At 36.9% G+C, this 142,754-nt stretch overlaps 14 protein-coding genes and 1 long non-coding RNA gene across 18 annotated transcripts; 2 read left to right on the plus strand and 13 right to left on the minus strand.

Moving 5' to 3' along the window:
- Window positions 1-26,369: 26,369 nt before the first annotated feature.
- LOC110855744 lies at window positions 26,370-31,551 on the minus strand. Its single transcript, XM_022104149.2, has 8 exons — window positions 31,435-31,551; window positions 31,298-31,360; window positions 31,043-31,154; window positions 30,892-30,956; window positions 29,622-30,386; window positions 27,690-28,143; window positions 26,843-26,961; window positions 26,370-26,769 (listed from the first exon to the last, which is right to left on the minus strand). The coding sequence occupies exons 3-8, from the start codon at window positions 31,128-31,130 to the stop codon at window positions 26,662-26,664; spliced, it is 1,599 nt and encodes a 532-aa protein (XP_021959841.2). The 5' UTR covers window positions 31,131-31,154; window positions 31,298-31,360; window positions 31,435-31,551; the 3' UTR covers window positions 26,370-26,661.
- A 7,101-nt stretch (window positions 31,552-38,652) lies between these two features.
- Window positions 38,653-39,313, minus strand: LOC110855559 (RNA exonuclease 4). The gene is made up of 2 exons (XM_022103966.1): window positions 39,224-39,313; window positions 38,653-39,147 (listed from the first exon to the last, which is right to left on the minus strand). Exons 1-2 carry the CDS (start codon window positions 39,311-39,313, stop codon window positions 38,653-38,655), a joined length of 585 nt encoding a protein of 194 aa, XP_021959658.1.
- A 2,057-nt stretch (window positions 39,314-41,370) lies between these two features.
- Window positions 41,371-45,883, minus strand: LOC110855560. 2 transcript variants are annotated; one of them, XM_035856459.1, is made up of 8 exons: window positions 45,746-45,883; window positions 44,649-44,777; window positions 44,494-44,555; window positions 43,359-44,102; window positions 42,287-42,740; window positions 42,180-42,209; window positions 41,726-41,844; window positions 41,371-41,659 (listed from the first exon to the last, which is right to left on the minus strand). In XM_035856459.1, exons 2-8 carry the CDS (start codon window positions 44,740-44,742, stop codon window positions 41,549-41,551), a joined length of 1,614 nt encoding a protein of 537 aa, XP_035712352.1. In that variant the 5' UTR covers window positions 44,743-44,777; window positions 45,746-45,883; the 3' UTR covers window positions 41,371-41,548. The 2 variants fall into 2 exon arrangements, with proteins under 2 accessions (XP_035712352.1, XP_021959659.2); XM_022103967.2 differs by lacking the exon at window positions 42,180-42,209.
- A 714-nt stretch (window positions 45,884-46,597) lies between these two features.
- LOC118437361 lies at window positions 46,598-50,441 on the minus strand. Its single transcript, XM_035856316.1, has 7 exons — window positions 50,199-50,441; window positions 49,954-50,076; window positions 49,807-49,856; window positions 48,941-49,708; window positions 47,947-48,403; window positions 47,352-47,470; window positions 46,598-47,280 (listed from the first exon to the last, which is right to left on the minus strand). Exons 2-7 carry the CDS (start codon window positions 50,039-50,041, stop codon window positions 47,140-47,142), a joined length of 1,623 nt encoding a protein of 540 aa, XP_035712209.1. The 5' UTR covers window positions 50,042-50,076; window positions 50,199-50,441; the 3' UTR covers window positions 46,598-47,139.
- Window positions 50,442-52,180: 1,739 nt separating this feature from the next.
- On the minus strand, window positions 52,181-59,081 carry LOC118437289. The gene is made up of 9 exons (XM_035856222.1): window positions 58,940-59,081; window positions 58,532-58,594; window positions 58,282-58,402; window positions 58,126-58,187; window positions 56,829-57,587; window positions 54,867-55,308; window positions 53,921-54,113; window positions 53,755-53,850; window positions 52,181-52,307 (listed from the first exon to the last, which is right to left on the minus strand). The coding sequence occupies exons 3-7, from the start codon at window positions 58,373-58,375 to the stop codon at window positions 54,058-54,060; spliced, it is 1,413 nt and encodes a 470-aa protein (XP_035712115.1). The 5' UTR covers window positions 58,376-58,402; window positions 58,532-58,594; window positions 58,940-59,081; the 3' UTR covers window positions 52,181-52,307; window positions 53,755-53,850; window positions 53,921-54,057.
- Window positions 59,082-66,584: 7,503 nt separating this feature from the next.
- LOC118437358 (WASH complex subunit 3-like) lies at window positions 66,585-70,095 on the minus strand. 2 transcript variants are annotated; one of them, XM_035856313.1, is made up of 5 exons: window positions 68,621-70,095; window positions 68,108-68,323; window positions 67,616-67,948; window positions 67,290-67,419; window positions 66,585-66,696 (listed from the first exon to the last, which is right to left on the minus strand). In XM_035856313.1, exons 3-5 carry the CDS (start codon window positions 67,946-67,948, stop codon window positions 66,620-66,622), a joined length of 540 nt encoding a protein of 179 aa, XP_035712206.1. In that variant the 5' UTR covers window positions 68,108-68,323; window positions 68,621-70,095; the 3' UTR covers window positions 66,585-66,619. The 2 variants fall into 2 exon arrangements, with proteins under 2 accessions (XP_035712206.1, XP_035712205.1); XM_035856312.1 differs by having other exon boundaries at window positions 68,435-70,095.
- Window positions 70,096-92,171: 22,076 nt separating this feature from the next.
- LOC118437387 (zinc finger BED domain-containing protein 4-like) lies at window positions 92,172-93,338 on the minus strand. The gene is made up of 3 exons (XM_035856352.1): window positions 93,057-93,338; window positions 92,812-92,964; window positions 92,172-92,756 (listed from the first exon to the last, which is right to left on the minus strand). Exons 1-3 carry the CDS (start codon window positions 93,166-93,168, stop codon window positions 92,260-92,262), a joined length of 762 nt encoding a protein of 253 aa, XP_035712245.1. The 5' UTR covers window positions 93,169-93,338; the 3' UTR covers window positions 92,172-92,259.
- Window positions 93,339-95,515: 2,177 nt separating this feature from the next.
- LOC118432939 lies at window positions 95,516-100,093 on the minus strand. Its single transcript, XM_022103968.2, has 10 exons — window positions 99,900-100,093; window positions 99,766-99,831; window positions 99,514-99,624; window positions 99,353-99,414; window positions 98,324-99,217; window positions 97,534-98,225; window positions 97,337-97,463; window positions 97,053-97,153; window positions 96,755-96,937; window positions 95,516-96,572 (listed from the first exon to the last, which is right to left on the minus strand). The coding sequence occupies exons 7-10, from the start codon at window positions 97,389-97,391 to the stop codon at window positions 95,739-95,741; spliced, it is 1,173 nt and encodes a 390-aa protein (XP_021959660.2). The 5' UTR covers window positions 97,392-97,463; window positions 97,534-98,225; window positions 98,324-99,217; window positions 99,353-99,414; window positions 99,514-99,624; window positions 99,766-99,831; window positions 99,900-100,093; the 3' UTR covers window positions 95,516-95,738.
- A 1,051-nt stretch (window positions 100,094-101,144) lies between these two features.
- Window positions 101,145-106,641, minus strand: LOC110855561. Its single transcript, XM_035856587.1, has 6 exons — window positions 106,437-106,641; window positions 106,267-106,328; window positions 104,871-105,704; window positions 102,138-102,591; window positions 101,503-101,621; window positions 101,145-101,439 (listed from the first exon to the last, which is right to left on the minus strand). The coding sequence occupies exons 1-6, from the start codon at window positions 106,519-106,521 to the stop codon at window positions 101,365-101,367; spliced, it is 1,629 nt and encodes a 542-aa protein (XP_035712480.1). The 5' UTR covers window positions 106,522-106,641; the 3' UTR covers window positions 101,145-101,364.
- A 1,278-nt stretch (window positions 106,642-107,919) lies between these two features.
- On the minus strand, window positions 107,920-110,540 carry LOC118437496 (beta,beta-carotene 15,15'-dioxygenase-like). The gene is made up of 4 exons (XM_035856528.1): window positions 110,489-110,540; window positions 110,037-110,411; window positions 108,668-108,950; window positions 107,920-108,373 (listed from the first exon to the last, which is right to left on the minus strand). The coding sequence occupies exons 1-4, from the start codon at window positions 110,538-110,540 to the stop codon at window positions 107,920-107,922; spliced, it is 1,164 nt and encodes a 387-aa protein (XP_035712421.1).
- A 4,094-nt stretch (window positions 110,541-114,634) lies between these two features.
- On the minus strand, window positions 114,635-115,727 carry LOC110855734. The gene is made up of 2 exons (XM_022104142.2): window positions 115,564-115,727; window positions 114,635-114,948 (listed from the first exon to the last, which is right to left on the minus strand). The coding sequence occupies exons 1-2, from the start codon at window positions 115,673-115,675 to the stop codon at window positions 114,689-114,691; spliced, it is 372 nt and encodes a 123-aa protein (XP_021959834.1). The 5' UTR covers window positions 115,676-115,727; the 3' UTR covers window positions 114,635-114,688.
- Window positions 115,728-116,715: 988 nt separating this feature from the next.
- LOC110855716 (elastin) lies at window positions 116,716-117,549 on the minus strand. Its single transcript, XM_022104126.2, has 4 exons — window positions 117,382-117,549; window positions 117,102-117,321; window positions 116,978-117,037; window positions 116,716-116,875 (listed from the first exon to the last, which is right to left on the minus strand). Exons 1-4 carry the CDS (start codon window positions 117,451-117,453, stop codon window positions 116,835-116,837), a joined length of 393 nt encoding a protein of 130 aa, XP_021959818.1. The 5' UTR covers window positions 117,454-117,549; the 3' UTR covers window positions 116,716-116,834.
- Window positions 117,550-125,144: 7,595 nt separating this feature from the next.
- On the plus strand, window positions 125,145-133,142 carry LOC110855719. The gene is made up of 4 exons (XR_002548498.2): window positions 125,145-125,552; window positions 125,880-125,968; window positions 126,055-126,142; window positions 126,688-133,142. It is a non-coding gene; the product is annotated as an uncharacterized LOC110855719 (long non-coding RNA).
- Window positions 133,143-135,512: 2,370 nt separating this feature from the next.
- Window positions 135,513-136,664, plus strand: LOC110855732. Of its 2 annotated transcripts, none has more exons than XM_035856465.1 (3): window positions 135,513-136,138; window positions 136,209-136,271; window positions 136,527-136,664. In XM_035856465.1, the coding sequence occupies exons 1-3, from the start codon at window positions 135,859-135,861 to the stop codon at window positions 136,547-136,549; spliced, it is 366 nt and encodes a 121-aa protein (XP_035712358.1). In that variant the 5' UTR covers window positions 135,513-135,858; the 3' UTR covers window positions 136,550-136,664. The 2 variants fall into 2 exon arrangements, with proteins under 2 accessions (XP_035712358.1, XP_021959833.1); XM_022104141.2 differs by having other exon boundaries at window positions 135,528-136,138; window positions 136,524-136,662.
- Window positions 136,665-136,770: 106 nt separating this feature from the next.
- LOC118437456 (myb-like protein F) lies at window positions 136,771-138,168 on the minus strand. Its single transcript, XM_035856464.1, has 2 exons — window positions 138,002-138,168; window positions 136,771-137,658 (listed from the first exon to the last, which is right to left on the minus strand). Exons 1-2 carry the CDS (start codon window positions 138,026-138,028, stop codon window positions 136,801-136,803), a joined length of 885 nt encoding a protein of 294 aa, XP_035712357.1. The 5' UTR covers window positions 138,029-138,168; the 3' UTR covers window positions 136,771-136,800.
- Window positions 138,169-142,754: the final 4,586 nt, after the last annotated feature.

Consider the following 142,754-nt stretch of genomic DNA (forward strand, 5'->3'; position numbering starts at 1 on the left):
AAATATTGCAACCTTGTAAATTTGGCGTAATGATTGGCGGCCTTAAGCGACCATCTTAATTCGTAGGGAACCTCTTCTACAAATCTTTTTCGATCTATTATTCTACACTTTTTATCAAAATTCATTGTTAACACGGTTTCTTGTGTAATGACCTCAAATTTTGCCGAATACTCTGGAAGTAGCCCCCCTAATAAAATTTGAGCGTCTCTGCCCCCAAATCTTCTGATATTGCAATAGTTGAACTTTTCACGATGCCTAAGTTACATAAATTGCAAGTTATAGTATATGGATAGAGATCTAATCTTTTTGAGCTATGATGATGATGGGTGACCTTGTCAGAAGGTCCTTTAAATTGCGCCCAACAAATCTCACAACGTTCTGCTTTTGCCAACTTTTCAGCTAGTTCATTACTTTTCTCATAGGGAATAAAAGTATTTTGTACCTTTTCGTGTAGTTCATTTACTTTTGTGATGAACGTAGAAACAAAGTCTTCGAGCGCGTACTCCGAAGTATGAAATCTTTCAAACTTCAATTTATTGTCATAGTCAGCAATTGCCATATAATATGAATGAATCGATTGATTCCCAAATTCTGATGTGTACACAAGTTCTCGGGTATTTTGAGTTGGTTCTGAAATAGTTTTTCGTTCCAACAATCTAAAAAAAATTCTATACATATGAGGCAAGTATGCCTTTAAATTTTTGAAAACGTAAAATTTTTCCCTGGGAAACGTCATTACAGGATTTATGCTTTTCAAACATGTCTTTTTGTGCTTGTCAGAACCCATGGTCATTCTATAAAAACAGAATGGGCAAATTTCACAACGCTTATATCTACATTTTGCACTCAAGCATCCTATGTCAGAAATTAAACAATAATGGTGGTTATTTCCCTCCGAAAGTAACAAAAGTTGAATAATTTGGCTCCCCTCCTTATTATTGCTTATATATACGGGACAAATCTGCGTCTTTTTATATTCAAATAAATTTATAGAAATGCTTGGATTCATCAATTCAAACTTAGGAAAATCCTGAGCTGCCACCTCGTTCTCGAACGCCAGAAAATTAATTTGATTTGATTTCATTACGTGGTTGAGAAATTTCAAATAAGTTTTCGGATTTTCGTACATGCGAAGAAGTCTTTTGCGATGATTAAATGTTAAATCCTCCCATTTAAAATCATATTGTGGGAATTCTGGGAGTTTAATTTTATCTTTGAAGACCGCTAATAAAATACAAAACATGAAACACCGTGTCTCAGCCTTAATTGAAATTATTCCCTTGCGCTTTAGTTCTTTCGGAAGCGGAACGTACGAGCCCCCAAATCGTTGCAAGTCTGGTTTATAAGGTAGCATTCTAAGCTCCATAGAATGTATCGTTTTAAGTCTAAAACCACTTCCGTTGGCTTCATATAAGCTAAGGCTTAATTCTAAATAATGCCTTGCTTCTCGTAGCTTATCCTGAATGAACGACTTGTGCAGGTATAAAATATATGGCCCTATAAATTTACGCTCGAGAAGAGTTTTGTCGCTAACTTTTTCTAACGTAGTGTAAAACGAAATTGAAACATTCAGACCAACGTGTTTATCTATTTGATTCTCTAACAGTGCATGCAAATCTGTGTCTGCACTTTTAAAAGCGTCAGTGAATGTTTCAATCGTGTCAGCTATTTCTGCCAAATATGTTACAGCTGTTTGGTCATGCGCCATCTTTGTAATCTTGAATGCACCAACGTCGACAGTCTGAATCTCACCGTTTGTCAAATTTGATGGGCCTGCTCCTACCTGAATTGGACACTTGTGCTTACCGATTTCAAATCTAGTCCCACAGCGACTACAATTATGCAGACATAAGTGTCGCTGCACTTCAGAATAAAGGTAAAATCTTTTACCCTTGCATCCCTTGTAGCCACAGATATATCTTCTAAGCACAGGCCTCTTTCTATTTTTTGGATCGCTGGATAACCAAATCTCAGTTCTTATCTCCCTAGGCATATTAATTCGTGAAGATGGTCCCACAATTCAATTGGTACAATTCCAGTTAACTTTGAAACTATTTTTAACCACGTAGTATAAACTATATTTCCACAGGACTTGCAAAGCGTGTTTAAAAATTCACACCTTTCGTTGTGAGCGCGGAAAGGAAATTTGGGGGTAAATTTTCGATCACACATTGGGCAAGTAGACTTCATTTTTAAAACATTATTCCGACAGTTCCACGAATTTTATCCACACAGTCGGAACATAATGGGTAGTTGATAAAATAAAAAATATTGCTATGAGATTTAAAATATCTGCCACAGCGATCACAAAAAGTTGATATCCTACAAGTTGTTGGGCGCCAGTGTAAATTCATCTAGTGTTAAATGCTCGTGTCTAGGTCTAACCTGACAGTGTCGATATTTCCCCAGTGAATTTTGCTAGTGCAGTGTTTGAAAATGTCACCACAAAATAACAAGTCGTTTTTTAAAATGTCATACAATTCGTCTCGTGTAACTTCTTTTGGCGTGTTTATCAGTTTCCAGTACAGATAACTGGAATGGCCAAATTTTTTGCTAAAAGGTTTCTCAATCATTGAAATTAATTGAGCTAAATATGGCGTGCTCATATTAACGAAACAGTGAATACAGCTATTGCAACGATAGGTAAATTTGTCATAAACTTTGCCTTTACGACAAACATGACAAATTGTCACGCCATAATTCAAACAGTGGTACTCTTGGTGATTTGACACGGACATATTACTGGGGCTAAGTTTTTTCTATACCAGAGACTCGTCGGTGAGTAGCTAATTATTTGAGAATTAGCAATTGCTGAAATCTCCTGACGGGTCAACGAGGAATAATCTTGGGTTAAATACTTTTTAATCATGGGACATACATACCAACGATTGGGAAATAAATAATCTAAACTAGCTTGCTTACTAGCTACTAACTGAATTCCTGGCTTTGATAGGGTCAACAAATTTTTGTAAAAACTATATAACCTACAGTCGTAACATATACCTAGAACTATGTCGTCGCAAAAACCACAATGAATTGCATCTCCACACTGATAACATACGCAAACGCTTATTGTCATATTAAATTTTACAAATTCATTTTTTGGGCATACAATTATCTCGATACCACGAGCCAAACCCAGAAAAACTGATTAAAAACGAATGGGCAATAGATAGAATTTCAGATTTTGCTAAAGTATAATAACTCTCAGTTAGATACTTTAAAACTACTGGACATTCGTACCATTTGAATGGATAGTTTTCTGATAAGCTAGCTCGTCTACCTGCTTCTAACTTTATATCTATCTTGGAGTGTCTTAACAGGGCTTTATAAAAAATGTCAGACGCGCAGTAGTAGCAATATTCCTGGTTTTTATTGCAACACAAATCTGCTGCACATGAACTACACGACATTTTCAACTAAACTCAAATCGGTTTCCTGAATCATTTTATCTCCTAAATCATCAAATTCTTCTTCCAAAGCTTTGAGCTTTGATTGAAATTCCTTAAAACCTCTATAAAACGATTGATTCGTAAATCTGTCGAAACTAATTGGTCCTATAAACATTAAATGTTTCAGAGATCTAACTCTAGTAATTGCAACGAGTGAATAAGGCAAAAAGTGTTCTTCTTCAGATAAAAATATTGTGGCCAGATCTAAAGTGGAACCTTGAGACAGGTGGCAAGTTAGCCCACTACAGTTTTGCAATGGAAAGCGGCGTACAGAAACGCGTCTATTGGCGTATTCAACGTAGACTGATTCAGAGATTGGAAATATTGGAACGGACTGCTCTTCTACGACGTCTCCAGTGTAATTGTCAAACCGACAAAAAATACAGATTGGGAAATCTATATTTGGAGTATGGTTAGCCTTGTACAAAACGTCAACCACTGTTCCAATACTTCCGGATACGAGGTTGTGTTTAATCAATAAATTTGCAGTCAGCCTAACTCTACAATTTTTTGCGATATATAATGGTTCCTCTACTAGCATTGGCGACTTGGGTCGCTGTGAGACAGGGATTCTAATTATTGGCTCTGGTTGGGCCTCGAGTTGTTTCAAATTAAATTCTGCAGCCTGCTTTCGAAGAGGAAATATGTGCACCGAGTGCTGCGCAAATTTTTCAATTTCCTCAGTTGATAAATTACTAATATGCCTAGTTGCTAAAATGTTGTAGCTTTCAAGTGTGAGCTTCTTTAACCTGATTTCCTCAATTATTGTTTGGAATTCTAAGTCATCTTGTTGCCTAATATTATCTTTTAATCTAAACTGATCAAAGGATTTGAAGATTCTACAACCTTCACTACTAAATGGATCTGTGGGGTTGTCGATCAAACTAATTCCCAAAGAATGGAATTGCCAAGCGTCACCACATGCAAATACGGACAAGCCCCCAAATAGTTTATCATTACCTAACAATATTTGCAAACGTTGATTTATAAAATTAAATGTAACTGCATCTACACATAATATCTCATCTATTAAAAGAAATCGTAAACCAGCAACTCGTTCCTTTAGTTGCTTTGAAACGGGAGAATGTAGCAAGCGTTCTAGATTATATGCTTTAAAAGGAAGTGAGAAAAAAGAAGCTATGGTTTGACCTTGACAGTTCGCAGCAACAATCCCGGTGGATGCCACAACTTGGTATTTAACACTTTTTCTTTCTAAATAGTCACACACACTACGGAGAACCAGGCTCTTTCCCGTTCCAGGGTTTCCTTGGACTGTTAACAGCAGTTGCTTATCGTCCTTTATCGATTGTTTCACTTTCCCTACAATCTCTTCTTGCCCCGGCGTCAGGGTAACCCTAGACTGGAAAAGCTGGGGTGTCTTGATAACTTGTTGTTTCCTAATTTGAGAAATAAACTCACTATATTCTTTGTCACTTTTTGTAAAACGCTGTCGAACATTTAGGTTATACATTTGAGGCTTGAAAGGCACTGCCTGTGCTGTGCTTCGTGCTTTTATTCGAAAACCAGGAATTTTCTAAAATTCCATGACTGCTCTGCTACTCTGATGAATGTGCAATGTAGTAGGTATCTATGGCTGGGATGGAAGCAGTGGAAATGCCTGAGACATTCTCTCTCATTCCTCTACCAAATTCCGCAATGTGTGCATCACCACGACCAAATTCCGGAATGCATAGAGGAATTTCCAACCTGTGTATATAATGGACAACGGGCGTCAGTCGTCCAGCAAATCAGCTACAGCAGCTCAGTACAGCCTTAATACACACACTTAAAAATACTTGAAAGAAACATGTCTAAGCGACCAGCGTCTGCAAAAGATAGTCTACTGGCCAAGAAGGCGCAGTGTTTGATTGACGACGACGTTTTAGATCTATCTCCAGATATTAATAGCGATTTGAGCGAATTTTTACACAGCCTGCTAACTACGGACGACCCTGAACCAGTAACAACTCTTAATCCAGGTTTCTTCGAAAACCCTAAAGCGGTCCATGTGAGAGATATTAGCATACGTACACAGTTCGACGAGGATTTGTGCGTACATTTTGTACATTTGGAGAAAAGGATACTCGCAAAACGAACGGGTATCGTATTTGCCAAAACGCAAATGAAAGTAAGCATTTTTGAACATTTTGATTTGTTAAAGTTTTAGCTCTATACTTTTCATTTTTTGAACCAGATGACCGCACCTGAGATGAGCGAAATTTGCAAGGCACTCACTACCCTGATTGATGAGATTAAACATACCCCTTCAGGAAAACCACTCAAGCGATTTGAAGGGAATCCACTGGCAGACTTAAAGAACCGATTTGACGCCAAGTTTTTTGACCCCAGTCTATGCATTTCACTCAGTGAAGGGTAAGCGAAGCAACTTTATATAGAAAGTATTTATAAATTACAAAACGGCTTTTTTACTTTTTTCTAGAAAACTGTTGGTTCGTCCATTTCTTTCACCTAGGAGTGTCTGGAACCTAAAGGTATTTCAACCCATTGGTAACTTTCCACGGGGAAAGTTGTTAACTTTAGGTATAGGCGAGGCGCTTGACCTGGTGAGCCATTTTTAGATTTCAAAATGTTCAGTTTGAAATTATCATTTTTAAGTGTGCACTATTTTTTAGGTTTCTGTAATGGAGAATCTCATACTCCAAATTGATTTGTTTGAATGCGAAAGGATCCTCGACTTGGATGATGTTGAAGTTTTAAATTGAGTTTTGCAATTTTTTGCATTTTTATTTTTTGCACATTTGTTGGTTTTAACAAGTCTCTGTTGTTTACCGATCTCTTTTAACTCAATTTTAATTTGTTTCACAATAAACTTTTTTATAAGTTGAAATCCCAGCTCTGCTGGTTAGTGGCACATTTTGGCACTATACATACTACTCACATACAAATACTGGCGTAAACTCACATACTACATCAGCGTGCATACTTATATATGTAGAGTCTCGTTTGTTACCTCATTCTCTCTCCCTCACAACCACGCTTTCCATCTGGTTAAATTTTCTGCAAATTCTCTACTAAACGAAGAATTTGAATCTTGCATATGTGCATACTTGTTTTTTATAAGAATTCGACTCTTCACACCTGGCTTCATTCTTTAAAACAAGAATGCCACGCTTTTCATCTGGTTACATTTTCTGCAAATTCTCCACTAAACTAAGAATTTGAATCTTGCATATGTGCATACTTGGTTTTTGTGAAGAATTCAATTCTTCACCTCTGGCTGCATTCTCCACCCTCCATTTTTCAAAACAAGAATTTAAGCATCATATCACGGTATATGCAAACATAAGTGCTTTTTTACTTACACTCCACTATTCGCACGAAACTTGATGTAATGTCGGTAATTAATTAATATAACGACTAAAAATTTGACAATTTGTCGTTTTTTCAATTTTCTGATTTGTTTGTGTTGTTTGTTATAGGCAATGATCGGCTGACTGTGCTGTCTGCGCGTTCTCACCACCAGCGGCGGAACTCACTCAACATGTTGGAGCCTCCGTCTGTGGCGAGATGGCGGGGGGAGCGCTAAAGAGAGATTACGCTGCACACATCCCAGTATTTTACGTACGTACGTAAAATCAACGTTTGGGTTGGGGCATGCAAATTATTGCAAATTTTATTTTAATGCCAAAAAATTATTATATTTCTTGGTGCACTATAAGCAGTATGCAATTATTAGTAAAAATGCGAAATAGTAAAAATGGCTGGACGACCCCCGGGAAAGTGAGATGGAAGCTTTCTGATGGGTGAGATGGAAGCGTTTTTGTCTGTTGGTTCTCCTGTTACCAGTGGAGAGCTAAAAAGTACCAAATTTCGTGCTTACGATTATGATAAGCACTTCCAAAGTGCAAAATATGTAGTGAAACTATGATATGCAATGTTCCAATATGAAATTGAGATATGCAAAATATTCATGCAGGGCATCTAATATACAGCATGAATGGCCCCTGAAATGATGAAAATAATTTTTTTGGTTTCATATTTAGAGGATTTTTATTTCAAAAGTGAAAATTTAAAAAATTTTGTCATGGAATGAAATGGGGGCAAAATGAGATATATTTAGCCTGTTCGTGCGATTTTGTTTGGAGGGGAGCCGGCGCACAGGAAGCGCTGAATTGCCGCACGCAAACGCTCGATGACCCCATCTTTCTCGGTGAGTTCATCCTAAAATTTTAAAAAATGTTTTGAAATTCTGGTTGTCATAAATTTTCATAACTACAAATTTCTTCAAACTACAAACTTACCTCTAGTTGGGTGATCTTCACTTTGAGGGATGAAATCTCGTCCACATTCTTGGACAAAGTGACCACCATGTCAATCAAGGCCTTCTGTGCATTACACAGAGGCAGAGTGACAGACCTGGGGTCACCAGTTAGGTCAATGGCTGAAGAAAACAGTGGTGTCGCCAAAGAATCCTGGGTGGGGCCTTTGCTCGGCCAAGTCTAGCAAGTCATAAATTGACATAAGGTCTAAAGCTTGCGAGTTCTCCATGGTGATGATCAAATGATGGAGGTCAAATGAAGACTGACGAAACAACAGTGAGGAGACGAGGAGAAGGGGTTTCGAAATTCCAGTAGCCCGTTTAGAATTTTTGCAACATTCCACCCGGCGAAAAGAATTTTGCCACTAAAGGCACCTGGTATTAAAAACCAATCCCCCCTAGTCGCAGACCAGATCGCAGTCGCAGATCCAAAATGGGTGTAGAATTCTTCTCTGGTACTCGACCCCACGTATTCCCTCTTGAAACTCAAGTCATAATTCCCTACAGCAATTATACGTGGATTATTGTGGGGTTTATCCCTCAGACAAAATCATTCATTGGTTATTCTCCGCTCTATATAGTAAAATTGGGAATTCCAAATTTCGAAAAAATTATAAGTGTTGTTCGAGAAAGTGACTTAATTCTCGAAATTGAAATTCCTTTTAATTGATAATATTGTGAATCAATATTTGTACGAAGGGAGATATATAACTCCACTCGGGGAATACATTTATTACGACCAGATTACTGTTCGTCTTAACCAGATTCGAAAAGACCTGAGCGAGAGTGGTGAAGAAATAAATTATTTCAACGTTGGTGAAAATGAATTTGAAGATATAAGCGAATATTCAAGTGCAGAAAGCGACATCGAACCTGAAGAAAGATACAGTGATGACACAGGGTACGACAGTCTGTCCGATCTTGTGACAGAAAGTGATGACGAATATGTGGACTTTGGGATAGACGTGAATGATTCAGAGAGTGATACTGACTCCAATTTTAGCACGGAGACTCTTCCAGCACCAGCGAGGCGACACAGAGTCTAGGGTAATTAATTTTAATTTATTGTTTACTTTAAATTTATTCCTACTTCAATTCTTAATCATACTTCCATCTCACAGCATCTCATTTGCCAAAATGCAAATTTTAATTTTTGCATTGATTTTGGGGACGGCTTGTGGGTGTAACTTAGAGTGGGGGTGCCAGCATTGCATTACTTCCGGCTGCATTTATGCAACCCAATTCGACAGTGATAACATTTGCCTGTCAAAGTCAAAATTAAAACAATTTCAAATTCAGCGAGTAGTCAGATCAACCTCACAATGCCAGAGTGAGTTGCTCATGACATACATACATACAATAATAATAATATTTATTTTTTAGATGTTGCCCAACCCACCACGACCGCGAGCCCCACCTTCCCCACCACGACCACAGGTCCGCCGGCCAAGACCACCGAGGCGACAACGACGAATACCACTCCGCGACATCATACAAATTTCGTCTACTATCCGACCACTGCGGCCCCCACGGTCCCAACAGTTCAGGAGAAACTTCCCCCAACCGGGCTGCCCCCACCAGATTATCACCACCACCAGCATTCGTCGACTGAGGTCGTTCGTGGGGGCGCCACCAATGTCCCTCCCACCCTACCCTTTGAGCATGGAATGGAGCGACCCAGTCCAGCTACGGCCCCGCCGTCCTTGCCCTCGGAAGCCCCGGCGCCCTACAACCAGAAGGCTGTCGTCCATGAAAAGGTCAAAGAAGCGTCCCCTGATAAAACGACGACCAAGAACAGTGCAAATCATGACAACGATCTGGTAAGCTGCGCTGAATCAACAGCAAACAAAATTAGACGTTCATTTTGTCGGATCGCAATTTTGTCACGAAAGCTACCTGCATTTAGTAGGTTCAAAAATATGACCAACATTATGGCTACAAAGCAGCAACATTGTGAATACATTATTGCTAAATACAAAATGTGCAAAATCAAAAAAAATTAATATGATTTCTGTATGTATCATGCATTTGGTAAATATTTTTATGCTGAAATAAATTTTGTGAACATTGTAAATATATTTCAAGCATGCATTTATTATATTTGAATCAAAGAAACGACTCGAACTCCACTTCATCATCCAAACGTATCTCTTCATACGAACTGGTTGTCTCAATCTGCCTCCTTCTCTTCCTCAAAAATATTCCTGCTACGAGTAGCAGCAGGAGAAGCATAACTCCAACACCTGGAACAAAGTACAAAAATGATTCCCTTATGCCACACATGAAATTTGTTGAGGTCATTGTCACTCATTTAAAAACAAAAACTCATTTATATGCACACTTACATAGGAACAAAGGCCAGAGATGCTCCCCTCCTTCCTGATTAGCAGGTATTTCGGGACACATGGCCACCGTGTCTACAATCTGTTCAATCCACACACTCGTTGGCAATATGTCAACGCAGGAATTTGTATGATTTTCAAAAATAATCCAGTATTTTTTATGCACTCTGGCACGACATGGCGAACAAATGACTCACATCACGTCCGTAAGATCCGTTATGTTAAGTTAACATAAACAAAAGTCTCACATTACAGATGCTTGTAAATCTTATTCCAGAAATGCTCAAAGAGCGACCAACATGACATATGCTAACCCATCACAGAACACACGATGTACGTACCCACCATCCTCACACAACTCAGCGTCAGCAGCTGACCCGGGTTTTCATTCTCACTCGCTCGCTCTCACTCTCTCGCTTCCCTTCCACCGCCACCACCAACAACCGGTTTCCACACTCTCTCGCTCCTTCTCTCCTTTCCACCACCACCACCACCAACAACAACTCACGCATCCTCTCATCCCTCCGCTCCGCCACAACTTATCAAACCACTTATCAAACCACCCCCACAGTCGCTGTAACCTTTGACATGTCAAAGGAAAAGCGGCAAATAATTGCAGATAGATACCTACTTAGAAGTAAGGTACCAGCCGTTCACAATGAAATCGAATTGCTTAACGGCAGGAAATAAGGTGACAATTTTTCCCCCAAATTCTCCCACCCATCTGATGGAATCCCCGTTCAACGAGAGGGACTGAACTCCTATGTGTCTCCTCCACAAATTGAGATGGGACAACAATGACGTCCTCCACCAGTATTTGTGGTGGAAAGAGAGGGTTTTTAATTTTGGGAAGTGGGCCTCATCATAAAAATCTAAGATTTGGTACACATCCATTGTGTGGATGGAGGGCCTGGTAAGCTGAGACATGACGGGACCACCAGTTTGGATCTGTGATGCGATAAAAATTAATATGTACAGGGTGGTTTAAATGCCACGTTACAATGGAAATTTTTTCAAGGGGAAAAGCCCCTAACTCTCCATTCGTTACGGGATTGAAATTTTTATTAATTGCTATCAAAACTGATGGCTTAAAATGTCGAATTTCACGGACAAAATTTCAGTAACCAATGGAGCTTTATGAATTTTGCCCATTGAAAAAATTTCCATTAACAAATAATAAATCACTCCGTGGACACATGGTGCAAAAAATTATCTGACAGTCCAAATTACACTTTCAAACTATTGTCGTTTTGATACGATTTTGCAATTTTAACTGACAAAATCTCTTATAGCATTTAGTATTTAGTGTGCCCTCAGACGATTTTGAAGTCTGAAACTTTCTGGCAGAATTCTGACAGTCAGATAATTTTTGTACACTATGTACATACATGCAAGAAATACATTGTTCGTCACTGATTGAAAATGAGGATGTTCAGAATTATGTTAGTCCCATAAAATACGCCCATTTTAAAATGCTACATATATTAAATGCTTACCTCCTTCAATTGACAACCGGAATTCCCCTTCAGTTTCAGCTCGATTATGGAATCCTTCACTTGTCTCAGCATCTTGGTCACAAAGCAGAAATTGAAATCACTACCCCCCACCTCGCGCAGTGTCAATCCAACTTTCAACACTTTGAGGTTCTTGCACCCCTCCAAATTAGGATAAATAGGCGCCGCGGCGTCCAAAGTAGTCAAATTGGGGGCAGCATCGATCCAGATTTGGGTAAAGGACAGAAGTTCGGGAATGACACCGGCCTTTGTGTAAAGCTGCAGGGTTGAATCAAGCATGCACGTGAGTGAGGTCAAGTCCGGTTGAAGCGGGAGTTTTGGAAAGGCTTCGGCCGAAATTGGGTAGTTCATTCCGTAGCAAGTGGAGATGATGATCTTTTCGATTTGTGTCGACCCCCAGGTTCTAAATGCTTTCATGAAAATGGGCACAAATTCACACTTGGCGGCGTCAAATTTTATTTCGCGAATTAATTCGGAAACTTTTCTTAGCTCGGTGAGCTCTTTTTTAATAACTGAAATCTTCCTTTTGAATGACCAAATGGATCGGTCGTAAGCCCTCGAGATGGAGACGCGTCGCAATAGTTGGTCGTTGACGGGGGGCATTTCGTTAAAATTGGGCTTGGTGTAGGTAAAAAGCTTGTTGAGCTGGAGGAGGGCCCGTTTTCCGAGGAAAGTGGTGCCTACATCGGCCCAGTCCTGGCAAACGAGACGGGACGTCTTTAGATCGGGGAGGCTGAGCTTGGCGAAGATGGCGTCGAGAATCTGGCCCAAAATTTAAAAATTGTTGGATTAAACGGACTGGTCAATCAAGCATTTGCTAAAGATTTTAAAATATGCAGATTTGTGTAATATTTTATTTCCCGTCATCCGTAGAGGCTAAATACACAATTATCTGTACTATGGCTGCATAAATTACCTTGATATCATAATTTCTTAAAAGTAATTAGGAATATTTGTTTGATAATTTGTGAAAAACTTCATATTAAAAAGTTGATTTTTTTGCTATTTTCCTCCTCAATTTTTTTAGTTTTCCCTACACACTGCATATATCGACCAATGTAAAAACGTGGAGTTTTCCTGCTCGTCATAAAAGTTCAACAATGATTGCATTAAATAGTGTTCTCTTTGTTGGAAGATGTGAAAATTTTACTTGGTTGCTATCAGGTGTACTTATGAATGAAATCCGAGAAAAATTTTATAACAAAAATAAAAAAAAAATAAAAAAAAGATTAACTGACCAATGGATTTTTGACAACTTTCGACATGTTGTTGTTAGCGCTGACACGTGCTTTGCTTGATTCTAGAATTATATAAACGGAGTAAATATAAAAATTAGGATCTATAAAAATAAAAAAGTACAGTTTTTATGGTAAGAATATGGAATGCAGGTAGCATTTACAATTTAAATTTTACATACCCAACTTTGGAGAACTCGCCCCTTTTCGTGAAGAAGTAGACTCTGACTTCATATTATCCGTAAAATTCACCTCGTCCGACATATTATTGAGTAAACGGGTCGCCTGCACCTAGAATTAACAGTAGTGCACAAAAAATCTGATATTAACACGTCGTTCTCAACAAAAAATAATGCATGCAATGATGAAGCCGTAAAATATTTGCTACTTTAATGGAAATTTAAGTTATACCATTTCAACAAGTTTAGCAATATGATTTCAATTAAAAGCCTGGTGGATTAAAAACAACCTTGAATTAATTAATGTAATTAAATACTTAACCTAAACTAAACTATCTGTCACGAGTTTTGAAGACTTTCGTCGATTTGAAGATGAAATATAAAATGTGCATTAAATATTTATTTTGATATGGGTAAAAATACATATTGAGTTTTTAATTCGCCTTAAATTATCCGCGTTAAAACTTTGGTTAGGAATCAAAATTTAAAATGGCATATTTATGGGCAAGTGAATTAAACTTTTAATTAAGAAACCTAGATAAATATAATTTTTTTAATCAGAGCGAAACATTTAGGCTTTAAATTCATGATGAGGTCAAACACAGAAATCTCTCATTTTGTAAACAGCAATAAATACTTACTTATCGAGCCCACCGATCTGTTGATGACACATCTTGCTTACCTTTAATTATCAATGATTGATATTCTTCTGTAGGCTAAACTAATTCAATCGCGAGTAAAATATGAACCACAATATAAAATTCAACAAAAATTTCTTCAATTTTGAAAATCTTAAAATCGAGTGTCTTTATAAGACGAGGGCTAGGCCATGAATGAAATATTTATGCCAGTAGGACTGGACAAGTTGGCCAGCTAGTTGGACATGAGTTAGATATTTTGAAAGTTACGAGTAGAATTCTAGTTCTGAGTATCGGTCCAAAAAGGTTCACACAAAACCTTGTGTGAATCTTTTTGCAGTGCAACCTTTTAAAAGGTTGCATTTCACAGTTAGACCCTTTTCTTCTTAAGAAACCAATGTAACAAATGTCTAATTTTAATGCACAAATAACAGTCTCCCTGACTTTTATGAGTTGTTACAAGTTAAGCGTCATAGTGTGTGCAGAGGTCAATGCCCCCGATTGCACGCCGTCGACGGTTTTGACGCGCCCCCGACGCGGAGAAAATCCGATATGTATGTTTCCATGTGATGAAATTTTTTAAATGTTATACATTTTTTAATATTTTTTCAAAATTTGGAACATTTAAATTTGTAAGCATTATTTTTTTGCTTTTAAAATTAATATTATTGGCAGAATCGTTATTCATACCTGGAGGAATAGGACGAAAGTATTTCAGAAGTTTATTAAATATTACAAAATTTCATAAAATATGTATGTACTAAATAGTGACATTTAAAAAGAGTGCATTCAAAAACTTGTTCAAAAATTGAAATCTCGATGCTCATTGAGTAGGGACCGTACATAAATTATGTCATGCAAAAAAAGGGAGATGGAGTCCACAGCTCTAATGATATTTCTAATATGTGACAAATGTTGAAGGGGGTGAGGCCCAGATATTCGCGGATTTTAGCGCCACATATTTAGTTTATGAATGCTCCCCTATCCGTTAGCCACACCTCCTGTAAAATTAATGGGTGCACCACCACCTTCAAAGACGGGTCGTATTCGTTCCACAATTTCCGGTACCTAAATTATTAGAAAGTTTAATATTGGACAAATTTGGGCATGAAAAGTACTGTCATTAAGTATATCTTGTTAAAATATGCATGTTAACAAAGTTTTCCATATTTATCAATTTTTAAGTTTGTCGACTTTTATGAGGGCTGAGCATTTTCCAACCTTTTTCCCAGGACAAGGGATTAAAAGGGTCCTTTTGTTTTTATGCCTCATTAGAAGGGACACTTCGTTTGAGCATAACTCTGCGTAGTTTGTATGGTCACTTCTGACCACATATTATTACATATGTATGAATGTCTCCTATGTACTGTCAAAACCTTAAAACCAAGTTGTTTAATAAAATTCACCACCAGTCTAAAAATATCTTCCAGCGAGATCATTTTTACTTTCATGGTAGCAAAGCCGTTGGTTTGTATGATTCATATTGTTGGTCTCAACCTGCCTCATTGAGTGTCTCAAAAGTGCCCCAGTCTCAGAGTCTGTTAAAGTCTCACAACGAGAAGAACTGTTTCCTGTTCAACACTTGATAAACTGAAGTAGATCAGTGTTATTGTTGTGAAGTGAAAAGGTCAATTCATCAGTTAATAATAGCAGTAAGTCTCCACTGCCCAGTGCCAGTCTGGACGGAGTAAGCCTGTAAAAGTATGCCGTGAATTGGACCATTGTTTGGACAAGAGACATCAACCCTTTGACTCTACCCGAAGCTGAACCTTCCGCCCGAGGACGAGTTTTATTGAGGACGACCACTCTACCCAAATCCTGAGTTCCCGTCTACCAAATCTCGACCTTTTTCGATTCTACTGCTCTTTATTAGGCAAAGAGAAGGTAACAAGTCTATTTCTGTTTTTCGCTTCTGCTTTCCCTACTCCACAACGACAAGATGACATCAACAATCAAAAGAATAGATGTTACGCACATTGTCAAGCTAGACGACACCAATTACGCGAGGTGGAGACTTCAGATAACTTTACTTCCCACATGACCTGTGGGAAGTGGTCAACGGCACTACCCAACGACCTGCAGATGAAGCACAACAGCCAGCATGGGATAAGAAGGATATACAAGCACAATCCATCATTGTCCCCACTCTCAGTGCCACTCAAACAAATCATATTTATGACTGCGCTACATCAAAAGCAATGTTTGACAAGCTGAAAAGCATCAATTCAGATTCAAGCTCGCTTAACAAGCAGCATACCATGGCTAGATTCTTCAAGTACAAAATTGGCAAGAGTCAGTCATTGATTGAAGCATTTGCAGAGGTGGAAGAGCTGGGCAGAAGACTAAATGAAATGGGAGTCGTCATGCCTGAAGCGTCCATTGTCACAAAGATTGTCTCAAGTCTCCCCGACGAGGAGTATAATGCCTTCAAAAAGGCATGGGACAGCGTTCCGGATAAGGACCAGAGCATGATAATGCTACTTGCCCGTCTGAAGAAGGAGGAGTTGGAGAGGAAGGAATCCAAACCAGCAGCAACCAATCAAGATGCAGCAAAAGCATTCTTGACCCATGACCAGAAGAAAGGCAAGAAGAAACAGAGCATTGAAGAGTTGAAAAAGGCAACAACCTGCCATGGGTGTGGGAAAAAGGGCCACTGGAAAAGGGAATGCAGGAGTAATCCACAAGATCAGAGCGTTCATGCTAAATGCAATACAAACCCCCATGCAAGCACCCGTGATTGAACAAGTGTGGCTAAGCGATTCTGGAGCTAACCAGCATGTCTGTGGAGATAAGGCATGGTTTACAAGATATGAAGAGTTTGACACTCCCAAGTCAGTCTTCCTAACGGACAAAAGGGCTACACAAGCACTAGGAAAAGGGACAGTGACACTTGACGCTTACATCAACGGCATATGGGAGGAATGTACCATAGATAACGTGTTGTACATACAAGGGGCTGTCAACCTTTTTTCTGAGGGATCAATGGCTAAGAAAGGGTACTCCATCGTCCGTGACAAGAATGGAGCAACATTTTATCAGGATGGACGGTTTAAGGGGCCAATTGCCGAGTTCAAGAATGATATGTATGTCATGAAGTTTCGTCCCACTTCACCAATTATTGCTGCATACATGCATCCCGTGACTAATGCTAAACTATGGCATCAACGCTTGACGCACATTAATATGAACTATGTGGTGGACTCCATCAAGAAAGACGCAGTTCGTGGAATTGACCTGGAGGCCGTGTCACATAAAATTATGTGTGAAGACTGTGAGATTGGGAAGCAATCTCGAAAGCCATTTCCAGCCGCAACAAGAAATGCAACGATAAAACCAGGAGAAATGGTCCATATGGACTTAGCCGGAAAAATGCCTGTTGCATCCCTGGGAGGAGCTCAATATTTCTTACTCTTGAAAGACGATGCTACTGGCTTCCGCACTGTATATTTTCTCAAGAGCAAAGACGAAGCCAAGGATCGTATCAAATGCTACATTGAATTTATGGAAAATCAAACAGGAAGAAAGGTCAAGATATGCCGTTCAGACAATGGTGGAGAATTCTGTAATTCTACTTTGGCATCATACTTCAGAGACCGGGGAATAATTCATGAAACAACCGTCAGCTACAATCCAGAAATGAATGGGAGGTCCGAACGTGAAATAAGAACTTTAAAAGACTGTGCTCGAACTATTCTGCTGGCAGCTAAATTACCCGAATCTTTATGGGCTGAAGCCGTTGCCACCACCGTCTACGTCCACAACCGAATACTGGACAAGCAAAGTCCAAATATAACCGCATTTGAAGCAATATTTGGCAAGAAACCTTCACTCCGTCATTTGAGAGTCTTTGGTAGCGTAGCATTTGCACATATACCAGCCCAGAAAAGGACGGTCTGGGAAGCAAAGGGAGAGCGACTTATCCTGTGTGGGTACGCATCAGAGAGCAAGAAATATCGTCTTTACGACCCTGAGTCCGGACAAGTGGTTGAGGCAAGAAATGTATCTTTCCACGAAGAAGCTTTTGAACCGACAGTAATGATACATGGCGAAGAAGAAAGAGATGAACCTGATGAATCCAAATCTGAAAAAGATGATGCAAAAGATGATGCACAAGATGATGCACAAGATGATGCAGAATGGACGGACAAAACGATCACATTAAGCACATATGTATGTAGCTGAATAACTCTGTATGGGTTGATTTTACCTTTCAAACCGGACATATCCTTAAGGACGCCCACCAGCACAGAGGTTTTGCTCACCCCATCCACGTGAACGCTGACCCGTTCCAAATCCCACGTTTTGATAGGCTCAATGATCTCTCTGAGGGCAGAAATATCATCAAAATGTATGTCCTTTAAGACCAAATTGAATTCCTTAACGGAGGGAAATAAATCCACAATTTCTTCCCCCAATTCCTCATCTTCCCAGCCTTCAAATGAATCCATGGTCAACGCGAGAGATTGAACTCCCTTGTGTCTCTTCCATAAATCTAAGAAGGACGAAATAGACGATTCTCCATCCATTTCATGGGCACGGAGGGTTTTTAATTGCGGAAAGTGGTGTTCATCAAAAAATTTAAGAATTTTGTTCGCATCTGTGGCATGGATTGAGAGCGTGGTAAGTTTCGACATGATGGGACCTCCGGTAACAGGTTCAATCTGGGGAATATTTAAAAAAAGCTTTTAGTACGGATTAATAAGTAGCGGGTACACTTTTAGAAAACTGGTATAAAATCATTACCGACCGGAGTACATATGGGACTCACCGGTATTAACGGGAATTACCGTTCAGTAATGTTGTGGTACTGAAAAATTCACCACTCAGGAATAATTTGCTACCAATCCGGTAAGAAATTATTACCAAATCAATACCAGCACGGAGTATGTATGTGCCTCTATTACTAGACTTTTAACAGGGTGCTCTCGGAAATCTATATTATAAGCGAGAATGTCTGTCTGAAACGGAAGTGAAAGTAAATTTGTCTGTGACGGAAGTTTGTCCGTGACGGAAGTAAAAGCAAGGAAAGTCTTGGGCGTGCCGTTTGATTATCTGGGGGTGGTGGTTATCTGGGGGTGGTGATTATCTAGGGGTAGTGGTTATCTGGGGGTAGTGATTATCTAGGGGTGGTGGTTATATAGGAGTGGGGGTTATCTGGGGGTGGTGATTATCTAGGGGTGCTGATTATCTAGGGGGTGGTAATTATATAGGAGTGGTGGTTATCTGGGGGTGGTGGTTATCTGGGGGTGGTGATTATCTAGGGGTAGTGATTATCTAGGGGTGGTGGTTATCTGGGGTTTGTGATTATCTAGGGGTGGTGGTTATCTAGGGGGTGGTGGTTATATAGGAGTGGTGGTTATCTGGGGGTGGTGGTTATCTGGGGGTGGTGACTATCTAGGGGTAGTGATTATCTAGGGGTGGTGGTTATCTGGGGTTTGTGATTATCTAGGGGTGGTGGTTATCTGGGGGTGGTGATTATCTAGGGGTAGTGGTTATCTGGATAAGCCCCCAATATCCCGACCGATATCCCAATATCCCGATATCCCAATATCCATACCGATATCCCAATATCCCGATATCCCAATATCCCGATATCCCAATATCCCGATATCCCAATATCCCGATATCCCGATATCCCAATATCCATACCGATATCCCAATATCCCGATATCCCAATATCCCAATATCCCGATATCCCAATATCCATACCGATATCCCAATATCCCGATATCCCGATATCCCAATATCCATACCGATATCCCAATATCCCGATATCCAATATCCCGATATCCCGATATCCCAATATCCATACCGATATCCCAATATCCCGATATCCCAATATCCCGATATCCCGATATCCCAATATCCATACCGATATCCCAATATCCCGATATCCCAATATCCCGATATCCCGATATCCCAATATCCATACCGATATCCCAATATCCGATATCCAATATCCCGATATCCCGATATCCCAATATCCATACCGATATCCCAATATCCGATATCCCAATATCCCGATATCAATCCGATATCCCGATATCCCAATATCCATACCGATATCCCAATATCCCGATATCCCAATATCCCGATATCCCGATATCCCAATATCCATACCGATATCCCAATATCCCGATATCCCAATATCCCGATATCCCAATATCCATACCGATATCCCAATATCCCGATATCCCAATATCCCGATATCCCGATATCCCAATATCCATACCGATATCCCAATATCCCGATATCCCAATATCCCGATATCCCGATATCCCAATATCCATACCGATATCCCAATATCCCGATATCCCAATATCCCGATATCCCGATATCCCAATATCCATACCGATATCCCAATATCCATACCGATATCCCAATATCCCGATATCCCAATATCCCGATATCCCGATATCCCAATATCCATACCGATATCCCAATATCCCGATATCCCAATATCCCGATATCCCGATATCCCGATATCCCGATATCCCAATATCCATATCGATATCCCAATATCCCGATATCCCAATATCCCGATATCCCGATATCCCAATATCCATACCGATATCCCAATATCCCGATATCCCAATATCCATACCGATATCCCAATATCCCGATATCCCAATATCCCGATATCCCGATATCCCGATATCCCGATATCCCAATATCCATATCGATATCCCAATATCCCGATATCCCAATATCCCGATATCCCGATATCCCAATATCCATACCGATATCCCAATATCCCGATATCCATATCCCGATATCCCGATATCCCAATATCCATACCGATATCCCAATATCCCGATATCCCAATATCCCGATATCCCAATATCCCGATATCCCGATATCCCAATATCCATACCGATATCCCAATATCCATACCGATATCCCAATATCCCGATATCCCAATATCCCGATATCCCGATATCCCAATATCCATACCGATATCCCAATATCCCGATATCCCAATATCCATACCGATATCCCATATCCCAATATCCCGATATCCAATATCCCGATATCCCGATATCCCAATTCCGATATCCCGATATCCCAATATCCATACCGATATCCCAATATCCCGATATCCCAATATCCCGATATCCCAACCATACCGATATCCCAATATCCCGATATCCCAATATCCATACCGATATCCCAATATCCCGATATCCCAATATCCCGATATCCCGATATCCCAATATCCATACCGATATCCCAATATCCCGATATCCCAATATCCATACCGATATCCCAACATCCGATATCCCAATATCCATACCGATATCCCAATATCCCGATATCCCAATATCCATACCGATATCCCAATATCCCGATATCCCAATATCCATACCGATATCCCAATATCCCGATATCCCAATATCCATACCGATATCCCAATATCCCGATATCCCGATATCCCAATATCCATACCGATATCCCAATATCCATACCGATATCCCATATCCCGATATCCCAATATCCCGATATCCCGATATCCCGATATCCCAATATCCATACCGATATCCCAATATCCCGATATCCCAATATCCCGATATCCCAATATCCATACCGATATCCCAATATCCCGATATCCCAATATCCATACCGATATCCCAATATCCCGATATCCCAATATCCCGATATCCCGATATCCCAATATCCATACCGATATCCCAATATCCCGATATCCCAATATCCATACCGATATCCCAATATCCCGATATCCCAATATCCATACCGATATCCCAATATCCCGATATCCCAATATCCATACCGATATCCAATATCCCGATATCCCAATATCCATACCGATATCCCAATATCCCGATATCCCAATATCCATACCGATATCCCAATATCCCGATATCCCAATATCCATACCGATATCCCAATATCCCGATATCCCAATATCCATACCGATATCCCAATATCCATACCGATATCCCAATATCCCGATATCCCGATATCCCAATATCAAAACCGATATCCCAATATCCCGATATCCCAATATCCATACCGATATCCCAATATCCCGATATCCCAATATCCCGATATCCGATATCCCAATATCAAAACCGATATCCCAATATCCCGATATCCCAATATCCATACCGATATCCCAATATCCCGATATCCCAATATCAAAACCGATATCCCAATATCCCGATATCCCAATATCCATACCGATATCCCAATATCCCGATATCCCAATATCCATACCGATATCCCAATATCCCGATATCCCAATATCCATACCGATATCCCAATATCCCGATATCCCAATATCCATACCGATATCCCAATATCCCGATATCCCAATATCCATACCGATATCCCAATATCCCGATATCCCAATATCCCGATATCCCAATATCCATACCGATATCCCAATATCCCGATATCCCAATATCCATACCGATATCCCAATATCCCGATATCCCAATATCCCGATATCCCGATATCCATACCGATATCCCAATATCCCGATATCCCAATATCCATACCGATATCCCAATATCCGATATCCCAATATCCCGATATCCCGATATCCCAATATCCATACCGATATCCCAATATCCCGATATCCCAAAATCCATACCGATATCCCAATATCCCGATATCCCAATATCCATACCGATATCCCAATATCCCGATATCCCAATATCCATACCGATATCCCAATATCCCGATATCCCAATATCCCGATATCCCGATATCCCAATATCCATACCGATATCCCAATATCCCGATATCCCAATATCCATACCGATATCCCAATATCCCGATATCCCAATATCCATACCGATATCCCAATATCCCGATATCCCAATATCCATACCGATATCCCAATATCCCGATATCCCAATATCCATACCGATATCCCAATATCCCGATATCCCAATATCCATACCGATATCCCAATATCCCGATATCCCAATATCCATACCGATATCCCAATATCCCGATATCCCAATATCCATACCGATATCCCAATATCCATACCGATATCCCAATATCCCGATATCCCAATATCCATACCGATATCCCAATATCCCGATATCCCAATATCCCATATCCCGATATCCCAATATCCATACCGATATCCCAATATCCCGATATCCCAATATCCATACCGATATCCCAATATCCCGATATCCCAATATCCATACCGATATCCCAATATCCCGATATCCCAATATCCCGATATCCAATATCCATACGATATCCCAATATCCCGATATCCCAATATCCATACCGATATCCCAATATCCATACCGATATCCCAATATCCCGATATCCCAATATCCATACCGATATCCCAATATCCCGATATCCCAATATCCATACCGATATCCCAATATCCCGATATCCCAATATCCATACCGATATCCCAATATCCCGATATCCCAATATCCATACCGATATCCCAATATCCCGATATCCCAATATCCATACCGATATCCCAATATCCCGATATCCCAATATCCATACCGATATCCCAATATCCCGATATCCCAATATCCATACCGATATCCCAATATCCCGATATCCCAATATCCCGATATCCCAATATCCATACCGATATCCCAATATCCCGATATCCCAATATCCATACCGATATCCCAATATCCCGATATCCCAATATCCATACCGATATCCCAATATCCCGATATCCCAATATCCGATATCCCGATATCCCAATATCCATACCGATATCCCAATATCCATACCGATATCCCAATATCCCGATATCCCAATATCCATACGATATCCCAATATCCGATATCCCAATATCCATACCGATATCCCAATATCCCGATATCCCAATATCCCGATATCCCGATATCCCAATATCCATACGATATCCCAATATCCGATATCCCAATATCCCAATATCCCGATATCCCAATATCCATACCGATATCCCAATATCCCGATATCCCAATATCCATACCGATATCCCAATATCCCGATATCCCAATATCCATACCGATATCCCAATATCCCGATATCCCAATATCCATACCGATATCCCAATATCCCGATATCCCAATATCCATACCGATATCCCAATATCCGATATCCCAATATCCATACCGATATCCCAATATCCCGATATCCCAATATCCATACCGAATCCCAATATCCGATATCCCAATATCCATACCGATATCCCAATATCCCGATATCCCAATATCCATACCGATATCCCAATATCCCGATATCCCGGTAGCGGGATATCGGGATATCGGTAGGGATATTGGGATATCGGGATATTGGGATATCGGTAGGGATATTCGGATATCGGTAGGGATATTGGGATATCGGTAGGGATATTGGGGATATTGGGATATCGGGATATCGGTAGGGATATTGGGATATCGGGATATTGGGATTAGACATGCACCGAGTACCGAAAAAGTCGACTCGGCCGAGCACCGAGTACTCGGCTATATTTTTGCCGAGTACTCGTTTCTGCTCGTTTGCCGAGCACCGAGCAAAGCTCGGCAATCGAGTACCGAGCAAGGCTCGGCCACCGAGTAAATTGTCAAAAAGATCATCAAAAAAATCATTGTTTACATAATATTTAATTACCAGTGCCTTTATTTTGAGAACTGGTGGACAGAATGACGTGAAACTACTGATTCTTCCGCCTGTTCCAACATTTCGATTAAAGTTGATTACCGAATAGAATTAACAAATTTCATGGGTGTATTTTCAAGTAAGTTTGATTTTGATTGCATAAATCACATGATAATTTGAACTGCACGGTGTATGTAAGTACCGGGTAAAGTGGTACTGGATACATATAAAAATTTAAGAAATACTCGGCCGAGTCCGAGTAGTGAGAGCACGGCCAAAATCTGCCGAGTACTCTGTGCATGTCTAATTGGGATATCGGGATATTGGGATATCGGTAGGGATATTGGGATATTGGGATATTGGGATATTGGGATATCGGTAGGGATATTGGGATATCGGGATATTGGGATATCGGGATATTGGGATATCGGGATATTGGGATATCGGTAGGGATATTGGGATATCGGGATATTGGGGTATCGGGATATTGGGATATCGGTAGGGATATTCGGATGTCGTGATATCGGTTGGGATATCGCTGTATTAGGATATCGGAATATCAGCCGGGATATTGGGATATCGGCAGGGATACTGGGATATCGGTAGGGATATTGGGATATCGGGATATTGGGATATCGGTAGGGATATTCGGATATCGTGATATCGGTTGGGATATCGCTGTATTAGGATATCGGAATATCAGCCGGGATATTGGGATATCGGCAGGGATACTGGGATATCGGTAGGGATATTGGGATATCGGGATATTGGGATATCGGTAGGGATATTCGGATATCGTGATATCGGTTGGGATATCGCTGTATTAGGATATCGGAATATCAGCCGGGATATTGGGATATCGGCAGGGATACTGGGATATCGGTAGGGATATTGGGATATCGGGATATTGGGATATCGGTAGGGATATTGGGATATGCGGGATATTGAGATATGGCGGTGGTGGTTAACTGGATTTGGTAAGCCCCCATACCTCGATATCCCAATATCTTGATATCTCGACCAATATCCCAGTATCATATCAAGGGTATCAAGATACCGAGATATTGGGATATGGGGGTGGTTGTTATCTGGGCATTGTGGTTAACTAGGTTGGGTAAGCCTCCCAACTCGATATCCCGTCCCATGTCCCGGTATTCGAATATATTATCCGATCTTAAAATACTGGGGTACTTCCGTGGTTCAACTCTTTTAGGATCTAAGGATACTGGGATATTGGAATTAGGACTCCTAGATATTCGGGTTGTATATTGAAGGATCGTATCACGAGTCATGCAAGGCTTCAGCCCAGCCCAATCGCTAATATTGAGTAAACTCTGTTTCAATTCTGGTAATTGCAGCGGGAAAGCCACATGCCCAGTTACTTAACATGGGCACGTGACTTTCCCGCTGCAATCACCAGAATTGAATAGTTTAGTAAGGAATAACTGATCGCAGATTTAAATTGAATTTCATCCCGCCCAATGTAATCAAGTGGGCACGTGATTTTCGCGCGAAAATATGCTGCGATCATTTATTCCATAATAACCAAAAGCTAGGTAGTGAGTAGTACACGACCGCAGACGAGGGGAATCTTGATTTTTTTCACTTTAACGTTCGTCTCAAATTCCTTTCACTTCCACAGGCGACAAAGAGTTGCAGTTAATATTTTCAAAAATTTAATTGGTGGAATTTTGAAAATTAAATATACTGTTGCCCGGCGGGAGACGGGCTTATACGCTAGTTAACAATAAGCAAGTAGCTTGTGCAATTTTGGGAAACCATTTTTCAACCAAATTTTGAGAAATTTTGCGCTAAAAATTAACGTGTGTATGCCTCTAGTAAAATTAAAACCATACCTCCTCCGTGGAAAACCACATATTATACAATTCCAGCTCGATTAAGGAATCCTTCACTTGTCCCAACATGACGCTGATCCAAAAAGTGCGCTGTGCATTCAAATTTCAGCACTTTGAGACTTTTACACCCCTCCAAATTCAGATAGAAGGCCACCGAGACGTCCAGCGTGGTTTATTTTGCTGAACCAACTAATTTATTTCATGACAGGAATACATAACATGCGATTTGCAGAATCGTTACATACATATGAATCTTTGGAGGAAGAGGAAACAAGTATTTCAGAAATTTTTATTAAATATTACCAAATTTCACATGTACTACAAAGTGAATTGAGACTAAATATGCATTCAAGAAATTGAAATCTACTGTAGACGTTCATTGACTCGGCACCGTTTATAAATTATGTCACGCGAGAAAGGGGAGATAGATGGAGGTTCTGATATTGTTCCTATGTGACACATGTTAAGGGAGGATCCACGATATTCGCGATTTTTGCATAACATACATAGTTTATGAATGTTCCCATACCAAGTCAAAATCCAATTAAAGCATTATACAAATCACAACTATTTTCTCTCTTCGTCTTCAAATTCGTTAGCCACACCTCCCGTAAAATCAATGGGTGCACCACTAGCTTCAAAGACGGCTCGCATTCGTTCCATAATTTCTGGCACCTACATTATTGGAAAGCTTTATAAATTGGATGGATTTGTGCATGAAAAGTACATATTTTACTGTGCGGCTTACCACACCCCCAAAGATTTCTACTTTCTTAAATCCTTTACTGAACATGATGAGATCTTGAATGTGGACAGAAAATTGGTCCTCCTTGATGTAGACGGCCCAGAACTGGGCACTTTTGGCTCCTGAAAAAATTACGACTTTTCATTAATATAATTAATATCCGTATTGTTTAACTAATCGTAAAAGTAGTTAAAATTTTAACTACATTTCTAACTACATCCTAAAATCTAGCTACTAACTACTTTACAACTTTTGGTTTCCAACTTCTTTTTAACTACTTTCATTTAACTACCTTTTACTGTGCACTGTTAGAAATCGGGTATACCCGATGAACCTGTCTGTAGTTACGGCGTAACCTGTTACGCAGGTATTGATTTCTCTGTATTAAAGTTGTTACCCCTTGGTATTAAAATTATACCGGTCATGCAATTAATTAATTACTTTAATTTAATCATAATCTTAATTTAGTATTATGATCAAATAAGTAAACCCTCCAAACGATATATAAATAAGTATGTAGCGTCAAAGCGATCCCTTTAACATTTTTTCTTAACATGACCTCGTCCTCACGGTAATACGGTTAAAAGTATTAAGTTCGTGGTGAAATTTCCTTTAAAATGGAACCCAATATGAAAATTAAGGTTGTATTAAATTTTGGACCACCCCCTCGCTATGGGGTGTAATTCACCCCATTTTCTAATTACAAATTAGAAATACAATATCGAAAACGTCTACATAGGTGGAGTCGTTCTAGAGATATTCTTCTTACGGATGGACAGACGGACGGACAAAACGATCACACATGTACTTAATAATTTTGTATTGGTTGATTTTAACTTAAAAAATCTACCTTTCAAACCGGACATGGCCTTAAGTACGTCCATCAGCTCGGAGGTTTTGCTCACCCCATCCACGTGAACGCTGACCCGTTCCAAATCCCACGTTTTGAAAGGTTCTGTAATCTCGCTGAGGGTGGGAATGCCATCAAAATCTATGTCCGTCAAGACCAAATTGAATTCCTTAACGGCAGGAAATAAATCAACAATTTCCTCCTCGAATTCCTCATCTTCAAAGTCTTCAAATAAGTTCATGGTCAACGTGAGAGATTGAACTCCCCTGTGTCTCCTCCATAAATCTAAGAAGGACGAAATAGACGAATCTTCATGTATGTCTTGGACATGGAGGGTTTTTAATTGGGGAAAATGGTCTTCATCAAAAAAATCAAGGATTTCGTTCCCATCTGTGGCATGGATCGAGAGCGTGGTAAGTTTCGACATGATGGGACCTCCGGTAACAGGTTCCATCTGTGGAATATTTAAAAAAAAACGTTTAGTACGGGTAGCGGGTCCTCTTGGAAATCAAGAATCAGGGTTTCGATTAGTAAAAACCAAATTGACCACGGCAGTGGGAAAAAGGCACTTTTCCCACCCATCTAAAGGTTGGTGGAAACTGGGAAAAATGGAAGAAATGGAAAAAAACTCTGTTTTGGGGAAATTAGAAACAACCTCTTTAAAACTTAAGATTTTCAAAATTTGATTTCATATTCGTATTCTCCATCAAATTCTGAGAAAAGAAGTTAGTAATTCGATTAAATTCAAACAATCTCCAAAATTAAGATATGAAAAAATTGGAAAGACAATTAAAATTGGTCAAAAGTGCAAATGTGAAAATTTTAAACGTGATTTTAAATTTTAAACGTGAAAATTTTATCAAAATTTTCAGAAATTCGTGGAGACGACGAATATGAAGTTCAATTCCAAAAATATTGATAATTTAAGAAGTTAGCCTTCCCCATACCTAAATAAACCGTAGTAAAGTTAGAAGTAGCTCACCCTGTCATATTGACTTGGTTATAACTTACGCACCAAAGGTGCGGAGTAACCCGCAAGCCATACTTACAATACAATTCTGCACCAATGGTGCAGAATAAGCGAGTAAGATATGCATATGTAATGATTTGCTATAACTTTACCAAAGGTGCCGAATAATCGCGCAAAATATAAAAGTATAAAAGTTATACAATTTTGCACCATTGATGCAGGATAATCGAACAAATAGATATAGTATTGTCATATAATTTTGCACCAATGGTACAGGATAACCAGAAAGAGCAGGCATATAAAAATGATATAATTTTGCACCAATGCTACAGGATAACCAGAAAGAGCAGGCATATAAAAATGATATAATTTTGCACCAAGGGTGCAGAATAAGGAGCCAAAATAAATATCTAATTTTGAAATAATTTTGGTTTTTCCCCCGGGGCTTTAACTCGTGGTGTTAAATTTTTGACACCACCTTTCATCCAGTTATTCTAAACTTTTGGTGCATGTTGCATCGATTCTCCCAATTATTTAGCATCATTTTTGATAACCGGTTGTTTGATACTAACGGTGCTACTTATTCCAATGTTGGAGTACTTTCTCGATCAACTTTCCCAATTGATTCGCACCATTTCCGTTCGGATTGTTTGATGCCAATGGTGGGACTAAGTTATCCAATAATGGACATGGGGATTATTAATTAGCATCAATTGATGCAAAAAACTCGTGAACACACAGACGGACAGACAGGCAGACAAGAGGAATTCAATAGCTCCCGGGCTACGCAGGGTGAGCTAATAAATACACATATTTTCCCATTTTAGACGGAAAAACCGTTCTCCTCCCGGTGTTTTCCACTTTTTCTCACCTGCCGTGGTAAGAATAGTTTTGGACGGGAAAGAGCGTTGTTTACGCTAAAAATTAATGGGAGTATGCCTCTAGAAAAATTAAAACCTTACCTCCTCCGTGGAAGACGATATATGCAAATCCAGCTCGATTAAGGAATCCTTCACTTGTTCCAGCATGTCCGTCAGCTTGGTCAAATTGAGGTTACCAGGGTAATGCACAAAGTGCGCCATGCATTCAAGTTTCAGCACTTTGAGACTCTTACACCCCTCCAAATTCGGATAGAGGGACGCCGAGATGGCCAGCGTGGTCAGGTTGGGGGCAGCATCGAGCCAAATTTGGACAAGGGGTTGAAATTCATCGCAACTGGTGGTTCTGGGATATAGAAAGCTTGGAAGAAATCTTAACCCGAGCGAGGTAAGGTTAACTTGCGGCGGGAGTTTTTGATACGTCTCAGGGGGAATTATAGAGTCGTCAGTATCCCGTTCCCAGGCGCTAAGGATGTCAATCCGTTGAACTCTAGTGGATCCCAACGTCCTCATTCTTTCGAGGAAAGGGGGGATAAATTCCTTCTGGGCGGGGACAAATCTTATCTCTCGGGTTGACTCGGATACTTTCGTGACCGCTTTTGTAATGACTTCGGTCTTCTCCTCGTCAGACTGGATGGATTGATCGAAACTGTCGGAGATGAGGAGGTGTCGCATCAGTTTGTCGGAGACGGGGGGCACCTCGTCAAACTTGGAGGGAAAAAGCTTGTTCGCGTGGAGAAAGGCACGTTTTGCTAGGAAATTGACGCCAACGTCGTTCCAGTCGTGGCAGACGAGACGACACGTTTTCAGATCGGGGAGGTCGAGTTTTGCGAAAATGACGTCGAGAATCTGGTGGAAAGGAAAAATTGTTGGGTGAGCCAAACGATTATTTACATATTCGTAATTTGAATAAATTAATTTTTGTGAGAGGTTAATCTTTTACGAACGAAATACACACATTTATTTGTGTAGTAGTAGTTTAAGTACTTCCCGCATGAAGTGGATGAAATATGCATATTTTTTGCATACTTAAATTTATAAATTGGGATGATACCAAAATTTCTTAAAAATAAGAGCATTTCTTTGGAAAACTTGATAAATGGTTTTGATTTTTTAAAAATATTTTTCTGTTTAAAGTTTAGAATTTCCCTGGATACATAAATACTGTATATCCAGTCAAAGTTGTTTCAAATCAAAGACTAAAAAATGAGAACTGGCTGAAATAAATATTCGTTTTTTTTCAAGAAATCGTGATAATTTTAATGGATTGTTAGCAGGTGTAATTATAAAATTATTACCCAAGACGAGGAAAAGTTTAATTAAAAAATCTATCATACGAGAGAAATTTACTGACCAAGGGATTCCTGAAAATTTTCGACATGGCGTCGTCAGCGAGGGAGGTATATGTTTTTTCCGAGTCTGCAATTAAACGGAGTGAATTTAGAAAATTAAACTCTCTAGAAAAAAGGAAAATCTTAGTTTTTACGAAAAAAATTAAGACTTACTAAAATTTGGAAAGCTGCCCTCTTCTCCCGAATAGGTTCCCCGAACCTTCCTGTTGTTCACTTCATTTGTGTCACTAAAACCCTGCATGTTGCCGAAAATTCTGAGTGCTCACTAAAAATTTGCAATATAGATCAATACAAAATATGAAATTATATAGCACTTGATTCTTAAGAAAAATGCATATTTATTTATGTACATGATGGAACGGTAAAAACTTGAAACATTAATTTTTAAGTAGCCAGTTACATATTTACCTGAAGTAAAATTGTACCACTTGCAAAGATGACTGCGTACTTTTAATTTGTGTCGATTTTATTCTGTAATGTAAAATTTAAAATGCACATTAAATATTTCTTGTATTTTGTAAATATATGTATGTACACACACAAACCTAAATTTGTAGTTATTTAATTAATCGTGGTACAAATGCGAAGTAGTGAAGAAAATTAGTAACTTTTTTCAGTTCTTTTAGGGATACATGAAAAAACACGTCTTTACACGAGGAGGGTTAAGCAATGACAGAAAAATGTGCATACAACTTTACGCAAGGAAGTCTGTACTGGACAAGTCAGCCTCCCTTTCTAATGGGGCATGCAAGCGGTGTGTTAATTATGTATGCCTCAGTTTTTCTTCTCGTTCACACCTTTCTTTTCTACACCAATTAATTGTGTATTCCTATTATATTCTTTACCCTAGAAAATTACGGTTATCAGGTGAGACTACCTGTAAAGAAGGATAACGTGTGCTTTGCACGCTGTGTCACATTTTACTTATTTTTATGCCGGAATTTGGTCAGGTCTAAAAATGTGAATAGAATTCTGACTATCGATCAAGAAAAGGTTCACATATTATGTCTTAGTGACTTTCAAAAGTTGTAACAAGTTCGTATAATTTATATATAGATATTTACAGATACGTACATACATCGATCGGCATTACTTGTGATACGCACCTAATTTGCATATTTTGACACATTCGCGAGAGAGACAGAGTTTAATCAACATGGAAATCTCGTATAGCAGAAAATGGGCATGGCGAAAGTTATGAAAATGTGGCGAAACGCACAAATAGCTAATTTAATTCCACTGGCCGGTCACCTAATTTGCATATATATTTTGACGCTTTTTCGGGAGACAGTTTCGTCAACATCGAAATTGAAATGTGGGTATATGCAGTGAGATTTATGCAAATGAGGTGATATGCATATTAAGAGGATAGAATGTACATATTTTAATTGCTCAATTAAAAATATTGAAGGGTGAAACTCGTTTATGGTTTTACTATTAATACGTCTTTCGGTCTGCCCGTTCGTTAATATGATGATTAATATGTTGATTAATATGATTAATAATCCTCATGATTAATATGTCGTGAACGTGAACGGGTAAGAATTTCGCGTTCCGATTTTCACGAGTGTTTCTAACTTGAACGGATGAATTGCATAATTTTGTTTAATTCGCTATTCATAGGTTTCCTGCAAATTACTTATTAGCTTCTCCGTGATTGCGGCAAGGGAAGATTCATAAATTATGTCACGCTGGCTCACATGGCCGGGGTAGGGCAAAATTCTAGCCAGCGTGACATAGAACCCGAAGCCATGAAGTAAATACGCAAAATAATTTTATTTGGCTTACCGCAGTCCCCGAAATTTCTACGCTTTTAAATCTTCTACTGTGCACGATGAGGTCTTGAATGTGGGGAAAAAATGTATCCTTCGTAACATCCATGTATTGGAAGATAACACCTTTAACTCCTGTAAATATTATTACAACGGTTCATGCATTAATGTTGAGGATATTGACTACTTCTCCGTATTCCAAAATATTTTAAAAAATAAATATCAAGGGGTCAAGTTTCTTGAAAATCGTGTACGATTCGACATATTTTTTTACCCATAGAGCTTAGGAACAACGAGTATATTTGGAGGTTACTACTGCATTATGCATTATACTCGAGTTCCAGAGAACCGCTGGCTTATGATAGAAGAATATTTATAATGTATACGATGAAATACTCTCATTACCATTAACTCAATTCATAATAACTACATCCATACATACAGTATGCAACAAACTTATAGCAAAGATTTTTTTTTCTTAAGTTCAATTTTCTCATGGACAGGTACATATGTAGATATTTCGAAATTATTTTTGCACCATTTACTTACAATATTATTACTACGTACATATGTATATTGTGGAAAATTTTCAAAGAAATTGAGATAAAATTGTTACAACTAGAAATATTTGACGGGTTGGTTATTTAATGTCAAAATATTATCAACTTTAACAATTTTATCTAAATTCATTTGCCACCATGTATTTATTTAGTTCAATATATTGTGAGTAAATGGTATAAAAATAATTTCGAAATATCTACTTGTTCTTTAGTATTTGAACTTGAGACAAAAATCGTGCATGCCTCTACTATTAACAGATACTTACACTCTTAGAAATGGGGTTACGACTATAACCGAAAAGTAAACGTATGAGACTCTACCGCCGTGGTTATAAGTTTGTCATCGAGTGGTTACAATTGTCACCGACTAATTATGAAGTTTCACCGACTTGCTATTAAATTGTCACAAGAGCAAATAAATTTATAACCAGTTGGTGACAAATTCATAACCAGGGCGGTAGAGTCCCATACGTTTACTTTTCGGTTATAATCGTAACCCCATTTCTAAGAGTGTACATTTGGATGAACTTATTATGACTTGAATCTTACCTTTCAAAATCCTTCACCTGTCCCAGCATCTTGGTCACCTTGGTCACATCGAAGTTAGGAAAATTCTCGTAGCTCGTTACAAACTCAAATTTCAGAACTTTGAGACTTTTACACCCCTCCAAATCTGGATATAGGGACGCCACGACGTCCAGCGTGGTCAAATTGGGGGCAGCATCGAGCCAGATTTGGACAAGGGGTTGAAATTCGTGACATCCGGTATTTTGATCATGTCTAAACTCTGAATGAATTTGGAACCTGAGTGATTTCAAGTTGGGTTGCGGCGGAAGTTTTTGACACGCCTGGACCGGAAGTGTATACTCCGTATTCCGTTGCCAGTGGCTGGTGAGGTCAATCTGTTGGATTTTTGTGGACCCAAACGACCTTATTTTGTCGAGGAAACGACCGACAAATTCCTTTCTGGAGGCGCAAAATTTAATTTCGCGAGTTAATTAAGTCACTTGAGAGAGCTTTTGCAATAATGTCAGTGTTTTCCTTGTTGGACCGAATATAGAATAGGCCAGAGATGAGGAGGCGTCGCATCAGTTGGTCGTTGGCGGGGGACGCCTCACCTAATTTGGGGGCATCGTGAGGAAATAGCTTGTTGACGTGGAGATAGGCCCGTCTTCCTAATACGGTGGAGGCCACGTCGTTCCAGTCATGGCAAACGAGACGAGACTTCTTCAGATCGGGGAGGGTGAGCTTAGAGAAGATGGCGTCGAGAATCTGGCGGAAAATGAGGACTTAATCAATTAAGATTGTGGGACATTTAGAAATTTGATAAACTGAGAGCAACTATCTATGTAAATATTAAATATTAATAAAATCTGTAAATATTAAATATTATATGTATAACTCACCAACGGATTTTGAACAACTTTCGAGATGGAGACAGATACTTTTTTCGAGTCTGAAATTAAACAGAGTCAATGGAAAATTGATTTATCTCATGAATAATAAGAAAGCCTTTAATTTTTAAGAGAAAAATGTAGATTTACCAAAATTTGGAGCTCGTCGCGAAGAAGTTGGCTGCAATTTCATGTTGTGTGAATTCTTGTCACGAAAATTATTCTGCATGTTGTCGCGATTGTTAGTACGTCGTCCGTACCTAGAATTAAAACAGTATCAAATTAGCACGTCATTCTTCATAAAAATACGTAAATCAAACGATAAATACTTAAAAGCTTGCTAAATTAGGTAAATATTTATTTATTTACCTGAGCAATACTTGCTAAACTTTTGAACTTGTTGATAATGACTGGGTGCTTTCAATTTTTGCTGATTCTAAGATATAAAATACGAATTAAATATGTATTTGCATTACTACATATGATAATTACCTTACGTAGTAATTAGAATGCGATTAAACCACTACTATCATAACTTCCCAGTTTTCTAAAACTTTGGAAATACAGAAACGTTGGACTTCACATGACGAGAGTTAGGCAAGGACAGAAATATTTATGCAAAAAGAGACTTGCACAAGCCGGCGTCCTTTTCGAAAGGGTACATTCAAGAATTGTGTGCTTTTTGCCTCGGTTTTACTGCTTGTACGAATCTTTATTCTCATCTGAGGCTTAATTACTAAATATTCATATTATCCATTAAAATTACGATTAGGTTAAAGTAACGGTATCTTTCCCATTGTTAAAAAGTTATGACGTTTGCTTTGCACGTTCCTTCACAATCAGTGTTTCGCTTTTGCCGGCTAAAATCGTTTTTTGTTGGCCAGTGGTCAAAAGTGGTCAAAAGTGGCCGAAAGTGGCCAAAATGGTAGAAAGTGGCCAAAAGTGGTCAAAAGTATTTTATTGGCTCATGACTTGCGCGGTGGGTTTAAACAGGCTCTCGGCCGTTATTATTAATTCTTTGCCCAAAGAATAATCGTAGTTCTGACAAAGTAATTGAAATAGTCTTATAATTACGAATCTAATTAATTCAACGTGCACAAATATAGTAAGTAATGTCATTTGCTCATGTCATTTAATCATTTGCTCGATACTTGAATATTTTAATGGCTCATTTGTCAATTATTAATTGTTCCTGTGTCAATTATCAATTTTTCCTGTTTGAATTATTAATAATGCAATGTGTTATTTATTACTTATTTCTAGAGCTAATGAGCAATTTTTAAATTTTAGATCCAATCATACAGCGATGCCAGTAATAAATAATCGTCAACTTGTTCTGCTAGATCCTGATGAAATCATCAATGTCCTTAGTAAAATCATTAACTTATCATTCCTCAAGACAAATATAGCAAATTATACAACTAAATTTGATTGTTTAGATGTCGAGGAAGAATTAGGAGACGGGGACTCATGTTCAAGCCCCCGAGTAGATGACGTAGGACGAGGAGAAAATTCTGCTGAATTTAACGTTCAAATAGAAAACAAACGGTAGGAGTATGCAGATTCAAATATGTCTGATGATGACATAATTCAACGATATGGAACGCCAGAATTCATAGATGATGATGACATGGATTTGGACTCGCAATTATCGCTAAACTCGGAGGAAGAACTAGATCATAATAGGACAGATTTACAATCACATGACAATGGAATCAGTGCAGTCGCTGTTGGTAATTGACACTGGAACACTTTCATGACACAGGAACAATACCTTTTTTATCTTATTGCAGTCAGCAGTGACAATTCATCTCGTACGAAAGTTGGTAAATTGCTTGGGCGAGCGGGAGATCTTATTTGGAGTAATTTTGATACAAAATACAATGGCCATAAAGTTATCTCCAATAAATGCAAGATATGTAAAGTTGCTGTGAGTGCAAGAGCAAGGAGAATGAAAAGTCATGTGATGACCTGCAAAAATTCGATTGTTGCCAGTCGCTCAAGTTCCTGTCCAGCCGTTCCCGTGTCAGCAGCAAATACTGTTCCTGTGTCAGCTGTCGGTTCCATATCAGTCATTGAAAAACAACTCCAGGAAGAATTTCTACACCAGAAAATTAGCGGTCTGGATGGAACTAATAAAATTCAAACTGGGATTAAGAATTTTGTCAAGATTATCGGAGGAAAGGCCAAAGATGAGCTGGACAAGGCACTAGGGAAATTCTTGTTCTCTGGAAATATTTCATTTAACATTTTGGAAAACAAAGAATTTAAAAATTTTGTCAATCTGCTAAATCCTGCATACACGGTTCCTAGTCATGACAGAATAGGTAGCACCGTATTGGATGCTGTTTACAAAGAGGTCTGGGAAATTATGGAGAAAGAACTCGAAAAGTACAAGTGGAGTGCTGCTGCAGGATGGCTGGTCGTCTAATCAAAATGAAGCTGTTATTGCTCATTGTTTGAAATCTGGAGGAAACATTCATCTACTCTCGACAAGTAGTCCTTCAAATGAGAAAGCAGGAGCTGAATATTGCTACCAACAGATTCAGAAAGCAATCGAAGACGCTAAAACTCAATTCAATTGCAACGTGGTAGGGGTCGTTACGGATAACTGCAGCACAATGTCGGCGCTACACAAATTAATCAGACAAAACTATCCCGAAATCGAGACGATTGGATGCAATGCGCATTTATTTAATTTATTAGGCAACCACTTTACGCCAAGTGACCTAAAGGCGCAAATCAATGCTGTCCAGTCTTTCATGAAAAGCCATCATTTTACAATGGCGTCATTGAAGAATCGTAAAGCTAATATGCCAGTCTTACCAGGATGCACACGTTGGAATTCCCAGATTGATAGTTTTATCAATTACAAAAATAATCACGCAGACTACCTAAATGTTGCCCGAGAAATAAAGAAAAACTCTTTGGATAAGAAGACAGGAGAGAAATTAGATAAAGTACTAAATATCTTAAAGGATACCTATGTTTACGACTGCGTGGAATCGTCCGTGAAAATTTTGGAACCAATTTGTAGAGCCTTGGATGGGGTAAGGCAAATAAACTTACACAGGAACACTAACAGACTGACACAGGAAAAGTATATTTAACTCAGTTATTACGATTGTTTTCAGTGCCAGCAAAATTCGGCCACTATTGCGGATGCAGTTCATTATTGGATCAAACTTGATAACGAACTTCCTGATGTCATTTCTGACGATCTTTACTACCAGAAGCAGAGAAAGTTAGGCATGCTGCCGGTTTCAATTGCAGCATATCTGTTACATCCAAAGTACAAAGGTATCCGAAAGTATTTCTTCTGCTGTTCTTGTGTCAGTTGTATAATTGTTCCTGTGTCAGTTGTATCGATGTGCTTGTTTCAATTATGTAATTCGTATCTATATCTCAAGCATTTTATTTTTATAATTTGTAATATGTAGGTGCAGAATTAAGGGATTCTGATAAAAATCTTGGAATAAATTGGATCTCATCGAAAAACAATTTTTACATTTGCATCAGTGGAGAACTAAAGAAAAGGAAACCGGATTACTTTTTTGACTCATACTTGGACCCGGAAGTACAGGCTTCGATGACTCCATTGGATTGGTGGAAGCAGTCCGCGACATCAGCAGTTCCAGTTGATTTACTTAAAATAATTGAAACTTTATTTACACTCCCGGCTGGTTCAAGCGGAATTGAAAGATGCTTTTCTACACTGGGAAACATCATGACAAAACATCGGAACAGGCTAAGCGTGGAGAAGGCGACTAAGTTATGTTGTATTAATGGTTTCTATAAACTAATGCATGAACAAGAAAATAAGAAAAATAACTCCGAACGGCTCAGGGGAAAGAGGAAATTTGATTCTGGACAGGTTTCGATTTGATATTGTTTATTTGTCAAGTTTTATGCTGCTCCTGTGTCACCTAAGGTGTTCCCGTGTCAGATCAATGGGTTTGTTACGATTTTATGAACAATTTATTTACCGAATCATAATAAACTTGTAATGAAACAACAAACAATACTTTTTAGAACATTCAATATTTATTTTTCTTAGATTTTGGGAGTTTTTTAATGTCATCAAATTTGTTAATTGGAAAGTTGTCGGACCTGTTTATCATACATTCCTCTTTAGCCAGGTTTTGATAAATTCTAAATAATTTCATCGTATAGATGGCATCCTTCTCGCCACTGTGCACTCCGTCTTGAATATCGGTGTGAAAGTAGTGGAGAACTAATCTGCGTAAGCTAATTGGTTGCATGACGGGGTATCCGTGATTATCTTCTCCATTTTTTTGAAGAAACTTGTGTTGAATATCAAAGGTGTCATAGTCTCCAGTTATTAACCCAAATGCTTTGAAGTCACCATGCCCGGCCTGTGTGATAATTAATGATCCTTCGAAATGAGACACTACTTGATCCCTTATTTCGTTGAAATTGTTCCCGTTTTCTAGGTCAAATTTTTTAAATCCAGTGATAGCAACATGAGCATAATCCGTCAAGAAACTCCCTGGAGCATGTTGAATTTTTTCCTGGTGGAGTGGAAAAGATATATATTAATCTAAAAGTCGCGAATAGAAAAAGCCAAATTCTATATGAATGAGTTACCGATAGTATAATTCCACCCTCGTAATCTACTAGAGCCACTGTTCCAGGCGAATTCTTTTGGTTTCCAATTGGTTGAATAAGTGTAACCATCTCTGTGTCAAAAGCAATAATGTTACTTTCTGCATACACTTCCCACCAAAACACTTTTCTCGGCGATGATAACAGTGAAGACGATGCGACAGGAACAATGGGAGCAGACGATGGTGACACAGGAACAGACGACGCTGACACAGGAACACACGATGATGACACAGATGATGACGCAAGGAGCTTCCGCCGTATTTTTTGACCAAGACGAGGAATGGGCCTGCTTCGCTTCTGTGCTGTGTTGACCAGTTTCTGAACGATCTTTAGCTCGCCTGGCGAACAGCAAGCTAAAATTTCACGTACGAAGTCCATTCGAGATTTTTCGTCCGTTCCCCTCATCCAGTTAAATGCCTCGTTTGGGTATGACATTTTTCCCAGTTTGACTAAAAAACTATAAAAAAAGAGAAGTAATTGTTAATCCTCACCCTTTATATCATGCAAAATTTTGGGGGCATAAATTTACCTTATCGATAAGTGTTTGATGGTGGAGGAAGGAATTGTTGTTGAAGTATTTAAATTGACTATTTATGTTGTGTCAGTAGTCCAAGCTGTTGGACCGACCACCGTGTTGTGAGTACACTTTGCGGCATGCATTTGTCGCAGAATGCCCCATTTTTTGCATTTTGACCACTTTTGGCCACTTTTGGCCACTTTTGACCATTTGCCACCTATTTTGATAAGTGGTCAAAAGCCACTTTTGGCCGCTTTTGACCGGCGGTCTGGCCAATCCGGTTATTGCCAAGCGAAACACTGTTCACAATGTGAAGTTCACATTTTACATATTGTTATGCCAGAATTTGGATTCAAGTATAAAGTTTCAAATAGAATTCTGAGTTAGGATCAGGAAAAGGTTCGTAAATAAGCACGTGGTCTCCCTAAGGGTATGCTATGAACAATGAGCAATGAAAAATTTTTCATCAGCGATTATTGGTATTCTCACCGCTGCATGTATGTAACACATAAATAGGTGCGTTGGTACCTTCAAAATACATGATTTGTAATGGGCTTGTTGTTACAAAGTTAACTGTATTATTATTAGATTTACATTGTGTTGCTACAAATTAGCAGAGATGAGCCGTGGCTTACGTCCGCAAATCCGAATACGAATAACTTCATGAATAAATTTTCCTGTGCGAAACTCCTCCGAAAAATACAAATTGAATGGTACGAAATTTTTAGTCTAAACTTGTTTCATTGATTGCATGTTCATATTGAATTTCAGCCAAGGTCCAATTTTAAGTAATGGCGAGGTGATTGTATCTCCAGAAATTCTGCGACAATCCATTGCGAAACAGAGTTTATGTATGAATAGTCCCTAAGGGTGAAGGGTTGGCTGTTTTCGTTCAGGAATTTGTCAAATTTTGCCTCGTTGCTATGGTTGAAAAATGTAGCCTTTCTCACATCACCCGTAATGATTATAATGATTATAATCATTCCTATACACAAAACACGGTAAGACGCGATATTTAATCATTTACATCCCAGATCCTAGCAGAGCCGGGTGATTATTGGTTTTTGATGGTGAATTAAGGATTAACGAAAATAAAGTGGATTGTGATTAAATTATTTTCATGGGATTAATTCATGTCCGGATTAATCCATAAATTCTGGAAATTTTCGGATTATGGATTAATAATCCGGGTTAATTTTGCGATTAACGATTTTTAAAAAAATTATTTAACACCCAAGATAAAAATATTTAACACCCAAGTTGCAATTGCTAAAGCACGAGGCAGCGAGAACATGTATTGAGTCTTCGAATTGTAGCTGGCAGGACAAAGTTGTGAGAAGTTGAGACTTCAGGTAACACAGTGTGAGGAAATCTTTCTAAAATCAAAATAAAAACTAATTTTTTATCAATTTATTCTATCTAGTAGGTAATAAATACTTAAATTAATCCAGGTGCATATGTAGATCCGTAAAAAATGGCCAACGGTTTTTGCATGATTACATCGTACCCAAAGTTGTAGCGACGTAGCAAAGCTACACACACATTACGAGTTGAAATATATTTTAAGATACTTTTTCGGTTAAATATTTATTGGTTTTGGAACTAGCAATCGAGTTAAGCAATTTTCCAAACTTTATTATTTTTTTAAGTAATAATATATATAAATATGCAAAGTTGTAAATTTTAGGAACGTGTTGTCTGTGTGTTACACAATGTGGTGATGAGAGCGTTTAAGTAGAAGAATTACAAGTAAAAGTTGTAGTATTGAAACCCCAGTTGACTTTTATCTAAGAAGAATATACTCCGCTGATTTCCTTGTGAACCACGCCTCCCGAAAAATGAATGGGTGCACCACTCGCTTCAAAAATGGATCGAATCCGTTCCACGATTTCCGGTTCCTGAATTATAAGAAATCTGTAAAATATGTACTGTCCACATTTATACTTGAAAGTTATTTTACTGACCATAAACCCTGCGATTTCTACGCTTTTAAATCCTCTACTTTGCAAGATGAGATCCTGAATGTGGGGAGAAAATTGGTCCTCTTTGATGTCGACGTCCGAGAACCGGGCACTTTTAACTCCTGAAATAATTACGACCTTTCATTAATATTGTAGTCAATTAAATAAATCCTCCAAACGAATATAAATAAGTATGTAGCGTCAGAGCGATCGCAAATTCCTTTATCATTATTCTCAAATGACCTCGTCCTCACGATTATAAGGTAAAAAATATTGAATTCATGGTGAAATTTCCTTTAAAATGACACCCCATATGAAAATTCAGGTTAAATTTAATTTTTGATGATCCCTCGCGCTATGGGGTGTCTAATTTACCCCATTTTCTAACTCGACCGAGAACTACAAATTAAATAATAAAAATAATAAAATAATAATAATAATATAATAATAATAAAACCTCGAAAACGGTGTTTGATTAGGTGATCTTCTGCTTACGGATGGACGGACAAAACGATCACATTAAGTACATTTGTAGCTGAATAATTCTGTATGGGTTGATTTTACCTTTCAAACCGGACATCGCTTTAAGGACGTCCATCAGAACCGAGATTTTGCTCACCCCATCCACGTGCACACTGACCCGTTCCAAATCCCACGTTTTGAAAGGTTCAATGATCTCGCTGAGGGCCGGAATATCATTAAAATCTATGTCCTTCAAGGCCAAATTGATTTCCTTAACGGAGGGAAATAAATCCACAATTTTTCCCCTGAATTCCTCATCTTCCCAGCATGCAAATGAATTCAAGCTCAACGCGATAGATTGAACTCCCCTGTGTCTCCTCCATAATTTTAAGAAGGATGAACTACACGAATCTTGATGTATGTCGTGGACGCGGAGGGTTTTTAATTGGGGGAAGTGGTCTTCATCAAAAAAATTAAGAATTTGGTTCCCATCTGTGGGGTGGATTGCGAGCGTGGTAAGTTTCGACATGACGGGACCTCCGGTAACAGGTTCCGTCTGTAGAATATTTATAACATTAAACATTAGACATTATAACACTTTAAAAACATTTAGTACGGATTAACCTCTTTTCACTTAAATACGTCATATGACGTATTTCAAAACATGAGACCAAATACGTCATATCACGTATCGAAAAAAATCTGTTGCAGATGTCACAAATTTTCTCAAAATGCGAGTGAAACACTCGCATTTGATATTTTGTGGAAACTCTATGGTAAAAAGTTGACTTTTTCTGATATTTTTCTCCGCAAATTCTGGAATTTTCCCTATACCGACCAATGTTAAAGAGTGGAATTTTCGTGATTTTCGCCCAAAAAAACTCAACACTCTACGAAACTAGTTGAAATAAATATTGGCTGTTTACGGAAAATCATGGAAATTCAATTGGTTGCTACCAGATGTAGTTATGAATTCAATATCGTACTCAACGGAAAATTTAATCGAGATAAATAAAGTTGAAAGTACCGGGTACTCTCGGAAATCAACAATAAACACGTAGCCTGTGCAATTTAGGAAAACTAGTTTTCAATAAAAAATTTTTAGAAATTTTACTTTGTTTACGCTAAAAAGTGAACGTGAGTATGTACGCCTCTAGTAAAATTAAAACCTTACGTTCCCCGTGGAAGTCCATATCCCCAATTCCACCTCGATTAAGGAATCCTTCACCTGTCCCAGCATGTCCGTCAGCTTGGTCAAACTGAGCTTACGACGATAATCCAAAAGGTGCGCTATATACTCAAATTTGAGAACTTTAAGGTTTTTACACCCCTCCAAATCCGGATAGAGGGACGCCTCGACGCCCAGCGTGGTCAAATTGGGGGCTGAATCGAGCAAGATTTGAACAAGGGGTTGAAATTCCTCGTTACTGGGGGTTCTGGTGCACATAAAGCTTGGAAGAAGCCTTAACCTGAGCGAGGTGAGGCTGGGTTTCGGGGGGAGTTTTTGATAAGCCTCGGCTGGAAATTTGTACACCTTATCGCGTCCCCAAGCGCTGATAATGTCAACGCGTTGGACTTTAGTGGACCCCAAAGTCCTCATTCTTTCGAGGAAGGTGGGGATGAATTCCTTCCGAGTGGCGGCAAATTTAATTTTGCGGGTTAATTCGGACACTTGAGTGAACGCTTTTGTAATAACGTTGGTCATCTTCTTCTTGGATTGGTCACATCTGTCAGAGATGAGGAGGTGTCGCGTCAGTTTGTCGGAGACGGGGGTCACCTTAGACGACTTAAGCTTGTTGGCGTGGAGATAAGCCCGTTTTCCTAGTAAGGTGGAGGCGACGTCGTTCCACTCACGGCAGACGAGACGAGACGTCATCAGATCGGGGAGGTCAAGCTTGGCGAAGATGGTGTCGAGAATCTGGAGATAAATTTATAATTGTTCGATTAAACGGAGTGGTCAATCAATTAGGAATTTATTAGAAATTTGAAAAAAATCAGGGCAATTGTTAGTCGACCTCTTGTAGATTAAATAAGCATGTTTGTTTGTTTAATATTTTATTTTGTCTATGCGACGAAATATATATATAAATACATATGTACGTGTGGTATAAATAGTACCCCGATATCAAAATTTGTCAAACGAAAGAGTAAATATTTCTTAGGTATTTTGTTGAAAACTTGATGATAAAAAGTTGTTAAAATTTTAATTGGTTTCTTTCTATTATGTGTAATTAATTATGAAATCAACATCGTATCCGAGAGAAATTTTATCTATTAAAAAATCAGTACTATCGAAAAGGGGAACTTACCAAAGGATTCCTGAAAACTTTGGACATGCTGTTGTTAGCGTTCACACGTGCTTCTTTCGAGTCTGCAATTAATAAAGTAAATATAAAAATTGAGAATCACTCGAAACAAAGAAAAGTGTAGTTTTTAAGACAAAAGTTTGGAATGCAGGATTTACCAAAATTTTGAGAACTCCTCTCTTCTCGTGAAGAAGTTGACCGTAAATTCATACTGTGTCGATTTTTATGCCTAAAATCCGCCTCGTTCAGCATATTTATTGTTGAGTAGGTAAGTGAGTCGTCTTTACCTAGAATTGACAATAGTGAGCAATAAACATTATATCAGCAAAAAATACGCATAAAATCGTAAAACCGTAAAATAGTTGTTAATTAATTAGGCAAATTAAAATTTAATTAACCTAAATATTTAATCATTGAATATTTATTCGCCTAAATTAAGCTGTCGCAACTTTGAAGAAGATCACTGTGCTCTGAACTTTCGTCTATTTTACGCTGTGAGCTAAATCATAAAAAATGTATAAATATAAGTTTGCATAAAAATACATAGTAATTACCAGACGTCGGTTATGAATGATCAATAAAATCTGAAAATATGAATGAAGAATTACCGAAAAATTCCTAAAATATGACCAACCGTATTTTTTATTTATTTTTGGCCTAGTTTGATACTCTATTTTTATCAATAAGACGAGTGCTGCGATGATTTAGTTTATTGGCAATAAATTACATCACCTCAGACGAAAGTGAATGGAAATTTTTGGAAATTTCTCGCAAGGAATCAAAACTGTACAACTGAACTTTTTGTCATTTTCTGGAAATGTGGTATATAAACATTAGAATTTGGCCAAAAGTCACGAAATAAAGGAAAGACCCGAAATATGATCGTGAATATATTTATATGCCCCAAAACCAGAAAATATGACTAATATGAGAAAATATGCTCCGACCTAAATACGTGTCTCCGACCTAAATACCTAATCACATTCATATCAGACGTATGGTAACTACTTGGGTTTATGGTTCGCTTCAAATTCTCAGCCTTAAAAAATTATTGGCTAGGAATCGAAATTTAAAATTTCCACGGTCAACTGAAGTTAATTTTTTAATTAAATATAGATAACTCAATTATTTTTAGGACGAACCATTTACATAAACTTTAAGTTTATGATTCAGACCCAAAAATCGTTCATTTTGTAACAAAGTTATCAATAATTCTCAAAATCTTATGGATCGTAAAACCCCACATCCGACTTACCTTTAATTATCAATGATTGATCCTCTGTTGATGGCCGAACTAACTAAAACACGAGTGAAATTTGAAGAAAAATATAAAATTCAACTTAGGATTTTTCTTTATTTCCGAGATTTGAAAACGAGTGTCTTTACACGACGAGGGTTAGGCAACAAATGAAATACCTTTCTATGACAGGAGGACTGGAGGACTGGACAAATTAGTGACCCTTTTTGAAAAGGGGTATCCAAGCATCCTGTGGTTCATGCAATTTTTCTTATTGATAAAAAAATTAACTTATGCAGTGGCCATGGAAGAAGGGACATAAACGATGTGGGATAGTGGGGAAGAGGTTTCCATAACATGGGTAGACGATGGGGACATCAAATGTCATTGTCCCTCTCTACCCAAACTTCCACGGACGCTTTGCCTTTTTTATACATATATAGGCAGGAATTTGGACTTAAGATTAAGATTAAGAATAGAATTCTGAGTATCGATGAAAAAAAGGGTCATATGGGTACATACGGTTGGTATTTTATGATTAGACCCTTTTCTGCATAAGAAACACAGGTAAAAAAAGGTCTAATTTTAATGCACAAACAATGGTATGTGCGAGTCTTATACAGTTGTTACAAGTTGACCGTCATGGTGTGTGCAGATATGTCTGAATGTATGCAATTTAATTGTGTCGTTAATTTAAGCCTGGCACTCAGGACGGATTTTCCACGTAAACAAGTTCTAACGAGAACGAAAATAATATGATTTACAATTTTATAATTTATTTGAAAAAACACTAACATTGGGTACATATTGTAGTAAAATTGAGGTAATTTCATTAAAATGGTAATTTAATATAAATCCAGAAACCGTTCGTTTCGAACGAATTATTTATTTTAGCGAAAATTTAAAATTTAAAATGTTTATTCACAATAATTTGCTTGATAAGTGCATACATATTAAAAATCCATTTGTAATTTTTTTGACTTTATCTTAATAGAATTGAGAAACCGATAAAAAATCTTGAAATTATAAGTTCGCGACAATTAGATTTTCAATAAATTAGAGAAATCCTCCTATACAAATATGTTTTTGAATTCGCTAAGAATTAAGAATTTTCATACGGGTTTTATACTTCCAAGTACAAGGAATTAAATTTTAAATTATTTAAATTTTGTACTAACTAGATTTTTACGTTTAGATTATTAAATATGAATTTCACACCTCAACATTTTTATTGAGCATGAATACTACGCTAAAAAGGGAGTATCTTGTCTAATAAAACGTATTTTAAGATATGTATGTATACTGTATCTTGAGTACTTAATTTTTAGTAAAGTGTCTTGTATCTTATGTACCTGAACAAAATGTCTTATCTCTTATATCTTATCCGAGAAAGTATCTTAATTTTTTATCTTCTATTTTCGGAGCGAAGGATCTCGGGCAAATCCCATATTCGACACATTTCGAGACAATTTATGAATCACCCCTCCCGTAAAATTAATGGGGGCACCACTGGCCTCAAAGATGGGTCGAATCCTTTCCACAATTTCAGATTCCTGCATTTTTAGAAAACGGAATATTTATTGGACAAATTTATGCATGAAATGTATTTTACTGCTTGGGTTACCACACGTCCAGAGATTTCTACGCTTTTAAATCCTCTGCTGTGCAAGATGAGATTTTGAATGTCGGGAGAAAATTCACTCTCCAGGACGCCAGTGTTCCAGAATCGGATACTTTTAGCTCCTGAAATAAGTATGACCGTTTATTATATTACTGGAGTAAGGCCTGGTTCTAGTACCCCCCGGAGGAGGGGGGAAGATGGGGGGTTGGGAAGTATATAAAACTTATGACCATGAATTTTATGCAAATATTTCCTGTTTCTGCTATGGACCTCTTCAAACATTTGTACATTGTACTTCATTTGTACATACCTTGAGAATTTTTAATTTTATCAAGCCCAGTTGGTCAAAAGAATGCAAAATGTAATTAAAAATGTATTTAAAAATTAACATGTTTTCCGATCAACCTTCCCAACCTAAGTCATATTTACATGAACTTTGATACTTCATCATCCGAATAATATTTATTATTCAAATTTAATCTATTATTGACCTCCTTGATCTCGAATTTGAATCATAGTGATGAATAAATTGTCATACCAATTAAGCGTAAAATTTCAGGTCAAAAGGTTGCCTGATGTTAACTTAATCTTAACTTACCCCTCAAAACGGACATAGCCTGCAGGACATCAGTCATCACGAAGGAATTTTTCACCCCAACCACGCTAACGTTGACCCGTTCCAGTTCCCACGTTTGTAACGGTTCGGTAATCCAGCTGAGGTCGGGAAGGGAAGCAATGTCTTCCGGCGTCATGTTCAAATTGAATTCTTTAACGGAAGGAAATAAATCCACCGTTTTTCTCCAGTAATCCGCCCCAAAACCAATGGAATCCATGGTCAATGCGAGAGACTTAACTCCCCTGTGTCGCCTCCACAGGTTTAAATATGGCAAAAACGACGAGTCGTGACATATGTTGTGGACTCGGAAGGTTTTTAATTTTGGGAGATGGTCTTCGTCAAAAAAGTCAATAATTTCGAGAGGTTGGTGCGCATTTTTCGCATGAATTGAGAGAGTGGTAAGTTTCGACATTACAGGACCCCCCTTAACAGGTTGGATCTGTTGAATGCAAAAAAGTTAGTAAATAACACGGATGTGCCGTCATATTATCATTGACAAATTGACTAATTCGTTTGACATTTAAAATTTTACACAAATATGACATGTTCAAATTCTCATAAATAAATATCTATATGCGCGATACATATTTGTCATAAATGTCGGTCACCTTGCGACAACTTAAATGGTCAAAACGATAAATCCACGAAGGATTGAACTTTTAAGGAAATTGAGAAACTATGCCACTGTGTGTCTCAAATTCCCTCAAATAATGCTGATAGATACGTGCCGTAGTTTCTCAGAATTCTCAATTTTCGTAAAATTTCAATTCTGCGTGGATATCGGCTTGCCAAGGACAAGCTTAAGATAAACAATATAAAGTATCGTGCCAAGTCAGGGGCCACCCATAAATTACTTACTGCGAGAGAGGGGACGGGGAAAATCTTGAAAATCGGAATTACATAATTTATGGACGGCATCTCACGGCCAATCTCTCTCAAAAAATATTTGTAAAATGCCTCCATTAAAAAACCTTACCTGCTGCATGGAGTCCCACACATTTAATTCTAGCTCGATTAAGGAATCCTTCACCTGTCCCAGCATGCTTGTCAAGCTACCAAAATTGAGTTCACGACTACCCAAATCGCTCGTGATGCACTCAAATTTCAGCACTTTAAGACTTTCACACCCCTCCAAATCCGGATAGAGAGACGCCGCGACGTCCAGCGTGGTCAAATTGGGGGCAGCATCGGTCCAGATTTTGATTAGGGGTTTAAATTCCGACGTCGCGTCGGCCCCATCAAATCCATAGTCTGACACAATTTTGAACCTCAAGGAGGTCAGGTTAACTTGCGGGGGGAGTTTTTTATACGACTTGGCAAAAATTATGTAGTCGTCCATACCGCTATCCCAGGCGCTGACAATGTCAATCCGTCCGACTTTGGTGGACCCTAACGCCCTTATTCCTTGGAGGAAGACGGGCACAAATTCTTTCTGGGCGGGGACAAATTGTATTTCCCGCGTTAATTCTGACACTTTTGGGAGTTCTGTGAGCCCTCTTGTAATAAAGTTATTCTTCTTGCTGTAAGAAATTAACCCGTCGAATTTGCCGGAGATGAGGAGACGTCGCATCAGTTTGTCGTTGACGGGGGGCACCTTGGACGACTTGTAGGGAAAAAGCTTGTTGACGTTGAGAAGAGCTCCTTTTCCTAGTAAAGTGACCCCGACATCGGCCCACTCACCGCAAACGACACGGCACGTCTTCAAATCGGGGAGGTCAAGATTGGCGAAGATGGCGTCGAGAATCTTGTGGAAAATTAGAAATTGTTCAATTTAGAGGGTGGGACAATTATGTATGTAGAAATTGGAAAAACTGAGCGCAATTATGTATCTGTGTAACTCACCAACGGATTTCGAACAACTCTCGACATGGAGACAGATACTGTTTTCACGTCTGGAATTAAACAGAGTCAATCGGGGAAATTGATTTGTCTCGTAAATAAATAATTAAGAAGCCTTGATTTTTTTAAAGAGAAAAAATGTAGATTTACCAAAATTTGGAGATCTCCTCTCCCCTCGTCGCGAATAAGTTGGCTGCAACTTCATGCTGTGTAAATTTTTGTCACTAAAATTCTGCATGTTGTCGCGATTGCGAGTATTTATGTCGTTCCTTCCTAGAACCATGTAAAAGCAATATCAAATTAGCGCGTCATTTTTAATAAAAAAAATACGCACATCAACTATAAAACTTAAAGCTTGCTTAATCAGGTAGGTAAAGGTAAGGTTATGTATTTACCTGAATAATTTACTTGCTCAGCTTTTGGAATCGTTGATAATGACTGCGTACTTCTAATTTAAGTTGATTTTACGCTATAACGTAAAATATATTTAAAATACTAATTACTAAGATATTTATGTTCTTTATTATTAATCCTCTCTTATTTGATGTTGTAGTAATTGACATACACGATTAAATTATTATTTCAGCGAGGAAGTTTTCTAAAATTTTGGGGATATGGAAACTTGTGACTTGAAATGATGAGGGTTAGGCAGCTAAAGAAATACTTATTTATGTCAAAAGAGAGTCACACAAGCTGGCGTCCCTTTCTAAGGGGACATTCAAGAATTTTGTACTTTCTGCCTCAGTTTTTTTCGGCTTGCCCGCATCTACAATTATCTATATACTCATCGAAGCCTGAAATACTATAAATGTTCATATTATTTTGTGTCCCTTCGAATTCTGAGTAGCAGGTCAGCGTATTTTTCTCATTGGTGAAAAGTTGTGTATAACGTATGCTTTGCGGGTTCCGTCACTTTTTTAAGCCGGAATTTGTGCACGATTATAAAGTTAAGAATAGAATTCTGAGCAAGGATAAGGAAAAGGTTCAGGAATACGTGGTTTCTTAAGGGTTGGCGCTGGAGGGATTGGAAATCAAAATTTTCCATCGATAACTACACTCAAAACAAAACGGTGTCAATATATGACTTAACCGCCTTGGTTACAATTGTGATTCCGAGTAGTAATGATTTTTTTCCGTCCGGTTATAACATTATAACTACCGGTATCAAAATCATCAAAACTCGGATTCAACATTGTAACCATGGCGGTAAAGTCATATATTGATACCGGCGGTGTTGATTCGACAAATTTTTATTTTGAGTGTATTTGTTCTCAGCCCTGCATGTAACACATATGTACATACCTTAAAAATATAATTAGTATTGGACATATTACACAGTTAAATGCATTACATATTGGGCGTACTCACGACAACTTCTTATTTCGCATCACAGCTCATTTAGCAAATTTGTGAAGATGAAAATATTTCTGCCGTGAGGGAATTGGCAAAATATGATTTCGCAAATGTACTGAAAACACGTATTTTGGTATTGTTTCCTTCCATGGATTTCTGTAATTTGTCTTGCTCGTAATGGTGAGGATGAGCTTGCGAAATAATTTTGCTAAATAAGAACCTATCGAATTTCTAGGTAAATTTGCCAAAAAATGGCATAGTTTACCATCAAAAATTTTGCGAAATGTCGCATACCTCGAAGAACTTCACAAATTATGTTCCTGTGCTCACCCAATTTGTCAATTTGCGAGATATGCCAGATATGCGAAGGTTGACGTGACTACGCTCATAATAACATTGAGCGTACTCACGTCAACCTTCGCATATCTCGCATATCTCGCAAATTGAGCATAGCAACATAACTTGCGAAGTTTTGCGAGATATGCGAGATTTCGCAAAAATTTTGCTGGAAAACCATGGGATTTTTTTCGCAAATTTACCCAGCAAATGGGCATGTTCTTATTTCACAAAATTACTTCGCAAACTCATCCTCACCGTCGCCAGCAAGAGAAATTAAAGAAATCCATGGAAAAAATACCAAAATAGGTGTTTTTCAATAGATTTGCGAGATTAGAGAGATTTGCGAACTCATATTTTGCCAATCCCCTCACGACAGAAATATTTTGATCTTCGCAAGTTTGCTAAATGAGTTGCGATGCGAAATAAGAAGTTGTCGTGAGTACGCCCATTGTTTTGCTACAAATTAGACTGATGGACTGGAAATGCGGCATGGACAATCCATGATCCATGCGCATGCCTGACAAGTGTGTGACACTCGTGACTACTTGATTAAATATTACATTTTCTCGCGTTGACCCATTTGTAAACATCTGCATTTTTATTGATACGATTATTTACATACACATTCGAATTACATAAATAAACAAAAACAATGAACGCATGCTAAACACATACATATGTTGTAATCCATTTAAGTAATTCAGCTTTTAAAACTTACAAAAAATCTGTCTAATATTTAAAAAAAAAACCTAAATTTGTTATTGATTCATTCCGAATAGCAGGTCATATTTAAATTAATCCAGGTAGACAACCTGTAAAAAATTTCAAACGGTTTTTACATGATTACATCATACCTAAAGTTACAGCGACGGATCGAAGGTACGTAAATGCTAATATCAAAACATATCATGTATTTCCTCTTAAGTGGAACTGCGTTATCTTAAAGTATGCTGTGCAGTTAGTTGAGACTGAAATGCAGCATTATAATTTTTTGAGACGCAACTTCAAGGGCGTCCAGGGGTATAAAGCGTTTTTTCTAAAATGACGAAATTCAATAGAAATCGGGCTGAAAGTAAAACACTTGTAAATCGAGTTTTTCAAAACTAAAAAAACGTCGCCCAACGTGACTCGAACATGACGTGGCAACACTTCAAAACTGAAGTATGTCACAAAACGAAAATCTGCGTTTATATTTCGAACTATTAGGATGACAAAAAGCTAAATTCAAATAACATTCGAGGCCACCACTCGTCACAGCCACCACCAAAAAAGTGGAAGCCGTAAAAAAATTCTTCACCACGAATCCTTCCGGATCAAGTCCTACGGAAGCTAGGGAACTGAAAATCTCAAAAAGCTTGTTGTGCAGCATTTTAGTTAATCAACTGGGGAATACAGAAAAAATCATACCAAGTCTGGGAAAAAATGTTCGGGACCAGAAAACCAGGGTGCAAAAAAGTTGCAAAAAAACCAGTTTACAAATGTCATGAAAAATTATCATCGTTTGTGACGAGACCTACGTCGACCCTGATCCCTTAAAGACTTCGAAAAGCACATTTTTTCACTCTGGCAACCCAGTGAGTGTAGATTATCAACAGAAGTTGTACATGAGATCTAAATTCCCTTCAAAATTCCAAGCAAGGCTTACATTGAGACAAATGGGCTTAAAAAAGAAAACCCTCCAAACGTCCCTATTTGCAAGAAATCGAAAAGATTTGGGCCTTATGGAATAGAAAGTACTATAACCTTCGCTATAAGGCCAAAAATTTAGAAAAATTCGAACGTTAATGGCGAAAAATCATTAGGACATTTGGAATTTCGAGTGAAAATCGCAAATTTGAGGATCGTTGCGGAAAGTCTGATTGGTGACTAAGAATGAAGAAAGACAAATCCTTCGAAACAAAAACTGACATGTCTGGTTCCCACCAACAATTTACGAAAGCCTTTGCAAATATCTACCAAGCAGGTCGAAATGCACAGGTCATTGAGCGCGGTTCCACTTAATAGAATATGGATCATATTTTAAAAATACTTTTTTCGGGTAAATATTTGTTCGTGTTGACATTAAAAATAGAGTTGAGCAATTTTTCAAAGTATTTAAATAAGCATACATATACATAAATATGCAAATAAGGAAAAATTTTACATTTTAGGAACCTGTGTTTTAGGAACACAATGTTGTGAAGAGAGCGTTCAAGTAGAAAAATTACAAGTAAAAGTTGTAGTATTGGAAGCCAGGTTGACTTTTATCTAATAATATACCCCTCTGATTTCCTTGTGAATAACGCCTCCCGAAAAATGAATGGGTGCACCACTTGCTTCAAAAATGGGTCTAATTCGTCCCACGATTTTTGGTTCCTAAATTATTAGAAATCTGTAAAATATTTGCTGTCCACATTCATACTTGAAAGTTAAATATTTTACTGACCACATGTCCTGCGATTTCTACGCTTTTAAATCCTCTACTGGACAAGATGAGATCTTGAATGTGGGGAGAAAAGCGTTCTTCCTTAACTTTAATGTACGAGAAAAGGACACTTTTAACTCGTGAAATTAATACGAAATTTAGGAATATTGAGATTCATTATTCCTCCGTACATAACCCTGAAATGTTGGCGAATCTGAAATCAACGGGTAAAACTTCGTAACAATCACAATAGGAAGGCAAACCGTGTTCAACCCAGATTAATTTGTGATCACCTTTGTTTGGAAAATCAACTTTTAAAAAAACATTTTTAGTGGCATCTGTGAACATGCGCAAAATTAAGCAACTTAGGGGCGCCTCAAGTCTAAGCTGATGTTTTCAATCGGAACCTGTCCCATGCGGCAGTAACCGAGCTTTTTTGCGAACTTGCGGCCACCCTAACGTGCCACATTTTGCGTATTTGTTCAGATACGACTCAAAATGTAGGTTCTTAAGAGTTGGTCCGAAAAACGAAGTGGGTCAAAATATGTAATCTGCGTATAACCTAGTTTACATCCCCATAGTTACTGTTCGTCCAATATTATTAGTCGCAAAAGTCTGATAATTTTTCTGAGAAGTTATTTGTCCATATACTTATGTATTACTTAAATAATTTCGTCATTGGCAACAATACCGAAACTGTTGTAACATAAAATGGTGAGGATGATGTACAAATATCTGTTCATAAAAATTTATTTTACCTGCCAGGTAACGGTTACCTGGTAACCAGTAAAAATTATTTGGGACTAATAATAATGAAGGAACAGTAGCACTGTGATTTTTTACCTGGCTTTTAAAATCTCGTAACATTCTTAACTCATTTTACGATTCAAGGAGGAATATTGATTATACCCTCATTATTATAATCAGTTAGCTGAAATCGGAATACTCATTTTAATTTGAATCATACCCTTCATAACGGACACGGATTTAAGGACTTCAATCAACACGTAGGATTTTTTCACCCAGTTCACTTCAACGTTGACCCCTTCCAAATCCCACATTTTGAACGATTCCATACTCCTCTTGAGGGGAATGCAATCTATGTTGTGCATCTTCAATTCGAATTGCTTAACGGTTGGAAATATATGGATCATTTGTTTCCAGAATTCTTCCTCCTCCAAACCCCAGTGGTTCATGGTCACCGAGAGAGAGGCAACTCCTCTGTGTCGCCTCCATAGATTTAGATGGGATAGAACAGACGACTTCCAAAATCCGTTGTCGACACGGAAGGTTTTTAATTTTGGGAAGTGGGTTTCATCAAAGAAGTCATGAATTCGGAACACATTTGTTGCATGGATGGAGAGCCTGGTAAGTTTTGACATGACGGGACCGCCGTGGATAGGCTGGACCTATGGTGCATGCAAAGACCTTAGGATTAGTTCAGAGTCACAGATCAACAATAACAAGTGTTTAATTAAATAGATATTCGGCCGAGTCGCGACAAATATTTCGTAAATTGAGTTTAGAAACATATTTAATTTGTGAGATATGGCAAAACTACTCGTATATTTTTCAATTTTTCACAACGAAAAATGTTTAACTTTTTATTAAAAAATTCGTTTTTTCGAAATGTCTTGCCATAGTAAACACTCTAAATAAAAGTAGTGCAAAATTTAGAGGTGATCCATAAATTATGTCACGCAAAAAAGCCCTTTTTTAGGACCCCCCCACCCCTGTTGTCACGCCTTTGTCACGCTCGACGTGACCCCTCCCCCCTCTTGTCACGTCACGCCGGAAAATCTGATTTTTTCCAATTGCAAGAATGATACATACATGTGTTCTATAAACGAGGAGCGAGTAGTAAATATGGCGTAATATCAAAACTCACACAGAAATCTTATGTACTTCGTCTCCAGGATTTTGTACAAATTGACTTTATTTGGCCGATAATTATGAAACCATGCCTTTGTCATAGAAGATGTAGTACAAATTGCGGTTTAAACCTAATATTTCGAGATAACTGAGTGAAACCCGTGTAATTTTACAGATAGGCACAATTGTTAGCTTTATTTATACTCATATTACACCCTTGATGGGTTGAAAAGTCATAGCTTGGTAGATTTGTGAATAACAACCTTTCCCAAAATTACTGTTCATTTTTTAGTATTTTTAGTTTTTAAAAGTTTCAAATAAGTTGAGAAAAATCCGCCAAATTTTTTAGTTTTCTTATTGCGATGCATTTTTTAATTGTTAACATTTTTGAATCATGCAGTTGTCTTCAATTAGTACCCATTTTTGAAACTATCAAAAATACGGTTCTTTCGGAGGACTTTTTTTAATTGTGCAAATTTTTGGAGATTTAGTAATGTTTTTTTAATTGTTGAGTGGATTTTTTACAAAATTATGACGATTTTTTTAAATTGTGCAAACTTTATGGCATCATGAATTTTTTAAATTTTCAAATAATTGTATATTGTGCAAATTATTTTAAGGTTTGAACAAAATCTAAAACTTGGTAGAAATTTTGGATGCTTTGGATCGAAGGTTTGATATTCGGTTGGACTTGGACATATATTTCGAAATAATTGCGAAACTGTAGTTTGGTCATAGTCGGAGAATTAAAATGTGAGTTAAAGTTTGCATTAAGTTAGGCCTGCAAAAAGTGATGTCACGGATCGGCCGAACCCCCCCTCCCCATATGTCACACTTTGTCACGGATTCTTGGGACCCCTCCCCCCCATCTTCAGCGTGACATAATTTATGGACCACCCCTTACGCAAGGTGGAGTAAAAAAGAGGGTGACACAACACTTGGGCAAATTGTACTCAATTCCTCTGTAATCTTTACTCTCAAACCATTTACACAACTTTTATTTAGAGTGCATTGTCCTGGGTTTCCCCATTACAAAATACTTCTATTAAATCCTTACCTTCTCCATGGGCCCATTCCCCATCGGCTGACACAACTCCAGCTCGATCAAGGAATCCTTCACCTGTCCCAGCATCTTCGTCACCTTGGTCACATCGAAGTTCGGAAAATAGTCGTAGCGCGTTACAAACTCAAATTTCAGAACTTTAAGATTTCTACACCCCTCCAAATCTGGATAGAGGGATGCCTCGACGTCCAGCGTGGTCAAGTTGGGGGCAGCATCGAGCCAGATTTGGATCAGGGGTTGAAATTCGTGACATCCAGTTTTTTGATCATGTCTAAACTGGGAAAGAATATTGAACCTGAGCAATTTCAAGTTAGGTTGCGGGGGGAGTTTTTGACACGCCTGGACCGGAAGTGTATACTTAGTATTCGGTTGCCAGTGGCTGGTGAGGTCAATCTTTTGGATTTTTGTGGATCCCAACCCTCTTATTCTGTCGAGGAGAAGAGGGACCAATTCCTTCCGGGAGGCAAAAAATTTGATTTCGCCAGTTAATTGAGTCACTTGAGTGAGAGCTTGTACAATAAAGTCAGGTTTTTCCTTGTAGAATAGGCCGGAGATGAGGAGGCGTCGCATCAGTTGGTCGTTGACAGGGGACATCTCACCTAAGTTGGGGGCATCGTAGGAAAAAAGCTTGTTGACGTGGAGATAAGCCCGTTTTCCTAATAAGGTAGACGCAACGTCGTTCCAGTCGTGGCAGACGAGACGAGACGTTTTCAAATCGGGGAGGTCGAGCTTGGCGAAGATTGCGTCAAGAATCTGATGCAAAATTTAAAATTATTTGATTAAATGGGTGGGCCAATCAGTTACAAATTTTAACAAATCGTTTCAGTTGTGAATTGACATCTTGTATGTACTTTAACTAAATGTGTAATATTTTATTTCCGTCGAGGACGAAATATACAGATATGTCTGCATAAATTAACCACTTATCAAAATCTTATCAAAAAGTAATTAAGAGTATTTCTTTGGTTGATATTTTGTACAAAATTATATATTAAAAGGCGATTTTTTCATACTTTTCTGCTCATATTTTGCAGTTTTCCCAACACATTACATCCTAATGTAAAATTGTGGTGTTTCCATGATGCTGGTCAAACAGTGCTTGACAAACACTGTAAAACTTGGAACTTGTTGAATTAAATATTCCTCTTTTGTGGGAAGATATGTATGAAAATTCAATGTTCAAAATTGTAATTATGTAGTGCTTATTACTATTAGGACGTGTAACTCAGCATCGTATCCATCCGAGAGAAATTTTATGAAAAAATCAATACTACAAAAAAGCGTAACTTACCAACGGATTCATGAAAACTTGGGACATGGTGTTGTCAATGCTTACACGTACATTTTTTGAGTCTATAATTAAACGGAATGAATTCCAAAAATGAGAATCTCTCGAAATAAAGAAAAGCGCAGTTTCCACGACAAAAAATTAGAATGTAGCATTTACCAATATTTAGAGAAATGCTCTCTTCTCGTGAGGATGTTGACTCCAACCTCATATTTTCACAATTTTTGTCACTGTAATCCAGCTCGATAGGCATTTTGTTGGGTTAGTGGGACGTCTTTAGCTATTTAGAATTGACATATTGTACATACAGAAATGAAATTACCGTCATTCTCAACAAAATATGCAAGCATGAAATGATGAAACTGTAAAATACTTGTTACTTAATCAGGTTAATTAAATATTTCTTTACCTGAACTAAAATGTGACAAATATTCAAGATGTCTGCGTGCTTCGAACTTACGTTGATTTTATGCTGTAAGATAAAACATAAAATATGCATGAAATATTGACTTTCTCTTTGCATAAAAATACATGAGTATTTTGTTCGCCTCAAATTTTTATCCTTACAAAATTATACAATTTTATTGCTTAGGGATCGAAACTTAAAATTTCCCATGGTCAACTGAATTTAATTTTTGATTAAGTAACTCAAATATTTTTAATAAAGATGAAACGTATTCTTTAAATTCTTTCTAATTATAATAAATTCTAGATATTCTTTAAATTTTTGATGGTGTCAGACACAACAATTTATGATTTTGTAATATCAGTACAGTAATAAATACTTATCAAGTCTAAAATGTCACATCTTACGTACCCTTAATTATCAGTTGTTGATCTTCTGTTATTGACCGAGTTAATTAAAACTCGAGTAAAATATGAACGACAATATAAAATTCAACAAAACGAATATGCTTAAGATCTTAAAAATGAGTGTCTTTACACGACGAGGGTCAGGCAACGAAAGAAATATTTATGGAAGGAGGACTGGGCAAGTTAGTGTCCCTTTTTATTTAAAGGGGTATCCAGGCATTATGTGGTTCATCCCGCAGTTTTGATAAGTACTTGTCGAGATCTTCTTTTTCTTGAAAACTTAATTATTTAAATATTTGTATTATTTATTGCCCTGGAAAATTCTGATTATCAGGCAAAATTACATATCTTATTGATAAGTTATCATAACGTGTGGTTTGCACGATCTGTCACCTTTTAGATATTTTAAAATCCTGAATTTGAACGCGAGCTTAAAGGGTAAGAATAGATTTCTGAGTATTGAGCAAGAAAAGGCTTGTACATATGTATGGTTGGTACATATTTTGTAATTAGACCATTTTCTGCATAAGAAACGCGTGTCATAAAGTTCAAATTTTAATGCACAAACAATTGTCTGAAAAAGTTTAGCAAAAACGAAGATAAGAAACTTGAGTTGCATTTTATAATTTATTTGAGGAAACAGTCACATTGGGTTCATATTGTAATGAAATTTAAGTAATTTCAGTGAAGGAGTAATTTAATACAAATCGAAAAACTTGTTGTTTCGCATTCTAGCGAGAATTTAAAAATTCGAAAGCATGTTTCTTCACAATAATTGATTTATTAAAAATTCAATTGCATTATTTTTTACAAATATTTGATTTTTACAGGATGTTTTTAGAAACACTCCGTTCATGGGCTTGATCGGGGTTTTGTGTTTCTTCTGCAAGGCTTTGGGGGGCGTTGAAGCAAATGAAATTTTAAAAGTTTAAAATTTAAAATTTTAGTTTTAAGTGATTTATTTGATCCAAGTCAAAAGTTTATTTTGAACATGTACACAGTATGCCCAAGTTAACTGTAAGTAGCTATTTTCTTCGAAACTGCAAGAGATAATAAAAATCTGATAAGTGCATTGGATTCCTCATACGATTTTGCATAAGAACCAGAAATCAGTTTTTTGCTAATGTAACGCACTACTTATTTATGGACTTGTAAAATGTGCACTTTTACTTAAATAAATAGGTCCACTGCAACTTCGTACTTTTTTAGTGTGTGTATTTTTATTCAACTCGTTTACGACAGTATATGTACAGAGAGAGAGGACACAAGGCAAGAACTTATCCCAAGACAGACTAACTAAACCGTGGCATTAGTTGCCTTATATACAACATCCTTAATTACTTAAAATTAATTCCCTTCAACAAGTCATTAAATTAATAACTTAAAGAGTCAAGAGCAAAAGATGTCATTACTTTTAATGACTTCTTTTGCTCGTCCAACTTTAAGTAATAAAGAGCACTGGCTATGGTTAACTTAACTAACTTAAACGAAACCTACACCTACATGTGTATGTACACGCGTGAATGAAGTTCACACGCATTTGTGCATATGTCAAGAAACTTACACATGTATGTACATATGCAAATATTATTATTACAGCAAGTATTATTATTATATTGCTACATTCCTCCACTTTTTTTTCTTTTACTAGAACTTGACCTACGCAAAAAAAAGTAACCTACGACAATATGATTATGAAACTAAACAGTGTTTTTGTTATTTTTGTTTTTGCAATGAAATCAAAGAGTTGAAAAGAGTTGATAAAATGAGTCTTAGCTGTTATGCGAGTACAATCTAGTCCAGAAATTCGACGTCATCATCATCAAAAGTTGCGAAACTCACGTCCTCGTTTGTGGGGGGTGGTGGGGTGTCACGTGGGGTGTACGGAGGTGGTGGTGGGGTGTCCAAGGGGGAATATGGGGCCGAATACCGAATCTGTGCGAAGTCGAAGGAGAGGTCTAACGGGGCTGGATTATCAATGAAGGAGGAGGGTGGGTTCCTCCAGACTAATCCTCCTAATTTGTCTGGGCTATGCCTGGTCACCTCATATGTTTCATCCTCGTACTTGAGCATGGTAAAGGGGTAGGTCCGTAGAAGTTTGAACAGATAAATTGAATAAGTTTTTATGTACTTAACGGTAATGGGGAGAAACATGAGACACCTATTTCACCAATGGCTCGCAATGCTCAGCTTATAGCTCGTATTTGCTTAGGAAATTTGCGATAACTTTCGTAAAACGTGGAAATTTGTCATGTGTGATATTGCACATGAAAGATTATTAGTTGTACTACAATAGCTTGTGTAGCAGTTGTCAATATCTTATTTTTAGCAGAAGATATGAAGCTCAACATTATCCTCTTCAATTGCATGCATTTCGAGCTTCATATCTTCTGCTAAAAATAAGATATTGACAACTGCTACACAAGCTATTGTAGTACAACTAATAATCTTTCATGTGCAATATCACAGATGACAAATTTCCACGTTTTACGAAAGTTATCGCAAATTACAAGAAAAAAAGGTCGGTTTTTCTGTGGCTTTGACAGACCAAAGAGTATAGATCATGCCCATTCGCACCAGTCACGGGAAATTCAAAAACATAAACATCATCCTTTGCCATTTGAATGAGTAAAGTCCTGCTTTATTTTGGAAGAATTGAGCTTATTTAAAAAAACGTAAGTGGTTTAACTATTTCAAGTAATAATTTTATAAATTACAATGGGCGTGCTCACGACAAAGTTTTATTTAGCATCGCAACCCACTCAGTATTATTTATCATTGTATGCATGTTGCGACAAATGAATTGTTTCCAGCACAAACTTTAAATTTTAGCCCGACCCAGGGCTTATGTAATTGTCATGCCCGTCCGTCAGTCAGTTTTTTCTATAACTCTCGAATGAGTAAACCGATGGACTTGAAATGTCTACCAGATTCATACTGGACAAAGCTAGGAAACGAGTTCGATTCGAACATGGGCGAAATCAATCCAGTTGTTCAAGGGGTCATCGGAGTGGCTAGAATAAATTTCGAAATTGTAGTTTGGTCACAAGCCCATTCAGTCGACCGAATCCACTCCAATTTTATTTTACTAAATGTTTCCCATTGTGTGATCATGTAAGCAGTGATCGTCCTGAATACACAAACATTTGTGAAAGTAATTCGAGGAGAGAGAATTTGAGGGTGAAAGCAAACATAAATATGACACTGTTGGTTAAGTATTTATTTAGTTCCACGGGTGGACATAATCTTGGAGGTGACTGAACAATTGCTTTGAATGGAGTTTCAAGTAACAAAATTGGAAATGTCTCCACGATTAAGGTCGAATTTTTATCATCCAGCTAAAGAATCGTGGAAAAATTAAAATAGAAATGGCTAGAAAATAGAAATATGTAAAATTGTATTTTCTGGGTAAATGAAAAATATGTTCCTACGCCAACTTTGCAAGATATGCGAGATATAAGAACGTTGACGTGAGCCCGCTCAGTATTAAACTATAAATATGGAAGGTACTAATTAGTCAAAGGTTTGATATTTTTTATTCACAGAAATGGGGCCTATATCTAAAAGGAGAGCTGCCTGCCGAAGAAATTGGTTAGGTGGTACTAAGAAAACTATCGTTACAAACGTCCCAACATGTGGCGCCGAAGGTCAATGTACATCAAGGGTAGATTGTGTAAGACCTGAAAGGCAGGACTGTGTAACACCTGTGAGGACGAAAACGTACTCTAAAGTTACAAAAACGGTGACACCTAAATCCCTCCACGATATCACAACACCACGAACTAGGAGGTTTATAAATAAAGGTTTGCGTGGCCGCAAGCTGTCTTTCACAGAAGAGGAAGCAACAGAAGTTGCGAGCGAATTAGAACTTCCGAAAATTGAGGGCAGAAGAATCTTTACAACTGAGTCAATCGAATGGCTGATGAGATATAGTTCTAACCATGGGACAAAATGTCCAGGAGAACTATACTTTGAAAAAGAAACACGTACTGGAATGCGTTCCACTTTTGTGGCAAAATGTAAACAATGCAACGAAGTATTTGTCTTAGACAGTGACACAGGTAACAAAACTACACACGTGACTGATGCAGCTATATGGGCAACTAATTCCACAGGAATGGGATACACAGCTTTGGAACATTTTTTGGGTTGCTTGGATGTCCCTTGTATGGCTTCAAAAACGTACTATAAGCACGAAGCACGATTTATGGAGGATCTTGAAATTGCTTGGAAAGACCTCCTCGTTGAAAACGGTAAAAAAGAGCGAGAAATGGCCGTTGCTCTTGGACAAGTTGATAGCGATGGTGTCGCGTGGACCGTAGTATACGCTGATGGGCAGTGGAGTCAACGGTGTTACAACCAAAATGGGAAAGCTAAGACTGGGAGCGCTGTAATTATTGGTGCGCTAACCATGCTACCTTTATTCGTAGGCGTCAGAAACAGTTATTGTTTGATTTGTTCAAGGAACAATGGCCAAAGCCACGAAAAATGCTACAAGAATTGGGAAGGTTCGGCGCAGGCTATGGAAGCAGATCTTATCCGCGAAGGATTTGAACAAAGCATTGAAGTGCATCAGTTGCGTTTCAAAAAACTTATTGGGGACGGAGATTCCAGCGTGTTTAATGAAATACAATACATTTATGCCAAAGGCAGTTCACGCTTCCTTGAGGTGGAAAAAATCAATTGTGTAAATCATGCAATACGACGACTCAACACAAACATACTTAGTCTTGTTGGAGATACAGGTTACGACATCAGTTGTAGATCCATCGTGCAAACCCGATGGTCTTCTATAGGCAAGTATTGTCAATACGTAATAGAACACAATCGAATCAATCGACCTCAAACAAACCAGGACACTTTGCGTTCGGACATAAAAGCGGTAATGCTGCACGTACTAGGCTGTCATAGAAATTGTAACAGTTACTTTTGCAATGGTGGGAAAATCATAGTACCAGAAAAATTTGAATCAAATGCCGGAAATTTACAATCCATCGAAGATGGACAGCGGACGGACACTCAAAAAGAGATTCCAGATACGGATGTGTCGGTTGGTATGAAACTCAAAGACCCTAAATTCTACCATAAACTCGAAGAAATATTTACCAGACTGGCGAATCATTCAAAGTCCTTGCTGCTTGGCCTAACGAACAATATTGCAGAATGCTTTCAAGCACAAATAAACAAATTTGCACAAGGTAGACGAGTCAACTATACTAAAGGTGGTAAATATAACCTGAAGGTTATGGAGGCCACCTTCGGATTTCAGTTCAGTTCAGGTTGGACAAAATCTGCATTCGAAAAAACAAAACAAACTCTGGTTGGAAGTCAATGGACAAAAAAATTAACTCAAGGTATTCAACGCAGAGCAAGAGCTACTGCCAGAAAAACAAAACGCAAGAAGCGGATATTTTCAAAATTTGTCAAGAAAGGTTTGCCTGAATTTTTCAGCAAGAGGAGGAAGCCGTTGGGGAACCCATCATATGGCGGACATGCAGAAGACGTTGGCTTGCCGGAGTCGGAGTTGAGAAAGAGAGTAGACGAATTTGTTGCTCAACACTCAATTAGCTCAAAGGAAGAGCAGTGGAAAATACACGAGGAAACTGTCGGGCAGTTTGCGAATCCGTTATATGTTGAACGCCGGCAGTTCATGATAACAGCTAGCATAGCTGGTAGAATACTCTCTTTAGCGGACAAAACGCCTAACGTTGCTTTGCTTGACGATCTTTTAGAACCTCGAAATTTGAATGCCAATCCAGCAATAATCTGGGGCAAACAAAACGAAACAAAGGCTATTCAGCTTTATGAAAAATTATACAATGTAGTTGTGCAACCATCGGGTATATTTAAATCTTTAGAGTTTGGACTACTAGGAGCTTCACCAGATGGTGTGGTTGGAACCGACGGAATTATAGAAGTAAAATGTCCACACAAGGAAAGGTTTGCAAAACCAACTGATGTAGTTTTACGCAAATCTTACGCATTACGCCTTAGTAAGACCTCTACACCAGAAAATCCTGTGTATGAGTTTGCTAAGACATCTCATTATTATGCACAGGTTGTAACGCAGTTGCACGTAACAGGACGAACGTGGTGCGATTTTATTATATGGACACAAGGTCCATTGGACGAAATTACTGGTAAACCAGTGAATCCTGAAGGTCAACTGCATGTTACCAGAGTTTACAGAAGTAACGAAACTTTACAAAAGTGGAATGCAATACGGGACAAGGCTAAAATATTTTATGTCGAAGACTACGCTCCCGAAATTGTGGATCCCACGTTTCCTAGGAATATGGGATATCGTCAACCGACGTACAGGCTTGAAGCCTACCGATCGGCACAAAATATAAAAGCCAATAAACTAATCAACACAATTACATCACAAGCACCTGAAAAGTCACAAGTCAGTGAAGCAGATCACACGGAGGAACCTCCAATAAAAAGCCTACACGCCGCCGAAAATCGGTTAAAAATATTACTTAATTTATTTAATTTAAAGAACCAAATTTAATACTTGAATAACTTAATAAATTTAAGTTAAAGTCACTTATTCCAGTTAAATTTATGTATTTATTTCTAACTTTCTTATACCAAATCATATCATACTAATACTTCGTATACTGACATCTGATCTAAGCACGATCGCAAAAATTCAAACATAGTTTCCCAAATTTTACGCATTTTAAGTTTGTCGTACACATTACATATTTTCATACAAATTTTGAGGATTTTGGGTACATACATACTTTCCTTTAGGTACATAAATATCCGCCCTCTGATTATAATATAATTTTTATGTACTAATACTTTGTACTCTTGCATGAACTAGCATCAATTCTTTGTATTACTTTTCAAAATTTTGTCGTTATCTTTTGAAACATTCGTCCCCTCTTGAGAGAGTGCATTTTGTTACTAAATGGAATGAAAGCCGATATTTGGGAGACATTTTTGAAGAGATTCAATTATCCGACGCCTCATCGTGTGGGTTTCAATGCTGGAATTTTATACCCGGGAAACGGGTAAACCCCCCTCGTTAGCCAAACCTGTACTTAATCCAAATCGTACTTAGAATTTACGGTCACAAAGAGATGGATGTCACCGGAATCGAGGAGTAGCTCGAGGCCTTCTTTGTGTTGGGCGAGCTGGCCAACACAGAAATTTAGAATAATATTTTGGACACAATTTTCGCGAAACAATTAATTATTTCGCTGCATAGGCACGGTGGAGCAAGACGCGTTGATCAAAGCCCTTAAAACGGGACAAATTTTTGCCGCTGGGTTGGACATAATGACCCCAGAACCGCTCCCAGTCGGTCATGAACTTACAAAATTGAAAAATTGTGGTAAATTGTGGAAATTTTGAAATTAGGGGAAAGATTTATGGAGTGATTTTGACTGCTTTCTTGGAATTTTAGCCGTTTTGCCTCACATTGGGAGCGCCACGATTCAGGGGAGAATGGCCATGGCAATGTTGACCACGAGAAATATTGTTGTAGAGATTTGGAGGAACATAAATATCGACGAATTTCGACTGCTCCTGGTTCCTCGATGCCCGTTCGGGATACTTCCAAATCGAAGAAGGTTGACGCGCAAGTTAGTAATTATGCAAAAACTAAATAAATACAACTTCAAACAAGCACAGTAATTAGTTTTCAACGATTTATTTTCATTTTAAAAAACCATCAGTTGGGAGAATACACTCCGACGACATCCAAAATACCGCCACAGTAAATGCAGAAGTGGCCCTCGATCTGCATATCTAAAAAAAGTAAAATTTATTGAAATAAACCATTGCAAACGAAATGTAGCAAAAGGGTGTAAACACACGGAAATGTCTTAGTATTTCGCCAACGTCGTCTTCCTCCACCTCCCCGTCTTTGTCTCACATTACGCCTCGTTCTTAATTTTACGAAAATTGAGAGAAAATACTCCTCACGCAAGGTCAACATTAAATGAAACATTTGCCAAAATGATTAGCGCTGGGTGACAACTTTGCCCGATTCGAAACTCGACCAGAATTTCGCCTTCATTTCTGACATGACGCCACCCACGTATTTCAAACGTCTAATCTCTCTAACTTGAAAATAATTTGCTGTCTAGCCATTATGGACATATGTGACTAGGTTTTAAATGCATATTTGCAGATTGTACTGCTTCTTGCATTTCAGATCTGCGACAGAAATGTTGTCGTAGGGTTTCGAAGTTCCACCCAATCGGTAGTTTTCGACTCTACAAATTTCCCATTGATTAATAGCTTGGTGGTCGGGAAGGAGGAAGTGGAGGTTGTTGGATGCACGGACGGACAAGACATTTCCGTATGTTTTCACCCCCTTGAATGACAGGATGACGAACCAGCTGCCACAGGGGCGAAGCAAGCTCCGCATCTTCGCCCTTGGAACCGAACACGACATCGCTGGCAAGCAGGAGCCCTGGGGTGGGCCTCAGCTCCACAGGCAAAGCAAAACCGGACAACAAACGAATTCTGTAAAAAAAATAGATAAGGTGAATTAGTGTATAACAGAGTTTATAAAATCACCCAGCATAAAATGCAAAATATCATAAAAAATGTTTGGAGTTGGGGTTTAAAAAGAGAGGTGCGAAAGGTTAGCGAGCGGCAGTTATCGTAAGACAGACAGAGGTAAGGTACAGAAGCCCTGGTTAAAAATAAACACAAATACCCGTCGAATAGGTGGATCGGGTTGTGGGTGGGTCCGTCCTCCCCGTGTGTAGGGATGAGGGCGAGCTCCGCGCCTTCCCCTCGGAGCACCGCCTCGCCGGTCACAACTCGGTGGTGGTGACCCGTGTAGGTTCACCCTTTTCACAGGGGCGCCTTTACCTCTTTCCTCTTGGTCTTCTTGCTTCTCTTGTCGATTTTCCTTCTCCACCTTATCCTTATCTTTGTCCTCCTCTTCATCTTTTTCTACTCTTTCACCTTTTTCTTTGTCGTTAGGTTTCCGTGGTGGGGGAGGTGGGGGTGGAGGTGGAGGAGGCATCATCATTACAGCACTCATCTGACAAAAAAATCAAGGTCTTGATAAATAATTATACCCAATTCTTGCTTCTGCTTCAACAAATACGACATTTTAAATTTTAACAAAATACTCAACAAATAGAGATATATTTATACTTGTGGATAAACAACTAACTCTGCTACCAATTAATTGACCCACCTTGATTCAGACGAACGGACGACCAGGAGGGTGTAATGATTTTACCTTCTGCTAAAATGTCAAAGTTTAAGAGTAACGATATGTAGCCCAATTAACCGTCCAATTAATTCTTCGGAATTAATCTTCACCACCGCGTCGTCACTTTATTAATTGTTCGCCAGGGCTGTTTGGTTTCCTCTCAAAGGCAAACTACCCTCGACCTGGAGACTATATCACCTGTAATAATAAATTAATTTTTAAGCACATTTATAGAATGAATAAATGGATTACCACGACAACCAATTAATTTGGTAATTAATTGGTTGTCATGGCAACCAATTCGCTTACCTAAATAGAGTCGAAGAAAGGAGAAGGTTCTGCTGCAGTTGCACTGAAGAAACTGCCAAAAATGAGTGAGACGAGGAAGCGTGGTAGTTGGTGAAGAAACAGGAGGTAGGCGACCTCTGCCACCTCCTGTTTCAACCCAACAGTTCACTCTTGCTCAACTGCTGGAGTACAAAAGGAGCGTAGTACCTTAAAGGCGTAGGCCCATGCGAATAGTTCAGTCATTAGCCCCCGATGAGCGGCGTGGTAGTAGTACTGGAGTGGTTCGACCCACTCCATTGCCTTGGCTCTTACTTTGTTCGGAATGTACAAAGTGGGAAGCGCCGAGAACTCCGTCGGAAGATCGCTTGGTTTTATGAAGGTGATCACCACCCGATAATCTTGGAGAGAGAAGTGTGATATACGATAATATGGTAAATCGTATGTCACCAAATCTTGCGTGAAGGTGTACGGGTTTCTTCGTGACAGCGTAACGATATGAAAATAATTGGGTTGTACTGACGAAGGCGAGATAAAAAACAGGCCGTCGGTGACGTTCCAGTGGGTGGAAGTTGACGCCAAGAGGATGCTGATGTCGTCGCTGGTAGAGCTGGAAGCCATGGTTGCAGGGTGTGAGTAGTTTTGTTAATTTGAGAAGAATGACTAGAGATGAGGATAACTTCGCATGCGTTTTTTAGCACTATTTATAGTCCAAAAAATGGTGGTGGTCGTGTGAATTTTACATTATCATCAACTTTTGTGTTTACGCAGCATTATTCGGATTTAGTTACGCGTGAGATAGATTTTTAACTTGTTGTTGGGGTCAAGTTGATACTCTTGAATATGTGCGGAAGTCGTGGCCTCGTCACTTTCAGTTTCGTTGATGGTAGGTAATGGTGCCAATATAATTCCACGAGGTTTATGGGGATATAGAGGTTGCTCATCACTCTCATCTTTTTCTTCATCACTCTGCTCACGAGTCCATGTATTTAACCGTATAGAGGAACTGTTTCGTGGGTGCTTAACTTGCTGCCACTTATACCAATGTATGAACAAAAACACCATACAAAGTATCGCGCACACTAAGAAAATGAGAATCAAAATGAGCATGATAAATGCAGCGTGATAGTAAGATACGGCTTCAGGGGGTACACCACTGGTATATTCTGAGGGGGAAGGGAGTTCTTGTGCATCAGCACCACAACGCAAGAGGGCGCTCATGGCCATTCCTTGGGGGTAAAACTAGCGGCTAATCTTGCGGCTTTTTTGATTCGATCCCAAAAAAGATACAAAATTGCCAAAGTTAGAGGCACATTCCAAATATATAGGAGGGCACTTGAGACACTGGGGAGAAGATGTATTATATCTGGGATTTTAACGTGCACTAAATCGGCTATTTCTGAGACGTTGAAGGTGGTGGATTCTAACACCCATGACTCGTTCAGGGCAGCACTTAAGTTTGCAAATGTGTTCGTTATTGGCTTTGCCCCTGCCCTTAACATTGTATCTGTCACTATTACGTCTATTTTAGCCCATGTTGATGGAATTGTTTGCACTACTGATATCTTATCGACGTTTCCTGTAGGGCAAGGATAAGGGGAACTTATCGGTTGGGATCGTCCTTTAATGTTTAGTCGACAAGAACAAGGGATTACAACTTCAAGTGATCCATATTCAATTTCTGGAAGTTGGCGGATGATTTTGGTGGAATTCGCTGAATCGCACACTATAGTAGAACCCTTTGGGACACTGGTTATCATAAACGTGTGGAAGTCGAGCTGAGTTATGTACGGCTGTTGACTGAGGCGCGGGAAACACGTGAAAGGACAAGCCTTTTTGAGTTCGTTAACAGAGGAGCCTCTAATTATGCTCTCAATGCAGAGTTTTCCTATTTGAGGGTCACTTTGGAATTGAGAAACATAGCATATCCCAGAGCTGGGGTCACAAGAATTCAGCTGAGTTCCTTGGATGGTTGTTATATAACTATCGGCATCCACAACGTAGGTTGGACTATGATTAATTGTACACACACTATCCTTGTATAAGTACGGGAGATTGATGACTTCGTACAATGTTAGCTTCGCTCCTTCTCGATGAAGTGGGACTTTCACATGGATTGTAATTTCGTCGCCCGCAATGTAGCACTTTGCCAATGGGTAATTGTACATAGACAAGATGTCCTGGGGACGAATCGCAAGGGTGAAGTCATTTTTCTGCAGGTCGGGTAAGAGTTTCTCCACATCCGATTTCAATTCATCTGGACCAATGGCGGATAATGGGATGAGGTGAGACCGGCAATGGGTGAGGATGTCCTGATATTGTATAATTTCAGCCATTTTGTTCATTGACTGCAGGATCTGATTGGTGATGATCGACATCCGGTTTTGATAGGTGACATGTTCTGCCCATCTCGCTGTCAAGCCTTCATTATTCTTTTCTGCAGTTGCTGCCAGAATCTGTAGAGTGTGCTGATAGTGATCGAGAGCGGCTTGGACGTCAGACGTGAAGTTTTTGAAATTTTCCTTAACAACTAAAATATTACTATGATCCGTAATTATACTAGGTCGTGGCGTAGGTAGCTGGTCATTATCGATGGAATCATGACCAATGAGGTCCAAATAATCATTCTAAACGATAATTTGAAATTATTTGATAAAAATCTGACCTACGAAGGAATTTTATATTCCGAAAATTCAGTGACCCCAAACATGTAGCCAATTTAACGATGCAAGGTTTTGGAGATCGAAAAGGTTAAGCTTCTTTCGTTGATTGCACAGTCTCCCGATGTGATTCTGATTGTCCGGGTTGAAAAAAGAGGGACTGGTGGGAAACCACTCTTCGAAAAACGAGCTTGTCAAAAGTTCGAAGGAAGTGTGGGCAGCCATATAGAAAAGCATTATAAAGAAACTTGTTGAATCAATTCCACGACGTATTTTTGCTCGTATTGCGTCGAGGGGAGGTGCTACGTAATACTAGAAGCATTTTGTCATAATAAAATTGGCGTTTCTTTGATTTATGATTTTTTAAGTTAAGGGTTGCCAATACTTTTTGCGGGTAAATTTTGCAAATTTTCCAACAAATTATTTAAAAACTGTGTTTATCTAATTTTAAGTAATAAATCATGATTATTATCGAAAACTACATTATATTTGCTAAATGGGTACACATTTTCATGCCAATTGTATGATGCATTCCATGGTTATAGCCAATTTTATTTAGCTGGCGTGGGGGTTGCCAATACTTTTTCCATTGACTGTAGATATTTGTTAACTCCCGAAATTTTTATTTGGATCGGATAGAATTTTTTAATTGAAAAAGTAAGATTCGGATCGGATATTTTTCTTCTAGAAAAATATCCAATTTTTTTGGTTAGATATTTTTTATCGGCAAATTCGAGTCAGAAAAAAATGTCAAACCGATTCAACTCGGGTGATCAATAATTTCAGGTATCTGGCGTGACAACCCTCATAAATATTTCCCAAATTTTAAAATGGTTATATCATATTTTTACCTGCCGCGTTGAATCCTGTATATTCAATTCCAACTCAATTAAGGAATCCTTCACACTTTCCAGCATGTTGGCCAGATTGCCCCTATTGAGATTAGGAGGCCACTGCAGAAAGGGCGTTATGCATTCAAATTTCAGCACTTTGAGACTTTTACACCCCTCCAAATTTGGATAGAGGGACGCCGCGACGTCCAGCGTGGTCAAATTGGGGGCAGCATCGAGCCAAATTTGGATCACGGATTGAAACTCGGGCTGCCCGGTGGCAAGGTAAAATCGAAAATCTGAAGCAATCTTGAACCTTAGGGATGTCAAGTTCGGTTGATTGGGGAGTTTTTGACACGTCTGATCTGGAATTGTGTACGAACTACGGCGTTGCCAAGAGCTGAGGATCTCAACGCGTTGAATTTTTGTGGACCCCAAAGACCTCATTCCTTCCAGGAAAGCGGGGACAAATTCATTCCGGGCGGCGATAAATTTAATTTCGCGAGTGAATTTGGACACTTGGGTGAAAGATTTTGTGATAACTTCGATTTTCTTCTTGTTTGAGCGGATGGACCGATCGAACCTGTCGGAGATAACGAGGCGTCGCATCAGTTTGTCGTTGACGGGGGGCACGCCGCGATACTTGGACGCCATGCAGGTCAAAAGTTCGTTGACGTGGAAATGAGCCCGTTTTCCTAGTAAAGTAGAGGCCACGTCATTCCAGTCGTGGCAGACGAGACGAGACGTCTTCAGATCGGGGAGGGTGAGGTTGGCGAAGATGGCGTCGAGAATCTGTCGCAAAATTCAGAATTATTCAATTAAACGGGTCGCCTAATCAGGTAGAGATTGGGACAAGATCATTTCAATTGTAAATTGACCTCTTATACGTGCATAGACTAAGTAGGCAAATTTGTGTAATATTTTACTTCCGTCAAGGACGAAATATGTAGATATGTGTACTACGTCTGCTTAAATTACCCTGGTATCAGCATCTCTTTAAAGTAATTACTTGAGAGTATTTCCTTGGTATTTTGTGAAAAATTTAATGGTACAAAGTTCATTTTTTCATTCTTTTCGCCTCGAAGTTTGCAGTTTTCCCTAAACACTAAATACATAGATACATCCATCAATTTAAAAACGTTGCATTTAGGTGATTCTGGTCAAAAACTGTAAAACTCGGAAACTTGTTGGAAAAGTAAATATTCCTCGTTTGTAAGGAAATATGAAAATTGTAACTGAAAACTGAGGTGAAATTATAAAATCAGCATCGTGTCCATCCGAGAGAAATGTTATCAAAAATCAGTACCACAAAAAAAGCTAACTTACCAACGGATTCCTGAAAACTTGGGACATGATGTTGTTAGTGCGGACACGTACATTTTGCGAGTCTAGAATTAAACGGAGTAAATATGAAAAATGAGAGTCTCTCGAAATAAAGAAAAGTGAACTTTTTACAACCAAAAAAATATGGAATGCTGCACTTACCCAAATTTGGAGAAATCATATCTTCTTGTAAAAAAGTTGACATTAACTTCATATTGTGTTGATTTTTATCATTAAAATCCGGCTCAATAGGCATTTTGTTGAGTTAGTGGGACGTCTGTACCTAGAATGGAGAGTAGTGCACATAAAATATGAAATTAACACGCCATTCGCAACAAAAAATGCATGCCTGAAATCTTACATGAAACTGTAAAATATGTATTTGTTAATTAATTAGGTTAATTAAATATTTATTTACTTCAATTAAAACTATTAAAGTGTGTTTTGAACTTTCGTCGATTTTAACATAAAATAAGCATGAAATATCAATTTTTTGGTTTGCATTGAAATACGTGAGTTTTTTGCTCGTCTCAAATTCTTATTCTTAAAAAATTATACAATTTTATTGCTTAGGAATTGAAATTTAAAATTTTCCAGGCTCACCTGAATTTAATTTTTAATTAAGTAACCCAACTAGTTTTTAATATAGATCAAACGTTTAATCTTGAAATTTCTGATAGATTAAGACACGAAAATGTATCAATTCGTATTAAGTAATAAATACTAAATACTTATGAATAAAGCTTAAAATGTCACATTTTATGTATACTCTGTCTCAAATGTAAGAGATAGAAATTGGAAATGCTCTTATTCTGTGATATGTTACTCGTAGGTCGTGATATTTTGTTATATTATATTTAATTTAGGGCTACTTGTCTCCACAAAGTTTCATTCAAATTAGGCTACAACTACCTGAGATTTTAACATTTTCCCAAAATTAGTCAAATTGGACTGTCTCAAAAGTAAGAGAGCTGAGGACACACACGTCACAAAATAAGAGCATTTTCAATTTTCATCTCTTACATTTGAGACAAAGCGTACGTACCTTTAATTATCAACGATTGATCTTCTCTTGTTGACCGAGCTAATTAAAACTCGAGTAAAGTATGAACATCAATATAGGCAATTTTTTAAATTTTTAAGATCTTTTTTTTAAAACCAGTGTCTTCACACGATGAGGGTTAGGCAACGACTGAAATATTTATGGAGGACTGGACAAGTTAGCGTACGTCCCTTTTTAATGGGACGCCCAAGCATTCTGCAGTTTATGACAAAATATTGCCCTTTTGAATTTTCTAGAATAATTCATCATAATCGTATTATTTATTATCATGAAAAATTCCGCTTCTTAGATAAGATTATCTTTCTCGTTGTTAAAAAATGGTCACGTGTCTTTTGCACGGGCCATCACATTTTATTTATTGTCCAGCAGGAATTCGTACTCGAGTGTATTTACATTAAGCTGAAAATAGATTTATTTCTGAGTATCAATCCAGAAAAGGTTCATATTTATATACGGTTGAAAATGGTCACCTTAAGTGACCAGAAGTTATCATGGGGTGAAACACCTGTCTGGTTTTGATATGACTTTCCGTCTGCAACACCGAATTCTAAATATATTTTAGCCGATCATAAATATGTTTCTCGATATTAATATGTAGTATCTCGTACATACCTATGTATATTGTATACATGATGTACATAAGTACTCAAAATTATGTTGCCATGGTTGCATGGAACCACGCAAGAGAGAAATCAAAATTCTAACCTCCTAATTTTAGAAGCCTAAAATTATCGGTTTTTAGATGAAGTAAAACCTGTATTTTCTAAAAAAACGCATGGAGTTGAACGTTTGCCATGGGACCTTTCATAAATTACGTAACGCAAAAATCCTCGATTTTCTAGACCCCCTTATAGCATGTGTAGTATATGTTTGCACTATATCGTTAGAGTTTAACGTGCACTTGTATGCGGGGTTTGAATTTGAATTGTGTCTCAACTTTTCCTCAACTACCCTAAAAACTTAAACGTACAAAAACGTTTAGTGGCTTCCCCTACTCATACACATGTTCAAAATACCAGACTAATTACTGTAGAATATTCAAGTAGATAAACTACTAAATAAATCAAAGTCAATTTTTTTTAAATAATTTACATACTGTAATTATGATAACGAATTAATTAATGTAAAATATTATTTGGCGGCGCTCTCTCGCGCCCAAGGTCCATGAATCCTGCATACCAATCGGCAAATTCCTCATCCGACATATCTTGTGTCCAGATACGCGCTCTAATGGCTTCGGTCGCTCCAATGTAGTTAACGAGCACACCTCCTGTAAAATTAATGGGCGAGCCACTAGCTTCAAAGATGGTTCGTATTCGTTCCACAATTTCCGGTACCTAAATTATTAGAAAGCTGAATATTGAACAAAAATGCATTTTACTGCACTCGCAACGCGATGACGCCATCGGTTTCGCTCGGATTTTGACGAAACCACGATAATTAGATGAATAATTAAACAAGTATTTCAGGGTTTCTGATAATGCTCCGTTTAAATGAAACGGAGCATTATCAAAAATCCTGAAACCCGTGTTTAATTGTATTATTCACCTAAGGCTTGTTAGGTATATGTATGCCTACGTAGATATGTATGTATATGTAATTAGTTATGAATCTGTACATCACTCCATCTTTAACTCTCTTCCAATAAATACTCTCCTCTCTCTCCTCTCACTGTGTACCACTTATTTATGTATAATCATATATACATAACATTGGTGGACCGTCGAGTACTTTCTTTCGCTCCTCCCACTCAAAATGGATTTTAAAATTTTCAAAATTCTTCGCAAAAAATATCACCTACCAAATTTGCTACGACTGCGACGACTAAGCAGCTTGACCACCGCCCCTTAGAGCTTGTCATTTTGCTTCCGATAGGGAAACTTCCCAAATCTCTCTTCACAAAACCTTGCGTAAACTGTGTGATTTTCCTGTGAAACTTTTTTTGTGAATTTTCGTCATCTGGTCTGTAAATTGGATTATCCTCCCGGATGCTATCAGGTCTGTAAATTGGTTCTAAACCACCCTGAAAATATTCCCCCATTCTTAAAATTTCCAAATCTCCAGTCCAAAATTTACATTTCATAATTCGAGCAAATATGCTAAATTCAAAATTCCGTTATTTGTTTTAAACACGTCAAAAAAAATATATGCAAAATTGTCCTTCAAAATTGTTAAAAAATCGTAAAAATACTGTAAAAATATATCCATCCGAACTGAAAGATCGTTTTGATCTATCTAAAAATGGGAGGAAAAATTGCAGTATAGCGGCCTAGCTCGGATATGGCTGAAATTTTTGGTGTGAATACCCTAAGGTCCCCTGAGCATAAAAATATATTTTTTTCGCGGCGGTCTCAAAAACTGAAATTTCTAGAAATTTTTGAAATTTTGCATAAAAATTATTTTTTTTGTCTTAGATTTTCATGAAAATGACTTTCTAGACTAACTAAAGTATCCTGAACAGGAATCTGAAGAAATTTTTGAAAAATATTCAATAGCAAAAAAGTAATAATTATGCCCGTATTGGGGTATTGGTCGTATTTTAGCGAGCGAAGCGAGCAGGTTAGGTTAAGTAAACTAGGTAGGCGGAATTTTTACCTACCAGTGCTACCTAGGACAGCTAGGTAGTAGTACTACCTAGGAGGGCTAGGTAGTAGTGCTACCTAGGAGAGCTAGGTAGTAGTGCTACCTAGGAGAGCTAGGTAGTAGCGCTACCTAGGAGGGCTAGGTAGTAGTGCTACCTAGGAGAGCTAGGTAGTAGTGAAACCTAGGAGAGCTAGGTAGTAGTGCTACCTAGGAGAGCTAGGTAGTAGTGCTACCTAGGATAGCCGGAAACTAGAAATCTCATCTTACCCCGAAAATTTGATTTTACCCCAAAAAATTCCTCACAGGGGGAAAATGAGACAAAGTCTTGGAATTCTCTGAAACATCGAAGAACAATTTGTATACAAAATTTCAAAAATTTATAACTTTTTTCTTAGTGAGGCAAATACCTAACAACGAAAAAATTACTAAGTATGCATTTGACCCACCCCAAAAAAGTGACCATCTGCGATATCTCAGTCATTTCTTAACCGATTTTGATGAAATTTTGCACCGATTATTGTTACATAATTTACAAATGGGATCTGATCCGACTAAGCGATTATGTGATTTTGACCGGAAATATGGGCAAAAATGTGGCCTTAGAAACACATTTGTAATTATTGCTAATTACTAGAAACCTTTATCAACAGTTTGAACCCCACGAATTGTAGAACATTTTATCCCGAAAATTTTAAGTATAAATATATCAAAATCCGTTCAGAATTGATTTAGTTATTCCAATTCAAAGACCATAAAATTCATAGACGTGCTACGAATCAATGCCATTGACAACGACATAGAACTAATAAATTTAAGGGGCCTCTTACACAATGTTAAACTGCTCATGTAACACAATGCCCCACACCCCTACAAAAAGTGGACCCTTCCACCGCGAAACTCAAAATATCCTGAGTTTCTCGTGCTCATCTGTTTATCAACCAAGCTACTCTCCACCGGTTTATCAAACGAATATTCGTTAAAAATTTCTTGATGACTTCTTGATGAATATGATGACCCACCTCTAAAATGTCCCATTTTTCTTGAATTTTCTCGCACAAATAAGAATTATAGTTCTCATCAGAGAGCTATAATGAAAGAGAGGGGTGTAAGGAATGGCGTCATCCAATTCCCCCTTAAAACAAAATAAATATTCAAAACTGTAAACAGAACAACTAATATTTGATTCTGTAATACTCTTGGTAAAATGCATGATGGGGTTGTTGTGAGTGTTCCACGTCCAGATTAGATCATTTGGTGTTCAGTAATCTAGGCAGACATTTTAAGACCAAAATAACTTGAATCGGTTAATAAATAACGAGATAATTAAATTTTGAAAACGAAGCATTTAAGAAAATTATCCCGGATGCAAGTATTGAAAGGGGGTGGTGCAATTTAATCATCCCATTGACATTCCAAATTCCAATTAAAAGTTATAAATAAACAAGGTCCCAAAAAAGGGGAAATCTTAGTGAGGTAGTGCAATCCTAATTAATAAATAAAATTAGATTGCAGAATTTTTGCATCACCGCTCTCGGTACCATTTTTACTGGATACAGTATAAATTTTTCTTTGCATACGCATGAATTCTTAATTTTATTGAGTAAATGGAGAAAGAGGCATTTTTACTGTGTAGTGAACGAGCAGTTAGTTAAATTAAATGAGATTGATATGTAAAATATAATGGCTAAACAATTATGAACTACGTATTTGTTTAAAAAAGATACAAATCTATAATTTCAATTCAATACATTAATTAGGATATTCTATTCAGGCAAAATCATGGGACCTTCTGAGAGTACAACTTTTCTATTTAAACGATTAATGCTTCCAGTAAAAAATGGTACCGAGAGCGGTGATGCAAAAATTCGGCAATCTAATTTTATTTATTAATTAGGATTGCACTACCTCACTAAGATTTCCCCTTTTTTGGGACCTTGTTTATTGCTATTGAATATTTTTCAAAAATTGCCCCGATTTTACCAAAAAGGCAAAAAGGCATTTCGGGCAATCGGGCATGGCCAAAATTCACGTGCCTAATAGGCAAAAAGGCATTTTAGGCACGGCATGCCTTTTTGCCCTTGCACACTCTGATCTAGAATTGTGTACCCACTCTTGGTTTGTGACTAAATTTTGCTCTCTGTCGGCATCTTCGATTTTCTTCTGAATACTTCATCATAATCGTATTATTTATTATCTTGGAAAATTCCATTTGTCAGGTAAGACTATGTATCTTTTTTTTGTTAAAATAATGATAATGCGTGTTTTGCATGATCCGTCACATTTTATATATTGTCAAGCAGGAATTTGGACTCAAGTATAAAGTTAAGAATAGAATTCTGAGTAAGGATCAGGAAAAGGTTCAGAAATATGTACATTCGTGGTCTCCTTAAGGGGAGACTTTGAAACCATTAGCAATCAAAAATTTTCCATCGACCAGTATTGGAAGGGGGAATTCTAGTATTAAGCGGGTGGGACAATAGAAATTGGACCAACTGAACGCAATTATGTGTGCAAAACTGACCAACGGATTTCAAACAACTTTCGACATATCGTTGTCAGCGGAGACATCGCGTACTTTTTATAGTCTGGAATTAAAAGGAGTGAATTTGGAACATGAATATGTTTTTTGGTAAATAAATATAAAAACTTTTACGAGAGAAAATGTAGATTTTAATGCACAGACAATGGTCTCCCTGAGTATAAACAAGTTTAGCAAAAATGTAGATAAGAAACTTTATATGTATGTATCTTATGACTTGTTTGAAGAAGCACTTATATTGGATAGATCTTGTAATGAAATTTAAGTAATTTTGGTGAAGGGGCAATTCAATACCAATAGAAAAACATTTAGCGTGAATTCAAATATTTGAAAACATGTTTCTTCACAATAATTTACGTGATTTATTTAGAAGCACGTGGGAACTTTTTGGTCGTGCTGGGCCAGATTTTATTTTTATTTTATTTTTACAGTATGCCTCTAGGAAAACTTCGTTCAGGGACTATATCTGAGTTTGTGTGGGCTTTTGAGACTTTTTTAGGCTGAATCACTCTCTGTAATCAATACCTGAATCACACCGCCTTTAAAACAGTGTGTGCTGAGCAAAAAGGCAGGCAGTGCCTTTTTGCCTGCCTCTTTGCCTTTTTGCCCCACAAAAATCTGTGCCTTATTGCCGTTTTGCCCTTTTGCTAATTTGGGGCGAGATGAGACGAGAGTCCAGTGATACAATTAAAGTGAAAGTTATTCATTGCGTTTTTAATACTTTTAGCAAATATGAGCTCTAGTGTCAAAAATTGATTAATTAAACTGATGGCGATGTAGAAACAACGCTGAAGATATCTGGGGAAAAGTATTCAACTAATTTGAAGTATTGATGAAAGTCAGAACCCTCCAATACAATTTTAAAAACATATTGCAGATTCTGCAATTTCTTTAATACGTTATAAACGACAATAAATCGGGTTCAATCGTCAAAAATCGAGCAAAAAGGCATCAAAAAGGCAAAAAGGCAAAAAGGCACGCAAAAAGGCAAAAGGGCATTGAAAAAGGCAAAAAGGCAAAAAGGCATGCAGAAAAAGCAAAAAGGCTGCCTTTTTGCACACACTGCTTTAAAATGAATGGGTGCGCCACTCGTTTCAAAGATGGGAAGTAATCGGGCCACGATTTCCGGTTCCTGAATTATTAGAAAAGTAACGATTTAACAAATTTATGTAAAGCAAACATTTTTCAGCTCAGCTTACCACACTCCCCCAGATTTCTACTCTCCTAAATCCTCCACTGAGCAAAATGAGATTTTCAATGTGGAGAGAAAATTCATCCTCGTAGACGAAGGTGTCCGTGAACCGGACAATTTTAACTCCTGAAATAATTATGACCATTTATTCATATTGTAGCCAATTAAATAAGTAAGTATTTATGGGCTGAGTTGAACTTGGATCATCAGAATAGTATAATTTAAATTTACACAACACGGAGGGTGATCATGGCGAGATATGCAGGTGTTAGTCTCCTTCTTATACATATGGCTATTTATGGGGCACTCTGCAACTGGATTTGGTGCCTCATCCTACAATTTGAACTAAACGCAGGAACAATTTGTTTGAGATTTTGGAATTTTTTATGCTAAAAACGAATTTCACGCATACCAAATCCAATTGCAGTCGACTGTAACCACTAGTAGCGATGCATGAGAAGGAGACTAAATCCTGCATATTAGCATTATCGCCTTTCCCCTTGCTTAAATCTTACCTTTCAAGCCAGACATGGCTTTCAGGACATCAATAAACACGAAGGATTGGCTCACCCCATCCACGAGAATGCTGACCCGTTCCAAATCCCACATTTTGAACGGTTCTATAACGTGGTTGACGTCGGGAAGGTAAATACCATGCATGCGCGTCATATGCAAATTGAATTCCTTAACGGCAGGAAATAAATCAATCATCTTTCTCTCGAATTCCTCCCTTGAACCGAAGAGATCCGTGGTCAACGTGACAGATTGAACTCCCCTGTGCCGCCTCCACCGATTTAAATGGGACGGCCCCTCATCTCCGTAGTGCACAGAGAGGGCCCTTAACTTTGGAAAGTGGTCTTCGTCAAAGAAGCCGAGAATTCTATACCCATCTGCGGCCGGGATGGAGAGCGTGGTAAGTGTGGACATGACAGGAAGCTCCTCAACAGGTTGGATCTGATGAATATAAAAATAGGACTGATCAAGGACATTAGCTACTCTCCGAGTAGAACTTTTACAGAAATTGAGATTTTTGAGAAACTACGGCATTGCCAGTCTCAAATTCCTTCAAATCATGTAGACAGAGAACTTGGAGACTGGCAGTGGCGTAGTTTCTCAGAAATCTCAATTTCTTTAAAAGTCTAATGCGAATGGAGAGTCTCTAGCCAACTTACTCATAATTCTCGTAAATATCTCGCAAATTGTAAAATGCTTACAACGGAACCTTTTTTCAAGCTACGCTGGGATTTGTTAGCGAGCTATGTCAAAAAATCAAGGCAAAAATTAGGAATTGTATGACACTTGTCTTTCCGTTGAATGGTCTCTTTGAAGAAAAATATTGACGGCAAGGTTAATTTTTTGTAATTTCATCTCGTTTTTAGCCCAAGTCAGGGCTTATGGAACCGTCATGTCCTTTCGTCTGGCCGACACGATAAAACCAAAACGGTTGAACCGATTGACTTGAAATTTTTATCATATGGGCGAAATCGGGCAAGTGGTTGACCGGTGGGGGTCATCGGAGTGGGTGGGGTATTATGCACCAAAATTTCAAAATTATCGGAGAAAGCTGAAATTTGGTACAGGGGTTGCTAATGGCACATAATGCAAGAATATGACTTCAGATTAGAAAAGTTTTCACCTTGAGTGACCCTATGGAGTGACTCATACCGATTTTTAGAAATTGCTTTAAAAAGATGAAATCCGACACAATGATACTTAATGCCTTGTTCCAATTAAAGAATATCAAGTTAAAATTGAATTAAGTGCAACCAGAGTGACCCTGGAGGGTGACCCATACGTCATATCGAGCTTAAATTTGATATGGAGGCTGGAAACCACTTCTGAATGGCACATACAGCTTACAACTTCAGGATGTTAAAGAAGACCAGTGGTCATGGTGGTCAAGGATCAAGATTCGTAAATAATTCAAACATTTGGTACCAATAATAGAAACTATCTAACAAACTTTTAACCATCCATGCACAACAAGGAAGTTGGTAATATTATTTCTGTCAATTCGGAAAAAAATCAGAAGCGGGCTCTGACTTATCGAGTCGGGGACACTGTCCTTGACTCGGGCTAAATGGAGTCTGCACTGTAGGTTTTTCCCATACGGAGCGAAAACCAGGGGCGGTACGTGAAAGTTGCGCCCCCCCTCAATATTGGTTTTCAACTGTGCCATTGAACGGAAAGATAAGTGTCATATGATTCCTAATTTTTGGCCCGATTTTTTGACATAACTCACTAAAAATCCCGGTGTAGCTTAAAAAAGATTCCATTGTTAGATTAAAACCTTATATACATGCTGCGTCCACTCCCATATATTCAACTCCAGGAATCCTTAACCTGTGCCAGCATCTTACTCAGAAAAACGTGTGTAGGAGCATACGAAAGCCGAGTTATGCACTTAAATTTGAGAACTTTGAGACTTTTACACCCCTCTAAGTTTGGATAAAGGGACCCCGCGACATTCAATATGGTCAAATTGGGGGCAGCATCGATCCAGATTTGGAGCAGGGGTTGAAATTCCTGACACGTTGTAGCGTATCGAAAGTCTGACTCCACCTTGAACCTGAGAGAGGTCAGGTTAGGTTGCAGAGGGAGTTTTTGATACGCCTTGGCTGGCATTTCGTAGACGCTATCGAATTTCCAGGCGCTGAGCATGTCAACGTGTTGGACTTTGGTGGACCCCAAGTCCCGAATTCCTTTTAAGAAAATGGGAACGAATTCCTTCCGGGCGGGGACAAATTTAATTTCGCGGGTTAATTCGGACACTTTGGTTAGTTCGGTGAGACCTTTAATGATAACTTCGGTCCTTTTCTTCTCTGCCCGAATGAACGGGCCGAACTTGTCGGAGATCAGGAGGTGTCGTATTAGTTTGTCGTTGACGAGGGGCACCTCATCAAACTTTGGGGCGTTTTAGGAAAAAAGCGCGTTGACCTTGAGATAAGCCCGCTTTCCTAGTAGCGTCGCCCCCATGTCGTCCCACTCACGGCAGACGAAGCGAGACGTCTGCAAATCGGAGAATACGAGTTTGCTGAAGATGACGTCGAGAATCTGGTGGAAAATTAGAAGAAATTGTTAGATTAAGCGTGCGTGCAATTCGAAATTGTACCAACTTCGTAATTGTGAGTGCAACTGACCAATGGATTCTGTACAACTTTCGACATGGCGATGTCCGCTGAGACATGTACACTCTTCGAGTCTGGAATTAAACGTAGTTTTATAACGTAGAAGATTTATATATCTCGTAAATATCAGTAGTAAAGAAGCCTTTAATGTTTAAGAGAAAAAATCTAGATTTACTAAAATTTGGAGATCTCTTTTCTCGTTGCGAGGAAGTTGACTGCAAGTTCATGCTGTGTGGATTTTTGCCACGTAAGTTATTCTATGCTGTCGAAAATTGCGAGTGCGTCGTCCGTACCTAGAATTAACAGCAATGTCAAATTATGTAGCCCAACATTTTCAATAAAAAAAATATGAAACGGGGAAAATTTAAAAGCTTGCTGAATCAGGTATGATGTAGATTTACCTGATGAAGAATACTTGTTCAACTTTTGAAGTTATTGAAAATGACTTCGTGCTTTTACTTACTTATTGATTCTACGCTATGGAATAAATATTAAATTTTCATTTTCATTGTTATGAGAATCCTTTCTTATTTGATGCTGGAGTAGATAATGTGGGGAAGAAAAGTATGAGTGAGATTTGACGGGTGCATTGATATGGTGGTCGCGTAGTACAAAGGAGTACGTCTGGGGCTATACCGGGAAATGTTTCCTTCGATGGAGACCGGGGTCACCAAATTTTTGCACTATACCGTTATTTCTCATTCCTACAATAACTAAACACTATGAAAATATTATTTCAATGAGGAAGTTTTCTAAAACTTTGGAGATATGGAACCGTGTAACTTTGCAAGTCGGGGGTTAGGGAATGACAGAAATATTTATGCAAGGAGGATTGCAATAGCCGGCGTCCTTTTCTAAAGTGTGTATCCAAATATTGTGTGGTTTATTCCTCTGCTTTTCTGCTTGCTCGCATCTTTATTCTAATCGAAAGCTTAAGTACTGAATATTCTTATTATTGATTTATTATCCTTCAAAATTCCGATTATCAAGGAAAGTTATCTTTCCCATTGTTAAAAAATTATAACGTGTGCTTTGCACGCTGGGTCACATTTTCCTTATTGTTACACCGGAATTTTGGGTCGAATAAAAAGTTAAGAATAGAATTCAGAGTGAGGATCAGGAAAAGGTCCATAAATTTCTGAAACCATTAAAATCAAATATTTTCCATTGGCAACTGTTCTCACCGCTGAGCAGAGGTCAACGCCGGCGATTATACGCCGCCGCGCCGCCAGACACCGGACCGTTTTGACGCGCCGCCGCCGCCGGGAAAATCTGGTCGGCGCGCCGGCGGCAATATTCAGCCGCCGATTTACATTTCAATCTGATGAATTTTTTAATTTAGTGTACTTTTTAATATTTTTTAAACGTTTTTAAAATTTTAACGTTTGTTTAAACATTATTTTTGTTTAATTTTGAAAATCAGTATTTTAAAAATTTTCGAATTGAAATTTACCAGATCACATTTACGATGCCATCAAATTCAAGTTGACTACTTGACGTTCCAGGCAAGAAATAGGGACAAAGACTTATTACCTGGTTTTAGCACCCAAAATAGGGATGCATTAGATAATTATGTAAGAAATGTTACAACCAACTGCGTGAAATGAAAAAGCCGTTATCTTTTACACAGTTATAATGACAACCTAAAATGGTCAAAATTTGACCGTCAAATATAACATGTTCAATTTTTCTCTAAAACTTGTCTAAAGTGCATGAAGGAACAGTTAATGAAAAGATACATTCTCCAAGAAATATTGCAAATTTTAGATTATTAGCAATGTTAATTTAGCGTGTTTCAGATCCTTCCTATTTAGCATATATACGTTTAGTAATTTATGTAGGCGCCGCCGAAGATATTTGATCACCGCGCCGCGGCGCGCCGCCGCCGCCGACCAATATAAATTTTCACGCCGCCGCCGCCGCGTAAACCGTCGGCGTTGACCTCTGCCGCTGAGTGTAACGCATATGTAGGAACATACCTTTAAAATCTAATTTGTATTGAACATATTACACAGTTAAGTGTTCTATTTATGACATTGCCTTACTAAAATTAGACCTATGGACTGGTCATGCGGCATGACCAGTCTGTGGCTCATGTGTGTGAGACTCTTGACTATTTAATTAGATATGTAAATATGAATTTGTTTCGATTTTGACCAATTTGTGAAGATCCGAATGTTTATTTGTACGATTATTTCTTCGATTTAAATAAAGAAAACCAATAAACTCAAGCTAAACACAGATATTACAATTCAGAATTAATTTATCTTTTTTATTACAGCTGAAAAAATTTTAGAATAGATTACAAATAGATTTATAGAATTTATTTATAGAATAGAATAGAACAAATAGATTTCTTTGCAAGTATACTTGCAAAAAAACTACCTATTATAAAAATAAAACTTAAATTGGTTATCAATTCATTCCATATAACCAGAAAGAACTTAAATTAATCCAAGTATATTTGTAGGTCCGTAAATAAATGGCACGCGGTTTTACATGATTACACATTACGTACAAGTTAGCATCAAAATATACACATTTCTAAAAGACACTTTTCAGTGAAAAAAGTATTTATGCATTAGTTTTAGAGCTGAAAATTACACATTTTACAAACTTTGCCCTTTTGTAATATGCGCATTTTGCAATTTAGGAACGTTTTGTTTGATTGCCACCTGTTCGATCTTAAGCTGTTGTTGTGTTGGCTAAAGTTGGGACTGTGTAGAAAGCATGTGATCGATTTGAGTGGGGGTAGGGGTCAAGAAGCATCCTATACTTCCAAAGTTAATTATAAAATGGGGCGTATATGCCACAGTGCGGAGTTAGGGGTAAAAATTTCCCAAAGATCTATCACATTCTTAATGTACGGCCCCTTGTGTGTTGCTTGGTTTTCTCATCGCTCAGCATAACACTTTGATGAATGAGTTATGAATTTTGGTTCCATGAATTTTAAACTCATGGGTTTGCATGAATTTTAAGTGTTCCGTGTTTCGATGCATTATTTCTTTTCAATCATAAAATGTCATGCATAATTAATTAATGTAAACTATGTGCATCTCTTGCAAAGTATTTTGCGAAACATAGTTACATTTGTATTTTGTATATTGCTGAATATACCACGTCACCAGTTGGGATGGAATTAATTAAATACGCACACATATTTTTAAAAACTTTTTACGAGTTAAACATTTATTCGAATTACTTATTAGAGCAGAAACGATTTTAATACAGGAAAACATTGAAAGTGTCTTAAATATCGCATGACAATCCAGATTTAATTAAGCTTGTAATATTTTTTTTAATCTGTCAAATGTTAAAATAAAACTGGTTATCATTCATTTTAATCAGGCAACATTAAAATTAATCCAGGTATGTATCTACAGTATAGCCGGGAAGTCTTTCCACCCTCATAATTTTTTCACTTAAAGCCTTATATTTATCGAGAAGCTTGAGGAAATGAACTGTAATTTTGTACAATTACTTATCATGATGCTAGGTTTTCGGAACCATACTTTGGATAACGGCGTGGCACAGGCAACGACAGGGTGAAATTATATACAAAATTCCGACTGGAAAAAAGTCTTTCCACCTTTTGACATTTTCGTTGTTATTGTGTAATTCTTAAAAACATTCTTGAAAATTATTCTCCACCCAGTAGGGGATATACACTCCAAACAAAACGGTGTGAATATATGACTTAACCGCCTTGGTTACAATTGTAATTCCGAGTAGTAATGAATTTTCTCCGTCCGGTCATAACATTATAAAACTACCATTATAAAACTACCGGTATCAAAATCATCATAACTCGGATTCAACATTGTAACCAAGGCGGTTAAGTCATATATTGACACCGGCGGTGTTGATTCGACAAATTTTTATTTTGAGTGTATGATTCTTTGAAAAATAACGTTTGTATAATGTTCAAATTATTGATTGTTATCAATATTAGCTCATAATGAGGGGAAATCGCCTTGTCACAGATCTTGGGCAAGACGTCGTAAAATTTCGTGAGGAGGGGTTTCGATACCAAACAGTTTATGATAAACTACTCGTGAAGAAGTACATAGTTGGCAGAATAGTCCAAAAGTACAAAAAAATTGGTACGGCGGCGAAATTTCTAACTTATGGACCGCCAAGCATTACGGCCCCAAGGATCGATCACGCCATCCTCTTCTCAATTCAGCTACAGCCTCGGTTGCAGCACTAAAAATCAACTGGAAACGAAGGAAGACTACGACCTTCAAATTTCTGTGCGAACTGTAAAGAATTGAGTAGAATAAGTTGGATTTAAAGACCCAGCAGTGCGGAAAAAAACATTTATTTCCTAGGCCCATATGACCAAGGTTATGAAATTGGCTAAAAAGTATCGAAATCAATACATTCAAGACTGGAAATGTACAACATGGAGCGACTAGACCAAGACCAAGTTGTTTGGTTCAGATCGGGTCACTCGGATAAGGAGATGACCAGGCGATACAAACAAAACTAAGTACCGTAAATAAACCATTAAGCATGGGGGTGGAAACCGAAACGTATGGGCGTGAATGTCGTAGAAGGGCATCGGAAATTTTGAGATAATTAAAGGAATCATGGACCCCAACTGCTTTTGCGACATTAGAGGTTCGTATTCAATGGTGACGCGAGAAATTTCCGCGTGGTGACAATTTTATTTCAAACAGAATGGTGAATTTAAGCATAGATCAAAGTTTTTGAGAATTAGATTTACAACAAACGAGATTTAATTGTTGGATTGTACTCTAAAATCACCGGACGGAATGTTAATGAACATTTATTGTCAATTATGAAGCCTAAAATTTCTTAGCAAAAACCATCAAATCCGAGTGGACTGGCGACGTCGTTAAATTTGAATTGTATTTGAATTTGAATTTTGACACCTTATACACAATCTTAATTTTTGTGTTGATGCCTAGAGGTGTTATTGCCTTCCTAGAGGACCTGGGTGAACATTGCAAATGATAATTTGACTATTTCATAACAAACACAATTTAAAATGAATGTTGCATTAAACTTTAGTCTGGGTGGAAAGACTTTTCTCTAGTCGGGATTTTGTATATAATTCCACCCTGTCGTTTCCTGTGCCACGCCGTTATCTAAAGTATGGTTCCAAAAACCTTGCATCATGGTAAGTAATTGTGCAAAATTGCAGTTCATTTTCTCAAGCTTCTCGAGAAATATAATGCTTTAAGTGAAAAAATTATGAGGGTGAAAAGACTTCCCTCCTATACTGTATGTAAATGTGTCAAAGAATGGCTGACGGTCCCCCTGGCCGGCCCCCAATCTATAGTTCCGCCAAGGCATAACCCGGTATCGAATCTCCATGGTTTGATTTCGGAAACTTGGTCGAATGATTCTAATGTAACTAAGTTTTTCGAGGTCCTTGTAAAACACGCCTCCCTTTAAATGAATGGGTGCACCACTGGTTGCAAATATGGGTCGAATTCGTTCCATGATTTCTGGCTCCTGAATTAACATTATAGTTTACTTGAAAATTATTTCACTGACCACACGCCCCAAGATGTCTACGCGTTTAAATCCTCTACTATGCAAGATGAGATTTTCGATGTAAGGAGGAAAGTCATCCTCCATCACGTAAACGTCCGAGAACAAGGCAGTTTTAGCTCCTGCAATCATTTATTAGTTTTGTTTCTAATCAATTTTTAAAATTGGGAATAATTTTTAAGAGGTGATGGAACGTTTTTAAGCTACACTGGGATTAACCTTTATACAAAAATTAAGCCATAAATTAGGAGTCACATGGCACTTTTATTTACGCTGAAGGGCCCATTTGAAGAAACATATTTGGTGGGCCGCAAGGAGGAGAAAGGGTGAGATAATTTACGCCAAAAACACAAAAAATTTTCAAAAATTACAATGTTTTTGAGCAATTTTTTTGGATCTAATTTTTGGAGGTTTAAAAACGATCGATTCCGGTTGTTGAAAAAAAACGATATCCTTTTGCTTCATCCGCTGCCGGTTTTTGGGACTTTCTTCCCTCCCACCGGGCAGAGGGGCGGAGTCGTGCCAAACCGTTTGCACAGTAAAACTCACAAAAATCAGCCCTACAAATTGTACAAATCTTAAACCAATCGAATGTTTTTTGTCTATCGAAATTCCGGTTTTGATTATTGTTACTCATTTTTCGTCAAAGGGACCATTTAAGCGAAAGATACGATTTCATGCATAACTCGCTACACAATCCGGTGTAGCTTGAAAAATGTTCTATGTACTGTGAACTCTTACCTTTCAGAAAAGGCACAATTTTCAGGACTTCAATTAACCTGGAGGATTGTGTCACATTTTTCGCGTGAATATTGACCCGTTCCAAATTCCACATTAGGAACGGTTCGATAATCCTGGTTAATGGGTGAATGGAACCAGGATTATTATCCATGCGGCTCAGAACAAAATCCAATTTCTTAACGGCAGGAAATACGTCGACCAGTTTTTCACCGAAATCCTCCTCCTCCCGAACCATGCGATTAATGGTCACGGTGAGAGATTCAACTCCGCTGTGCCGCGTCCACAAATTTAGATAGGACAACTCTATCTGATGTAGGAGACGGAAGGTTTTTAATTTTGGAAGGTGCTCCTCATCAAAGAAGCCAAGAATTCGGTACACATTTATGGCGTCGGTGGAGAGCGTGGTAAGTTTCGACATGGCGGGAACCACGCCCACAGTCGTCTGCGATGAGATACAGGCATGCAAAAAAAACACAGTCAGTTAGTACTAGCGAAAAATGGAGGTATAATTGTTTTAGGATTATCTTTAGTCTCGTAACTATGCTTGATGCTTATACATACACATCGAAAAAATAGTCTTCGAAGAATAATCTAGGGGTCAAGCCAGAGTGTAGTCGGAGCGCTGGTTTTATGCGATTCGACTTGGTAGGGTCATGAGAAAACCAATCCGACTTGGATTAATTAGGTGATGTGGGCTACATACGTGTTCAACAAAAAATTATTCATTCAATTATTCATTCATTGTCATGAAGTGCAGGCAACATTCATTCAATATATATTCATTGACAATTGGCAACATTCATTCAAATATTCATTCATTGACAATAGGGAACATTCATTCAAATATTCATTCATTCATTAACATATTTATTCATTCACTAAAATATTCACTAATTTATTAAAATATTTATTTATTCATTCCAATATTCATTTATTCATTCAAATATTCGTTCATTTATTCATTCAAATATTCGTTCATTTATTAAGTAGCTTCAGCTACTTTATGCGAAGACAGGATAATAGGAGAACGGATCGAGATAATCGAAACCGGTTTTCGACATTACGCATAGGACCCGAGGAGGATCCTATCAACTTGTGGGACCACTAAGACAACCCCCTTTGCCGTCAGAGGGTGTGGTCGGGGAATAATGAGTTTTTTTCAGAAATTGAAGCTACGAATGAAATACATATAAGTGAAATTTAGTGCTCCCGAGTTGTGCCACACCATCTGGCGCTTGGGGGTGTGGTCTGGGGGAAAATGAGATTTTCACTCAAATGGAATCTATAGATGAAATATGAAATTGAGTATTCCAAAAGTTGTGGCAAAATCAATATGATATTCATTTTGACGTATATTTGACACTTATTTCACCCTTTAGCTACATGCGTTTGCGACGGTTTATTCATTTATTTTTGTATTCACAATTTGCACATGGTAGGCCATCCATAATTTGAGTTCAAATTATTATGTAATATGCATATGCCGCGTTACTCGGGCGAACTCGAACTTTAAATTTGACATGAATTTCAAGGCAATGATGAAAGCATTTGAGTCAAAAAATTTCCAAGATTCTTAGAGGTAGAGGCTTTTTGAAATATTTATGTGTTAAAATCGGTATTATCCACTCTACATAATATTTGTATTACAAATATATACGGTATCTACTTATTAACTAATTTTTGAGCGAATTAGTACCATTTTGTTTTATTGTTTAGATGAATTCCATTCTTAGCAATTGACATTAAAATCAAAATATAATTGATTATAGTCAAATGTGATCAAATATATTATGGTTTCATTGTCATTTAAGAGGAAGGTACACCAGTCAAAGAGATAATTTGTATAATAACTTGCAGAACCAAATCCTTACACCAAAAATCCAATTTTGGATAGATTTTCAAAATTTTCCATTCTCATTATCTTGATTGAGACGGGGAAATTCAGCAAAATCGTATTTTGCACAAGTCCCCCTTTATCCCACAATGTTAAGCTCCCCAGGAGCCACTGGTGATCTTAGATGACTACTTTATCATACTCATATGTAAAATATATTTTTTAATTTTCGGACAATTTAATAATCTCGAACATTTTCTGAGGGCTCTGCGTTCAACGAAATAGAACAAAATATCCAACAGGATCAATATCGAATATTACCACCTTTGTGTACTCTTCCTCCTACTAAAAATAGAATTCATATAAATAATAAAACAAATTGCTCGCGTACTCAATGTTTTCCGCTTATTGCACTTGTTGTCCGGCTCCAGACTTATTTTCCTTTTTTTGAGAGATTTATGGCTGGATGAGATCTCATCAAAATCGGACGACGATATTCTCGGTGAAGCACTAAATTTTCCAAAGACTTCGGGTTCAGACTTGATCTCCTTGAACGTCCAAATGATCCCAGTAGAGAAAAAAGCCGCTCTACACTGCCCGTGGATGCCGGAATTGCAAGATCTTGACTGGCCAAATTTGACAATTCTTTAAAGCTGGTTTCGTTTTTAGCCCAAAATTCTAGTGGATCGGATTTTGACGGTTCTCTTTGTAGAGCTAAATATTTGTCTACTTCATGAGAGACAGTAGTACTCGAATTGACAATCCTTGGCAGCATGGAAAATGGATCGTCGTCGTTATCTTCGTTTTCAGGAAATGTGTGTAATGCTGCTTCAGCCGAAGGATCTTCCTTGCAATATGACTTGAGCATATCAGTGACCTTGTCAATTGAAGGAGTTTCAAGGCTTCTGGTTCCATACACGGCAGGTTTGACTAAAAATTGTTCAACATTAAACGTATTACATATAAGATTAAAATGTTTTCGTACTTTTAAACACGTCGGATTTTTGACGAGGGTCCAACAAAGCACTCAGGATAATGTGGGGGTCATTATTTATTGCTTTCTCGAATCGATTTTTCAGTCCACCCAGTAATTGTGCTTTCATACAAGTGAATCGTGTAGTTGGAGTTTTAGCAATTTCTACAAATTAAGAAAAATTGAATCGGGGAACTGAATAAATTATATGTATCATCGTCAAAGAATCGAACAAATTATATTGCGCACATTCGTACCATTAAATGCATTGACTATCGAGTAGTAAATCAAACTACTGGTTACCCCATCACCTTGAAGTTTATTCGTTGCGTCACATATTGGCTTCAGGAGATTTTTTATTTCGATCATTTTTTCTTGCGGCTCGATGCTTGGTGTGGGTGGCAGATTTTTTGGCTTCTTGGGACAAGTGCTGGCTTCTCTTATTAGATTACAAACCTCACCGTACACTTTATCCTGCAAAACCCCAAAATTTAAATCCTAAATTAAAATTGAAATTTATTGTCATTCAAATAGGTCGATCTGAAATTACCTGGCATAAACGCTCCAAAACATAGTAAATATAATTCCATCGAGTAGCAGCTGGCTTTATAAACACTTTGCCCACGACTTTTTTAAGTCGCTTTCTCCAATAATTCGACCGCATGAAATACTTTACAATTTTGAAAGCACAATCCAGAACTTCTTTAGGTCTCCCGCCTTTTCCAATGACGTCTTTGATAACTAATTGCAAGGTATGTGCATAACAAGAAATCCTGACTTTTTCACCAATTGTAATATTTGGCGTCGCTACAGTGACTTCATCATCTGCATTACTTTCTTCCTCTTCATCCTCAGAGCTCTCACTAATATCAGAGTCTTCCGGTTGTGAATCGTCTTCATCCGTCATAAGATTTTCAGCCTCCTCGGTTCAATTCTTGAAGCCGCACACCATATTGCTAGCACCGTCAGTCACAAGATAACCGATCTGAGTTTAAAAGTATTGCACTATTATTTATCATTAACAAAATTGCATGTTTATGCGTATTAGTCACCTTGGCCGTGTTAATTCCTAACGAGTTTAGAGATTGCTGGAATTTGTGCTTTATATTTTCTCCAGTGTGGCGCTCATTAAATTGCACGGCTGAAAGGACACCAATTTCCATGTCCGGTTTTGTTCATCTTTCTGAATATAATGGTATTTAAGTCCCATAATTCCGTCACCCTGTCTACTTGTCCATATGTCAGATGATATGTGAACATTGTAATCCTGAACATGGTTGAGTGGATCTTTAATTTTAGGTTTTATCTGGAATTCACATAAGCGGGAAAATTGCATACATAAAGTTTTATTATAGTTTTATGTATTACTTACTGTATTACAGTAAGTCAAAATTACATACAATCTTGTTGACCGTTTTTGCTAATTTTCTTGCCAAGGTCACTCGGTCAGGAACTATAACTCGTGGATTAAGGTCAGATACTAAGTTCCTGAATCCTATCCCATTAACAAAACTGAAAGGGAGCCCATCAACGGAGACCAAAACTTGCAGATTCGAGTTGAATTTTGATTGGATAGGGTCATTTTTATTATATTTGTTTTGATTTGAGTGAAAAAATTCGTTCACCTTATGATTTTCTTGTGGGATTTCAATTTCCAAAGCCACATCTTTATGCGAGTTCTGCAAAAATATTCGATAACAATTAACGAATTTAATTACCACTTAATAAATTTCACGTAGGTATATAAAGTTATCCATACTCTATAATGACGATTTCCGTTTGCTTTAAAGTTGCTCTCATCAAACGAGTAGACACGACTTTTTTTACCAGCCTCGGTGCACTTTTTACAAGTTGCAAAGAACTTTTGGGACTCAATTGAATGTCCAAGGTAGCTGAACTTCTTCTCAAAGAAGAAACGGAACTTCGGCAAATTTTCAAAACCTGGTTGTTTTACGAGTTTAGGCTTTTTGGAACTTCCCTCAGAATCATGCTCAATATCGACGATTTCTTTATCCTTATGGACAGCTTCGCCATCGCCAGGGTTGACTTTTGATGTCATAACTTCTCTAGGTTGCAATTGTTAACTTATAAAGTTTAATCCCTCGGTATAAAGTATTCGAACGATTTTTATTTATTTTTTAATCTGGGCACACGGGTGATAATCTAAAATGAGTTGGAATTGGCTCCCACCATGCTCCGACCGAAGTTCCCGGCACGCAATGATGATGCACATAAGGAATGAGAATTTCAACCACAATCATAAAGAATGATTACACATCACAGACCACAGACTCATTCACTTCAACGTGAGGTGAATGAGGGCCAAATTTATTCACAATTCATTTATTACATTCACCCATCCCTTATTCAATTCATTCATTCAAAATTTTATTCATTCATTCATTATTCATTAAATAAATGTCCGGGACATATTTATTCATTCAATATTCATTCAATAAATGAATGGGGCATATTTATTCATTCAAAATTCAAAAATTTTGAATAATTCGTACATATTCAATATTCAAACTCACTTTAGTGAACGAATGTGAACAGGTATGGTGGGCTATCCTGGACCCAAGCTTCGCAAAAGTGATAAACTTAGCAACGTGATTTTTGAAGACAAAATTACTTCGCCTTGCAAAAATCTCGTTACCGTCGTTACGACGGCGTCGTAACTCATTTTACAATACGAAGGAACAATGATTACTCTTACCGTATATATATGAAGCATTTGAATTTTTTGAACTTGATTTGCGAAATGCGTCGATCCGTTCAAAATTAGGGTTTGTCGCGAGTACACCCTATGCAAAGTGCTCACATGTATATATTTATATTCAGGGTATTCATTATTTTTTCATATCCTAAAATAACCAAATAACATACTTGACGCTTACGAGATTTTGTCATCGAAAATCATTTTAATACGCTTATGATTTTTACGAAACCCGGCCACTTTTTTTCCATGCGCAAACTATTTTAACTAACAAATAACGAATAATCTTTACCGGCTCCTTTGAAGCACATATAGCGATATTATGGGATAATTCCAGCTCCACTAAGGAATCCTTAACCTGTCCCAGCATCTTGGTCACCTTGCACAAATTGAGGCTACCTCTATCCGCATAGTTGGTGAAATAACTAAATTTCAAAACTGTGAGATTTTTGCACCCCTCTAAATTAGGATAGAAACACCCCCTGAAGTCTAAAGAGGTCAAATTGGGGGCAGCATCGATCCAGATTTGGATATAAGACGGACAGCCGATGGCGTTATAATGTCGAATTTCTGGCATAATTTTGAACTTGAGGGAGGTCAAGTCATGTTGCGTGGGGAGTGGTTGATACGCCTGGGCTGGGATTTTTGTGACCTGATTAAAAATGCAAATCTGTTGGATTTTTGTGGACCCCAGAATCCTAAATGCTTCAATGAAAACGGAGACATAGTCCTTCGTCGTAATGACAAACTTAAGTTCACGAGTTAATTGAGATAGTTGTGTCAGTTGGGTGAGCGCTTTCGTGAGAACCTCAGCCTTCCACTTGACTAACCCGAAGGACGGGTGGAAATCTAGTGAAATAAGGAGGCGTCTCAACAGTTTGTCGTTGACGGGGGGCACGCCGGGATACTGGGACGCCTTGCAGGCTGGAAGTTCGTTGATGTGGAAAGGAGCCTGTTTTCCTAGAAAGGTGGAGGCCACGTCGTTCCAGTCGTGGCAAACGAGACGGGACGTGTGCAGATCGGGGATGCTTAGATTGGCGAAGATGGAGTCCAGGATCTGGAACAAAATTTAAAATTAAACTGACCAGATAATCAGATACAGATTTGAACAAATCATTTCAATTGTTAATTGTCCTCTTGAATTTACACAATCTAAATATGAAGGCACGTTTGTGTAATATCTTATTTTCCGTAGAGGACGAAATACAAATGTATGAGTGCCATGTCTGTATAAATTACCCTGATATCAAAATCCCTCAAGACAGGGGGGGCGCCGGACGCCTTGCAGGCAAAAAATTCGTTGAGGTGGAAAAGAGTCCGTTTTCCTAATTCGGTGGCGGCGACGTCGTCCCAGTCGTGACAAACGAGACGAGATGTCTTCAGATCGGGGAGGCCAAGCTTGGCGAAGATGGCGTCGAGGATCTGGCGGGAAATGCAAATTTGTTGGATTAATGGGTCGGGTGAAGAATGAACTCATTTTCATACGATAAAACTTAGCTTGACTGAAGAAATGAATGTTTCAAAGAGGTTAACTGACCAACGGATTCCTGAGAACTTTCGACATTGCATTGTCAGCGGCGACACGTACTTTTTTCGGGGCTGGAACTAAACGGACTAAACTCTCCCAACAAAGAAAACCTGGCCAATAAAAATATAGGTTTATTGTAGCATTTACCAGAATTTGGAAGAGTCCTCTCTTCTCGTGAAGAATTTGACCGCAATTTCATATTGTGTCGATTTTGGTCTTGTAGAAAAATTAATACCTCCCTTAAGTAATAAATAAAACTTGAATTTTTACAAAAAAAATATATAGGTATTTACTAAAATTTGGGACACTCCTCTCCCCTTGTCGCGAAGAACTTGACCGTAACTTCATGCTGTGTGGATTTTTGTCGCTAAAATTCTGCGTTGTCGAAAATTGTGACTGTGACGACTGCGTCGTCCTTTCCTTTAAATAACAATATAGATAAACACAAAATGTGAAAATAACGTTATTCTTAATTTAAAAAAGCACTTACAATACTAATGATGAGAAAATGATGGGAAAATGATGAGACGATAAAAACTCAAAATATTAGTTATTTAGTGAGCTAAATATTTATTTACGTAAACCACAGATTTGGAAAATGACGACAATGTTCTTAACTTTTGTTGTTTTTATGCTGTACAAAAAGTATACAATAACACAAAATATAAAATTTTATATTTATAATTTTATATGTACATATATACGTATTTATACGTATTAAATGTTAATTAATTATTTGTTTGATTTCCATCTGTTGCATGTTTACTTTTCGATTAAGATGAATACCACGTCAAGTGTTTCACAAAACCGTTTTCCATATTTCGCATGGGAATGTGAGACAGAGTGAGAAAAGTGGTTCGCGGTGGGTATCCATCATCATTTCGAGTCAGGGTCGTATGAAATCCATTTCTCTTCGTCTCACTTTTTCCATGCAAACTTTTCATCCAACCAGGCGCCTCATTTTATTATATATGTAACCCGAAATTACCGTTCAGTGTCTAGTATACACCATACCTCCTATTATCGTCATCATAAATTCAAGAGTTTTATATTTGGGGCGATTTGGATAAACTAAATTTGCTTAGACAGAAATTTCAACAACTCATTTTTGATGTCCACAAAGTTTTTCTTCTTTTTGGTTTTTGGCTCATCCTTGACGCCATTTTCTGCACCCTATTGGAGCTGATACAAATTTAATTAATTAATTAAAAATTATTTTTGATGTTTTTCTGATTTTGAAAAAATTGGTGTGAAGTGAATACAGAAAAAATTAAATTTACCTCTTTATGAACAATAGCGCCACGAACCCCACCAATATGACTTGCACATTTGTATTAAGAATTTGAGCTTCGATTGATTCTTTTCAGCAAGGTAGGTCTCAATAATTGTTAATCGCTTCATGCCTGGATCAAGCAAACATGCGCATACGATATCTTCGGTAACAGGAAACCGGTGCTCCAAATGACGCAACAAAGTTTTCTTTATTGATTTGGTCCCAGCATCTTGATCAAATTGTGCAAATTGAGGCCATCTTTATCCACATAGCGGGGCGAGAATTCAAATTTCAAAACTGTGAGATTTTTGCACCCCTCCAAATGAGGATAAAAACACCCCTTGAAGTCTAAAGAGGTCAAATTGGGGGCAGCATCGATCCAGATTTGGAGGTGAGACGGACAACCAGTAGCAGATCGAAAGTCTTGCCATGTCTGCAACTTGAGCGAGGTCAAGTCAGGTTGCGGGGTGAGGCGTTGATAATCCTGGGCTCGAAGTGTTTTGACATTATTGAAGATATTAATGTGTTGGATTTTTGTGGACCCCAGAATCCTAAATGCTTCAATGAAAACGGGGACATATTCCTTCGTCGTGATGACGAATTTAATTTCACGAGTTAATTGAGTTAGTTGGGTGAGCGCCTTTGTCAGAAGTTCTGCCTTCCTCTTGACCAACCCGAAGGACGGGTGGAACTTGTGTGAGATGAGGAGGCGTCGCATCAGTTTTTCGTTAACGGGTGGTACGCCGGAGTACTTGGACGCCGTGCAGGTGAAAAATTTGTTGATATGGAAAGGAGCCCGTTTTCCTAGTAAAGTGAGGCCCACGTCGTTCCAGTCGTGGCAAACGAGGCGAGCCGTTTTAAGGTCGGGGAGCCTGAGGTTGTCGAAGAGGGCGTCGAGTATCTGGCGGGAGATTTAAATTTGTTGGATTAAGGGGTCGGGTTGAAGAAACGAATTGAAGAATGAACTCGATTTCATGCAATAAAACTCATCTTCACTTAAGAAATGAATGTTTGAAACAGGTTAAGGTTAACTCACCAACGGATTCCTTAAAACGTTCGACACGGGATCGTTAGCGTTGACCTCGGTCGAGTCTGGGACTAAACGGAGTGAATTTAGAGAAAGTTAATGTCTTGCGAAATAAATAAAAGTTCAATAGTTCAATTTTTGTGGTAGAAATATAAATTTGCTGCGTTTACTAAGGTTTGGCAAGCTCGCTTCTGGTCGTGAAGAAGAAGTTGACTGCAACGTCATATTTTGTTGATTCTCATCGCTAAAATTCTCCATGTTATCGATTGCGTCGCCCGCACCTGAAATTAACGACAAACATAATATGTATGAAATTAACACTTGATTCTTAATAAATACACATATTTACATGAAATGATGTTGAAACGATAAAAACTTAAAATATTGGTTAATTATAATTACTTAGGGAATTATTTATTTACCTTGAACTTTGAACTACACAATTTTTCTTAAAGATCTTTCATAACAAAGGCGAAGAAATGTTTAACCTGTAAAAAAAACTTAAAATATTATTATTGGTTAACTAGTTTAGTACGTATTTATTTACGCAAACAACCTTTCACAGATTAAGAAGACGACGAAAATGACTGTGTATTTTTAACTTTTGTTAATTTTGTAAGTGCAAAAAATGAAATACAAAATACGTATTAAATATTTAATGTTTATTTATTTGCTGGTCATCTGTTTTACACGTATTTACTTGTCGTCTCCGCGGAATGTGTGCTGCTCGGTTTTCTCTCTCCGCACTTTGTTGAGTGCGTCATAAATTTACATGAGTGTACATAGTTTTATGAATTTTTGCATAAGGATTTTACATGACTTGTAAATGATTAGTAAATGATTCTTACAAATCGTACGCAAATCATGGTATATGTGAAAATGAAAATGAAAATAAATAAAATTTGTATAATAAGGTAATAAAAATGGCATCTCTCGCATAGAAATTTACATAATTGGTGATACTTGCATTTGTACATACCTATATTTATTTTTAATAAGGGCTCTGAATGTAGGGTGACCATTCGTCCCGGTTTAGCCGGGACATGTCCCGGCTTTCAAAACCTGTCCCGGCGTCCCGAAAATGTCCCGGTTTTGATAAAGCGTCCCGGTTTTTAAAATCGTAGAAAAAAAATTAAATTATCTCACTTTTTCGCCAAAATACTGATGAAAAAGTAGATTTTATGACATAAGGGGACGTTCGTAAACTTCATAACGCAAATTTTTGATTTTTTGGACACCCACCTACCCCCTTTAACATGTGTCATATAGGCACGATATCATTGGGCCCTGAACTCCCTCCCACCCCCCTTTGCGTTACGAAGTTTACGAACCAGTACCAGTAACGTGTATGTCATATTTACTTAATTGCCTTTCCTGTCTCTTTCCAAAAATTCGGTGGTATAGGAACCGTCAAGCACTAGATATTATGCAAAATTTGTTCACCAAGCACTAGATATTATGGAAAATGTTTTCGCCAAGCACTAGATATTATGGAATATTTTTTCGCCAAGCACTAGATATTATGCAAATTTTTTTTTGCCAAGAAATGTCCCGGTTTTGGTCAGGACAAATATGGTCACCCTATCTGAATGCCTACTTTGCGAGTTGGCATGGAAATGCCCGTATAACAATATTTCTAAAAAAATTTCGCCCGTTAAACATTTATTAGCATTAGAGCAGGAACTTTTTTTGAAACTTAGTTCTTTTCTAAGTAGATTTATATTTTACGTTTTGGCAACCTACCTCCAATAAATAAGTAAAATTGTACGTAACCAATTAATTTTTCGTTTTCTATTTCCAGCCAAGTTTGAGAATCATAGATTTATTGTCTGGTTTATTTATATGTTTAGGTTTGTTAATTTCGCGTCGGCTTGTTTATATGTTAACTATTAGATTCGCTTCGTTTAGTCTTTCCTTCCACACAGGCGTCATCATTCCAGGTTATGGAATCTTCATGGTTTGAGATAAGTAAGTTTTTTGCCTCATTCGAAAGTAATCCATGCTTTCCATTTCCTTGTGAACTACGCCTCCGTCAAATAAATGGGTGCACCACTGGCTTCAAAAATGGGTCGAATTCGTTCCATAAATTCTGGTTCCTGAAATATTGCATAGAAATCTGAATACTGAAAAAATTTGTATCTCAAATTAATTTTACTGACCACACGCCCCGAGATTTCTACCCTCTTAAATCCTCTACTGTACAAGACGAGATCTTGAATGTGGTGAGAAAATTGGTCCTCCGAAACGTCAATGTACGAAAAGAGGAGGCTTTTATCTCCTGAAATTATTACGACCCTTCATTAATATTGAAGGTATTCATTTTTCTTCCGTATCTTAAAAATAAAAATCAATAGCTTCGTAAAAATCGTAAGCTTACAAGGGGGACGCAAACCATGTTCAACCCGGATTATTTTTTACCACCTTGAAACAAAATTTAGTTGCGCAGATGCAAAAATTTTATGTTAAGGGATGCTCAATTTTCCAGCGGAATCTGTGCAGAAATTTAAATAATTTAAATTGTCGCTAGCTTGCGCTCTGGATTTTACGCATTTGCACAACTGTCAGACTAACCATGGTTTCTACAGGGTTGGTCTCTTAAATTGAGTTGGTCGAAAAATAATCCTAGCTGAACATGGTTTACGTTTCCGTTATTCATACAATGATTTCTCATGGCAAAATCACATAAATTAATTTACTCTTGGAAAAATACGGCGAAATAATGAATACCCTCAATGTAATCAGTTAATAAGTTTCGAAATAATTGCGTACGATCTAATTTCAATATAAATCTTACCTTTAAAAACGGACACAGCTTTTAGAACTTCAACCCACACGCAGCATCTTTTCACCCAATCCACGACAACGTCGACCCGTTCCAAGTCCCACATTTTGAACGATTCTATACTCCGGTTTAAGGTAGGAATTGACGTATAACTTATGTTTTTCAGCGTTAAATCGAATTCCTTAACGGCCGGAAATAAGTGGATAATTTTTCCCTCGAAATCCTCCTCGTCCCCCGAAGTCCAGAAATCCATGGTCAGGGCGAGAGATTCAACTCCGCTATGTCCCCTCCACAAGTTTAGATGGGAGGACAAGGACGACTTGCCTGATCCGTGGTGGACCGAGAGGGTTTTCAATTTTGGGAAGTGGTCCTCATCAAAAAAGCCACGAATTCGGTACACATTTACGGTACGGATGGACAGACTGGTAAGTTTCGACATGACGGGAAGCTCGTAAACAGTTTGGGTCTGTGATGCGTTTAAAAAAATTATGTATTTACTCTCTATCCACGTAGGATTGAAAGAATGAAATCGGATGAAATGAACTTAAACGAAAATGACTGAATAAATATGAGTAAAAATCTTCACTCAGAAATCGGGATGACAGAGTTTCCAAGGAAACAAAATTTTTTGAACAGGTACATATGTATATGATCAAGAATTCTGATCAAGTACATATTTGGTCGATTCACGACACCCTGTACAAGCGTCTCATAAATTAAGGATCAGTAATAACATAATTTGCGAAATTACGCCTCGTAACCTTAATATCAACGCGAGTTTCGATGACAAAATTTGACCATGGTCACAAAATCTCGTAACTCATGCCACGACACGAAGTGACGTAAATTTACCCCCAATATGTATTTCGAAAATTTACCGAGTTTGTTGGTCTATTTTTTTATAAACTACGTGTTTACTCACTCGTCGTCTCCATCAAAACTGATGTATGTACATACATACGTAAACAAATCAATGTAAACTAAGAATGGATGTCTCCCAACGTATGCTCACAGATTTGGACCAAACTAATGTCAATCGATCACAAATATAATTAGTATTAAATTTGCAAATGGAACTATCTGCCAATACGCAGGTTTGGCGGAGATATGGACTGGTCACTGAATGAAAGCGTCAAGTTATTTTTACATCCCAAAAATGAATGCATGAATCAAATTTAATGAAACTTTCGTGCAATACTAACGATGACCAGACCGAGGTTTTTTGATCCTTCATTGGTTCAAGTACACCTTCCCTACCAGTGGAGAGAACACTTTGTGACACACCTCTCATGAGCGCTTCGCCACTCGTTTCACCAACTCCTAAGATGACTTTCTCCATAACCCGCTTAAATTTTTTGAAATTATGAGGTGTCCTTTTTTTCTGAGTATACTGTTTCTCAATTAATGCCTAAAATCTTTCAATGGGTCGACGCTGAGGTACGTTTGGAGCGTTGCCTTTTTTCTCGAAGAAATTAGTTTTTTTCCCTCGATGGTACCCTGGCACTATTTTGGCATTCCAGAACGTACCCATGTCAGGCCAAAATCAAACACGTTTTTTTCTGATAGAGGGGATCAATCTTTTGACGACACATTCTTTTAAATAAAGTCCAAAGTTCATATTCTTGCTGGAAGCGAATGGATTTGAGACGCTCCGATATTTGTCGATCGCCAGCCATTTTATATATTTCAATGGAAATTTTCCTTGGTTTTGAATTTATATTTCGAACGAACGTCATTTTTACTTCTACATGAGTAGAACTTTACAGGATTTACGCTCCGAGGTCAACGAGGTAGTAGTTTTGACAATCTGCAACGACAAACTTCTGGGAATCGATTTCAACATTTTCTCAACAAGTTTTCCATAAATTGTTTTAGATCCGGCTTTTTTATCTTGGTTGAATTTTGGCACGGTTTTAGTGTTGCAAATTTTGAAGCACATCTGATTGGCTTTGATCTGACGCAGATAGGTTTTTGAAATTTTTAGTTTCCTGGGTGCAACCCTCATGGATATGTTGAGGTTTTTTCAAAAAACTTTTTCGCGTTTCTCGTCCGTGTTTTAGTCTTCTGGCGGACAGGTTGACAAGGCCAAATTTTATATTTTGCATTTTCACAATCCTTATATCTGTATAGTGTATGATTAATTTTGTCCGGTGCATCCCTTGATGGATAAAGTGGTCACGATCCTTTTTCCGATCCGAGAAAATCACTTTTTTGCACGAGTGGCAAATTAATTTTTCCACTTTCCCTACATTTTGTGCTGTCATTTTCTAACGAAAAGAGATAATCAAATTATGTTTTCGGTTTTAGAAAGCTTATCAAATTTGCCAATTTTTATGCTTCCTACATAAGCAAAATTAACTGTTAACTGGTTGAACAAATAGGGAGAACCTTGACACTTTCATTCAGTGACCAGTCCATATTTGTATTCTAAGCAGAAGAAATACGCAGGAAATTTGGAAAATGAAAAATATGCCAGCCTCTTGGTGCGTTTTCTCCTCTTTTTATGCAAATATCTCCGCCAAACCTGCGCATTGGCAGATAGTTCCATTTGCAAATTTCATACTAATTATATTTGTGATCGATTGACGCTTGTTTGGTTCAACTCTGTGAGCATACGTTGGGAGACCTCCATTGTAAATCAAATTATGACAACACACCGGTTTTTATACGTAGCATTGCGAAATTATGGTTTTAACCTGGCAAACTTAAGTTGAAGCTACGCTAAAAATTGCACAAAATCCTTACCTCCTTCACGGCACAGCCGTCCCCCATATACTGCGATAATTCCAACTCGACCAAGGAATCCTGCACCTGTCCCAGCATCTTGGTCACATTGTCCAAATCGAGATAAGGAAAATGTACTTTGCACGTTACGAATTTAAATTTCAGAATTTTCAGACTTTTACACCCCTCCAAATTAGGATAGAGGGACGCCGCGACGTCCAGCGTGGTCAGATTAGGGGCAGCTTCCAGCCAGATTTGGACCAAGGGTTGAAATTCGTAACAACCCGTGGTGCGGTTATGTTTGCGGTCTAAGTTTCTGGAGTAAGATGAAATTTCTGATAAAATTTTAAAGTCTGAAAAAATTTTGAAAGTGAGGGAGCTTAAGTCCGGTTGCGGGGCTAGTTTGCGACACGCCTCGGCTGGAATTGTGTACATGGTATCGTCTTCCCACGCGCTCAGGATGCTAATTCCGTGCGCTTTTGTGGACCCCAAGACTCTAATTCCTTCCAGAAAAGGGGGAACAAATTCTTTTCGGGCGGCGACAAATTTAATTTCGCGCGTTAAATGAGACACGTTCGCCACGTGGGTGAGAACTTTTGCAGTAACGTCGGCCTTCTTATTGTTGGACGGAATGGACCTGTCGAATTCGCCGGAGATGAGGAGGCGTCGGGTCAGTTTGTCGTTGACGGGTAGCACCTGTCTGAACTTGATCCACTTGTAGGTGAAAAGCTTGTTGGTGTGGAGATAAGCCAGTTTTCCTAGTAAGGTGGAGGCGACGTCGGCCCATTCACGGGAGACGAGACGAAACGCCTTCAGATCGGGGAGGGGGACCTTGGTGAAGATGGCGTCGAGAATCTGAGGCAAAAAATTCAAAATTGTTCGATTAAGTGGGTGGGGCTATCAAATTAAATATTTGGTACTGGTTTGAGCAAGTGAATTAGTAATGAATTCAGTAATGAATGCTTGTAAATGGTTAACTCTTTTGTGCCGTGCATAAAAAGTCCGTTCACGAAAGATATGTACGCACACATTTGTGTAACAGATTATTTTCCACGGGGCACGAAATACAATAATACATTCGTATATAAATTCATAACTCACTACGACACAAAAATAAAAGCATTTCGTTTTAAATTGTATGTAAAACTTGAAGGAAATAAGTTGGTTTATATATTTTTTAAAATTTCATATCTTTTCATACATCCAACCAATCTTAAAAAGTCAAAAAAACTGACCGAAATCAATAATTGATTTCGATCAGTTTTTCATTGTTTTTGATTATCAATACTCGTCCGTCATTAATAGGCAATAATGAAAATTTTAATTTATTAATAGGAATAGTTTTCAAATCAGTATGGTATCCGGGAGAAATTTTATTTTAAAAAATCAGTAGTAAATATGAAAGAATTTAACTGACCAACGGATTCCTGAAAACTTTCGACATAGCATCGTTAGCGTGGGCACGTGCTTTCTTCGGATCTGAAATCAAACAGGGTGAATACAGAAAATTTACAAACATAAACACTTAAATCACTCGTGGAAGAGAAACTTAATTTTTAATATAAAAATATAAATTGCAGCGTTTACTAAAATTTGAAAAGCCCCTTTCCTCTCGTGAAGAAGTTGATCGCAACTCCATGTTGTGTCGATTTTTGTCGCTAAAATTCTGCATCTTAATTTATTCGTGCTAATTAAAATGTGATTAAAAATATTTCGACAAGGTGAATATGTAAATATAAGAAGGTTTTTTGTACTTTAGATATTTTAGAGACATGAAAATCACTTGTCTTTATATATACGACGAGGGTTAAGCAACGAAAGAAATAAGGATTTATGTAAAAAGAGTAATAAGCAAATCAGGGTCCGTTCCTCATGGGACATCCAAGAATTTGGTGGTTTCTGCCTCAGTTTTTCTCCTAATGAGCATCATTATTGTTCTTAAATATTTAATTACATATTCGCATTGTTTATCATCCTTTACAATTGCGGTTATCAGATAAAATTACTTGTAAAAATGGTAACGCGTGATTTGCATGCTGTTCCACATTTTACTTATTTTTAAACCGGAATTTGACCTCAGGTTTATAGATAAGAATAGAATGTGTACTTACAATGGAGGTCTCCCAACGTATGCTCACAGATTTGGACCAAACTAGCGTCAATCGATCACAAATGTAATTAGTATGAAATTTGCAAATGGCACTTCTGCCAAGTTTAGCGGAGATATTTGCATCCAAATCAGGAAAGCAGCAAATTTGGAAAATGAAAATTTTGCGTGAATTTTCTCCTCTTTTTATGCAAATATCTCCGCTAAACTTGGCAGAAGTGCCATTTGCAAATTTCATACTAATTACATTTGTGATCGATTGACACTAGTTTGGTCCAAATCTGTGAGCATACGTTGGGAGACCTCCATTGCATTGTCAGTATGGATCAAAAAAAGGTTCATGCACGTCTCCTGGAGTCTTAATATGTAGCACAACTTGTGCTGCACAAGTTAACCGTCATGGTAACCAGTATGTACAGATATGTACATACATATTTACATATATTCATACTTTAATTGTATATGTGTTGATGGGTGAGGGTGAAGTTGTTTTATGGTTTTGTTCTGTCCTGTCATCCTGATCCATATTTCTCGTATGAATATATTTCCTGCCGACGTTTATGCTGTTTACATATACATATGTACGTGCTCTATATCATAATTGTCATATATAATTAAACGAGAACACGAAGACGAGACTGAGATTCCTATGGGAAGTGTGGAAAATTTACACATACATAAAAACGTTGATATAGGTACAGATAACTAAAGATTTATGTATATGAAAGGAAATATTAAAGAGTAAATATCTATATTGATTCAAGTAAACGCAGTATTTGGTAAAATTTGAAGCAATGAAATCTAAAGATTGCATGACATATATTAGATTATTCATACATTGATTGTTCTATGCATTCTATTTTATTTACTTATCACCAAAATGAATATTTATCCATATTTAATTGATTAATTGATCCTGGTGAAGTTACTACTAAGTATCCCATAATTTGTATGCATAGCTTTTCAATTTGACATCCAAATCGAGTGAAGTGCGATCGGAATTTCAGAATAAAAATAAGCTCGCCCCACTTCCTTTAAATCCTTGGCGTTCAACCAGATCAGAAAATCCTTTCTTTTTTCATTGCCCAATTCCTCCAGATAATTATTCACAAACAGAACAATTAGCCCGTCATCCTGCTCGATCGCACCTGATCGGGGAATAAGACAGGGTTCGCCGACATGTTGATCCTGCTCAGCTTCCCAGGTCAGAAATTTCCTCGTCTTCACGTCAAACTTTGCAACTTTGTGGTGATGCACGGACGGACATAGGGCTCCAGTCGTCCAAATAAAGCGGATTTGTTCGCCGGAAAATAATTTCTTGTTCCAGGTCGCAAAATCCATGGCGATTTCGGACATTAGTTCCGGTTCGAGAATTAGCTTATCCCCAATTCGAACCGCTTTTGCGGTGGAATTAATTCTGTTTAAAAAAATATTTTCATTCAAAAGTCGGTCATACAGATTTCTCATTCATATTTAGTCATTTCCCTTCAAAATTCATTTCATTTCAATTCATCACAATTCATTCATTTCTTATTTCGTCCCATGTATTAAGTACAGTGTTAAAAATGAAAGGAGTGAAAAATCTTTTCATTCACAGTCATTCATCTGAAATGACGGAATCATTCAGTCATTTTCATTAAAATGCAAGAAAATCATCCTCAATCATTACCGCAATTGGTCAAATGAATGAAAGTGAACAGAATTAACTAACCTGACGAGATTTTTATTTTGCGGGTATTTTGCCAAGTCGTGCTCGCCGATAAGAGGGATTACAAAGCGGTAAAGGCGAGGACAGTCTTTATCTTGCATAACTTTTCCAGATCGTAGTTTGGCGAGGACTTGTACGTCGCAATATTGAATTCCTGGCATTCCAAAGAGGTCCAGGATCACGTGGCCATTTTCTTCGTGGCAGGTGAGGAAATGATTGAAGAAAATGGCATCCTTGGAGATGATTTCGGTCTTGAGGACTTTCAGAGTTTTCTTGTTTAGTAAATCTGCCAATCATTATAAATATTTATGTTTGTACACTCTTAGAAATAATGCTACCCATTTGAGAAGTATCTATATTAAGCAAACTGTGCTACATCAAGAGCAGAGTTGGGTGATTAAATGTTTTTTTTCTCTCCGGATTTAGTATTAAGGACTAGTTCCTCCTGATTTTTGGATTAGGGTCAACAGAATTGCTCATGTTTACTGGGATTAGATTTTTTTTTCAGGGGGTGGAAAACTAAGGATAGAGATTAGGATGAAGTAATCCGGATTACTTTCAGTAGGGGTCTTTGATTATGGGTTTAATTACTATCAAAATTTTCTGTCTAGATTAAACTTAGTTTACAAAGGATTACCCGATCAACAAAAGCTATCACTTTTACGCAAAAGTCATACAGTTAAATTGCAGCAACTGATGGCCGGCAAAAATCCGTGAAAAGATACTAGATATTTAACGTAAAATAAACTGTCAATATTGCATAGAATTGACAGTCATATTCATGCAATTTAGCCTCAAGAATATTGCGTAGAAATAACCGTCAAATTAATGCAATTTAGAGCGTAGAATATTGCGCAAAAGAAACGAATAATTTGATGCAAAACTTGCAGTTAAACTCCATGCAATTACTGCAGTCAAATAACACGAATTATTAATTTTTATCAAAATCATTTATTTCATAACAAAAATTATATTGTTACATTATACAAGGGAATGCAAATGTTTTCATCTATTTTATCCGACGGGAGTAACCAACATTTCTTATCAATCCTTAATTCACAGCTTATAAGCTGTGAATTAAGGATTAGGGATTGGTTTAAAAATTTGTCTTCACTGGATTAAGGATTAGTCAATTGTAACCTGGATTAATAATCACTAATCCGGATTTTGCCCAACTCTGATCCAGAGTACCGTTATCTTGATAAAGAGTACAATTTTCTCTATATGCAGTATGCAGTTTACTTACATAATGCAAAATTGAGTGCGCATACTTTTCAAAAAGGGTAACAATTTTTAAGAGTGCATTAGCCAATATTTCTTTTTGCAAACTATCGATATTATTTAAATGGAAATCGATTCAAATGTCACTCACAAAACTGGTTCTTCTTTTCCGGACTCCACTCCATCACTTCTCTCGGACAGAACCCTTTAAGGGCAGCCTTGAGGGCTTTGGTGACGCTGAAATGACACGGTTGATCAATCCAGACCACGTAGTTCTTCGACATTCCGAACGAGTGGAGCCATGGCGCATACAATTTCGCACGGCATGGGTGCACCGCTATAATTTTCCCTTTCTTTATGGTCTCCTTTAACGCGAGTTTTCCGCATTGAGCGGGAAACTTGACAACTTTCCATTTTGCTGAGGGGACTATATCCAGCCCGACGTTGTAGGTCTCGCCAGTCTCTGGGTCCGTGAGTGGGTGGGAGGAAAGGGCCTGCAGGCCAAACTCTTTGACGGGATCGTGTCCTAAATTTGTATGGGGCAAGAAATCAAAATGAGTTTGTTAACTTGATTTAAATATCTAAATAAATATTCGAAATTACTTGAAACGCAGTTCAGAGTTTTTGCATCCAGATCGAATCTGTAGAGTAACATGTAAAATATTTACGCGATTATCTTATTAATGTTAAACTTAAGTTGCATAATTTGCCATTTGCCAATAATAAATTATCTACACTCATAGAAATCCAGTATACCAGTATATGATTCAAAGTGGTATGGATAAGCAAATATTGCTAATTTGTATTAGTGATAAACAGCTCGTTATTAAAGTTTTACCACATCCGTGGTAAGTTTTTATGCTCCGACATAATTTTAATACCAACCGGTAGCAAATTTAATACCCAGAAATTAAGATTTGCTTGATTATACCAGATTTCCACCAATGTGTACAACAATAGTTTGACAAGGTTGTTTGATGTTTTAATTTTTTTAATTATGTCAATTGAAAATGTTTTTAAATACATGAAACCATTATCCCCCAAGACGGTAGGATTCCGAGAAAGGCCTGATGTGCAGATGTATTTGCAATTGTCCGTTACGTCTGGAATCTGTTTCAAATTACATCTTAGGTAAATAGTTAGTCTAAATCTTCTAAAATTGTTTGTATAATATTGTTACAATGGATGTCACGATTTTCCCGATTGAAGATTTCCCCTCAGAACCAGCCGATCTGGTCGAGAACTCGTTAAGAATGGGCTTCTGTGCAATTTCCGCTTTTCTGAATGCCTCAGATTGCAAAAACTTTGACGTGAAGGCCACTTTTCCACCAGTGCCACCCTTCACTTCAAACTTTGTTATCATCGTGTACCCGTCGACAGCATGGTTCAGCCTGAATTTAGGGTAGTCCCATCTAGGAAATATAAAATTGATGTTTTTTTAGTAATTACATTACTACTGACAATAAAGGTCTCCCAGCGTAGATTTTGATTAAATTAGTGTCAGTCGAACACAAATTGAATAAATTTGGAATTTGCAAATGACACGATCTGCAAATTCTTAGGTTTGGCACCGATAATTGCATGGGAAAAAATTATGTCCCAAGTAAATATTCCTTGCTAATGGAGGTAAATTGTAACGCGCTGTAAATTGGCAGGGTGCAAAATTCTTCAACTTTAGACTCATTTGCAGAGCGCAAAATCAGACTCTAAGATTTAAGAATTTTGCACCCTGCAAATTTTCTGTGCGTTTTTCCTCTTTGGATTCAAATATCTGTGCCAAACCTGAAAATTGACGAATAAAGTATTTTTCAAATTCCATGCTAATTAAATTTCGTCTATGGATGGAAACTAATTTGGTCAAAATCTGTGACAATGTGCTGGGAGACCTCCGTTGTGTGAATTTGGGATAAATTATTTTTTTACGATGAATTTCCTTACTTCGCAGCACAACTTCGTAAAAGACGCCCGCTCGCCCATTCCGGAATTTCACCGATGATGTCAACAATTTCCGGTTTCGTGGTTTCACTCAAGGATTTGAAAACCTTGACTTGAACTTGTTTCGATGTCATGATTTTTGGAAACAGGAGATGTGCTTACCACCCTTATGCAAGTCAAGATGAGAAATCAATAAAAAATTTAACTGATTTGGACATCAAGCATATGTATATTTAAATTAAGTAAGGTACTTCCTTATTTGCAAAATTTGTGGATTTTTACATCACGGATTGCATCCTTATGAGAGGTTTATTTGTAGAATTGAACTTGAGAAAAGCTATGTGCTTCCGTAAGGATGGATCATCGTTTAAGAAACGTTTATGCATGTATGTATAGTATGCAAAACTGAAAAATTTACTATTGAAATTATGTATACGACAGATAAAAATAAGAAATTAAATGCTGAAAATTAAATTTAGAACAACTCGTGAGGGTTACATAGAAGAATTTAACGTTCAAGGAATTATTGAGGAGATCTTTCAGATCATAAATCTGAGTAATCTGAGTAAGTTCTTCAATCATACTTTTTAAGGAAATATGATCAAATTTAATTCAAATTGGGATCCACTAAATTTGAATGACCATACTAACAAACTGGAATAAAACTGCTGGAAGGAGTAATTTAGATTCCATTGGGTTCAGAGATAAGTCATTTATTCACATAAATGTTATCAATTTGTGAATTTTGAAGTTATTGCAACTATGTTTGTCATGCTTAATTAAAATACACTGGTCTTAAGCATTAGGGCTAAAACCAGACATACATATACATATGTATATCTTGCTCAATGGAAAATCTAGCTCACACCTGTGATACTCGTGCTTTATTGCATCATAAATTATTGGCTATACATACATATACAGTATGTAACTTATTTAATGCTACGATTTTTAATTTCAAATTCAACTTCAATTTTCTCGAGAACAGGCTGATATTTCAAAATTGTTTTCAGACCAATTATTCACCATATATTGGACTACATTGATGCAAATTTTCAAAGTAATGGAGATAAAACTGTTAAATCGGCAAATATTTTAATATCAAAATATTGCGAATTGCACGTTACATAATTAATGCTACGGGGGTATTAGCGGTTCAATATTTCGTCAGACCCCAATAACTGATTGAAATCGTTTGGTAATCTAACCCACAAACGGGGTTAGATTACATGACGGGTGTGCCGGGGAGCCGTGCTTGTCAGTTTTAATGTTGTCACCAGACGCTGCAGAATTTTTGGGTTATGATCGATCGAGTTGAGGTCAAGAAATTTGAAATTCAGTCCAAAACCTTTGTATCATTGTCCTTGATGCATTTTGAGATGATTTTTGTAATATTTGTCTAATATGCGACGTTTCTGAAAATAAATCTCTGACCAAAGTCTGTCTTTGTTGAGAATTGGCCAATATTTATATCTAACAAATCAAGGTAAACCTCTTTGGTCATGATCCCAGCGACGCACGTCAATGTTACTACACTGAGGCAACATAAACTGCCCCAAAACTTTATCTCCCTGCAAGATTTCGAAAGTTTCACATCAGGATTTGGCGGTACAAATAGCCCTGATTTCCTTATCTCTGCTATGTTTAATAGCTTGTCTCAGAAATCAATTTCTTAAGACTTATTTGGGCTCCTTCCGCACTCTTATCGTTCCATCTGAGCTAAAAAGTTGAATTAGGGTCTAATCTGAGAACAAAAATTGTTTCCGGTAGCCATGGGATCATCTTCTCTTTACATTGCCCACGCAAAGCGTTTCTTGTGATTATTCGCTAAGGTGTATTGTGTGGAATTTGGAATTTCCCCAGATATTCCTGCGAATATCAGCGTGTGTGTAATCATTCATAGTTGTACAGCAGTAAAACGGTCACTTTGAACATCTTTCGCAATTTCTGGCGCGGACAGACAAGCATCATTGTCACTGTTTTTACAATCGTCGCGTGCGGGTGTGGTGTTTTACCGGGTTTACGACCCTGACGGTTGCAATTCGCTACAGGTCCTGTAGTTTTCCTTTCTCAGGTGAGCCTTTGAACAGATCCTGAGTGTATTTTAAATTGTTTCCAAAGTTTCCTTAAAGTTAGGCGTTATTAATGGAGGGAGGTCACTTTCCCAATACTTTGATATTGAGAACGGTGTCCTTTGTTATTTATTTATTTTAATTCGGCAGATTATTTTCATTTGTAGCAGAAATACTACAGAATTGTTTATCCGTTCGAAATTCTGCTCTGTATTTAGGAAAGACTGCAAATTTGTACCGGATGTGTATCGTAGCATTAATTATGTAACGTGCCATTCGCAATATTTTGACATTAAAATATTTGTGTATTCTACAGTTTTATCTCCATCCCTCTGAAAATTGGCCTCAATGTAGTCCAATATATGGTGAAGAATTGGTATGAAAACAATTTTGAAATATCAACCTGTTCTTGGGAAAATTGAAGTTGAATTTGAAATTAAAAATCGTAGCATTAAATAAGTTACATACTGTATGTACCAACTTACTTATGTAACACGTTTAAGTGCAAGGTTACCCAATAATTTGAACAGCGTGACACTTCTTTGCAAGTTATTTTGATGACAACATTTCCTTCGGAATTTACATGGTACGCATTTGGTTTATTTTCTTAAACTTGGCTACAGGTTTACATACTCGCCAGTTTATTCTCCATGAAAAATAATTTGTACACGTGCAATGAAATATCTTGTTTGCAGGACCGGCAACTTTGCATGTAGGATTACTTAGCATAAAAAACAGCGAATTAAATGAATTGCCAAGTTTTTACACTAAATGTTTCATTTAATATAATAAAGTGTTACAAGTGAAAAAATGTTCTTAAACTAGATAGGAATCCACCCCCATTACTTTGTCCCCCAGGGGCAGGTGGTTCTGGAACGTCGGGTGTCGCAGGAACTGCAGGAATCGTGGCGTTCTGTGACTCACATGCTTGCAACAATCCCTCACAATAAGGCATTTGCTGAATTGCCGTCATATTTACTTGCTCCACGGGGAGGGGGTTGTTTGGGAAAATGGCGACGCCGGAAGATGCCCCCTGACCTGCAAGGGAGGATCCATCTACAAGAAATGAATCAAACCCAAATTTGTATTAAACCCTAATTTAATTTTTAACTTGGTTAATTTAGTACAGAAGTATGTAGTTAAATATTAATGAATACAAGGTGATACAAATTTAGTAGAAATTTAAATTATTAATTTATTAAAAAGTATGCAACTCAAAAGTCTCAAAAGTTTTATTTTTTGAACATTTCTTAAAATCCACACACTCAAAACAAAAATTTGTCAAATCAACACCGCCGGTGTCAATATATGACTTAACCGCCTTGGTTACAATGTTGAATCCGAGTTATGATGATTTTGATACCGGAAGTTATAATGTTTTGACCGGACGGAAAATATTCATTACTACTCGGAATCACAATTGTAACCAAGATGGTTAAGTCATATATTGACACCGTTTTGTTTTGAGTGCACCGTATTACTTATCAGTACCACGTGGTAGAATGAAATGTATGAATACCGCTCGGCATTTATTTTAATACTGGATTTCTAAGAGTGCGTAACCATAGATGTACATAATTATTAACAAATATGTAACTCTAATTAATCTTATCAATTATTAATTTATGTATTAGGTAGCACTTCATTTCTAAGAGTGTATGTAGAACTCACCGACGCATTGTTTCCTGTACTCCTCGCAGGCTCCAGGACCAGGTTGTGTCTGCTGGGGGTGTGCCGCAATGCCCAATATGGCAATCGAGAGAATGATACAGTATGAAACCATTTTTGTGAGATGAAGGCAAAATGAGATTTTTCAGAGCAACTGTTGGAATGGGAACGCGTACAGCAGTTATTTTATACTTTGGACTTCGTGTCAATGAATTAAATCAGAAATTTTAATATAAATACATACATAAGTAATTCTAATTCATTCTGAAACAGTTTCATTTAATGACCTCAAATTACAAATATTTCAGATTTGAGGAATCAAAACAATTCGTATTGTGTTGTCCTAAGTGTAAGTAAGATTGTGGATAACCCTATCTTTTAAGTTGTGTCGATGTATTTTTGTCTCTTACATCACAAATAATACAGAGATAGTTTCGTTTACATAAAAAATATGTAGTTACTTATTTGAAAAATAGGGGAGCATGATAGTTAAGATGATAATATGGTGAATATGAACATATGTATGTATGAAAGTTCACATTTTTGAAGTATTCATACATACATACCTAGATCTGTATATGAAGGAAAATTGAGGAGATATTGGTTTAATATTTTAGCAATATTTACATATGTATGAAGATACGGACCTGTAAATATTTATAAATTTTGGATAATTTTTCCTCTAATTATTAACCTGCATTATATTAAGGTTTTTAACTAGTTTTTGTAATTATAAGAATTTTTCGAAAGACAAAAATAGTAACTCCTTTTATGTAGAAAAAGTGGGGGAAACATACGGACATTTTTCTAGAAAATGCCAACAAATTTAAGCACAATTTGAAATATGCCACATATTTAAATACGTGCATATGTAAATATTTGAGAATTAAGTACTTGAGGGGCCTGAATAATAATTTATGTCTAAAGTTTAAACCGAAAACCTAATAAGCAAAGTAGATACATACGTATAATGCAAATTTTTTACCCATATGGAAACAAGTTTAAGTAAATGATGCGCTAATTAGCTAAGAAAGAGGGAGAACAATAGTGGTCGTGAAGTGGTTCATGTAGGTTATGCAGATTTACCGAATATCTAATTCTTCTGGATTGTATGCATACTAATTGCTTAATAGTGAAACACGATTCGAAACAGTATTAAAATTTTAATTAATTTATTCAACAGAAAATTCATTTTACAAAGAAAGAAATACAATATTTTTTCAGATTTATATAAATTGAGCCGAATTACCCGCAACTCTTATTCGTATTTGATATTATCGTCCTCCAGGAATACCTCCTGGCATTTGGATACCACCTAAAAATTTTTACAAAATTGTATGAATTCGTGTATTTTCGCAAATTGAAGATCAATTTTTTTCTCAAAATTCAAATCAGTTATTTCACACAAACAGTTTACCTGGAAGGGTATTATTCCCCCCGATCGGCAAGTTACCCACATCGGGCATGGTGTTGTTGACTACAGAAAAGTAAACAAAGAAGTTTATTATGTTACCCGGTAGTTTAAAACAATCCGAATTTACCTGGAAGTGGAGGAACTCCACCCGGAATCGTGCCGTTAACCGGAACGCCGCCTGGAACTTCGGGAACCGCGGGAACTGTGCCGTTGGTCGGAACCCCGGGAACTGCTGGAACCGTACCGTTTGTAGGCACCCCTGGAACCGCGGGAACCGTGCCATTCGTGGGAACACCTGGAACTGCGGGAACCGTGCCATTACCGACGCCTCCAGGAATTTCGGGCACCTGATATCCAAATATATATCAGATTTGCGAATTGCAAAATATTTCTGCAAAAATTCTCACCTGTTGTGGATAAGCCAACGCTACGAAAAGTATTCCGCTCAATGCGACCGCAATTGCGAGGACTCGACCCATCTTGAATTATTTTTCTTAGAAATTGGAAGGATTTATTTAAGAAATGATCACTATTTTGCTGTACTCCGAAAGGCTACAGAAGAAGTGAATGATATTTTTTCATGGAAAAGTTTACGTTTTTATACGAGTGAGAAACTAGGTAATTTATGAATTTAGTAAGAATTCCATTGTCTTTTTGATGAATTAAGATTGTGCTCGTTTTGTTTTTGGGAAGATAGAAATGCACTTGTTATTCATTTCATCGTATAATTTTGGTATTATTGTATTGTATGATTTAGTTGGCCAGGTCATGTCACGTGGAGTACAATTGCATATATGTAAATTGCTAAGCTAAATATAAATATCTGCATTGTTCCAGTGCAAGTTTCATTTTAATCCAAGCTGGATTTTTGACAGATTCAGTTTTGGTATCACTTGCTAAATTTAAATTTGTTAAACTCGTCGCCTCATATTTTTGTGAGCACACAAAACTTTGGTAACTCCAATGTTCAGTATCAAAATTGTATCGAAATTTTATTTAAAATTTCTCCAAATTGTACCAAAGATGTCCGTGTTACAAATACATATGTGTAACCATGATTGCTTTTATTTACACGTACGTCTCTTCAACGAGTGACCGTGCGTAAAGAATGGTATTGATCTAATTAAAATGTGTGAACGCAAGTCAAGGCTGTCTGTCATTGGTCAGGTTAACTAATAGTAAGTTATAACATTTCACACATTAACGTCAAAATTGGCGACCTTCTTTGTGCACGGTCCCCAACGACCGACGTAATCGAGACTGTGTGCAATTCGTGTATTCACTTCAATAAGTAAATTACCTATGCTGATTATTGTAATTTTATTTTTTTTACCAGTAAAATATCTGATTCTAATAAGTTTTAAATTTTTCCATTATAATGTTGATCATATGCCAAAGTGGGAGACTTCATTTTTGCATGAAAATGCAAATATTGGAATATAAGGTATATACCTATGTATACTTAAGCAAAATTTGAGATGCGGCTGAAACAGGCTGTACAAAATTTATGCAATGAAGGTAAAATTAAATAAAGCAAGGTTGTGCAAAAATGCCAACTTTTACAAGGTACATATTTCGAGAAAATTGAGATCAAATTGGGATTAAATGAGAAAATGGAAGCAAATTGAAATTAAATTGACAAAATTGAGATTAAATGAGAAAATATAGGGAAATTTTGACTTTAAATTTATTCAGAGTGTGGGATCCGAAATCGTTTCTTAAACAAATGACTTGATTCCCGTTGGTAGCATGATAAATATTTTATTTTCATCTAACCATAAACTCAAAGTAAATTGTTAAAAAATTGAAGCTTTGGACAGAATTGTCCAACTTAATTTTTTCTACATATTTAAATCAGACATAACAAATATTGTAATGATGAACTGGAAGAGAATAATGTCGTACAAAATGAAATGCAAGTTTTCACACAGTTCAAAAAAAATTGTTGTACGTCATAATAACCCAAATTAAAATAGCGAACCCATAAACGGATCCTGATTTCGAAGAAATTTCAGCTCCTGAGGGTGACGTAGTTTCCGTAACGAGCGTAGTTATGGCCGTAGGAGTAGAAACAGAAGTCCTGCCTGTTGTGGGTGTGGTGATGCTAGTCGTCTCAGACTGCCCCACCGTGGTCGACGTCGCCGTTACTGCTACCGTCGTCAGCGTGGTTTCAATTGTTGTTATCGTCGTCGTCGAAGGTGTCTGACGTTCCCCGAATTCGCAGACGTACCTAAACAGGCTATCCTCCGGGTGGGTTCACCACCCCCACAGACCGTCTTCCGTCCGAGTCATGTAGAGACCCCATCCTGGCAAATGGTCTTCACAGCGAACGAGGAAATTGGTGTAGCGAATATCCTCATTAGGCGATTCCAAGACCCAGTCCCAACCCCCACCGGAGAGTGCCATCCTACCCCCCAGCCAAACGACGTCGTTGACTAGAACACATAATTTACCAGGATTTTTAAAACTTATACTACCTGATATAAATATCGACAAAGGCCAAACGGAAATAGTGTTCGCACAATTTCGTCAAGTGTCACAGCTTATGCTATCCGATTTTGACAAAAATACTTCCACAAACCACCTAATTACTCATTGTTAGCATGAAATTTCAAAAATATCGGTACACTGCCCATTCTCAGGTTCTGCTGAGATAATTGCATACGAAAACCCGCAGTAAATTTGGAAAATGTATTTAAAATAGGAAATTTTAGACGGCCTATTTTGCCAATCTGGTTCATTTGAGGATCGTGTCGTTTGTGAATTTTATACTGATTAAATTTTGCAACTAATTTAGCCATGCTCTGAGAGCATACGATGGGGGACCTCCATTAGCAAGGAATATTTACTTGGGATATAATTCGCACCGAAATTGTCCTGAATTTCAGACGTACTCTCAAAATAAGGTAGTAATGAATCATTACCATGCGGAATCACTATGTGTCTCTACCACTTCAGTTACGATTTTTTGTAGAAATGGTAATAATAAGTTCAGGGAAATTCAAATTCATTTCATTACCAAATATTAAGGAAGTGAATACCATTATGTATTAAATTTGAATTTCCCTGAACTTATTATTACCATTTCTACGACAAATCGTAACCGAAGTGGTAGAGACACATAGTGATTCCGCATGGTAATGATTCATTACTACCTTATTTTGAGTGTACTTATTTATTACTCACCAGCAAAATTGACATTGGTCAGAAAAACCTGTAGGTTCTGGTCCAACTCGGGAGTGGATGGAGTTGCTAAATATCCACCTTGGGTGATACAACTGTTAAAAGCGGTAATCCAGTTGGCCTATAGAATTAAATATCATGAACTTTATATAAGTTTACGCCATAGTCTGAGACCTCATTAAATAAAGTAACATACTCTACTTTCCGTAATGACGTAGATAAGGGTTCTATGTTGCACCGACATAGTACCATTTTCTAAGAAAAACAAGTAAGAAACAGGTACATTTTTTCACCAGGAAATCGGACCAAAATCATTACGAGTTCGCATCCTTAGTTAAAAAAAATTCGCGAAAAATTTTGGTTTGAAAACTAATTTGCAACTTTACACAGTTTCAAGGCTAATCTTTATGTAGTTCAATTTTTTTTCAAAATTATATTTCCATGCTAACATGGAAACATTTCCAGGTGAACTCGTAATGTATACCCCCAATTCATAGATACATATACCACCCTGGATCTTACCCTTGTTGACAGCATCCAGCACATCCAGTGCTCCAGTTAGAGCGAGATTTATTATAAAAATGCTAAACTTCATTTTTATTATTAAAAACTATCGGGGACGAAATGTGAATTCAAATTATGTAACTAAATAATCCAATTATTCGAATTAACATTCAGCCAATCCAAAAAACAGGTGCACAGATTTGGGGAAAATATTTAGGTATTTGTATTTAGATTTGAGCCAGTGTTTGACACGGATCCTTCTTACCTGGGCCGTCGATTTAATGGATTGGCGTAAAGTAATAACTCATATGTGTCGTTATCATGTTTTTTTTCAATAAATTAGTCCTTAATCCACCCTTATCTTTCTGATGGACTTGTTTCTCATCCACCTGGCAAATTACTATTGTAGGCACATAAAAAAATTGCAAATAAGTTGCACAAAGTGGATATACATTTACATATGTATATGTATGTGTGTATGTAGGTACACTCGAGTCGAGTAGACGTCATCTTTTTTCTCTTTCACGATTATTTTTTGTTTTTTAAATTTTTTGCAAATTACTTACCACTCCAAGTCTTCGAGTTTGTGATATAGGCGTAATTTTGGACCCACAAGAAAGTGGTAGATGATTTTTAACACCTAGACCTAACTGACCTTTCTGTGCGACTTCTTATTTTGATGTCAACCTACCTCCCCTGATTCATCAAAGTGAACTCTACATCTTGCCTGGTGCCCAATACTGCCCACTCCAACTCATCCGTATGTTTGGGGCACTCACACACCACAAGTTTTGAGTCGTTTTCTCTGTGTTTCCGGGCACCTCCCACTTCCCTTTTTGGACCGGATTTTAAACAACTGCGCTGTGGGCAGAGCGGTTTAATCTGCCCTTGTACAAAAGCGCTCTGACCGATGGCGCTATATAAATTTCGATCCTTCCCAGGTCAATTGTTCCAGTTTTAATTTTCATTTGTCACTTTTTAATTTTTGAAATTTGCCCAGTAACTGGAACAAGAAATCGTGACGGCGAAACGGATTTTGGAGCACTATCTACTATTAACTTGACCTGCAACGTGGGAAAAATGATGTCCATCGAGGATGCCGTATTGCTCGCCCATCCAACAACCAATTCAATTTTGTTGACTGGTGGGATGGCTGACAAAGTAAATAGTGAAATATATGGCCACCTGGATTTTATTTACTGGGACGACGACCAAGCTCTTGGACCGGACTGTCATCTTTGCGGCAAAGAAATTGTCGACCTTTCTACCCCGTTCACGCACAAAGGGACCGAATACAATGTCCTCTTCCAAGATGACGTCGCCGAATGTTGTGGATATAGTGGACTACTTCAATGTGTATATTGTTTAAATTTTTTTCATAGACATGAGTGCAACATTACACTTTCAAATAGATCTTTTTGTAATTTTTTTCTTCATAAAAACTGGGCGTGTCCTACATGTGTTCCCGTTTTCACAAGCAGATTTGATTCTCTTGGAATTAACAAACATGATACTTGTGAAAAATTATTGCGCAAATTAGCGAAAATTTTGAATCCTTTACGAAATCAATTTAATGAAATGTACTATACAGTTAAATGTTTTAATTTGAAATATGAAGTGTGTATGAATAATTTTAATGAATATGGAATAGGATAAAAACATTGCACTATTATTTCTGTTTGTGTATTGGCTACAATTTGGATTTCTATTTTGGTTTTTTATTTTCACATCAGTGTACTAATGATCATATTATTAATTATAAATTGTTTATTTTATTATAATGTCACTTGTGGAAGAGCATGGTTTGTAACTGTGAACTTGTTAGACATTCGAATAAAGCATCAATCAATCAATCAATCAATGTACATATTGAACATAAATATGGTTTAGGGTAAAATTTGAAATAGAGTTTACGTAATTCAGATCATTTATTAATTTATTGATTACGTAATTTTTTGCCATGGATCCGCCTAAACATTCATCGCGTAAATATGTAACAACCTGGATGCTTTTGGAAGTGACTTTTATTTATTGCATAATTTCGTTGCATAAAATATCATATAACACGAAAATATTTATGCGTCTTGGAGGTATTTTCTAACCATTTGTAACTGATTCCTTTCACAAAATATATTTCTTCAATTTATAAAGGGTTGATGAAGAGCTTCTTCGCACATACATAGATGTTACTTTCATGAAGAATTTTCTATAAATCTAGGATGTTCTAAAAAGATATCCTGACTTACCAAGCGTGCATAGATTTTACCAAGGAAAAAGTCTAGTCGATCTAGTCACAAATTTAAGCTAGATATTTCTATTGGACATTTACTACAGATAAACGTGAAAACCCTCACTAAATAAGTATGTCATACATAGTTCCGTTATAGCTTGTAATATACATAAATCTCAAGTTTTATTAGTCCAAGTTCAATATCAATCCTTCATTACTTTCATTATTGCCATGTGACGCGTCATGACGTGGTTCCGGAACTGATGAGTATATAAATATGTCAATTTGATAAGTGACGTAATCCTGTGTGATTTACATGTATTGATAATTATTTCTTTGATAAAAAACAACGTCGGGTAGCTAGGTGAATTTATTTATTGGGGGTCATACAATCTTCTGCAGGTTATTTCATCTTCATGGTTGAACGTAAGTGGGATGTGTACGCACATCATATGAAAATTTCTGGCAGGGTGTTAAAGTTGGGTTGATTTTTAATCATGGATACGTACGATTTGAGTATGTGAGTCATTTAGTGGTCGTTCGTATATTTTGAAATCTGTAAGCAATATTTTTGTGAAGGCGCATTTTTCCTTTTGCGATTTATTACGTATGTAGGTTACGGTGCCATCCGGTATCCGGAATTTATGTGCATGAGGTTTTTTAGAATTTTGCAAATTGGATAAAAAATTATGTTCATTTTTTATTTGTGCAAAATATTTAATCATCGAATTATTTACGGTATCAGCTCGAAAGGGATTAAAAATTTATTCCCATTAATGTTGAGTGATTTCCACCACCTACATATTTATTAACCATTCACATCAAGTAAATATGCAAATATGTGTGGATTGCGTAAACCGACATGTGATCAATTTATTTAAGTGTAAGAGATCAAACTAATTACATATGTACATACATACATAAATATATATATACTCCACGTGCATGGTAATAAAATTTTTGGGGTTTTCAGTTTTATGGAATTTTTGATCATATGTATTTATAACCTTTATAATTTTTCTCACGACTTGGGGTTAAAAGGGATATTTTTAAGGTTCGTTTTGCATTAAAAGGGTTACTTCATGCAGACACATGTGTTTGTGCGAACGAATATTTACATATATATAATATATATATAGGTACATATATACTATAATATAATAAATTTAATTCAGCTTCGCAGTGGATCTAATATAAATTTAGTTCAGAATTAAAATCCTGACCATGTCTCCTTTCACCAACATTCGTAGGTAGAAATTCTTAGAAAAAGGTAAATTCATACGGATAAAGTTATTTAACAAGTGTATTTATGCAGGTACTCACAAATATATATGTAAATACGTATGTATGTATGGACATCCTTAGGCTTACATAGGTACATACATGTATGCAGGTAACTTGCCCTTCTAAAAAATATTGTTTTCTAAAGTGTTTAAAATTAAATTCTTTTGGCTGTATAAAAATATATGCACTACCTGCTGTGTAAAAATTCCATACACATACATGCATGCATATTTTATAAATAAGTCCTCCCCCTTTTTCTCCTATAATTACACAGTATGTACGTACATATATACATATTTACATACGTGTTAACATTTTGAAATGAATAAATAACTTGAAATGAGTTCTAAGTAAATTGACTCGGGCAACTTGGAAAATTAAATGCATTTTGCTTTCAATTTACATGCATAGATGATTTACATATGACACATCCACACCACATAAGCAAGAAATTTTTGTATGACATGTACATATTCGTGTTATATTGTGCGTACTGCGTACAAGATCAATCGTCGTTGAAGCTACATGCATACAAAGGAAATGCTAAATCGTTACATAAAAATTGGTAATTTGACGTATATTTGTAATGCCGTGATACAAATTTTGCTTTGTTACCACGTGTAGTTTCCTATGGGTATACATACATATATACATACATACATATACATTGCATAGAATACCACTACAAGCATTGATAATGCAATGCTCCTCCATTTCTGTGCTTGCATGCTTCACTCGTGTATCACTTTTACATGGGATGGATCGTGCAGAATATTCCAGCACAGTCTATGTACACAGACAATACAAAAAGTAGCCATTCAAGAATGATGTCGTCAAAAAAGACAAGTTGAAAGTACTGATGGATTAATTCCCATGATAAATATAATAACATGAAACCCTGTGCAGGACAGAGAAAAAGTGAGACTGTCCTAATTGACGACATAATACTTTATCAGCCCCTTCTTGGCGGCTCCATCATTCCAACATTTTTGTAGCCACGACGTCGGTTAAAGATTTTCCTCGTAAGAAACGTTTAGAGATTTATCCAGTTTTTCTTGGAAAGGCAAGTTTGTAGTGAAGGGACCCATTAGGGTCCCTTCACTGAGGCGACCTATTTATAGCAGGACGCTTTTTGAAGGGTTTTGTCCTTCATTTAAAAGTACCGACCATCCCGATTTCTTTCCCATTACGATTCCAACCTTGCTCCAAGAACCACATAAAGTTAAATTGTTCCAGTAAATTTCTTTAAAATGAATTTGTTTAATAAGTTAAAAAATTATTGGTACAAGTTTAAACGGAAGAAAGTTAAAGTGCACGGTGAAATTTTTAAATTGGAGTAACATTACGCCGAAAGTTATTAAATAATTCGACGGAAAAGTAAGTATTCAATTAAATAATTTGTCTTGTGTTATTATTTAAGAAGCAACTTGTTTTATTCTGAAATTTTACAATAATTAAGAAATATCGGGGTTAAATATTATGAAATTTAAGTGGATAACGACTACATAATTTAAAGTCGAACAATATTTAACAAATTGTGTTTCACTTATCATACTTGTGACTAAATATTTAAGTATAATTTTACTTGTTAAATATTTAATATTTCCAAATTAGACATATTAAAATAAGTTTTTAAACTTTGTTTTGAATGAGAGTTAGTCGTCACAATTCCGAATTCGAATTAATTGTTTTCTTGCATTTCAGAAAATCCACGACGTCCCAATTTCATTGTTTCCAGTTCACCACGAGGCAAAAATGGCGACTTAAATTGTGTTCGTTTATTTTAATCTGAGGTAAGTGAATTAACCATTTCACTTTAAACAGAGGAAAATTTGCACACAATTCCGAGACCTAAATAATCGATGTTTCTGTATTTCAGAAAATCCACCACGTCCCAACTTCATTGTTTCCACTCCACCACGAGGCAAAAATGGCGTCCAAATTCTCTACGTTTATATTTATCTCAGGTAAGCGAACTACCATTAAATTGAGGACAGTTGATCTATATATAATTTATTATCCAATTTTTGGCCCGATTTTAGTGGTCACTCTCACACTTTCAGAATTATTCTTTTAAATTTGATTATCACTCAAGTCTTAATAACATTTCCATAGTTTTTCTAAAATTCGTGTACTTTTACAAATCAGAAATATTTAAATACGTTCTTAATATTTGAGTTGATTTTCCTTCGAGTTTTGTATAAAATCCTGTAAAGAATATTTCTGTAATGCTGTACATATTACCAAGTTTTCGTGAATTGTTTCTATTTCCAATACAAAATTCCACAATATTTCAAAAATCACGAATTATTACAAACTACACAAAAACACTAGCCCAAAAGTTTATTTAGTTGATTTTTTCCCCTTTCAATTTGGGTAAATAGATTCCTTCTTTGTATTAATACGAATACTCAAGTCATGTAATTTGGCTTCAATTTATTAATTCATATTTCAATTAATACAATTTTGCGTGTTCCTTGTTCTCAAAGTTTAACATTTTTTTTAATTACAGATTTACTGGACCCCTCATCTCCGCCACCATCAATTCGTTTTAATGGATATTTTTACTCTTACTGGGATCACGACGAAGGAAAATCTTCAAACCACACCCACGCAACAACATTCGACAAGTCGCCTCATTTCTGGACGACTCCTCTCCATCGCATCGTATTTACAACGTTATCATGTTCCTGCAACGTTAAGTAATCTCTCATCGTTTGTTTTAATTTAGTTTTATTTTTTAATTTGCAATATGCACACGTTTATACGCAAATTTGGCCAAATTAGTTACTATTTATCATTAAGTAATTTTAAAATTATGCTAAATCATAAAAATTCTAAGCTTCATAATTTCCATAGGTGTATCTAAAAATTCAGACTTTTAACTCTGTCAAACTTACCGGTCTATATTTTCGTAGTACATTTTGCAATTTTTGTAAATCTTTCTCGTATTTTCTCTGAATCGGGTAGAATATTTATGACTTTGAAGCTATTTAACTGCCCAGTTAAATAGCTTCAAAGTCAGAAGATATCAAACCCCAGGTTTGATATCTTCTTAAAATTTTTGCACATCTGCAAATTAATCAGTTCGTGAAAACCTTCAATATTTGGATTTGTATAAGATTACTTTAAATTAACTTTCTCCCTCTCAGTCGTCAACAATGCATGAATAGTACCAAGATCAATTCTTAATGGCCAAATTAATTGGTCATATGTTATTTTTATAAATTATAGGGTAAAAATTAAGCACATTTCTCAGTAGAGACTTTCGAATTCTAAAATCTCTCATGACAACTTATCTTTAAAATTAGTAGGAATCAATATGAGTCTTAATTGCATGAATTAATTTCTTAAAAAATATTATGATTTTAAATTTCACACACATTTCTAAATTTATCCGTACCAAATCGCTCACTAATTCGATATATAACTCAATTGTGTGTACATATTTACACAAATTTGTACAAGGTGGATCCGTACCACAGAAAGTACTAAAAATTAACTTCTTGTCGAACGAGGAAAGCCGTGTTTCGACTTTAAAATTTACTGGAAAATTGACATCTTAAACAATTTGGAATGTTTTTTGGCGAATTGATTTTTATCCCAATTTCTCCCAGATGATAACAATGTGTAAGCATTGCTATGTAATAAGTGGAATTTTTCTGCTGTATCCTCATTAATATTTTTGTCTGGATTATGTGTTAGGCACAATTTTTTACGCTTTCTTGATTATAACTTGATCTTCCCCACCCACTACAAATTGTCAAAGGGTTTGACAATAGTGTAATGTATTTAACACGTTTATTACACGTGGTAACAATTAGCTAGCTAATGATGAGTAATCAAATTAAGTTTGGTCTTACAATTTACATATTCACGTGGAACTTTGTAACGTTTTCACACGAATTGAACGATCAATGTTTATTATTCAAGATAGGTGTCGTAAATTATAATCTTGAAACATAGAAAAAGTACGCGTGTGGAACGCGTGCAAATAATTAAAACTAATATTGTGTTGATAATAATGTTTGAAATCATAATTTTGAAGGTGTTAGGTAAATTTATGCTCAAACACTTAAACATTTCTTACTGTGAAGATTCCTACGGATTTTGTATTTCCAAAATTAATTCAACTGTCACAAAATTTCAATTTTTATGCAAAAATTTCTCGGTGCTTTCCACACAAGTATATTTTCAGCAAGGTACAAATTACACTTCTCTTATTTTCTTGTATGCTGATTTCCGGAAATGATATAAAATTTATCAAATTATCGAAATAACTATTCTGTAGACAATGGTGATGTCTCTCGTAAAAAATACTTATAAATTTTCGGAAAAAAGATTACATGTGCTTGTAGAAATTGACAGGTCATACATTCGAAATTCAAATATCGCACATGTACTGAGCTCAGCAACGTATTAAGGTTTGGGCTGAAAATATATTTATTCAGAACAACCTTCCTATTTTTATTAATTACACCGTATCAATTGTATCGATATGGAAGTCAAAAATATAATCCGAACAAGATTATCGTATTTTCAAACTAGAACAAATGGTGAAATTTGATTTCATACGATTAACCGCTTATGTTTGATAGGTTTGCGCTCAACATTTACTCAACTTACATATCGAGTTTTGTCAGATTCCATGAATGCACCCCAGCGTTAGCATGCCCTCTACAGTTTTCTGTCGTTAGAAATGTAGTGACTTGAACTACGGGGAATATAAAAATGGTAAATTTTTAAATTCCCCTAAATTAAAATATTCCTTGTATAACATCGAAAACATTACATCAATTTCGCCTCATTTAAGTATTTGGTAGGTTTCTTATCAATCTTTACTCAACTTACATATCGAGTTTTGTCAGAAATTATATGCCATCTTTTCTTTTTTCGTACCAAAAATGATAATTTATATAAAATTCTCTGGTACTGGAGAAACCTGAATTATGGGGAATTTTAAAAATGGTAAATTTTAAATTCCACTAACTGGAAATATTTACGAATTTCTTGACATGAACATTACCTTAATTTCGTTTGCGCCTCGTTTAATCATTTGATAGGTTTTTTATCAATATTTACTCAACTTACATATCGAGTATTGTCAGAACCTAAAGTTGCAATTCCGTCAACGGTTTTCAGTCTTATCTAGAATGATGAGTTACATAAAATTCTTTAGCAATGGAATAACTTGAATTACGGGGAATATAAATATGGTAAATTTTAAATCCCAGCAAATTAAAATATCACATGAATTTCGCCTCGTTTAAGTATTTGATAGGTTTGCCATCAATATTTACTCAACTTACATATCGAGTTTTGTCAAGGCTTATATGCCATCTTTACTTTTTTCCTACCAAAAATGATAATTTATATAAAATTATCTACTAGTGGGGAAAGTTGAATTACGGGGAATATGAAAATGGTAACTTCAAAATTCCCTAATTTGAGATATTCCTGGTGAAAATATATACCTAAATTTCACTTGAATCTCGTTTAACCATTTGATAGGTTTACGTTGAGCATTTACTCAACTTACATATCGAGTTTTGTCAAAATCCATGAATGCCTTTGAATGTTAGATACCTTCTTCAGTTTTCTGTCTTTTCTGAAATGATGGGTCGTAAAATTTTCCAATCGTATCGATAGTTATCATAAGGGGAATACAAATAGGGTAAATTTTAAATTCCACTAAAACAAATTGAAATAATCCTTGTACAATACGAAAAAATTACCGTAATTTCGCTGACACTATGTTTAAAAAAATGATAGGTTTGCGATCAATATTTACTCAACTTACATATCGAGTTTTGTCAGAAATTATATGCCATCTTTACTTTTTTCCTACCAAAAATGATAATTTATATAAAATTCTCCGGTACTGGAGAAACCTGAATTATGGGGAATTTTTAAAAGGGTAAATTTTAAATTCCACTAAATGGAAATATTTACGAATTTCTTGACATGAACATTACCTTAATTTCGTTTTCGCCTCGTTTAATCATTTGATAGGTTTACGTTCAACATTTACTCAACTTACATATCGAGTTTTGTCAGTCTGAATTAGACCAGTCTTGTAATCGACAAAAAAATTGAATGTGGAAGAATAAAAATGTGGTAAATTTTAAATTCCCCAATCTCATAGAGAAAATAAATTCCAAATTTTCCTCGTGAACAATATAAAATTCACCTTAATTTAGATAGGTTTAATACACTATCATCACGATGAATTAGATTGTGTGTGTCCCGATCGGCCTGATTCGACCAGAAGACTATAATTTAAATATATTCCCAGTTTAGTGATATATTTTTCATTAAATTTGAATATTTATTTCGTGTAAATAAGTGATACGATCGAAAACTAATTTATAGGTCATCAAACGCAGCATAACTATTAAAATAATTATCCTTAATTCAATTTACGATTTTAAGTTTACTTTACGTAATTAACAGTTCTATTCGTTGTAAAAATAGGACTGTACTGGAAAAATTTAAAAAAGTTTATGTTCAGTTTACTCAAAATTGATTCATTGAAAGACAGAATTTTTCAGATAAATGTTTTGTTATCATTGTTAGGTTAAATGTTGAATGATATCAATTCATATTCAGTGATTGCGATGACAGCCATCATATTTCTTATATTTCGCTTAAAATATAAAATGTGACAAATGTCAGTACATATTTAGAATTTTTACTTCCTGTAAAAAAACCTTCGGCAAATGTGGTAAATTTGCGAAGTGATTATGTTTAAAATTAGACTTAAATTGATGGACAGGTTCAATATCGTGATAAGATTTGAAATACAATTTCTCTCGCTGAAAGGGCGCCTGCCACCTTTGCGATGTCGGTACACAATTCTCTTGTTAACGAGGGTGTTTTGTACCCTTTGCGTCTGGATAAAATTTTTGGCAAATATTGTGAATTTGCGAAGAATTTAAACTTGATTTTGACGGAGACTGAAAGCACTTGTAACGATGATGAATAGGTGTCAGATCATGATAAGATTTGAAATACAATTTCTCTCGCTGAAAGGGGCGAGCTTAACTAGAAATACTTAACGCTTGTTATGTGTTGGGGGCCTTTGCGATGTCTTCACACAATTCGCTTTGTTGCCGAGAGCGTCTTGTACCCTTTCGGCATTAAGTATGTCACACTTCTTCTGTTTCCGAACTCTTTCCGGGTGAAATATATTTCCAAAATTAGTATTAGTATATATATTTCTAAACTCAGAATCTGTACTATTGAATTTTAATAGATATTAATACTTGCGAATTTGAAACTTACATGTGGTAATCTTAAGTTTCAACAGAAATGGGTTAAAAAATCAGTACGAATTAAGTCGAAGCATAAAATGGTAGGTAGTTTATGAAAATCACGTCTTGGTCATTATTAAATGTTGGATTTTCTTCATTAATATAACGACAGTTATTTATCGCGGAACTACCTTATTACGGAGTAATAAGTATGTAAAAGTATTTTACCCTATAATTGCACCAACTACCTTATATATCCTTACAACAAACGCCCCAAATTATGTAATTGGGACAGTAATACAGACATTTTTGAAAACAACCACTAACATGATTTACCTTGGTATTGATAAATTCATGTAAACATAATTAAATGCAATAGATACCGTAGCACAGATGCAAATCGAATCAATAAAAAATAGGAGCCAAATTTGCGTACATAACTGATTCATTGAGTCGTGTAATATAGATGTTGACCACATCACAAAAATTGTGATGGGGTCACTTATTCCATACGCGTATCATGGTACGATAACCAAATGGACAGACAATTTATATGTAGATTAATTGAGGAAAGGATCACTACGAAATTATACGTGCATAACTCATGCACTTGCTTGCCAATTTGTCTTCACATAGAGTTGAATGCTTAGAACACCTAAAAAATATCCCTAGTAAGAAATTGCCAATTATTTTAGCAATTGGACTACACAGTTTAGCAAAGTCTTATGTTAAATGTAGTAACAAAAGGCAGAATTTGACAGCTTAAAATAAATTCTCGATAATCTTGTTAGGTTGAATATCCATATTCATAAGCAAGTTCAATGAACCGGTCCTTAAGATCGAAACTGCGATTTACGAACTTGGTCCAAAATAACTAGGTAACACCAAATTATTAAGTATGTCTTGTGTTAAGGTAACAACACAAAGCTTAAAATTTACTACATTATTTTATATATATATCTGTCCATCTTTGAAAATCACATAAAGCTATTATCATGTTAGGTTTTACGAGAATATTCATAAGCAAGTTCAATGAACCGGTCCTTGCGTTTAATATCCAGGGAGAATATTGAAATATAACACGAATTATTGATACGGACGGAATATCTTGTTAAAAACCAGGGTACGAAATACCGTAATTTTCTTAAGACATGATTTCTATCAAGCCGAAATGACTAATTTTTTTCTCTTCACGAAAATTGCAAGCGTTACATATGTATGAGTAACGTTTGTTAATTAAATGATTAATTAAATAACTGCCTGATCTAATTAATTTTAATTGAATATATTTACTTTTCGACCAAACCTCAGACAGGCTTGAAACGTGTTTTCAAAAATATGTATTTGCAATATTTATAAAGTAGTGCATGAAATTAGTTAAAAATTAATATTGGAAAATCCTAGCAATTTTTTAAGGGGGGTTAAATATCTTTTTTAAATGGCTTATATATTCTTGAAATGTGTCTATGCTATTAATTTTATTTGAATAATAATTAAGGCTTTGTAGGTGTATTTAGTACAATTTATTAATTATACAATATAATGTTTTATGTAGTTACATAATTGCGATTTGTAATTATCTAAATATAGACATATTTAATTAAATATATTTTACAACTTTTCATTTATGTACATGCTAAAAATATCTGTTAAAATTGGTTTGTAATGAATTTTTACCATTGTTTAATAAACCTTATTTATAAATCGGTTGATTAAGTTTCATGTCATGTGAATTTTATTTAACTTTTTTCAATTCTCTTGCAAGTAAAATGCATATTTCACTCTTAGAAAACTGGTATTAAATCATTGCCGACTGGAGTATGTACATACATATGTGACTCTACTGGTATTAGTGGGAATTACCGTTCAGTAATTTTGTGCTAATGAAAAATTTACAAGTCAGGAACAACTTCCTACCAATCCGATAGGAAATTATTACCAAACCAATACCAGCACGGATTATATATGTGAATCTACCAGATTTTTAACAGTGTATGTACCTATTCAGTACCGGGCTCATTCCATTTGTAAGCAACACGTTTGATCGAGTACCAGGAAATAGAGGTGCTAAACCCTGCTCCCTGGTGGTGGTTGCCTGGCCAGGTATTTTTCTCTCTTTTGCAAGAGAACACTACACAACTCACACTTTGTCAATGTTCCCGGCCACGTAGGAACACAGAATTATTTACTACTGTCTACACAAGCAGCCCATGTTAATTTTACCTTTTGGAAAAATTGGGAAAACTCCAAGACGGACAAAAATCGCGTGGGGTTTTAAACTTTTTTGTTTCCTCAGGCCCAAAGGCATCGATTGGCTTATCTCTCAATGAGCGATTCTTGTCCGTCTTCTCGATAATCGAGTTTTTAAATACATTTCAAATTTCAGATTTTTTTTATTTTTGAATTTTTTAAAATTTTTCATAGCAAAGAATGATCAATGAATGAAATCTGTAAATGTAACCTACCCCTTTGAACCAACACTTTCGCGACGAAAGCATTTTCAATGCATTTGCAAATTTTCTTTAAAATGCTATATCTTTGCGAAAAAAAATAATTTTCAAATTTTGATTTTTATGATATGTTTTATTTTATATTATGCAACTATGATATGATTGTGGACAAGATATCAAATATGGGTGCGACGACGATCGTGTGGGTTCAGATGGAATGAGCCACCGATCACCTTCTCGGTGTGCATACTATACCAAGTTTTAGCTGGATTAATTTCTGAAAGGTGAGTACAATACAATTAGGTGCATATGTATACGTAATACATCAGTTTATAATGTTAATCTTTATATGTGCTTAAGTACATAACATACAGATATGTAAATATGTTTGCATAAATATCATTCTTCCCATTTTAAGTGTTCAACCTAAAATTGTATTTATTTACATGCAATAATTATTAAACGATATACAATTTTAGCAAGCTTATGGTACATGTGCGTGCACATACATACCTACGTACAGACATAGTATGTCTGTACGATATTTTATTGAACGCACATATTTACATCCATGTAAGCCACTCTTACATAAGTACATATTAAGATATTAAAAAATTGGGGAAATAATTTAATCGATTTACAAACTAACTTCTCTAGAAATTTAGCACATCATAAAAATAAATAGAATGCTATTTGATAGATGCGAATTATGAATTTTCAACTTTAATTTTACTTAAATACATATTATTAATTATTAAATACATATATAATACGAAAAAATCGTCGCTTCGAATTTCGCTTTGTTTTTCGCTTATCGATAGCATGGCTAAAATTATGATATTTTCAAAATTTTGTTCCGATTGGAGCTAACCGACCTTAACCCCACTTCTGAGTTGAGTTTCTGGTCGCTTACCCCAGAGCTCGCTTATCAGGAAGTAAGCGAAAAACTAAGCGAAATTCGAAGCGACGGTTTTTTCGTGGGTCTGAGGGGGCCCATTATGCATTGCATAATTCATGCTTAGGTATGTATGTACATATGTATGTATTTATGTATGTATTTATTAAGGGGTGAAAGCCCTTTATAAGATCGTTATGTCCGTCTGTCTGTCCGTCCGTCCGTCCGTCCGTCTGTCTGTCCGTAGCTCCGATAACTTTTGAACGAAAAGACATAGACACTTGAAATTTTGAACGTAAACTCCTAACGTCAATGGACAGGACGAGTTCGAAGATGGACACTGTGACATCGTCACCTGTGACGATGACGTCGTCACGGTGACGAAAAGTGACGAAAAAGTGTCACGTGTCAGTTTTGACATGTGACACATCATTTTTAACTATTTTTCAATGTCAAATTCAATGGTGACCTCCATTTTGACCTCAGAGGTCATGTAAAGGTCATAGGACATATCTATTTCAATTTCAACTGAAATTTAACCCCGAATTCAATGGTGACCTCCATTTTGACCTCAGAGGTCATATAAAGGTCACATAAGGGTTATCAACTGTTAAATTTGACACAAATAAGACACAAAAGTCGAAAACACGTCAGAAGTGTCAATTTTAACAAATTTTCGAACAATTTGATATTCACATTGACGTATGACACTCCTTTCACCCCTTGGTTACATGCGTTGTAACGGTTTATTTACTATAGAAGTGAATATGACTTTTTCCATTGAAGATTTTATGCTATGTTTAATTCCACAAATTTACCCGTGAATATTTCACGCTTATTTACATACAAACACAGTTACACAAGCTTGTCGTTAATCCCACCTGTAATAATTAAATTGTCGAAATGCCCTGATAAATGTAATCCCTAGACCAATCCATTATCTGCTGGCTAATAAATACGTACACATATTATCTCTGCCTGGCTCAGATTTAGTAAAATATTTCTCAGTATGCATTTCTACATAAGTACAAACTCCCACTTGCAAAATATTCACAACAATTACACAATTATTCAAATTTTCCGAGATGCGAATATATCCCGACCAAGTTCCTCTCATTGTCGACATCTTAGTGCAAGACCCGGATTTAACAAGTAATCACAAACACGTCGCGACGATCCTCGACACTCCCGCGCATACGGCGCTCCATTCCGCAAAACTTGTGGACATTGGCGCTTTTACGATTCCCGAGTATTTTACGAACATCATTTTTGACTGGATGGCCCGAAAAGGAGCGACCCCGAGGAGTTGTACGATGACAGAGCTGTGTGGATTATTGAGGTGCACGAATTACGGTGAAGTCGCAGGTATTTTGGAAAATAATTATTCATAATGTTAAAAATATTTGAACCTTGAATAATACTAAAAAAATCTTAGAGCGACTTGAGAAAAATGTGGTCACTTCACGGCAAGTGGCACAAATCGCAACTAATCATGGAGGTAATTATTCAATATTTTAAATATCGCATATGTATAAATATGCGATCATTGGGCGCACTCACGTCAACGTCTTATTTCACATATCGCTTCTTCTGAAATAAAAGCATGCCAATTTGCTAAGTAAATAATTAATGGAACAAATTAATGGATTAATGGTCAAAGGTTTTCCGGGAAAAATTTTACGAAATCGTAGATATTTCTCAAAATTTTAAAGTTATACTTAACAGTCGAAAATTGTGCATTCCTTTTTAGCAGGATATCTTGCCCACACAGCGTAATGAAGAAGAAATTTGGCGAGCAAATAAATCCGAAGTTCCTGAAATGTATAAGCACTAAATTTACAATTTTTTTAAGTTCGAAAATTCAAAAACACAATATTTATTATTGTTAAGCTTTTAATAATAATTAAAATATTTATAACAAAATATAAACAGATAACAAATACATATTATAGTAGATAAGCCAAATAAAATAAAAATTTGTAAGATAACGATTTCATCCTCCATCGAAATATCCTCTATATTTATTTTCACCACGAAGATCTCGGCACATTTCCGAACAATTTTTTAAACCCGAAATACCCACTTTTTTGTGTCCAGTCCCACCCACCAATCGTATACTCGTTCATCTCATTACTGATTTCGGGGGAATCATTATCTTGATACGAAATTCTTTCATTGCCATGGTTACCACTTCGCCTCGTCTCACTTTGCCCTTTCCCGCCCCAAGCGTCATCATTTTGCCCTTTCCCGCCCCACATGTCGCTCTCCCGCCTATCCGTAATTCTCCCAGCTCTCCTTCTTTGTCCGGCACGTCTTGATTTAATGCCCGATTCCCGCCAATTTTTACAACTCCTCCCCCCTTCGCAGGATGAGTCATCATCTCCATAGGTTTTCTTATCCCGGTGCAAAATCCGTCTCGGGTCGCGATTATCGTCACTCCTTAAATTGAAGGACTGCACACTAATCCCGCTCCCAGAGCTGGTCGAAGTTTGCAAATTTTGCGAATTTTGTGCCGATATTTCGCCACTGTTTGTTTGGTCGTCGTTATTCCCGTTTGTATTCGCTTTGTCGTTATCGTCGTTGTCGCCCCCGGAAATCGTGACGCTTGGACGATTCCCGTCACCAGCCACGTGGGTGTGGACAACAACATCCGCATTCCCGTTGGGTCTCCGGTTTCCCCCTTTTCTCGTCTGAAACGTTAAGACGGGGACGTAATGCGTAATTTTCTTGTAGCCCACGCCAAATCCGAAAAGCGGAGTGACACTGTTTGACGCCGAAGAGCCGGATTTATGTCGCCATTCGGATGAGGAAGGTTCTCGGGGGAAGGTTTCGTCGTCATGGGGACGCCAAGCGTGGACGGTGAGGTTCAGGTAGGATAAAAATACCTGAAATGTATAAATGTATATTTGTAAAAAAAATGTGGAATTTCGAAAAATTATGAATTATGCAGAGAGATTTAATTTTTTTAATTCTAAACATTTCTGATACTTTACTTGTTAAATGTTGAAAACAATGGGTCAGATTTGATTCATCTTGGATTTGCAAATTAATACTTATTTCTACTCAAATATGCAAATTATGTAGTTTTCAAAAATTTACAGAAAAATAAATATGTAAAAATAAGTACAATCTGCATAAAAAATTGCAAGGTAAAATATTCTCTATTACATTACACAATTTTCCAGAAACTCATTAAACTTCTGGGAAATTTTGTATTCCGAAACTTACCAATTTAAATGTGAATATCGCCTTCATAACTTTTGCAATGGTTGCTAAAAAAAACTTTACAAAGTTACGCAATTTTCCCCACCTTGAACCTACCCCAACCCAAGTGATACTGTTATGTGAGAATTTCGTCACTTTACGTCACGACGAAAGGGAGACGATCAAATTGAGTTTCAAATTCATTATCTAATCTATTTTCTACTTGGTTCCGGTTTCACTTTCGCCTCTTCAAAAAGGGCCCATGCACCAAGCACGTCACCCATTTTCAGATCAGATTTGACTTTCGCTATAACTAAAATTTTACCACATACATACATAAGTAATCAAATTCACCTGTGCCAAGTTTCCTAAAAATGTATTGAATTTTCTTTGAAAATAAAAATCTACAAAATTTATAAATAAAAACATTCTACTAAACTAATTTTAAGCGTCTTGTGACTTCAAATCCGTGACATTCTTTATGCACTGTCGCTCCCCAAACATTTAGGAACTTTTTGAAAAAGAAGGCCAACTAGAGTGAAACGGACCTATTGTTTCTTGCATGGTTACATGCTTTCTTTTGTTTCACTTGGAAATGATCTTCTCATCTTCTTTATTTACCTCTCCTATTGGGACCTTGCATGTAGAACGGCATCGAGTTTCGTAAAATCTTGACTCCCCTTTTGTAGGGTTGTCGCATGCTAATTATTAATTATTTATAATTTGCATGCAAATCATCCATAACTACATATTTAACGCATGGCTTTATTTATTTACTTATCCTTAATAATGCAACCCCGTGGTCTTCACCGTCTTGCTTGGCTACTTTTCAATGGGCGCATTCAAATCTCAAACCCAGAAAAAAGAACACTGCTGACATAATAAGGCATCGAATTGAATGAAATGAAGGATCTCTCTCTCTCCGCGTGACATTCGTTTCTTGGACGAAGATGTGAAAATACAAAGCTCTTTTTATTATAGGTAGTTTCACTAATTATCTATGTACATATTCATATATGCATCGCAGCGTACTTTAATCAACTTAAATATAACTTAATCTGGTTGACAGACGACATGTACGCGGTCCTCAAGGCACCCTTTGATATTAAATCACGGGGGAAGGAAAAGTAAGTATAAATTATAGGAAAATCTGCAATATCTACATGTAGATTATGCAGGTGTAGTTACACCGTTATAATTTTTATATAGTCACCCTAGTATTAAATTTTCAGTCTTCAAGTTGCTACCGCTTAGGAATTAAAATCGAAGGGGTGCATGAAACTTTGCTACCGATATGGTAAAAGCTTTAAATCCAAGCTGTTACTAAACAGTATTATTGATAAGTACCACTTGAGTAGAGTCATCTAACAATACCGCTTGATACATAGTATGTTAATACTGAATTAATGTGAAAACGGGGCGCAATGCTTGATCTGATCAGGAATTTTGCCAGACATATTTTGTGGACGTTCCCTAATGTACGACAAACATACTTTTCCTTGTAAGTTAACACGACAAATATAAAATAATACTAAATCCCCCAAAATCATAACGGTGCAAATAGAATTTATTCAAAATCTGTCAAGAAAAAAATAAGTAAGTACTTAGATAATAAATAATAATGGCCTGGCAAGCTTGGAAACCTTTACAAATATGACCCAAACATTATGGAAAAGATTTGAGACTCAAGTTTAATTACAACTAATCTTCAAAACTACACGGCGATCTCTATTGCAGCCACATCAAAGTTGTATGACTCCACGAAAGTCAATACATAAATTTGTGAAAGAATGGAAACAAAATAAATATACAAATATCTAAATCGTGGTAAATCATATTAACCGAATATTTAGTTTCGAATAAAATTGGCATTGCTACCTTTAATTTAATTCATCTCTTGGAACTGGACGCAGAGAATGAAAATTGTAAAAATTGTGTTTAGCACCTGAAAAAAAATCATTAAGCATGACCTAATCATTATTTTACTTGAGTCTCAATTACTTAAAACTTACCGAGATAGCCAAGGAATAATTTAAAACAAACATTCCACCTCCATAAAGTCCTACCGGGTTATCTCCCAACTCCTGCCGAATTGACGACAAAGCTGTTTCACGTGTTGGATCCATGCTGTTTTTCATTTTCGATATCCACTTCTTTAAAGTGTCGACCTAGCCAAATCAAAAAGTCGATTATTAATCACATTAAATATAAATTTCGAAGTAGAACACGCGATATTCACATATGATTCTACCAAACTAGTATTTACAAGTAATACCATGTAGTAATAACTCAGTATCGAAGTTTTACCATGTAGGTAGCAAATTTTTACGGACTCACACGATATTAATAATTTGTACATACATATGTAGCAACTTTAATACCCAGAAACCAGTACTTGCTTGACTACACCAGATTTCTAATATTAGTGCATCATTCTTAAATAAATTATAAATACAAATCGATAAGAGATATAGTAACAGGGGTAACAATTGTTCATCAAATGCGCTAAAATTGTTTCACGACAAACTATCATTTTTCACCAAACAAAAAACACTGTCCTCAAAAATATCGTTCCCTTGCTATCATATTCATACATATTTAAAAAAATATTTATTTATTCAAATTTCATTCATTCAAAACCTTGAAAAAAAATTCATTGCTTATCCCCTCATTCATAATTTAAAAAAAAGTATTCATCAATTATTCAACATTTATTCATAATTCACCATTCCTTCATTATTCATGTTATTCAAAATTCACAGTACTAGATGAATTTCTCAACTTTCCCTATATATTAAGCATTGAGTTAAAAATGAATGATAAAAAAATCATTCATTATTCCTTCACACGAATTGAATAGATATTCACTCCATATTCATTTCTTCAAAAATCAGAATAAAATATTCATTTACATTGAATACATAATTTATTCAATCATCATTAAATGAATGAATGTGAAGATGTACGATTATATTTGCTTAGGACTAACGTTTGTACAGGATTCCGCCGCAAAGTAAAAAGTCCCAATCGTAACGAAAACGCAAATCGTTAACACCATCAGATCAGGAATTGACTCCACAATGACAAAGTCCATCAAATGAATGGAATAATAAAACACCACGTCCAGCACGAAGGGGACCACCAGCCCGTTCAAGACTTCGTTTAACAGATCCGAATAAATTTTCAAGTCTTCAAACATTTCCAGTATTTCTGGCACGGGAACGTTGTCTTTTTTCAGAATTTCTGAAAAATATTTGCAAGGGACCCACAACCCCATGGCAACCGTAAGCAAAAGGTAATCCATTTCATAGACCATGCGCATTACGGAAAGGGAGCTTAGGATGTCAACCAATCCAAGGAAAGGGTCTACATAATCTTGGTAATTTGATTCTGCAGTCGTAGAATTTGCGGTGGTTGTCATAAATGTTGCAAAATTTTGGTAAAGCTTTGTGAAGAAGAGTAAATTAGCTCTGGGCGGGAGTGCGAATATTATGCTATCATAGGTTGCACACATTTGCCAAATTATCCGCAGCAAATACAGGAATGGGAGGCTGCACACCTGAAACATTAAACAATGGGGAGTTAAACCATGTTCAACCCCGATTATTTTTTACTATGTCAATATGAATGAGAACCTTTTTAGAGACTACATTTACATAATTCGGCACTTGCGAAAATTTCAGCAACTTTTTTGCGTCGCAATTTCGCGACAATGTGCTACTGATACATACCTACCTCAATGATCCATTGACATCGTGCCTATGTCACCCACGTAACGTGGGCCACGTTAAAAGTTTGTCTAGAAATCGCGATTTTGGCGTTACGTAATATATGGACGCCCCCTAAAACTGAGGGTCTTCATTAAATTGTGTTGCCCAGAATTTGCGGAAATTTTCGCATATGTGCCAAGTACCCCATTACATAAATCTTGTTTCTAAAAAGTTTGTCTTTCACACTTCGGTTGTCAAACCGTAATCTAGCTTGAACATGGTTTGCGATCCCTTTGTAACTAAATATTTTTGTTTTCGTTAATTTTTTCCCAACTTACCATATTTAGTTTCCAATTCCCGCTTGATTCTAGATTCCAATAATGTTTGCCGTGCATGTGCTCTAAATGATCAAATATGTTTTGTATTTCCCTCCACTTGTTGAAAATAATTTGGTAGAAGAATGGAAGTTTACAAAGGGAAATGGCGCTTTTCAAGGAGCGAATGTAATCGACAGGATTATGTCCGTGAGAATGCTTCACTTGTAGCACAAATTTCAAAACGTATTTTAAAAACGCGAGGAAAAAGCTTATTCCGCAGATCAGTTTTGAAAAGAAGAAAGAAGACAGGGATGAATTGGAATTAATTTTAAATGGACAGTAACCCGTGTAGTAACAAAAGTTAAAATTTGCACGAAAAATGTGAGATATTTTGAGCAAATTTTGACCCTTGGTGGTAAGTGGGGTCGTGCTGAAGAGTCTTTTTTGGAACATTTTTTCCACGTGTTGTAATATTTAGGGCACCTTTACGAGTCTTTTTTCCTGATGGTGTGTTTGCCAAAAATGTTATTATTCAAAGTGGATTAAAATCTTGTTAAGTAAAGGTAAACATTTAAACGTTTACATAAATCCCCATTTGGAAGGATTGAAGGAGCTTCGATATGTCATTTAGGTAATTGCTAATCGTATAAATAAGCAAATTGTAATGAATAAATCAACTACTTAAATAGACCACCCAAATAATATGTCCAAGAATGACAATTTAGTATTTTTGACCTTTAACCTCTTCTT

Source organism: Folsomia candida, unplaced genomic scaffold, assembly GCF_002217175.1.
Source record: "Folsomia candida strain VU population unplaced genomic scaffold, ASM221717v1 Fcan01_Sc013, whole genome shotgun sequence".
Lineage (NCBI taxonomy): Eukaryota > Metazoa > Arthropoda > Collembola > Entomobryomorpha > Isotomidae > Folsomia > Folsomia candida.

What these genes read in the sequence shown, in the direction of transcription:
- LOC110855744 (XM_022104149.2), bottom strand. Translation starts at nt 31,130, where the DNA reads ATGCAGGGTTTTAGTGACACAAATGAAGTGAACAACAGGAAGGTTCGG. An exon ending in GGGCAGCTTTCCAAATTTTA is followed by an intron (nt 30,957 to 31,042) that starts GTAAGTCTTAAT and finishes GTTTAATTGCAG; the next exon opens with ACTCGGAAAAAACATATACC. An exon ending in AAATTTTCAGGAATCCCTTG is followed by an intron (nt 30,387 to 30,891) that starts GTCAGTAAATTT and finishes CCTTTCCACCAG; the next exon opens with ATTCTCGACGTCATTTTCGC.
- LOC110855559 (XM_022103966.1), bottom strand. Translation starts at nt 39,313, where the DNA reads ATGGTTACACTTATTCAACCAATTGGAAACCAAAAGAATTCGCCTGGA. An exon ending in AGGGTGGAATTATACTATCG is followed by an intron (nt 39,148 to 39,223) that starts GTAACTCATTCA and finishes CCACTCCACCAG; the next exon opens with GAAAAAATTCAACATGCTCC.
- LOC110855560 (XM_035856459.1), bottom strand. Translation starts at nt 44,742, where the DNA reads ATGCTGAACGAGGCGGATTTTAGGCATAAAAATCGACACAGTATGAAT. An exon ending in AAGTTTTCAGGAATCCTTTG is followed by an intron (nt 44,103 to 44,493) that starts GTAAGTTCCCCT and finishes ATTTATCTCCAG; the next exon opens with ATTCTCGACACCATCTTCGC. An exon ending in TAGAAATCGCAGGGTTTATG is followed by an intron (nt 41,660 to 41,725) that starts GTCAGTAAAATA and finishes CTTATAATTCAG; the next exon opens with GAACCGGAAATCGTGGAACG.
- LOC118437361 (XM_035856316.1), bottom strand. Translation starts at nt 50,041, where the DNA reads ATGCAGAATTTTAGTGACAAAAATTTACACAGCATGAAGTTGCAGCCA. An exon ending in TGTGGGACTCCATGCAGCAG is followed by an intron (nt 48,404 to 48,940) that starts GTAAGGTTTTTT and finishes TGCATTCAACAG; the next exon opens with ATCCAACCTGTTAAGGGGGG. An exon ending in GGCTATGTCCGTTTTGAGGG is followed by an intron (nt 47,471 to 47,946) that starts GTAAGTTAAGAT and finishes TACTTATTTCAG; the next exon opens with GAGCTAAAAGTATCCGATTC.
- LOC118437289 (XM_035856222.1), bottom strand. Translation starts at nt 58,375, where the DNA reads ATGCCTATCGAGCTGGATTACAGTGACAAAAATTGTGAAAATATGAGG. An exon ending in GGAATGGGCCCATGGAGAAG is followed by an intron (nt 55,309 to 56,828) that starts GTAAGGATTTAA and finishes CATGCACCATAG; the next exon opens with GTCCAGCCTATCCACGGCGG. An exon ending in ATCCGTGTCCGTTATGAAGG is followed by an intron (nt 54,114 to 54,866) that starts GTATGATTCAAA and finishes CGTTGATTTCAG; the next exon opens with ATTCGCCAACATTTCAGGGT.
- LOC118437358 (XM_035856313.1), bottom strand. Translation starts at nt 67,948, where the DNA reads ATGAGTGCTGTAATGATGATGCCTCCTCCACCTCCACCCCCACCTCCC. An exon ending in CCGATCCACCTATTCGACGG is followed by an intron (nt 67,420 to 67,615) that starts GTATTTGTGTTT and finishes TTTTTTTTACAG; the next exon opens with AATTCGTTTGTTGTCCGGTT. An exon ending in CTTCGCCCCTGTGGCAGCTG is followed by an intron (nt 66,697 to 67,289) that starts GTTCGTCATCCT and finishes TACTTTTTTTAG; the next exon opens with ATATGCAGATCGAGGGCCAC.
- LOC118437387 (XM_035856352.1), bottom strand. Translation starts at nt 93,168, where the DNA reads ATGATCGAAATAAAAAATCTCCTGAAGCCAATATGTGACGCAACGAAT. An exon ending in GATAGTCAATGCATTTAATG is followed by an intron (nt 92,965 to 93,056) that starts GTACGAATGTGC and finishes CTTAATTTGTAG; the next exon opens with AAATTGCTAAAACTCCAACT. An exon ending in AAAATCCGACGTGTTTAAAA is followed by an intron (nt 92,757 to 92,811) that starts GTACGAAAACAT and finishes AACAATTTTTAG; the next exon opens with TCAAACCTGCCGTGTATGGA.
- LOC118432939 (XM_022103968.2), bottom strand. Translation starts at nt 97,391, where the DNA reads ATGAAGTTACGGTCAAGTTCTTCGCGACAAGGGGAGAGGAGTGTCCCA. An exon ending in GAGGAGTGTCCCAAATTTTA is followed by an intron (nt 97,154 to 97,336) that starts GTAAATACCTAT and finishes TTTATTGGCCAG; the next exon opens with GTTTTCTTTGTTGGGAGAGT. An exon ending in AAGTTCTCAGGAATCCGTTG is followed by an intron (nt 96,938 to 97,052) that starts GTCAGTTAACCT and finishes ATTTCCCGCCAG; the next exon opens with ATCCTCGACGCCATCTTCGC.
- LOC110855561 (XM_035856587.1), bottom strand. Translation starts at nt 106,521, where the DNA reads ATGCAGAATTTTAGCGACAAAAATCGACACAACATGGAGTTGCGATCA. An exon ending in AAGTTTTCAGGAATCCGTTG is followed by an intron (nt 105,705 to 106,266) that starts GTCAGTTAAATT and finishes TTTTTGCCTCAG; the next exon opens with ATTCTCGACGCCATCTTCAC. An exon ending in TAGAAATCTCGGGGCGTGTG is followed by an intron (nt 101,440 to 101,502) that starts GTCAGTAAAATT and finishes GCAATATTTCAG; the next exon opens with GAACCAGAATTTATGGAACG.
- LOC118437496 (XM_035856528.1), bottom strand. Translation starts at nt 110,540, where the DNA reads ATGTTACTCTACAGATTCGATCTGGATGCAAAAACTCTGAACTGCGTT. An exon ending in AACTCTGAACTGCGTTTCAA is followed by an intron (nt 110,412 to 110,488) that starts GTAATTTCGAAT and finishes ATACAAATTTAG; the next exon opens with GACACGATCCCGTCAAAGAG. An exon ending in CAAAATAAAAATCTCGTCAG is followed by an intron (nt 108,374 to 108,667) that starts GTTAGTTAATTC and finishes TTTTTTAAACAG; the next exon opens with AATTAATTCCACCGCAAAAG.
- LOC110855734 (XM_022104142.2), bottom strand. Translation starts at nt 115,675, where the DNA reads ATGGTTTCATACTGTATCATTCTCTCGATTGCCATATTGGGCATTGCG. An exon ending in GTACAGGAAACAATGCGTCG is followed by an intron (nt 114,949 to 115,563) that starts GTGAGTTCTACA and finishes CATTTCTTGTAG; the next exon opens with ATGGATCCTCCCTTGCAGGT.
- LOC110855716 (XM_022104126.2), bottom strand. Translation starts at nt 117,453, where the DNA reads ATGGGTCGAGTCCTCGCAATTGCGGTCGCATTGAGCGGAATACTTTTC. An exon ending in CGTTGGCTTATCCACAACAG is followed by an intron (nt 117,322 to 117,381) that starts GTGAGAATTTTT and finishes TTTGGATATCAG; the next exon opens with GTGCCCGAAATTCCTGGAGG. An exon ending in GGGGAATAATACCCTTCCAG is followed by an intron (nt 116,876 to 116,977) that starts GTAAACTGTTTG and finishes AAAAATTTTTAG; the next exon opens with GTGGTATCCAAATGCCAGGA.
- LOC110855732 (XM_022104141.2), top strand. Translation starts at nt 135,859, where the DNA reads ATGCGAATATATCCCGACCAAGTTCCTCTCATTGTCGACATCTTAGTG. An exon ending in GAATTACGGTGAAGTCGCAG is followed by an intron (nt 136,139 to 136,208) that starts GTATTTTGGAAA and finishes AAAAAATCTTAG; the next exon opens with AGCGACTTGAGAAAAATGTG. An exon ending in AATCGCAACTAATCATGGAG is followed by an intron (nt 136,272 to 136,523) that starts GTAATTATTCAA and finishes ATTCCTTTTTAG; the next exon opens with CAGGATATCTTGCCCACACA.
- LOC118437456 (XM_035856464.1), bottom strand. Translation starts at nt 138,028, where the DNA reads ATGAAGGCGATATTCACATTTAAATTG. An exon ending in CGATATTCACATTTAAATTG is followed by an intron (nt 137,659 to 138,001) that starts GTAAGTTTCGGA and finishes TATACATTTCAG; the next exon opens with GTATTTTTATCCTACCTGAA.